The sequence below is a fragment of the Hydractinia symbiolongicarpus genome, chromosome 4 (assembly GCF_029227915.1).
Source record: "Hydractinia symbiolongicarpus strain clone_291-10 chromosome 4, HSymV2.1, whole genome shotgun sequence".
NCBI classification, from domain to species: Eukaryota; Metazoa; Cnidaria; class Hydrozoa; order Anthoathecata; family Hydractiniidae; genus Hydractinia; species Hydractinia symbiolongicarpus.
In genome coordinates, this window is record NC_079878.1 from 821,822 (window position 1) to 925,570 (window position 103,749).

The following is a 103,749-nucleotide window of genomic DNA, read 5'->3' on the forward strand; positions in this document are numbered from 1 at the left end:
TAAAAATTTTTTGAAAGGCATTAGGACGTTTCTTCATGCGCAGTTCAACTGCAAAGTTCATCGTAGAGGCTTCACTTTCACTTCTCACCGCAGAGATGTTAACATTACCTCCGTCACATTTGAACACGTGTACGTCAACTAATGGTTCGCGGAATCGAACCTTCTTGAAAAATGGTACTGGTTCAAAATCAAAAGAGATTGATTCAAGAGAATCGTGTAACTGTTCAAGTGAATCGTAGATATCTAAACAATAAATTAATAAATGTTTAAAATAAAATTGACTTTGAACTAAAATTTATACTTCTGTTCGCTTTTCAATAACCAGCGTTTTAGCGTCAAAGAAAACAAAGAGGCTAAAAATTGTGGTTATGCTAACGATTTTAACTCTTAAGGAACGGGTTCTGCAAATATCCGGGTAAAATCAGTCAAAAAAGCGCCACAGTTGAACCGCCATAACTTCTGAGGAATCATACTTTACGAAGAGGATTAATTGGGTGCCCAACATAAACTGTTTTGCCCTACTTTTTGAGAAGCTGATTATTTGTTGATTAAAAGAGTGATGTTAAAAAAGAGGTAAAGATAAAAAGTAAACATCAGATGCTTGTTTCTTTTCACGTACCTTGATTATCAGAATTCAATTTTGCTTTCTTTTCATCATACATGCTCATCACAGCATCAATAAACTTTTCGTCGTCAACTAAACTTTCCACACTTCCAAACTGACTGCTCCAAACGCTTACAGAATTGTCTTCATCATGTCTTCGTGCTGGAAACAGTTCATCAACCAAATCATTCGTACTGTTATCACACAAAGGTACATCAATCCTGCCGAAGCTGATCACAGAAGCAGTATCATCTTCAGCATCACCACGGTCATCGTCGTTGCTGTTAAAAGACATCTGTACGCTGTATACGATCGGCAACCGGTATTTATGTTCATAAGAACGCTTTTTAAACATCGCTTCAGCAATATTAACTTCCATTTCAGCTACTTCTTTTAAACACCACAGATTAAACTAGTTTAGTATTTTCTACTTAGATACGTCTTCTCTGTAGCAAGGTTTGATTGAAACCAAAGAATTGTCAATCCGTCGATGCAATTTAACGTCATCGAAAACTAAATTGACGTCAGATATCATGACTTATTCAAAATGACGTCATATGTTACTCCAGAATATGTAGACGAGGAGGGAATGGTAAAGTACATTTTCGCTTAGAGAAACTGGACAAACAATATAAAACTATAATACTGCAATTCGTTCCTATACAAATGTTGACATGACCAAAGTCATTGCTGCAAAACGTTTTATCAATCAAGTTTCACAAACCCAATTTTTATTTTTCTCGTAACGAATATACGCCTTGTTTTAAAGCACATTGGAGTAACAAATGTCTCTTTTGCGAAATATTTCTTGCTGTATAAAGCCAACATCAGCTGCTAATTTCAACACGTCATTCCATATTATCGACCGAGTTAAGTTTAAAGAACGAGATACAGTAGCGATGCCAGATTATTATATTTTGTTACAGTAGAGTCTCCATAACTCGTACGGCCAGGGGAAAAAACCGTTCGAGTTAAGGAAACGTTTGAGTAGTAGAGGTTTTCAAGTTTTTTCAAAATTTTCCCCTTATTTGCCTACCAGATGAACAAAAACAGTATATTAAGTACGTAGTCTTATTTATTGGGGGTTCTGGGTTGGTGAAATACAAAAACAGAGCGTTTTAGTTGCTTTTTGCTCAAATTTTTTGAAAAAAATCAGTTGTAATTGATTGTTTACAAGTATCATCATAATCTCGTTTGATGTTTTTATTCAAGTCCCTTAGGGAAGCCAACATTTCTTCCCCAAATTTCAAGAAAACGTTTAGGTCCTCAAGGACGGTGATTGCTGAACGCACTTTTTCGGCCGTTGGTCTTGAAAGATTATCCTCATCCTTGTCATCGTCATCTTCTTCATCCTCCTCATCTTCCTCATCTTGAGTTCCAGTGATATCAGCAATGATGTCAGCAGTTTTTAGACTTGTATGGGATGTGCTCACTTCGATATCGAGATCAATGAAATCCTCAACTGATATGGTAGAATCAATATGGTCAGGAAACCTTCGTTTTATGTACGAGAGATCAGCATCGAGGGTCGGGATTGGGTCCTCTTCTACCTCGCTACTGGCAAGGACTTTGGATGGATCGTCATCTTCGTTGATGGCATTTTCAGCATCCTTCTGGGAAATTCCTGATTTCCGAAAACAGTTGGTAAAGGTTTGGTTGTCAATATCGTCCCACGCTTTTCTAAGCATGAACATAGCAGCAAGAATTGAGAACTTCGGGATAGAGACTTTTTCATCCAATGCTTTTATCAACTTGCGGACTGCTAACGATCGATACTTCGCTTTCAGTGCACGAATGATTCCTTGGTCCATAGGTTGAGTATGCGACGTTGTATTCGGAGGAAGGAAGATTAATTCTACCCATTCCAGCTTTTCGACATGAGGATGAGCGGTGCAATTGTCAACAATCAGAGCAATTTTTCGTTTAGAGACGTTTACAGCTCTCCTAAGGCATTACCAGCAGCTAACCCAGTAAGTCTGACTTTACTATGCTTTCCTCCAGAGCACTTTTCACCTTCCATGTGCAGAGATTTATTTGGAAGGCATTGGAAGAAGAGCCCGAATTCGTCGGCATTGAAAATATTTACCAAAGGATAGCGGGACAAAATGGTTGGTAAGGTTGTCTCTGACCATGGTGCTGTCATCTTCCAGTGACAGATCATCGCCGGCGATGGTTTTGAAGGATACGCCATACCTGAAAATATAAGATAAGAAAAATGTGTATCTCCCTTGTTCTATCAAGTGTGATTAGAGCTTTAAGCTTTCCTTGATTCGAATATAAAAGATTCGACTTTTCTAAATTTGTTTACTTTGTTTTCGGAACAAAATTTTAAAAAAAGTATGGATGCCATGAAAGTCAAACAAGTCCAAGAATTAAAAGACATTATTTGCTGCAAGGAACTTCCCATCATTAGGCTCTTACTTACGAAATCAACGCTTTTGTAATGGGTTATCATGTTTATAAAAGTAACTGGACACCCTCTACCAGAGACGAATTTTATGGTTTTTTGGAACCGACAAATAAAATGGATAAATATGCAGTTGCAGTTAAGAAAAATGATGGAGAAGTCATAGGTCATCTACCCCTCGGGAAGTACGGCCGTTTTATAAAAGTCATTTTTTATTTTCTCAAGAATGACAGCTTCAATGTTTGCAAAATAACAATTACTGGAAAGTCATTAAATGCTGGTGATGGTTTGGGGATGAAAGTTCCATGCAAGTTATCCTTCATCTCAGAAAAAAAGTCTATTGATATTTTGCAAAGACAACTACCAAAGCTATTGTAATATTCATAAGATTTATATAAATTTAAATATGAAAGTATGTTTAACCAACCTGGTTTTCCATTTAGCTAACCACCCTTGTGAAGCTTGAAACGACTCAACACCCAGTTCTTTTGCGAACTCAAGAGCTTTCTCCTTCAGAATCACTCCACTTATTGGAATATTTTCGCTTCTCATCACAAGTAGCCACTTATGAACAGCCTTGTTTACATCTTTAAATTTTTCAGGTTTTGATCTCTTAGAGATTAACCCTTTGTTAAACTGTTTAAAGATTTTTTCCTTATTTTTTTCCACGTCGACAATGTGCTTGAAGGAATATTGAAATCTTTTGCAACATCCTTTGGAGCAGTTCCTTTTTCAAGCTCTTTGAGGGCACTGTATTTTATTTTACAGGACTTGTTATCGGCTCTACTTCTTTTTGACCCTGCCACACAGACGCCATTGTCAGATTGCTATGAAATTCTGTTTTTGAAAATTGGATGAGAAAGCGTTGTCGTTCGAAACACAAACAAAACATTTGAATCATCCATTCGAACAATATAAGGCCCACAACACACGTCAACATTAAAATATGAAAATGATAAAGAGTTAAATGATCAGGAAAACTTATCAATTTTTTTCAAAATGCCACAAAATTCGAGTTATGGAGTCAAAAACCTTCAAGGGACAAAATAATCTGTTCAACTTAAGGGAACATTCGAGTTTCTCGAGGTTCGAGTAACAGAGGTTCTTTTATTGCGAAGCAATTGAGCTTTGCGAGCGAAGCGAGCGAAGCGAAATTGTGGAGCACGTTTGCTACACGCGAGGTATACCAAGAGAATTATTGAGATTCTCAAAATTTCGATAGAAAAAAAATCATATAAAATCAGCGTAAAGAAATGGGACTGATATTTTTGCACATAAAGCTAGGGTATTTTTTTTTCTAATAAAACAAATAAGTTTGGACCGAGGGGTTAAAGTATAAGTTTAGTAAAAAATGCAATAAGTACGGCTCGTACCCCCCCACCCCCGGATTTTGACCCCCCCCCCATCTTTTGGTCCGGATTATACGTCCGCCGAACTTAAACACACAAAGAGGAATATGCCGTGAACAAGAAACGGTAGTCGGCATTTTAGACACGTATATTTTACAGACCCAAAATATGCCTTATTTCTTTGTATTATAGCTAATTATGGTATAAATAATTAATTAATTACTTTGCAATTTTGCTTCTAATACTATTATAGTTGTATTTTAATGAAATATAATAGTATTAAAACGGTTTTCTTCTTTTGAAAAAATTTATTGCTAGTCCTGTTTCTAATCGACTTTACTTGTGTATTTTAAGCTTTTTTGTTGCTGTGCTTTTTCTGGAGATTTTAGTTGGATTGGAAAGCTCCTGTGTAAGGTACCCTTTCCTAAAGAAAAATTGAAGTAATTTGTACAATTATAACGCACCGAGCTGTGTTTTATTTTATTGTTTCTAAGAAGATGTAAGAATACAATATTATCAATTTTAATTGGTTTTATCCAAATCAAGGTAAGGCTTAATCACAAAAGGTAGCTAGCTAGCTAGAGCTCAGTTTTGTATAAAAGAATTGAAAGTAATTTGTATATATGGAGAAGCTGTATTACTACCTAACTGATAGCCAGATATAGGAAAACCTGTAGCTAGGGCGCAGACAAAACAAATAGCTCTGGGCGATAGAGTGAGCTGACCAACCGTTTTTTATCATTTTTTATTTATTATATAAGTAACCTGTTACAGTAATTAAAAAAATATCCACTTTTGCTATCAAACCAACAGCAATGTAATTGTCAATAGGAATTAGTTTTCCGTACACCCTCCCTGAGAACAAGGTTTAAAACGACATTAAAACATTAAAACTGTCATTAAACAGAACTTCAAGGATGCCCAAGCCGCACCACGTCCTCTAAACGGCGTGGGCATCTTCGAAACTGCTTGTAATTTTAGAACAAGGGTGCTGATAAGCTGCATACGCCGTATAACGTGCAGGCGTTTTTGGGCAAGTTTAGCGTTTTGCAAAAAAATTGAAGTATTCACCCGAAAAAACCTGCATAGACCATAAAGTAAACTATGTGGTAGTAAAGTTCTTAAAAGAACTGTTTTTGATGGTTTTTGTTAAAATTTACTTGATAAATAACTTTTAATTTTTATTAACTTCTTTCTCTTAAAGCATCTTTTTCCAACTATCGTCCACAAGGTATGTTACAAGGAATTGAATTTTGAAAATGCTCCAGGCAAGTTCGGGAAGGTGCGGGCGGTTTTGGAAGACAATCACTAATTTAATTGGAAAAGTTGCCCGAACTTGCCCTTATATATGTGGCTGTTTGCAGCTTATTGACACCCTCTTATTTTAAAATATTCTCAGGAATAATAGACCAAGAGAAATTACATCACAGTTTTTTGTCCACCGCCCACGTGTGTTTGAGAACAACCCACATAACAAAGTTCATTATTTTTTAAATTATTTGTGTAAAAATTACTATTTCATTCACGATAAACCATTTGTCAGTCATTTTATTCGCCCAACAAAGAATCCTATCCAAGGTGCTTTTCTATTAGTGCTGAATTTAATAATTGACATGGTTCAGCATAGTTTTTAAAAGGGTCTGATTGCAAAATATGATTGCCAAAGTTCAGCACTTGTAATATTTGTGTATTTGTGTACTCAGCTTCTAAAACACACACAAGAGACAATATAATTTCCTCTGGGTGATTACATTAATGTTGGTTGAAAAAAAAACTGAATGATGAGAAGCATATGTTTTTAAATGGGTCTAGGACAATAAACTTATTTAATTTCCCTTGGCCTTGCATCAATCAAATTCTGAAAAAATAAACACTTCTAAAATGATTTTGTCAGATTTGGAAACTGTTGGTATGGTTGGAACTTTGCGTATAAAATTAGTAAAGTTGCCAAATTGTTTAGTTTTTTTCTTTTATACTTTTCCGAATTAGCCTTAATTATTTATAAGATGAAAAACAGTGCTTTCAATTCCATTGACTTGGCCATCCCTTAAAGGCACTGGAAGCTTCACTATATGAAAATGTTTTCTTTTTCTTTTAGATTGTGTACAATGGGAGTGAGTGATGTAATCTTCTAATGCGTGTGGTGAAAAGAAGGCGAATCCGTTATTGTTTTTCTGCCCAAATTTGAAGCTATTTAATAAATCTTGATAAAGTTAAAAAACTGTTTTGATTTGTTTGTTTTTGTTTTAATTGTTTCCCGTGAGTTTTCGAAATTCGTTCCAGCAGATTCTGTGGCTTCTACTGCCGGTATTTTTACGTGAAAAAAATACTGTTTTGTTGTGAGGTCATTTACGAAATCGTTACGTTAGGACCAACTTCTGCGGGTTGTACAACTCGATGTATCACATATCTTTCGGAATACTGCTAAAAGTGTAATTTTGTATTGCGCTCTTTACTTTTACCAATCTGTGGGAAAAGGCGGTACAAAATTTAAACACGCGTTATTCCTTTTTGTTAGTTTCGCGTAATCTAATTTTCTCGCACATTTTGAAAAGAATATCCCACGCACATCAAATACTCGCGCAGTCTACTCGCAAAAAAAACTGTTTTTGAGCAACGAATTGTTCCGCAGAGCGTTCATTTTCCTACCTCGTCCCCAGGGTTCTTCTATATGATATTCAATTTTGATGTATTTCGGAAGATGTTAGCGCCAAAGAAACAAGAAGCGCTAGGGACAAAGTATTGGATAGTTTAATTTTGCTTGCAACTTGCGAAATGCTTCGCAACCTTTTTTTTAATTTCTAGTAAGAGTTTATTAGGAAATTTTCACGGTGCCAACGAATTCGTTCGAGTTAAGGAGACGTTCGAGTAATAGAGGTTCGAGTTATAGAGACTCTACTGTATTATCTTTAGTACTTTAGTACTGGAAGCAAATATTCCAACCTAACTGTTTTGTTCATCTAAAAGTGTTGTTCTTCAAGAACATACACTTCATATTTATCCTTGTCCTCGCCTGATTTTTACTAATCTGAATACTTATACAGGATGTAGCCACTTCAGTATTGAAAACACTTTTATCAATGTGGGTCCTGTGGCTTTGAATTACGCATACACCGGTATCACAAGCGAACTACATGACCGTATGGTCACGCGATGTGATTGACGGTAAAAAGACTGGAACCCTGGTAACGAGGTTGGGGAACAAGCTTCAAAAAATAGATATCGGGCAGGCCAAATTTCTATAAAGAAAAATAACAGGTGGATTGACTCACTGACGCGCAAAATGAAATCAATACACGCAACAATTTTCACAGGAAAAGCCTGGTGAGATAAATTTAATTCAATTTATTTTACCAGTAAGAAAATTTGTAAAATTACAAGTTTCGTCCATAAGCCTCAACAGTAGAAACGGCGTGTCGAATTTGTGCTTACATCACTTCAAGATCTTCTATTAGCAGCAATTTTCATGACACCTTCAGGGCGCAGGTTTGACTGGGCTGCATTAAAAATTACAAACCCTCTTTCTATACGTGTCTGTAAAGTGCGGACGGGAAAGGTGTCCCATGACATTTTGCTTTTTTGATCATTTTATCCGTTAAAATTGTTTGCCGCGTTCTGTAATAATGGCCCAGCGGTCAAGAGACCCTGGAGACAAGGACTGGCAGTTTTTTGTCTCGTTCGCGCAATTCAGGGTTAAACGAGTCAAACATAACAACAACAACAAAAATGGATAAAGTTGTGTTGGTTTGGTGGTTTGGTTGTGGACAACAAAGATTTTTAATTTCTTATGACTTTTAAATATCCCTTTCTATATTTCATTTTATTGTATTTCTACTTATGATACCAGAAACAAGGCTAGAGGATGTGAAAAACCCCAAACAAATGTGGACTAAAGGGGGATCTCTACTGTAGCTAGCTAGAGGTGTTAGCTATAATAGATATTCTTCGGACCCAGGTTAACATGCTTGAAATTATACACTAAGTGCATATACCTCTATTAGTAGCCAAACATTTAATATTTTAAAAGAAATGACCACTCAAATCAACTGCACAGTGAAAATGTTACAATGCTGTTGAATATTAAGGTCAAATCCTTATAAAATTTAAAAACTTTAAATTACAACAAATTCTAATAACCATAGGTATTCAAAACTTCCTAGTATATAACCATTATTTAAATAAATTTTTTTTGTTATAATACTTTTATTGAGATTTGAGAAAAGGAAATAAAATGCAAATTATTGGCTACAATTCCTTTACATATATATGTTTTAGGTAAGTTTACTGCCAATAATATGCTAAATTTTCATACAATGTTACTAATTTTTTATTATTATTATTTCTTAAGAAAATGAAAAATTTTCACATTGTCCAAGGCCAAAACTTTGTTAACTTCCTTATTATAATACAAAAAATAAAAATCAACGTAACTGTGAAATAGGGTATACACACTTGTTATTCTGTGACATGCCTTCTATAACCAGTATCATTTAATCTAAATATTTTATCAAGTTTAGGTTTAACTCTACAGCAAAAAAAATCTTTATTCTATTTGCCTATAAATAGGGTGGCCACTACTTCTAAAATATTACAGAAAATAAAATACACTACTGGAAAACACTGCTGGAAAAGTTTAAAAACTCCTGGAAATTTTTTTCCATCAAGGTTTATTCCTTTAAAGTATCTCATACTGAACAACTTGTTTATTCCTTTCTCTCTTTTTTACAACTTAGACTACCATTCTTGACCAACTTGGATTAATAAATTGGCGATCCATCTTCAATGTATATATGTACAGTTGATCCTTGTAGGTTAGAACACTTATACATACAACACCTATAAATGTATAAAAGGATTCAGAAAACCCTGTAAACAAATGTCATAGATAAATAGATATCCAGGACTTGGATTCTGACATGAGTCTGCAACTCTAATTAGTGCTGAGAATCCTGTAAGTAATAGACATTTTTATGTGTATATATAAGAAGTAACTCACGTAGTTAAAAAATGCATATTTATATAAATTTGCTGATTCCTAAATTAAAGAGACTACAACAGTTATTTTTACAGCGTTAAAATTTAAGAATAAATAAATAATTCAAAGAAAAAGAGAAAGCAAGACATGTCCCTACATAATTAAAATTCTTTTAAATTGTTTTTTTTAATGTTAATCCTAAAGTAATCTATTGTTAAGTTTTCTTGGAATAGACATGATAATAATTATTATGATGTACAGCCCTTATATATAATTAGAAGTTTTTTACGTCGTCAATAAAACTGCTGACTTGAGATACATTTCAACTGATTTGCGTCGGCAATATTTTTTGGTAGTGAAATTTTTCAGGTGGAAAAAACTCACACCATTCACCTTGTATTGGGGCTAGACTTCTCATAAATTAGATGCATGGATCTCCTAAGATAATGACAAATAGAAATGGAGTACAAGTCTCATTGACATACCTTCTCTATGGTTAACTTCGCTAAGTTAATATTTCACTACCAACTGGCTTTTTATGTTTCGAGTTAAACTCATTAGGTTGGGGCATATAACGTCGCAGAAGTTGCCAGTGACATGCTTCGAAAATGCTTGTCAAGGGCACAGTTGAACATGAAGCAAAACTGTACAGGAGACTCAAATGTTAGAACTTCGCAGAACGTCTCTCCTCACAAAACTGAGGGTAGGGCTGACTTATTGCCTGCTGTGTCGTGTGGAAGAGAGAACTTTTGGATTTCTTTTAATACGATATACATTCTTTGTCGATTATTAATGCAAATCGATTGGCACCGCAGTATTTCTGTAGCTTGAATGATTTTAGTTTACTGATAATGGCTAAACTTACTGAAAATTTAGTGTAATTTTTCTTCAGTCGCAATGAGTTGGAGTAGCTCAAACAATACCACAATTGCTTTTTTTTTTAAAAAATTCACAACAAAATTACATTGGCAGTTGTTTTGCCGACGAACTATGCTATCTTTGTATTTTACGTCAGCAATTACGTCAACAGTGCCGAATGCTGACGCAAATTACAGAGGATTCTTTTCTCATGTTTTTATAATTTTATTATTCATTCTTATCTGAGCATTGTGTGTATAATAAAATTAGAGTCAATAATGGGAAAAACATAGTTTCATGTGTGTCATATTTTGAGTTGCCAAACTGTTGCCGTGCAGCCCTAAGTACATCGTATTTGTGATTAAAGTGATCTTTTGCCTTAAGTGAAAAATGCACAAAGCAATTAATCCACTTTGATTTATACTGTGTGTAGATGCTGATGTGAAAATCTACTATTGTTTTAGTTTCACAAATTTACTGACTTCCTGACTCGAATTTTGCCTTTAAAAGTGGGTTCGATCACGTGATACTAACCAAAAATATTTTTACAGGTGGCTTAAACATGTCGACTAGTCTGCTATGAGGTTAAACAATTTAATTTTACAAATTGAATTGGTTCCTTCTCATTTGTTAACTACTTCGCAGAAGCAGATCAACACTTTTGACAAATATGTGTGAAAATAATTGTTAAATAATGATCCCTTACTATAAATTTTTCTGTTCTATTTATAGATATAATTCCAGTTATTAGCTACCCCTATGATATAATTTATAGCATGTCAGGGTAAAACATGATTATGGTAGATCAACATTTAGGCAATAAAGAGAAAGTGCACCATTCTGGTCCTGTAAAAAAATAATTTGTTGTTTTCACTTTTTTGTTAGTCAGTTGGTTAGTAACATACAGTATTCATGCTTTTGTAAGAATGAATGTTAATTCTGTCCTTAATAAAGCTTTTTATAAAAGACATGTGTGGACTATATGTAAATGCAGTGATGCCCATCATAAGAAAAAAATAAAGATTGGGCTAAAGGCTTTTTTGTAAGAGTTTGAAAAAAAATAGTTTGCTTTAGATAAGAATGTAAAAACGAATGGAGCTAGAGTACTAATAAAAAAATGGATGAATTGTCACCAAAAAGGGTCTGTATATTTTAAACTTTCTATAATGATTTTTTAAAAAAATGATTAGTTTAATATTATAGCTTTCTTTGTTGACCTAGGAAATTAAGCAAGGCAGGAGAGCAGGAAATCCTTTTCAAGCAGGAAGCCAAAGATCTGGTGGAAGTGATTCAAATACTAGCGTCCAAGGAACTGTATGTATTTCAAAAACATTTTTATTTTGAGTGGAAAGGAAAAAAGGTTACTATTAGATTTTTTTAACCCATAGTGGGACTGTCAATAAATTTCATTAAAATACTGTTTTAGTCACCACGTCCAGCAAGAAGACAAGGAGGTTGGGCAGAAGATGCAAGTAAAAAGAAAGGGTATGTTTTGCATTTCAAAATGCACTCTTTTTTATTAGGAAACATGCAAGGCTTCACCGTGTTCCTAATTAAATGATGTCTAAAAATCTATCTGTTATAATGAAAACAGTTTTTCCATTTGGGATTTTTATAGAAGAACATATATAATTATGAGAAATTTGAGATTTAAAACAGTTAAACTGTGATAGGTATACAATTTCTATATGAATACTATTAATGTATAGGGCAGCAAACCTTATTTTTAAGGAATATTAGATGCCTTTTGGTGTTTTTCAATGTGTAATGTACATTTTTGTGTCTCTAATTTACACAAATATGCATGAAAATAAAATTTCTTGTCAAAGTTATTAGCTACATTGTGAAGATCTATCTATTTCAATACTTAAGAATTTCTTTCTTATTTTTATAACATTTTAAAATATATCAGACAAAAAAAACCCACCAATTTAAAAAGCAAAAGGCTCAAAGATTTTCCAAATCGTAATCTTTTCTGTTCAATTTATAATTAAAGTCCATATGATATCCATCCATATGAAGGTGAAAAATGTATGACAAAGTATATTACAGACACAACCTATGATGTATTAATCACAAGGGTTTTGGTTCTGTAACTATGACCTTTTCATCTTCTATATTTTAATAGCAGTGTATAACAGGAATGACAATAATTCCTGCTCCCTAAAAGACCAAAGTAAGTTTGCATTTTACAGGCCATTGTTTTTCGTAGAAATTCCTTGTAAAAGTAGGCTTTAAAACCCTAATAAGAAGTTTTTTACAAATCATGCTAAGCTTGAAAGGATTCAATCCCAAGCCAGTTTAATTATTTTTTGTTTAAGGATTTTAGTCAACTGGATGTAACATAAAGTACACATGCTTTACATTTTGTTGAAGAGCTACATTCATGGGCATCCATTATCTGTCTTTTCACTTTCTGATTGTACCTGTTTAAAGGTACAATCAGAAGTTGGACCATTTAAACGTTATTTAAATTTTGTACTTATTAAAAATAATATTTAATGTTTAGAGAGTTTGATGAAGATGATGACGATGGGTAAATAATATAAATTTAAATTTTAAAACTTTTAGTAAAGTAACTAGTTGTAATCATATAAATTTTAACCTAAAAAATATGGTTTTGTGAAGCACTCGCAATAATGCACAGTCGTACTGGGAAACGTTTTCAGACTAAATGACATTTTCAAGAATAGTCTGCATTTTTCATCCTTTTTGTTTGTCTGTCTGTTTGTATATTTATATGAAAATGACTTCATATGGGCATTAGCTCCAACCAGTCATCGTAAAATAATTCTGCATTAATACGCTATTTGCTTTATGCATCCGTTAAATAATTAAGTATATATGTAAGAAAATGCCTTCACATTTGGTGTTTGAAAAACTACTTTTACATTAGTAAATTTTGCAAAAAGAAAATTTGTGGTATGATTTTATTTTTAATTTTTGCAAAATTAAATTTTATTGCAGTACACAAAAGGCAGTTAAATTTACCATAAAAATATAGTTAAATCTTGTGCTTAAAACCTGACGTAAAATCTAAAGGAAGTTGATAAATTCTTACTGAAGTGTTTCATAAATTCAAAACTAAAAAAACTAGTTTTATATAATATAGTGTGCACATCAAAGTTGAAAATGCATAAACATGTAACTTCATAATTCTTAACTTAGATGTTGGCACCATTGGCAGCCTCCTCTACCTTCGAACACACACCCTCCCCCTCCCCCACCTTTGAACACACACCTTCCCTCTCCTCCACCTTCAAACACACCCATAAAAGCAGTACCAATCATAAAAGTATGTTCTAATTTCTTTGTTTCTACCAGCAATAGAGAACTTGCCATTTATCACCTCCCACACCCAAATTAATGTCGCCCCTTATAAGATCATAACTGTTTATTGACTGATCATCACTAAATAAAAACTACAAGGAATGTTTTGTTAGGTTAAGGCTATCAGAAATATCAGTAAAACACAATTTTCCTTAGCTGTCAATTATGAAAAAACTTTTTACTGCGCTGTTGATATTTACTTCAGTAATATTCATGTATGTGATCTTATTTTTTAGCAAAGGAGGAAGAAGTGATAACGATGATGAGTAAGTCATTTTATTTAAATTTCTAGGAATAATTTTCATGCCAAGATCATTGTTATTATGGTTATTGAAGGAGGCAAGATAGAAAAATTAAAGATTATTTGGTGACATCTCGACATGATGGAATATTATCTTGCTAAAGAGAAAAAATCTGATTGGTTGGCATTTTTTGAATTTCTTGCAGTAATTTTCACACTCGGTTTTTTTTTTTACTTTTAAAAGGGCAGTCTATAGTTTGTTTTACACAAATAAAAAAATGGATCAAATAAAAAAGATATTGTAGCAAATTTGAGTTTTTTTTTTGATGTAATCTACACACGAGGGAACTATATTCAATGTAGCAGTCAAAAAATTGTGACAGTCCTCAAATTAACTTCTTTATATTTTTTTCACAGCGAACGACTGAAGCATGACGCGACAGTGTTGTTAGATAATGATGTTGATGACATACCTGTCATTCCAGATCTAGAAGAAGTTCAGGATGATGATATGGCTTTACAAGTGGCTGCTCCGCCAAGGTTTGCATATTGACTAGTTGAGCAAACGAACTTTAAAATATCGCTTCTTTTTTTTAATACCCAACTTTTTTCTTATCGGTTATAATAAAAACAAACAGGACTGAAATCAAGACTTTTGCAACTTAAACAACAATTTTTAACCACTCGCGTAATAAAAATTACCCTCCCGTCCACCCTAATTGTTAATTTGTTCCAAACCGACTACACATATTTTGATTTATTAAAAGAGACAAACCTCATTTTCGGTAACAACCTATGGATATAAGCTGTGAATATGTTGGCAAACCATATGTCAACGGTTTACAATAAACACTAATACCAGCCGCATTGGCTCATCGATTACTGTTTGTTGTTCTTTTAATGCGAGTCAAATTTTCAACATTGCTAACATTATTTACGCAAGGTAACTAAGGAAAATACCTTGTGATTTATAGAAACAGAAAACCCAGAAACTCCACCTGCTATCTTTTGTAAGAACCCTCTCTTATCACGTAGAATTACGTAGAATGAAATCTTTTTGCGGTGAAAGTCTTTAAAAGCATCGTCATGTTATACAAAAAACAGTCTTATGACAAGGCAGTCAGAATAAATCAATTGCGTTGTGTTCAAAAAAGTTCAGAAAATTCGCTTCCAAAAAAATAAAAAATACAGCCCCCTCTCCCCTAATTCAGCTATTGCTGACTTCACTCTATTGAGAATGAATCAGAATGAAAATCCACCAACCTTAATGTACTAACACCCTCCCCAACTACTGGTTAAAAGAATTTAACCACCCAACCACTTCTTACCTCCTCCCTCCTCAATAGTCCCTCCTCAATAGTCCCCCTCCCTACAGTTGGATTAACTTTAGTAATAAGTAGTATATTTTTTTGTTTAGTGTTCAAGTCACAAGAGTGGCAACGTATAAAGAACTAGATCACGATTTTGAAAAACACGCAGGCTTGTTGACACTGGTGAGCTTCTTAACTGAACTTTCTTTGTCTATTTTGCGGGAATAATTACTTCTGAACCAATCAGGATAGTAAATTTACATGCATAATTAAACGTGTTTGAAGTAATGCGTCGTAATTTTCTTTTTTCATGAACAAGCGAGTATGTGTGTAAGTTTGCTATGTAAAGCTTGTGTGCAAATGAAGTTTTGTCTCACTACATCAATAAACTTTAAATATGTTTAAAGAAGAGAAAAATCAACCCTTTACCTGAAATATTTAACTTTCAATTTCGCAAAAGCCGAAAAAATATCAATACACCTTTCCCGAACTTCATAAATTATAATAATTATGACGTCGTCCAAAATTTCATATAGTTTCTATGCTCTTTAAAAAAGGATATTCAGATATCAAATTATCATGACAAAACTGTAGGTTTAGAGCAATATAATATTCTGGTTGGATTTTATTTTAATTTAAAAAAAAATAATTATTTTGAAACAAGGCTATTCTTAGAAAGCTCGGCTATATGAATGGTTTGACCGTAACTTTTAGCTGGCAGTTGAGGCACTTAAGGAACAGAGATATTTACGAAATTAGGTAATTTGTTCTACTTTTTTATAAGGAACTTAGGGATGGGAATTATTTTTAGTATCGACCTCTTTAATTAAGTTTAGCATAATTAGGAAATTCGGAAAAGGTCTATTGAAGTGTTTTAATTTCTCGATTTTACCATTTTCGGAATTTTAATTTTGCAAATTAAACTTTTGGATAAATGCGAAACGAGATAAGTAAAATCCTGGAAATCGGAAAGTCAGACATTTTGTTGGCCTTTTATGCAGTTTGATAAAAAGCAATTGTTTTTAGTATCTTCGCAAGTGCAAACCATGGTTTTGAGATTTAAAGTTTTTTTAAAGAACATCATTTTTTTAAAGAAACTAATGGAAGTCTAAGCCTTTCGTCCCAACTCCCGGTTCCTACGGCACTGTTAGGTGTGTTTAACGGTGTTGTTAAATCTCAGCGAGGGTGTACCAACCATAACAAAGCATTTAAACTACTATAAACAAACTAGTCCTGAATCTATTAGTGATTTTATAAAAAGTCCCCATCACTTGCGATACTCAGTACTCCAATAATTGTATTGATAAAGTTACTAAGACTTATTTCTTTGTCTCATTTTTTCACCACAGGACGGAGATATCGATTTAAAACTTTTGGGAAGTGTACTTTCCCCTGAAGCAGAAGTAATCGAGGTAAAGACTTTTATTGTTTATGTTGATATTGTTTATTTTAATCCAAGGTGGTTGGCTCACACTATGTCTAATGTCTGATTTGATTTTTGTTGTTGTTTTTGTTGTTTTTTGTTTTTGTTGTTGTTGTTGTTGTTCTTGAAAAATGATGTTGTGGTGTGATGCGCTAATCTTTAAATTCTAACCAGTCACGAGATATCGAAAGACCATCTTATCCAACAAGCTGAGGTTGATTTCGATTAAAACGCTATGGATGGGAAACATAATGTGGTTAAAGCCTGAGTCCATTTAAAATTTGGTCACTGTGTACACTTTTTCAACTTATTAGTCAACCCTGATACTCAAATTTCAAACCAGATGCAATCATCTGCCCCTGTTCTATCTCTTTGTGACAGTAGGTAATGTGTTTTAACACGTGATATACTACGGATATACACCTGATATACTAATGATATACACGTGGTATACTACTGATATACAGAGAAACTTAAGAATTTCTGTTTTATGAGAAACACGATTTTCTTAATTTGAGGCTGAGATTATATGTACTCTCTACTTCTAACTCACAAAATTTTGATAAAATTGCATAGTTAGGTTGACAGATGGACAGGGATTTATTTTGTTGAACTAAATATGGGTATAAAACGATGGTCTGGCTGAAAATTGTCAGAAAATCTCCTATAAAGTTATTGTTACTGTAAAGGAAAAAACTCACTTGATGAGTAGTCTCAGAAAAACCGTTATAATTTATCAATACTTTCATATTTTTTTTTATTTTTTTTTTGTTTTTGAATGTTTAATGAAAGACTTTTTTGATGGTGCTATTTTCGTGAGATGTTAATTTTCCAAAAAGAAAATAGTGAAATAAACACACACCATTTTTTTTTCACTGTACGTTTTAAAATGGCTTCTTTTTCCGTACTCGTGGTCGCAGACTTCTCGTTTTTGCACCATTATATTCAGCATAAATTAAATTCAAAAAGGTTCCCGGTTTTTTCTTTCTAATAACGTCGTTATGAAATTATTTGTAATTATATGTAATCATTCAATTATTTTCATGCAATATAAAATACGTCATTCGAAAGAGAATTTTTTTTCTATATGTCTTGAATTTTTGCAAAAAAACCTAAAAAAAATTGTTTCCTTTACAGTAACCTTAAGAAATATCCAGGCTGAACCCAAAGATCATGTTTCTTATAAAAAAACGTGTATCACTCAAAACTTTAAGCGAAATTATTACAAGCTCGTGAGCTTGTATTAAAACGCAAATGTGTCCTACAAGAATGGAAATATTTGCCTCTCTGAGCACCGACACGGGAGTAGTCGAGTGTTCGAATCTCATCTTGGTAACTATTTTTACTTTTTTTTATCTATCTGCGTACTGCATAACAAATATTATTGCCTATTCGAATAGCAAAATATGTCGTGTCTAACTTCGTAACAGAAATCACAGCTTTTTGTAAACTTTTTTCGCGAGGTTGTTTACGTATATCATACGTCTTGTTTTAAGCTTAACACTCAGGTTACTAGAATTTCAGAAGGAATTTCAGGACATAAAATAGAAAGAAATGTTATAGGACAAAATTGAGGATATGAAATCCTCTACACTATTCTAACCATCACCAGCCATTCAGTAATTGCCCATTGAGGTGGTAAGTTTATGTGTATTCAAAACCAAGCTGTGGAATTCTTCTTTTAGGACGATAAAGTGTGGGATTGGGACCGCATATTTACAGAAGTGGCTTCTGATCTTCGTACAGAATGGGAAAAAGCGAAAGTTATTTCTGATAATAAAGATTAACTGAAATTTGTATTTATTTATTTGTATTTTTAATATTTGTCAAAACATTTTTATTGTACATTTGTTTTTGTCTTGGAATATATAAGTTACTCCGATGATGTCGCGTTTTATCCTCATATCAAAAAACACTTTTTTCCATATTTAAAAAAATGACGACAAAATTGCTTTTGCTTCGATATTTTTGTCTAGGATTGTAGACTAATACGATATTTACTTTGATTCTTATAAAACAAAGGTGTTGCATGCGTTTTACTGTAAAAGTATTTTTACTGCAAGAGAAGATTGTCTTGTAGGACGTGACAAAATACCATTCAAAATACAACTTCGTATAACGAAGAAAAAATGAAACACGGAAAACTCATACTATAAAACTCATGTGACAGGAAAAGTCTAGAAACAACCCGTCATTGCAGAGTTTCAGAGATGAACGATTTTACAGACTGAAGATATTGCAATGTCAGCAAAAGTGATAAGTGTCATGCGCAGTATGCGCAATTTGCGCAATGCGGGAAAAACAACAACAAACACGTGGTGAAGCCTTGCGGAATTTTTTGCGTAGTGCAACATGTCAGGTAAGTTCATTTAATTTGAATAATCTTAAGTTTGATTTCTTTATTTTGCATTAACATTTTCTCTTTTTTATTTTAGCTAAACCATTTTTTCCAAAAAAAAAGAAAAAGAAAGGTCGATGATTCTTGTGATTCAAGTGGGAATGGAACAGTGTGTGATTTAATTGGAAATGAAAATAGCAAGTCGCCTTTTATAATTTTTTTTTTGTTTTATTCGCTTAGAGTTTTCTTACGTTGGGTGGAACCTCATCGCCGTCTGATAATTTTCTATTTTAATTTTTATTGTTTCTTCTATTCCTTACTTTATAGACTCTTCTTCTGACGACGACTTCATACATCCAACGCCACAAGAGAGAAGAAAACAGAAAGGTGGAAGAATTGTTGAAACTGTTAAAACAACTAACTATATCAGGTAAAACAAAAATTTATGTTATCTTTTTCGACAATTATTCGATCGAATACAGTTTGGTTGTAAATATTCTATCCAAAAAATTTGGCGCTACGAACATCACGGTAGGACATAAAAACCACGCGTTGCAGGAGGATGGTATGAGTTGTGGTGTTTTGACATGCTACTACGCCAAATGTCTTGTTAAAAGTAATCTTTGTTTCAAAAGCAAAATAATTTAAAAATTTTAAGAAATAGAGTGGGGATATTTAGTACGCTAGCATGATCATATATTCGGCGCATCAATTTCACATACGTTTTTATAGATTCATCAGTCAGATTTTCGTGAAATAATTTTATTCATTATTCTTTTCAGGAGCCGATTTGACTAAGAAATGTAATGCAACAGAGTATCGCCGATATATCTTCCAAAACATCTCCGGGAGTTGTTTGAAAGGCGTGATCAGTGATAAAAATAAGTGCAAAGTAAATGTACTATGTATACTATACTACATCAAATATTGTATTTATTTCATATTTCTCACTTGACTCATGTCTACCTTTTCCCGAAATTTCTGTCAATTTTTCGTTTCCGGGGTGCAACAAGAACGAGGATAGCGAGTGGATCCAAGAGCTCGCACTGGAAAACTCACGTGACAGAGAGCTCACACTAGAAAACTCCTGTGACAGAGAGCTCACACTAGAAAACTCCTGTGACAGAGAGCTCACACTAGAAAACTCCTGTGACAGAGAGCTCACACTAGAAAACTCCTGTGACAGAGAGCTCGCACTAGAAAACTCATGTGACAGAGAGCTCGCACTAGAAAACTCATGTGACAGAGGGTATATCGGAAAACTGGGACGCGGGACCCTGTTGAGTCGGGACTCGAGACGCGAGACTCGAGACGCGGGACTCGGGACCCGGGACACGGGATTCTGACATTGTGACGTGGGACGCAATGCGGCAAAATTTAGATGATACAAAATACTGACCCACGCTATAATAAAAAAGATCATAAAGTGAGCATTTTTTATAAATTTTGTTCTATAAAAAAGTATTCCTACTGTGAGTGTGGGTGCTGTGAAAAGGTGATTTAAAAACACCTAACATTTAAAAGTTTATATACACATAGTAGATCTTTAAAATGCTTAAGAAGTAAGATATTTTATTAAAAAAAAAGATGAAAGAAATGAATATGCTATTAGCACCGTTATCTCACGAGCCGACATTTTGCTGCACCAGCTATATGTCTCCCCAGGGTATTTTTCACATACACGTGTCTCTATTATTTAGGTGTTGAAACAATCAAATGACTTTTTTGAGCTATGAATCCAGGTGTGTTAAGTTTCCAAGTTAGTTGTAGCAGTTTACAGATATTGTTTTAGAGTTATTAATATCGAACATTTAAATTAAAGAAAAAATGAACATGTCACGGTAAGTGTTTTACATATCCTTTTTTTATTAGAACAATTTTACAACAACAATGAGGCTGAAATTTTATGAAAAAAATAAGAACAGAATAAGAACAATGGCAAGGCATTCTCGTCCCCAGAGCTCTTTGAGATAAACTCGAAAGTTTATCTCAAAGAGCTCTGGGGTCGAGAATGATGGGAAGGCTGAATTTTTTTCCTACCAAAAACACTATAGTTTATTTCAACCCGGGATGAAATCAAAAGAAAAACACGTGTAAGCACAATTATTTTTTCTTACCAGGATGAGGTCGTAAAATGAAATACACGCTGTTTTTTGTAAGAATAGTGTTTTTTCGTTTCAGCCTCAATATTTTTTTACCAATATCAACCTCATATATTCTTATATTCTTAGCATGACTACACATGAAAAGATATAATCAGCCTTGATATAATAAAATTGCTATAATTTTGTAGAGTATATTTTACTACAACGGACACATTACGTTGTTGCGGATAAAGAAGTTTAGTTTACTTGATATGAAAAAGTAGAGCCTGGACATAATCTTAGGATATTCTTAATTTTTGATCCGTTTTTGTTATAAAGAAAAGCGTGTACACGCAATTTTATAAGAATTTACTTATAAGAACATATTTTATAGTCTCAACTTTTTGTTCTAAATAAGAAATTTTTATGATGCACACATTTTGATTAGAAGTTCAATTTTTTAATGCATATATTTAAACTGAACTTCTTTATTTGTGTTCTTAAGATGATCTTAAAACAGTGTATTGTTCCTATTTTGTTCCTATTTTTCAACCATTCGCAGCCTCTTTTTCTTTTTAAAAAAATGACATTTTCTTTCATTTTCCACTTTTAGTTCTTTCGTCGTGAATGCGATCAAAGAGGACGACGTTAAGGTACACGCGATAAAAGGGGATGGACATTGCCTGTTGTATGCCATAGAATTTGCGATGCAGATAAAAGGCATGCTCGCCATTCCATCCATACAAGGAATAATTGATATGATCCGATTTGAACTATTGAAAAATTTCGATTTCTACGCTGAATTCATATCGATATAGAGATATCGACATACTACATCAGTTTGATGAATATGCGCACCAAAAACGATACGATAGTGATATTGTGGACATGGTTCTACATGCTGCAAGTAACTGCTTACGTTTAGCAATAGCAGAGGAATATGTTCTACTAAACTTAAATAAAATAGTGCCAAGGAAAACGCAGTCAAATGAGACCATCAACATTTTGAAATTTAGAGATCACTATGATTTTTTAGAATTTGGTAAATTCTTTGAATATTTTCTGCAACCTAGATTCTAGATCTTTTTCAAGCAGAAAATCAAAAATGAAACACGAACGTAAAATTTTAAAAACCTGGGAACGAGGTTGTATATTATGCTTTATTGCTTTTTATTTTATGGTTGTTGCAGTTACATTAAACCAAGCAATTGAAAGTGATGAGGCAGGTGAGTATTTGTACAAAGTTGCAACAGCAAAAAAGCAAAAATAAATATCCTAGCAGATTTTAACAAGGAAGCATATGAGAAAAGTGAGACCCGATACCCTATGTGATACTCGAGACCCGATATCCTGACCCCGATACCAGAGACCCAATACCCTGACACCGATACCCGAGACCCGATACCCTGATTTTTTTTTTTATTAATTTTTTTCGGCGATGTTTTATTTCAATAAAAATCTAATTTTTTCGCATTATTTTCTTGTTTTTCAACCTAACATATCAGAGATGATATGTTAAGTTTATTCGAAGCAAGACGTACGTACGGTCGATCGAATGAATAATTAATGAGGAAATCCAGATTAATTTTAGAACGCATTTTTATTATATTTTACATTCAATTACAACTACAATGGAATCTAGGTATGTTCTCTTTTAAATAGAAATTGTTTTTCGAGTAACTATGTAATCTCGCCCAATTTTTCTTCTAACATTTCATTTTGAAAAAAGTGAAGTTGATGGAAGCGAGAATTCAGAAAGTAAAAGGAGATGGTTTTTGTGCACTATATGCAGTGTTGGGTGCTATGAAGCAAAAAGAATTTAGCGCGATACCTTCGTTGGATGGTCTCATTGAAATCACAAGATATGAACTCTTAAGCAATTAAATTAACCATATACACAAAATGCGAGTGAGTCAATCAACTCAATGATAAAACGGAGCAAAGAAAGTGGAAAACTAACGTTGAAACAAACAGTGAAATTGATGCAAGATGAGGTAAAGAAGCAAGAAGAGAAAGTCAAACTTGCTTTAAGTGGGAAAGGTGGGCTATTTGATACTTTACTTCTAAACTATTTTAGTTTGAATCAGAAGATCTATATTGCAATCGTACTACTAAGATGAAAATATATGCTTACTCTGATTCAAAGAACTCTTAAGTTGTGTTTTTTTCTATATTCGACGAAAATTCGCCAAACATTTTCGTCCGGGACTTAAGTTTAATTATTTTTCCTGTGTCTCCATAGGGGATTGGAAACTGGGAAAGGGATACCAGCAGTTCTTTATAATTGAGAGCAAATTTTACAACATGATCCCGACCCAAAGGAAAGCTGAAATCGATAAGTTCAATACATTCTTGCCCGATGCTGAAAAACAAGATACATCACAAAAACCTGATATTATTCAGAAAAAAATGGATTCCAGAGTCGATAGTTGAAGAAATAATGAAAGATGCCAGATTGTTAGCTGGTAACAATGAAGATGTCATCGAAGGATTTGGCGATACATATTATGTTAAAAATGCTAAAAACGAAAAACAACCATTCACAGTTGGAATAAACAAGAAAAAAAACATTTTAACTTGTTGTGAAATTTGCTATCGGTTTAAAGGTTTCGGAATATGTGCGCATACTGTCTGCATAGCATTTAAGTTGAATGTGGTGGAACCTTTTTTAAAGCAATGCGAAAAAAAGACAGCTAATGTCAGAAGCCTAGTAGACTTTTCCAAAGAGAAAAACGCGGGCAAAAAGAAAACGAAGGCAACTCAGAGAAGAAAAGGGCCAGCTAACGTTAAAAGGTTCCAATCACAAATTTAATCAATCCACAAGCTTCTGCACAAACGAGAACACCATCAGCGCAACCTATTCCACCTTCAGCAACAGTTAATAACCAGCACCACCTGTACCAACAGATAATGGTTATGTCTTGTTCCTACTCAACTACACCCACAAAAATATATCAACTTGCTATGGTTGTGGAGGAAAATTTCAGTCTAATATTCCATCGGACAATATAGAAAGTTTAATCGTGGTTTCGAAAACTAAAAGGAGTTATTTCGACTCTGCAACGAAAAAACAAACATTCTCTAATGAATTTAAAAAAAGTCTATTATCACTTTAATTATTCATGTTTGATCAGACAAAATAATTTTTTTGATGCTAGTTTCATTGTAGTTCCTGGTGATATAAAACCATTCTTGAGCCAGCAACATATTCGCATATTACGTGCAACAAATATTTCCGTATAATGAAGAAATATATACATATCAAAATGTGTTTTTATTATCGTTCATATTCAAATAAAAATTTTTAAAAAATAATAAAAAAAAAATCAGGGTCTCGGGTATCGGTATCAGGGTATTGGGTCTCAATGTCAGGGTATCGGGTATCACATAGGGTATCGGGTCTCACTTTTCTCATATGCCGTGACAGAGAGCTCACACTAGAAAACTCATATCACTTCTTGATCTTATTTTACTCTTGGTGCCGTCCTGTTATAAAAAGGAGTAAACGGGCTCTAGGGAGGAGGCCGGGTCCGCATTTTCATAAACTACGCACAGCATACATTTTACAAAACAAAAAGAATTTCGCTTTTTCTCATTGTTGATAAAAGACAAACATATTAAAAAAATATTCGAGCCTCTGCATTCATTCTTTTCGCACATTATGACTGCTTTTCAAAAGAAATTCTTTTTGACCATCAGGAAAATGCCAGGAATTTGAACAAAGAAGGAAAAAAATGGCAATTCGAGCTCTATCAAATTTTTAAATTCTTCTTGAAAACTGTTTGCGATAGTTTTCATGGATATATTATTTACACTGGGTTTTCCCCTACTTCTCATTACCATGGTTTTAAATCTGGAAGTTCAGATAAATTGATGTCACAAAAGTCCCCCCCATCCTGCTCTATAAATCTTATTTGCAGTTTAGGAAGAAAACTATATATATAAAGTAGAACTTAAGAAATATTTTTTTCATAATATCATTACACTTGTTATTATCATACAGTTAACACATAAAAATTTACAGAAAGTATCAAGGGATGCTTGGTCACACTCTAAAGACAACCTCAGAGAGATAAGAGAATGGGACAGATTAAGTAATGAGTACTACGTTTTTATGTGGTCTCTTGTCAATTTGTATCCAGGGTAAGAAAGACTTTTTTCGTTTTTCTCTTCCTGGGTTCAAATGACAAAAGACCAGGTAAAACGTAGTATTCTTTGCTTAACCTGTCCCGTTCTCTTATTTATATTTCCACAACCATGTTTAGACTCTCTTCCTGATGTTTTTTTATTTCCCTATTCCTGATTGTTGATAAAAAGACAGATGAGCTATACAACGAGCAACAAAGTACAAGTAACGACAAGTGTCAGCGAGTGAAAACAACTCAGTTGTCACTCGTTGTTACTTGTTGTTAATTGTCACTCGTCACCTGTTGTACAGCTCATTGTCTGTTTATTACCAATCAAAATAAAAAGTGAGAAAAATACCTCAAGAAAAGTGCCTAAGCATGGTTGTCTAAATATAATTTGTCTTTGGGGGTGCTACACAAGCATGTGAGCCTTATTTCTTGTATAAAGAATAAGTTCACATGCAATGCAGCACCCCCATAGATTCTTTAACAAACATGTCAAAAGATTTACGATAACTAATGCTGTTAAAGTTTGGATTTAAGTCCTTCAAAATGTCACATAGTTCTTTCCAATCTTCTTCTATCTCCACTAAATTGGTTCCAATGTGTCCATTATGTACTTGTTTGTTTCTGTAGTTCTTGAATCTCAATAAACATGCTCCCATACTATAATCATCTTTGCTTGGTGGGCGTCTCCACCCATTTCTAGGCTCTGGAATAGTCGTACAATATTGAATTAAAAGCACAATTAAAGTTACGTCGAACTTTGACGAATCTATTTTGTCTGTGCTTGTTGGAAATATCATCTGCCATTGCTTATGATTTAAAACTTTCTTTCCCCGAAGGCTTGAAAAAGGTTTGGATGATTTGAATTGCTGAAGTTTGTAGTATAAATCACGAGGATTCCTTGGAATTCCGTGTTTAGCATCATGGAGTATCTCCAGCAAATATTTTCCTTCTTTTACAATAACATAGTTGAAATGAGCCCAGTGAACATATGATTCAACTGCTGAATTCATCTTTTAACTTTTCTCCATATATCGAAGCTCAGCTCTTCTTTATCTTTCTGCGTTCTGGTGAAGCGCTTGTGTTGTGTTCGTTTTAAAAATAAAAATTTCGATGATTGGTCACACATATTTTACATTCATCAACAGTCGTGACGGGGGGGGGATGAAAGTAAACAAGCATGTTTACTATTACCTTACCTTTATGCTTTACGGTTGTTCCCTAATAAACGCCAATAAAAAAAGTTATCGTCCTTGCTTCTTTTTTCTCTTTTCACTAATTCTTTTGTGATGGTCCACAAATTTTGTATGCTAATACTTCCCCTGTCGAGTTCTACAGTATTGCATTTGAACTTATTGGGAAATCCCCTACCAGGTCATATTTATTTCCATGTCAAAAATGGGCAGCTGCATTTTATGTTCCTTATTAGATCAAAATGGAAAAAGGATACAAGATGCTCTGGGAACACAGGGAACGAATTTTTATATTATTGTAAAAATCTAAAATATATTAAAACCCATAGATGATTGGTCACAATATAAAACCTCCTTCACAGAGAGCCAATTAAATTTTCGTATCGCTTTCACGGACGAGGAACGCAAGGGAAAAAAAGTTGATGTGAATCTGGCGCGGTGATAGCCATGAAAAAGGAGCCCGGGGTACGAAATGGAGCTGGCGTACATGTTACACGGGGTGAATACTGAAAGTAGAAATGAGATTTTGGATTGTTATAATGTTTATAATAAAAAATTTAAAAACAATATAATCATCGGTTCTTTCATGCGGGCGCCCACACTCTTTCGTATTGAAGGTCTCCCGAAACAAAAGCCAAATCAGTTGCATACCATGCACCTCAATCTAATGCACTGACAGAAAACTTCTTGATGGTGATCCCAGTCACATGGTATCATCGAATGGTGGTCTGTTTCAACAAATCATAGTAAACTTCAACGTACTGTTGATTAAGCCACTTAACAAGGTTACCCGCTATTGCTAGGTTTTTGTTTCACCTGACTTGAGCTGTACCTCCTGCACCCCCACTTGAGCTGTACCTCCTGGTAGCAGGAAGACTGCGTCCTTTGCTGGCGTCACAGCATTTGATCTCGCAAAGGAGATTGATACTAAAATACATTTATCACATATTTTAGAGTTGGTGTTGATATTGTAATGCCCCGCAAGTGTACTGCTAATGTTCAAGTATCTTACAGCATCATTGACATCCGTTTCACATCATTTAGCCTAACTTTTGTCGCCATTGCGCGAATTGTTGAAACCACACTTATACTTCTATTGGCCACCTTAAATACCTGCTTGATGTCCCAAAACTTCACACCATCAAAGAAAATACACAAAAGGTTCTAGGTTCTCTTCCTTTAAGGTTCTAAAATTGATGTGGGATTCTAGCTTTTCAATAACACTGCACATGTGCTATCGACTAGCTATTTAGTTGTTAGACGGGGGTCGGGACATCGTATTTTAACCTCTTTACGCATTATTCACTTGAATTAGCCTTTGCTCCAAAGAAGGAAGATACCATTTGCAACACTTACAACAGCAGTTTTGCAGGTACAAAATAAATCAACGTGGTGTCATTTTCATCATCATTTGTGGTAAGCGACAGAAAGGTTTATAGGCGACACAAGTTTACATTTTAAGGCGATGGTAATAACCTTAATTTTCTTACTATCGCTCAAGAAATTTTCCTCCTGTCCCCGTTGTCTAATTATTCTCGCAAAACTGGAAAGAAGTACTAGTTTTTTTAATCAAATATGCCTAGGGATAATACTTTATGACGGTAAAGTTACAGTTTGCTTCCACACACGAAAAAAAAAAAACAATACAGTGTATATTACTTATGTAGTGTGTAACTGTGTATACGAAATTAGTTTAAAGTTCAACCTCGTCCCCAGGGATCTTCTGCACCTATGTTATTATGTTTTGGATGGAGAATGTAACAATGCAACGTATCATATGAATGGCGAACATGGCAGGTCCGGGTACACAATCTCATCTCCAGGGCTTCCGGAGATATAATAACATAGCAATTCCTGGGGATAAGGTGGGGTAGACACTATCATTTTGCCCTCTCCTTACTCCTGTTCCTGAAACGATTTTGTTTCCTTCGGACCTGCCACTTGTAAAAAGAATTGGTGATCACCCCTTTTTCTTTAATACTCCCACATGGTTTTAGGATGACAGGCCTTGTTTTTATTAGTTTGATTAAGCGAGAAAAAAACACGCTTTTTTATATAAGCAACAATTAAGGCAACACAAGGCTAAAATCCATAGTGTTAAATGAAGTCAAGGCCCAGTCAACTCCCGACCCCCGCCGTGGAAATCCTCCTATCTTTATTATGACTGAGCAATCGAGAACAACCGATTGGTTTTCGAGGCAAGGAAAAGTATTTTTCAACGCTAACAAGCTTCGGTTCTATTTTAACTTTTACCAGGAAGGTTTTGAGATGTTGTTGGACAAGCTAGCATATTTATATTCTCAAACCATAGTTAGTATTTCATTTAAATCACCTTTTCAAAATAGTGAAGACTTCTTAGAGATACCTAGCGTTTTTGTCTTTGTGGAACTAAGAGGTATAACAGTCCATGGGGAGAACTGGTAATAGAGCCGATGCGCAGGATAATTATACAGTACGTACAGTATAGTTTACCACTAGCTAATTATAAAGTAGAGATCTTTTTTGCTTTAATTTCTACATTTTTCTTTGGTATCAACTGTAGGCCTTTCTCATGTTCTTGATTCCTGACTACACTGACTCCATCTTTTTAATGTTTTTTTATTCCATATCCTTAGGGCGTTTTTATTTCAAGAGCATTCATAAATTGAATCGGCTAATTACGTAGTATATATACAGCTAATTATACGATAACAGCCACCATATTTGTTATGATGATGTTGTTGGAGCCCATGCAGTGTTTTGTAAAGACGGTATTTATCAGTTTAAGCAATAAATATCATTCTTGTGCAGTGATGATGATGATGTGCATATTTTACATGGCTAGCCTCACAAATATCGAGGGATATACCCTGTCTATTATTTCCAGGAGGGGCCATGGCGTAGATGGAGAGTCCTAGAGTATTTAATGCTCATTTTGAGCTACGCAGACCCAATTAGAGCCCGCGCTCTACTAGACAACTCCCGGCAACATCCAACGGCCCACACAGTGTGCCATCTTCCCAATTTCCCTCACATGGCTTGGGTTAACCCGGGGCTATGGTAACATTGACTCGCCCATGTTGAATCGCCGTCAAGAGGAATCGAACCCCGGTCTCCCGCACAGAGTAAGAGAGCTATAACCACTAATCTACGGCGCCATAAAGTCGTTTCTTGTTCTTATTTTGTTTTTTATTGAAGCAGAACATGCTATGAAACAAGATAGATATGGCTATAAGATTGATATCAAAGAAAAGTGTGGAAATTTAAGCAAAAAGAATCTTCAAAAGTATAACTAGCCACTTACACGACTAATTAAACTGTATGTACTGTATAATTATCCTGTATCGTCTAACTATTTAAGACAGGCTAAATATCAGTTCTCCCTGACTGGATAATGGAGACCTGTTAAACTGTTTTTAACACCATAGCTATAGCAAGCTAAGTAACTGCAACCATCTGAATCCAAAAATTAGGGCGACAACAATTTTAATTTAATTTTAGTTGTTGTGATGTAATATGATGGCGCTACGACAGCAAAAAATTAATATCGCTGAAATGAAGTAGGACAGCAATTTTTAGGAGACTATAAATATTCCTTCTAAGCAAGTTTTCTAGCAACTCGTTTTAAGTCTTGAATTATTATTGAATTATAATATTTCTTTAGTTTTTTGTCTTAGAACATTTAATTTATTTTAACTTCTGAAGAAGCCAGGTGTTCCATTGTAATTTTAAATATTTAACAAGAAGTTAATAATAAAAGAAGTTTAACTCCCAAACTGGCCCAAATTATTTCTGAACTTACTAGAATTATTCTCTAAATGCAAAATAGTGCTTTCAGTCGTCCATAGACGAGTTTCATTGTGACACTCAGACATCTTTTGGCATCTACAGGCATCTTTTGATCTTGAAATAAAAATATAGTTTGCATGTAGTTTAGATTTAGAACATATATTTATAGGTAAAAAGATGCTATTAGCCACAGTACAAAAGTTTTTAACCGTAATTTGACTTTCTTCACTTCACTTCATTAAGGTCTCCATTTTTTTGCCTGCCAATTTTTCCTAATTTTTCTGCGCATGTGGAAGAATTCTGTGAACTTAAACATTGAAACTCGTTCAAACTTTCAAAGTATAAATATTACAGAGTTTAAATGAATCCTTTTTGAGAACACTACAACAACAAACTTTCTGCCATTATGTTTTTTGGATTTAAATAAATCATGGTTCAAGTTCAGCTAATTTTCATATTTAAAGCTTAGATCATACAATGGCACAATTTTGCCACTTTTTACAAAAACATTAGTATTTTACCTTGCTCTTCGTGTTGCATTGCCCTGTTTTGACTTATTTTAGAGATTAAATATGCTGGATTAAATATGAAAAAAAATTAAATCCTAAATACCCACGAATCACAGATTGCGTGGAACAATGGGACTTTAAGTGGTTCAATTTTGCCAGTGTATAGGTACAATTTCCAGCTAGATTTTTACTGTGAAAAAGAAGCAAGATATTCTGGGTAATCAATGTGACTCAGCTTAAAGGGAACCTAAGGTAAAAAATGTTTGACTTATATTATATATAGAGCTAAAAATGTTGGTTAACAAGTCTTTTTAAATTTTTTGATAAGCTCTTTTCGTTCTGAAGATATTCACATTTAAAGAATTGTGGATTTAATTATGCTGCATAAACTATGATGTCATATTTAAGTAATAGCAAATTTTGATATTTTCTGTCATCAGTAATATTAGACCTTTTAAGGGATCAATGCATAGATACTATAAAGGTGAATTGATTAACATAATTTTTTTTGCAAGTTTGCTCATCCCAGTCTATTTGGTTGTTAACAAGAGAACATAACTAAATTGCTGTAGAATTGCTATAATGAAACTTCCATGAATAAACCCTTTTTAAAATCATTTATACTTTATTAATGCATAGATACTATAAAGGTGAATTGATTGACATATTTTTTTTCGCAAGTTTGCTCATCCCAGTCTAAGGAGAAGGAGAGTATGATGATATGGTCTATAGAATAAAACTACCACCCCATACACTACCCAAAAGACATGTATTTGCAATTATATAACCCTGTTTTTGTCAGTTATGTGTAGGACTTTTGGGATGCAAGGCTTGATGTCCTCAGCCTTTCTAAATCAAATTTTTTCGAAACTTTATTGTACTGTTTGCGTCAGTGTTTACCCATTTCACTCGACAAAAAAAATTCTATTTAGGGAATTAAGCAAAATACTCAGGAACCACTTTATGTTCTGTATTAATTCTTGCATGTAAGAAATACTTTCTATCACTTTTCTATCTATACTTTCTATATATTTACAATAGTTTTAAGGCAATTGAAGGATTTTATAAAATAGCAAAATTTTTTACAATGTGAACTTGTTTTTTTACAAATCACCTCCATATTCACCTTCGCATTTGATGTGTGATAACGTGACTTACAGTGCCGATCGTGAGTAAAGCTACACATTTTCGAGAGTAAGAGTACAAAAATTAAACAGTGAGAGTGCAAGTAATTCACTCCTGAGTACAACGCAAGTACAACTAAAATGATATTACTCGCATTTTTGTTAATCATACTCTCAATGATTAATTATATTTTTACTCACGAGTTTACTCACGTAAGTACAGTTTTTAAAGTCAAAGTAATACGTGCGTGAACACATTTAATTTTTTTGCGAGAGATATTAAATTGTAAACTTTACAAAAATTAGTTAAAAAAATTAAACTTTTTGCGAGAGATAATAAATTGTATATAAACTTTAAAAAAATTAAGTTGAAAAAATAAAACTTTAATTTTAAATAGTGAAAAAGGCTGTTGTTTAGAAAGTAAAACAAATTTATTGTGGCATAAAAAAACTGAGAGAGAGTAAGAGATTACATGTTTTTTTTAAAAATTTTAAAATAAAAATTTTAAAATAAAAATTTTGTTAAAATGAAAGTATATATACAAATAACTTTTACCGTTCAGTTTGAATGTTCAGTTTTATTATATAAAGTATTTTTTTTACAAACCAGATGCCTTTCCGTTTCTTTCGATGACTTTCGGAATTACCTTGCTTAAGTGTGAAATATACTTTCGGCAATTTTCTGGCGTCACAGCCAACCATATTTCTGTTCTGCTGTTAATAAATCGTTAAGAAAAACACTTCTGTCACAGTGGGGTCAGAGATGAATAAGAATCAGAAATCCAGATTGATTGTAGCCTTGTAACACAATTGATATTGATATGTTCAAACTGAAATAAAAAAAATGAACAATGACTATATGGTTAAGGAAATAACATAACAAAATATCTATATGATAGTATAACAAGACTAAGTAAGTATCGTTGAATACTAATAATGATTTAAGTTGAGCCACATGAAAAACAAAAGAAAAAAAAAGGGCACATGCAAAAGGAAACAAAACTCACCAGATAGCCTGAGATAGAATGCTGTGAAGCAGGCAGCAATGTACGGTGAGGATTGTACGTGTAAGCAAAAAGTAAAAAATTTTTGAATTTGAATTTGATTTGAGATGTTGACTCCTTAAAGGTCTTTGTTCAGCTTGAAGTGAAGTTGTTGTTGAATGTCGACAAAGTTGAGCTGCATCGTCTTGCATACATTAAGAACTAAAATTTTCGGCGGAAAAAGTTTGGCACAATTTTTTATTTCAGCAGAAAAATTTTCGGACAAGATTTATAAAGTCAAAAAATGTATGGGTAAGTCTTTTAAACGAATTTTAACCAAATTTCAAAAGTAATTATTACGGAAAATAACACATAAAGAAGGCTAGAAGCATTTATAGTGTACATGTATTAAATCAAGATTGACAAAGGTTCTCTTCAGGATCCAATTTTATAGATAGAGCCTCAGCCAAATGTGAAAAAAACAAAAAAATAAGTTATAAAGCCTCAGCTTTTATTAATTTTCTGAATAACCCATATTAAATTTCTATGCACTGGTCCTTTTAAAAAAAAATTAAAATAATCAAGATTTTCGTACAAAAAAAAACCTGAAGGTTTTTCCGTCCAAAATTTTCGTTTCTAGGTAAGGCATGTTTAACTCACACAAATCTTGTTGATATAGATAGATGAGGTGTTTTTGTGACTGACCTCGCTTTTGTGCTGTTTTCCTGCAAGTCAGCACTCTCATAACCAACAAACTAGGGATCCTGTAATTTAGGGATTTTTGTTTACTGTGATTAAGGTGGTATGGTCTGCTATAATATATGCAATTGTTTCAGTAGTTAAAAAGTTTGCTTTAAATGATATGAAATAAACAGAAAAAGATCTCGGATTAAGAAGCTCATGTGCAGACAAGAGCGAAAACCTGAATACCCCTGGTTGAGGGAATTTGATGCCTGCATCAAGGGACCTTGTTTTTAGAAAACTGGGGGAAATCACTCACTGAAATAATCTAGCTCCAAAAAGAAAAATACTTGTCTAACCACTAGGTTGTTTGGAGCGGTAGTAAATAACCACAGTGTAACAATTGTGTAGTCCACGATTAATAAAAAAATATGCATCGTGGACTTTCGTGGTTCGTGTGCAGCGTGAGAAAAACACAAACCACAATGTTAACAAACCTTTTGAAAGTACTATAGATCAAGCAAGTGAGTAAGCTTCATTAAAAAATTGTGTTACTAGGCATGCAAATGCAATTCTGTAAAACTGCTAGTGTGCCTTATTATGTTATTATCTAAACAAATTAGTATAGCAACTCCACACGGTACATAACCAGGATGGCCACGCCACCTCAAAATTCAAATTCAATTTTTAACTATAAATATATAAACTATATTCACGAATCGTCTTAATTTTAATATATAAACTATATTCACGAATCGTCTTAATTTTAATTTTGCTATTTTTTGCTTGTTTTATTTTTAAAATGCTCCATGTATATAGCAATAATTATTTTGGAAAAAATATGAAAACATTCTCAAACCTTTTTTTATTGAAACACTATATCTTCTCAAATAAGATGGAAGATTTTCATCAAAAACCCTCAAATCTCAAATTTGACCATAACAAGAATGCCAACCATGTGGCTTTGACTATACATCATCCCATAACTCGGCTACTTAGCAAAAATGCCAGGGAATGGGGCAAGCATTTGCACAGGGTTGAGCAAAAAGAAAAACTAATCAGTTAAAACATCCAAGTCACTTTATTCAGGTTTCAATTCTGTGATATGTTTATTCCACTGTGAGACCCACTGGATATTTTTCTAAGTTTTTTTAAAAAATTAAATTTGTTGCTTGCCAACTTATCTCAGATGTAACTATTAGCTATTTCAAACATTGAAGTGTTATCTGTTCCTGTATTGGTTACATATAAGCCTCACAACCTACACAGTAACCTTTGGTTTTCTTTTCTTTGTGTTATTTCTGTGTATTATTTTTAGTTGTGTTTTTGATGTATATGTGATGTCCTTAATTTATTTATTTTTCAAATTGTGTTTGATGTAAATTTTTGTTACATGTCATTTAACTTCATTAGTCCATGTTGTTTATGAAGTTATATTTATAGTCTATTGTGTTATATTTCCATCATGGAAGTTAATGTGTTGTATGTATTTCCTCAGGATATATAGGTATTGTGTTGTATTAGTTTATTTGTTATAATTTTAATTGTTTTTTGTAATATGTTTTTGTGTATGTGTTAGTCCTTGGTGAAGTAATGTGATTTGTGGAAGTGGAATATGGACTGTGTTTGAGTAAGATTTCATTTATTTGTTATGCTTCATCTTTTCTTGTTTATTTTTATATTTAGCTTATAGTTTTATATTATTTGTTTTCGCGTCGTCAATTACCCCTATACAATTTCAGTTTTTTGTTTCTGCTGTTACATTTTCGAAAATCACACATGATAAAATAAGCAATCTTATATTTGCTGAAAATTTAGCAATTATATTGTTATTTAAGGTAACTGTGAAGAGTTTTAAACCACAGGTAATGTAATTATTTCTCATAAATAATTAATGTTAAAATTGTTTATTACTGTTGTCTATTTTTTGTGAAAGTTTTGATTGTTGTTTTATGGCTTTTTAATGAAATTGATTTTTTAAGTGAATTCTTCCATGGCTTTTAAAAATTAGTTTCTAAATAATTACTTTTTGTATAAGAACAGGTTGATGACATCATGTGTCACGTATTGTGTATTTTAATATACTTTTTGCATGTAAAGCAACAGGACCAGCAAAGCTAATAGCTTGCTAAAACCTTTTATATGTGGGTTCTTAAGCATAGTTTATACAAATTAATTATACATAAGGGAGAGCCTAAAAAACAAAAACAAAGCACGTTTAGCTTCCTTCTGACAGGGTTCCTCTGTTGTGGGACTGATGGGGGCAATGCTACCAACTAATGTGGCTTTGAATCTTATATAATAATACGAAAATTCAGTGTGTTTGTGAGGGCAATGGTGACATGCACTTTTTTCATTACAAATAAAATGAGGAACTATATCTTAATTGCTAAACAGCATTTTGACGTCACATCGCAATGTCGATAAATTAGATTGGTGTCAATAGCATTTTTAAAATAAATTCATTAGACTGCACTTTTAAGTTTAAGTCAAATAACTTGGAAGCGAGTTAAGATAACTGACATTTTCTTCTTGGGTAACTAGGAACCACCTGGGACAAATTTCCTAAAGCTGGGTGAACTCACCTGTTTCGGAAGAGACAGATTGATGATGTCATCAAAAATAACTATTTGTCAAATGCAAAAACTATTCCATTGTTTTTCTGCCCTATTGGATTTTTTACTTATCGACTAGTTACTAATAATTAAATTCCTAATATTTATTTTTTAGGCTTTAAGTTTCAAAATTAGTGACTGATGTTTCAACATGGGTGCAGTAAAAATTAAAAGACTTCTCATTATCGGCATTGTATTTGTAATTATCACTTTCTATTTATTTTCGACGCAGTTTAACGCAAAGAAAGTTGAGCTTGTTAAAGGAAGTTTTATGCAAGTGAATCTCAATATTATAACTAATACAATCTCGAATTGGTTAGGCGAACGTGTCTTAGGCATTTCATATGAAAAACGGTTCTGCAAGCATGTGACAAAATGGAACAGTAGTAGTAAATATCCGCCAGTAAAGATTGTCGCACAACAGTTGAATATTCATGATGGTGATAGCATTTTTATTAATGGCCTTCATTGCGGCGAGTGGGCTGTTGCGTTGAAAGGTACCTTTCCAAATATTAAACTGTATGGAGTCGACAAAGACCCTGATTCTATTGAATATGTACGTAAACTTGTTAATGGAACGTTTGAGATTTCTGAACCATTTGAACTGCATAAATCGAGTTTTACGGTTTCATTTGATCATGGTATTGTGGATGGAATTATTTCAGTTTATTCACCAGATCTGCAATGCAAAACAGTTAAACAAATGATTCCCATGTTAAAGGCGGGAGGCTCTATGTACATTGGTAAAAATTTTGAACAGTGTGAGGAAAAAGCAGTGGAAAGCCAGCTGCAAACATATTTGCATATTCAGGTTCTGTCAGATTGTTATTGGAGCAAGAAATGCTTGCATGGACGACCCGATCTTGTTGAGATTTTGTATTCTGAAGAAAGTCGCATGCTGGATGATGAAGTGAAGTCCGAAACTCCACTCGATCATAAAAAAGAAGAACTTTTAAACGAAATCTCTAGATGTGCAACGTCCATATTTATTTACAAACATATAGTTATATCACCAGATAAGAAATCTAATTTATTGCCAGCTTCAAAGTACGTTAGTCATAAACATGATCATAAATGTACACACTCTGAGACTGTGAATTCTACTAATTTAAATAAATTAATTGATAGAGAAGGTATTAAGAAAGCTGTTATGGACATGAAAATTAAAGGGCTGGACATGCATTAAACTTACGTGACTTAAATATAAGAAATTTTTGTATCCAGAAATTATCGCGAAGTTGCAAGCTGACCTTTTTTAGGCAAAATTAAATATACGCTAAAAAAATTAATTTCATTTCTCTTTTTTTGTTTGTTTGTTGGGTGGTTTGTTTATACTAAATTTCAGGTCACATTTAATTAATTTACAGGTAAATAGAGTGACTTAAATCAGAAAGTGGGTTCTAACCGCCAAACCGACTTTTTGGATTTTACCTTTCAATCTCTTATTATTTCTAAACTCTTTTATTTCCCTAGAATTTTCGCGCGATAACAACATGAACGTATTTCGCGCATAATATCCAAGTGACAAGAGGAAGGACTTTAGACAAGGTTATAAATACCTTTTTGGGAACTGTAGAATTATCCTATTTTTGTTAAATTCGTAAAAAAAGCTTTTAAAACACCTTTTCGTAATCAGTTCTGTTTCTTGAAAAATTTATCATTTTGCGACTATTAAATTTTACGTGCATTTAATTCCCCCGCACTAACAAACGTTTTTGCGAACGCTCGAAAAATAATATATGCAAAAGAAAAGTATAGTATAGTTGTCCTTTTCCACCAAAAGGTGGGAAGGGTCAAGCTCAGGGTTGAGAATATGGCAATGGGTTAGATCCGACAAGTATGCTCTGATTTCTTCTATTTATGTGAATATTTGTTATAAAGAAAAACAAATAAGCAAATTTCTAGTAATATTAATAATACGCCCACAAAACGAGTATTCTTGTGGTACTACCTAAAAAAATTGTTTTGAGTTTTTAATGTTTAATCCTTTTTAGTTTTGTTATAGAAAGAAGTATCTGTATACAAAATTTCAAAATTATTAGTTTTGTTTATTATACTTTATAAAGTTGAAAATAAAGTCCAACTTACTGTGGACCATTATTCACAGCAAGTAGTTATTTTGTTAACCCAGAGAATCAGGTTACATGCAGAAGTGTTAACCCGGAGAATCGGGTTACATGCAGAAGTGAAAACCCGGAGAATTGGGGTTATATGCGGAAGTGATAAGTCACACAAAATATATAGGGAGCATACGAAGATGAGGGATAAGAAAAATCCAAAATTTAGTACAAATTATCACAAACGCAAACTTTTTGGGAATAAACTTATTCGTATTTGACACAAATCTTATAGCTTCTCATTGCATATATCATTAGGGAAACACGTGGGTTATTCAACCTTATGGGGACGACAAACTATTTACGGGTAAATTTTTTGTGGATGTACTAATGTGCTTATTGTGCGGGATTTATTTTTGCGCAAGATTGCATTTTTCCGAACTTTATTAAATTCGCTGATGTAAGATAAGTATCTTTTAAGAATTACGTATAACTCGATAGCTTATGCTTAACAAGAAATCGAAGCACGAAGAAATGAATTTTTTTTTTTGCAGTAGAAATTATAACAGACTAGTCGTTAGCCCGTGGAAAACCCACGGGTTCGCCCGTCCTTTTCATATGGCATTGCGTGCTTCTCGCTACCGCGCAGCTAAGCTACCATTTCGCGTGACAGACGGACATACGTATACGAGTATTATAATGTAGATACAATTAATTTTTGCGGATAACCGATTTTTAAAGTTCTTGTAGAACTTATTTTGCAGATTTCAGATATAAGATTTAACAGCTAGGATTTCAGGAAAATTCTCTGCTAAAAACTAGAGATAGATTTAACCTTTTTTTTGGATCTCTTAGATTCACATTTTCACCCTTGGTCAAAGATTTTCATGCTAAATCTTTTAATTTTTCTTACGACCTGTTCAGGTTTAGCTTAAGCAAAACTGTGTTTAACACCATTTAAAATTCTGAGTCTTTCAAGAATAGTCTCGTTTTCAAAATAATTATTTTCTTTAAATCTAAATAAAATTCAATCAGAATATTATATTGCTCTGAAAACTTCATTTTTTGTCATGATAATTTAATATTCTATCCGAATATCCTTATTTGAAGAGCACAGAACCATTATAAAATTTTGGATGACGTCATAGTTATTATAATTTATGAAATTCGGGAAAGATGTAATAGCTCGAAAAATCAATATTTGATGGGAAAAGGTCTAAAAAGTTTGGACCGGAACAGATTGTGTCACAGAAATTTTTTGTTCACGACTTCACAGGCTTCCTCATTTTTTATGTAAACGATAGTTGTGGTAAAAGTGGGGATACTACGATTTCTTTACATGACCAGCAAGGAGCAAGACATTTCGTTTAGCCCCGCTGCAAACATCCAAAAACTCCTGGGAACGAGGTTGACTTCTTTATTTGTATGGATGAACTACGCTTAGTTTATTACTTCTATCCATTCTTGTTACTTTGGATTACTTATTCATTCCTTTCATTCACGTTATTTCGCACTATCTTTCTAAATATTTTTTTAACAAAAGATCCAGCAGTTTGAGTACTAAATACATATTTTCTATAAAAACTTAAAAAAAAATACAAAAAAATGTACTATTAAATTGTGCAAATTATAACTAAATTATATTATTTGTGAAAAAATCAATATATACATATATAATTACATCTAAAAGCAATCAAAATCTGGCAAAATAAAAGCCCTTTAAAATATTTTACATTCCGACTGCTTTTTTTACTAATAAATTTAAAAAACTTTACATTCGTGACGTGGAAATCCTCCTGCATTATTTGTACTAATTTTTGTGCGATGGCAAAAAAAAATCTAAAAAAGGCAAAAAATTAGCAAGCATCTAATTAGACAGTTATTTTGTTTGTCTGTTCAAAATGGTTGATTATATCCCTGTGATCATTTGGCCGTTTTTTAGAAACCAGGGTAATTATTAAATTAAAAAAACCGCGCTTAAATTGTACCTATAATCATGGTATTAACCCCGTCCAAGTAAATTCTATTACTTCATGAAAACAAGAGAACAGAATCCATAAAAAAGCGATGTAGAAAATATGTGGACGGAAGATTCCCTGTGGAATCCACCACGGGCTCACAACTTTTTTCAATAAAAATATAATTTCTATGAACAACGTTGATTAGCCGTGCACGGAGGTGCGGCTAGGTTTTGTACCTAAACAGAATTAAAAAATATTTAAACTGATACATAAATATAATCTAAAATACAAATTAATAAAAGTTAAATTATAACCGTATAAAATAATTGCAAACTATAAACTGCTGACCATTTAAAATATGATAATTTTTAAAAACTAAGTTAGGCTAACTCATTACGCCATACATAAAACCTTAGTACAGATTCGCGCTGGCAATTATTGGCCGTGTAGCGAAAAAAAAAGAAGTAAAAAGTCTGAACCGCGCTCAACAAGAAACTCTTCACACGCGTTTTTATCTTTGATTTTATTAATTTAACGAAAATGATTATATCTTCAAAGGTTGGTACAAAACCTATACAAAGTGTTAAAAATTCCAATTAAAAAATATTGTGCTATATTCCAGTGTAGATACATGTTAATTAAGGCGAAATAAAGTATGCCTCATCGTGCTGCCAGAGGATAATATAATATTCTCTAACTACCCTAATATTATTTACTAAAATTTCGTGATTTCTGGGCTTGTATTATGGATGTTTTTCACAATCTTACTAATAATATTAAATTAAAACTATCATGATTTCAATTATTATTATTTTTAATTATTATTACTATTTTAGACCCTTTTTTCAGTTATTTTTAACGCCAATAAAGGTGAGTGTATTAAACCTATAAACAGTCAAGCTTAGCAAGAATAAATTGAAAAAAGGTTTTTATTGCCACTTTATAAGGCCTTTCGTAGAAAAATTCTGATAATTTTAAGGATAAATGGAGGCCTTTTAAGAATGATTGCAAGCAGGAACATCTGCAGCTTGTTCAACGCCAGAACTACAAAAAGGAAAAACATCGTTTTTTAATATTTCTATCAATTTTATCGGGCATATTAATATATTAACATTCTCCAACATTGAGAACCATAAAGGAGCTTATTTAAAAGCTTAATTAAAGTGCGTTGAACAAAAACTGCACATGTTAAGACAATTTCCATATCATAAGGAGAGGCTCTTGAGCTTCCCCGGAAAATGATTTAAATAAATCTAGCCCACTCAATGGTCTCACTTTCTTACGCAAATCTACATGTCCAACTCCAACACTGACGACATAAGAAGGCATTAGCAAACAATCTCGTCTTGTTTCTTCTTCGCGTTTGGACACGGCTACTAACGAAGCATAGTAACTTTCATTGGTTTCACGTACTAAAGAAGAATCGCTCAACGATATTTCTTTTTCATAAGCACGCAAGCCGATCGTAGATGTTAATGAGGTCGAAAAGTTATCGCTATTAAGCAATGGCGTATACATCCCTTTATCCGTATAACTCCCGATTGGCGTTTTCGGAGTAGCCGGGTTACTTGTGCTACGAATATTTACACTGTTTTTAGGGCTTTTCGGTAGCGGTAGAACTTTATATTGTTCATAGAACGATTCTAAAGCTGGATTAGATGGTTCCGCATTCTTTGAATTCTCTCTTTGTAACAGCTGAATTTCTTTATTGACTACGGAATATGGTTGCGTCACAGGAGGAAGTTCAATTTGAAACGGTAACTCGTAACCAGAAGTGGTCTGAAATCTATTGTCTTCACAATCTTCACACATATCGATTGCTTTGCCGTGAGTGCAAATCACCATCTCTTTCTCGTCCTTTTTAGTAGGCTCTTCTTTAGACTCTCCTTCCCCTTGCTCCTGCAAATCACCTTTAACCTTCGCGCTTTCTTCGTCACATTCTTTTTGCGGTTCTTTTTCATTAATTACTTCAAGACTCTTACCATTTAGGCCATTTTCTTCTTTAGGTACTTCATCTACTGGCAGTGTTGATTGGACCAAGGGTACATTTAATTCCGTTTTATGAGGCGTGCTAGTTGATGTAGGAGGTAAAGAAAACCCTTCAAACTGCTCCATCATTTTAACAAACCCTCCCTCCTTTAAAACCGGCATGGCATTGACAGTAGATTTAACAACGGCTTTATCTTTGTCAATATAAATAGAAAAGTCCTGCTCTGGTTTAAATGATTCTAAGTCGTAGCCGTTCGTTTCGTTTTCGATAAATGAAAACTCTTGGTCGGCTGTTATGTCATCATCGCTATCATACGTGTCACGCCTGGTTGGCTTTGTTGGTTGGGTAGCCTCTTTTTCAGTCAGGACAATTTCAGGGAGAACTTCGTCTCTGGCGTCAGCTAATTTATTATAAACCAGCTTATCCTTTTCATTAGAAACTTCATCACATCTTTCATGCACGCCCCTAGGTTCTTCCATGACAGCACCAGGTTCAGGTTCAGTGTCAGCTTTTCTTTTAACCTCATTATGTTCTTCGTCCTCATCTTTAACATCATTATCTACCACCACCATCTCCTGCTGTAACACATCTTTATTCTTAACATAACTATTCACTCCACCATATTGGTTTTCTGCGTTAGGATCCACTACAAAATATACTGGTTCGCCGGATGGCTTTTGTTGAACAACCTCCATAGAGCTCTCAACCTCTGATATTGAATCGCTGAACATATCTACGTTTAACATCGACTTTACTTCGTTGTGTTCCGCTAAAAAAAATATTTGATCATCATAGTAAGCTTAAACACAAAACATACCTCAATAACAACCAATTTAATGCCTGTCTAATATATAATTGATAGAGCGTGGGGTTTTTAATCAAACTAACATATTGAAATGCTCAAATACGTCACATCAAGGCTGGCAAAAGTATATTGCACAAATTAAAGTAAAAACTCCACAGTGCTCATTTGAAATTTGGAAGGAAGACTAAATTAAATAGGCTCTGACTATAATAAACATACACGCATTTTTTATAAGCTATACAAAGCTGATGTTCAAAATTGCTTATGTTTCTGTATTTTGTGGGCTCGACTGTTGTTTACTTGTTTTTTTGTTGACTACCTATATCAATTCACGTGTTTGCTTGCTCAATTTGGTTAGTGCGTCAATAGAAATCAAACATCCCTTTTAACGATTTTGCACAGACAGTTTAGAAACAGTAAAATTCCAAATTCTAAGGCTATCTTCAGTATCCGTGTTGTTTGTCCTTTATCTTTCTTTACTAACTTCAGACTGTGTGCTTCTTAAAAGTTGCTTTTTTTCCTGTAGAATTCGAGCCTCGTGTTAAGTTATTAAATATTGCTTACATAAAAAAGCGCGTACCATCTGATGATAAACCAAGTTGGAAATTCTAATCATTTAAATGCCGAAAAAAACATACCTGAAGCTGTTTCAATTTGTGGAAACAGTTTCGTAGATATTCTAAATGAGTGTAGGTGCTTCACAGGTCCTTCATGGATATGAAACGAAACGCAGGCTTGCCCTGCTACTGTAGGAATGCCTCCAAGACGTGGCAAAGGATAGGTTACGATAAGTCCTTGATTGACTCCCACCCAGAGTAATCCCTTCTCCGCAAGTAATGCAGTGACGTAGATTTTTTCAATGTTGATGCTCTGGATTTTACCATCAATCTCTAAAAGTACACACAAGTTAGAATTTTAAATAAACAGCCATGGAGGCAGTTGTAATGATTATTTTTTGCAAGAAATTAAATTACAAATTTCTTGCGGTAACTAGGATGTAAAAACTAACCACTTTTCATCCTGGATATGGGTGTTGTTATGTTTATAGTTTGTAAATGTTCCAACGTTTCTGCGTGATAAAGCTGCAGTTTTGAAGACTTCCAGGAAGAAACCCATACTCCAATACCATACGCTACTAAATGTTTCACATCTATTTTGTTCCATTCACACGTGTCTATTTTCTTCTAAAGCATAACACAAAACATTTGTCAACATCCTTTAACTTCAGAACAGCAACTATTTTTCGCTATGTTATGATCAAATTAAGATATGGCTAGGTTACAAGTCAGCGTTTCAAAATACAGTGGATTCTCTCTATTTCGAACTCACAAAAAACTGGAGAAACTGGAGAATAATATATAATTGTTTGTAGCCACAAGTAGTAATTTTAATTGTTTCTATATTAAATTCGCACAATTTGAAATTTCACTTATCAATGTTAACGGCGACCTCAGGTTTGTGGATAAATCCAAACTCTTAAGCTGTGCTAATTTCTGCTGATGTCAGCAGCATAGCTCCTTTTTGTGATCTTTCGGGACTCCATAATTCCTACTTATATATAGAAGTAGCACTTAATTGACGAGTTGATGCTCTTTGCTAAATTCGAATGCTGTTTACCAAAGTAACCGATTGTAGATTGAGAAAGGATACAGAGAAAGGACAGAAAGGCCACAAAAAGAAAAGAGGACTAAAATATTTGTCCAAGATAGGGAAATGTTCACGATATAAGATCTGAGATAGAAAAACTCTACTTGTAACAAAACAAAGACATTACATACTAGGCATGCTGCAACAAGCACTTTTACACACAAGTAAAAGTCTGCATAGTTACCTCAACACCCAACGTTAATGCATCCAGTATAATTATTTCGGATCCACAAGCGCACCACAATTTTTTACCAGCTTCAGTTAAAGCAAGGATTGATTTTACACCCAAACACACTATAGTAGGATTTTTTAAGTTCCATGTACCATCTAGAAGAGAGAGTAAAGTACCATGAAGACTCTTCATCCCTTTTGACTGTAACTTACGTACATTGGTACAAGAGATATTAAGTATTGCATTGCTCTAACTCCCTTTTCTTACTTGCTTGCTACACAAGTTGGGTCGCAATCAATAAATGACTTTAAATGGGCTAACATTAGTACATTACCGGTTTATTGTACTTAATGTAAGGGAGTGCTCTACTTGTAAGCACACTATTCTCTAATATTTTATCTTAAGAGAAGTAAATTTCTCAAATAGAAATTTTCAATTTGCAAAAATTTCGCAAATTATTGATTTGATTTGCAAAAACAACTCCTCGCGAAATATACGTAAGACAGCCATTTGCGAAAATTAATTCTCGCAAAAAACTCATTGTTTTAAGAAATTAGCCGTTTTATTTCGCAAATCTTTTAAGCATCTCTTCTTTTTAAAATTAATATTCACATTCTCATCTCAAGGAGGACACAAATAAAAGATGCACCTGCAAAAGTTGCGCCCGCCGTTACAAAACCTACCTAATTTTCGTTGAAAACATGCTAACGTCCCGTTCGCCAAACCTGCAAACATTTTACCGTGAGAAAATCTAAAAAAAATATAATGAATCATAAAGAGCTTAGCTTTAAATTGTCCATGCTCTATGAAAGGACTAATAGACTATACAATGATGCGTGATAGCAACGGTTTTTAAACAACGCCATTTTTAAAAAGTGCTAGAATTAACGCCCCTTCTACTAAATCCTTGATAAATGAAAGTTTATATACAAAACAATAATTGCATGAGTTAAAAACAAACCTAACTTAACGGCCGTGAAATGATTTGTGTTATTCTATTTTAACTGTTTTACTTTAGGCTATGCATCTCAAATGGATATTGAAATGTATCTCATTCGAAGACCTAATCGTTATCTCTAGCATTAGGAGGAAATAGTTGATTTTTCGGATGCCTTCTGTGCTGTTATAATTATTTATAGAAATACTATTCTACAGCTGTCATAAAGAGAATCGCCAGCCAATGGCTATAAAATTGTCTGCATATATGACTAAAATTGCTCAATAAAGGAAAAGAAACTGGCGCAGTGAGCAAAACTTCATGTGAAGCACAATGGCTAGATATATTTTTTATTTTTGATTAAGCATTTTTAAAAAATGAAATCTATTTTTTGTATTATAACACTGGGCAAATTTTCGCATAAAACTGCAACGGAAATTATTTTTATTCGTGCTTTTAACTACTATGTATTTAAGAATTTTAACCCTGCGCTGTTTTGCCCGTGTAACCCTATAGGGGGGGAGGGGACACAAAGTGCCCCTGGGTCATAAATGCCAAACTACCTATGCTTAAGTGATAAAACTTGGTATAGTTGTAGAATGTCTTAAAAATTCTCGTTGCAGGTCAAAAGGTACATTGATGACGTTACGGAGTGTATAAATGACGTCATACATTCTTAAGATACGCCATTGTCTCCATTCTCCAATATACTTTAATTTCTCAATTGTTACTGATGTTACAAACTTACAACCTTGATTCTTGGTACATTTGTGGACTGTGTGCCAAAAAATGACATATTAAAAAAATAGGTTTTAATGACGTCATTGGTATATTGGCCGGAAGGTTTGCTATTTTAGGGATACAGATAAAAAATCCACTTTTCAAAAAATATTGACGCTCATGTCATTAAACTTTGCTACATATGTAGAATATTACCATTAAAGATGTTGGAGGTAAAAAAACAAAATATTTTATAGACATTTTTAGGGGTTTTAGGGCTCTATCACGTGCCAACAAAAGTTATGCTCTATCATTTTATAGACATTTTTATAGACATTTTTAGGGGTTTTAGTTATGCTTAGTCTAAGAAGCCACGGGCAGTTAGTCCAGGTATAATACGCTTAAATCCAACATCACAAAAAACATTTTTGATTCGCACTATATTAACTGGGCAAGGATCTACGATTAGTCATTGTCCAAAAGTTCGACTTACTTTAACGTTGTAATAGAATCCTTCAACATAGCAAAAGTGTATGGTTTCTCTTCTCCACTATGAGGGTCGAATAATAGAATACTACATAAAAAAAGATAAAATATTATTTATAGCGATCTATAACTTTACATTGCGCACGCTCGAAACACAAAATTTTATGGAGAAAAAAAATATTTAATAAAATTGCTATAAAATGTAGAAAATTAGCAATGTGATTGGTCAAATAACCAGTATACAGACTGTTTCAAAACAAAAGCGATCGAAAAAAGACGACCACCATGTGGAATTAGGCTTCAATGAAAACCATATTTAATTCTATACATTCTTCATAATTATGTTTTACCTGCCAGACATAGTACCAATCCAAACGAGTAAACTTGGTCTGTAATCCCCGTCGCCAGAAGAGATTTCAGGTTCACGAGACAACTCGGCGCAACATATTCTAGCCTTGCACGCTACGAAGCTCTCCACAGCATGTGGCTCGGACGTCATATTCATTTCCATCAAAGTTATTAAACCAACGTGTTCGTTGCCAGAGAATACCCAAAACATTGGATGCGGAATGGTGGTGTCTGAAACCTCAAGTACACATTGAACCTACAAAACAAAGGTAAAGGTTACCTCCCGCCAAAATGAAATTAATTGCATATGAAAAAGCTTAACCCTATTCGGTCCGGGGTTTTTCGAACATACTATGATCGGGGGAGGGGGGCGGAATCCGCCCCCTCGATATCTTTTTATAAGATTGTTCAAATTGAATCAAACTTGGCACGCTAATAGTACGTCATAAAAGGAACAAAATGGCAGCATTAAATTTTTGTTTGTGTCAGCACATTTTCTGTGACGTCATCAGAGGTTTGAAATTTGTTAAAAATGCCACTATCTGCTTAAAATTTAACTTTTGTTCCAGAGCGAATTTTTGCATTCTGTTTGAAGTTTCTGAAAGTTCAATAAAAGTTATTTAACATATTTTTCGGTTTTTACATAGATCGCATATAAAATTGCCCAAAATTGGCTGAAAATCCGTTTTTTCCGATTTTCGGGTAAAATCCGACAAAATCGGGAAATCGGATTATTCACGTGTCCAAATTATGCAAAATGATTCTTTTTAATAAAACAAAGTTGTGTTGCAAGTTTAAAGTTCTAAGGATGATCCTAACAGAAGTTATTAAATTTTCCCTATTAAAAGGATTTTATGGACATTTTTAGGGGTAGTTTTAAGTAATGGCCAATATCAAAGCCTCTGAAAGGTATGGAACCTAAACATTTGGCATGCAGGTGTCTAATAGATAAATATTGAAACTCAGTAAGTTTCATAGCCATATACCTTAGCAATAAGGAGTTATTATAAATAAACCGTCAGGGGGGGCGGAATCCGCCCTCCCCCCCCCCCCCCCCCCCCCCCCTGGATCGAATAGGGTTAAAAGATTGTCTAGGAGTTTCAATATTTTTTTTAAAATTCTTGGTTGTTTCTTTAAAATTTGGACTAAGAAGATTCATTAATAATGCATGATGTCATGAGTATGCTCTGCAAGGGGGTTAATTTAACATTTTTGACAAGACATATAGTGTTAAAAATGTTTTCTGGCCGTTCACTTTGTCGCGTTTTGAGCATTTTACATAAATTTCAATATTTATTTACCATAATAATGCTTAATGCTAACTCATGATGTAGTAATTTGCATAATTAGCGCAACTTTTAAGACAAATATTTCGAGAACGGAAAAAAAAATTTCAAAAAAATAAAAAGATTCCTAGAGAACTTTCAAAGAACTTTCATATGAGCTTAACTTGATTTTTCGCGGGAGGTAACCTTTAAAGGCACGTACTTTCATGAAAGACAACAAATTTTAAGTGAAAAAATATACTACCGGTCATATTTTGCAAAATTTAGATTTTCCTGACCTTTTTCTCATTAACTTACATAGAATTATCTTGTGTTTTTATGAGACAGACAACGAAAGAAGTATTTTTATACCCTGTACATACGTGAAAAACATTCAAAACTATAACTCATAACAGTCGAAAAAAACACGTCATCACAATGTTGCCACGCCCAGACCAGGTTTAAATTATTCTTCTTCAAGTTTTAACAAATTTCAGATGAACTACCTCGCACGTTGAGTAGCTGGGACTTTTTTATTCATTTGTCAAGATAAATTCTTCACAAAATAAGGTCTTTTTATAATGGAATATTAAAATTCTACAATTTAACCTAATTTGCTGGCCTGTAGGGAAAAAGAGGATCTTTTTCTTTAAAATATATAAAGGTGATTTAACCTTCTTCTCGAAAATTGGCAGCAGTAGTGCTGAATCAAAAACTGTACTCCACATCACAATGTTTCTTTCTTCAACTTTGTGACAAATCGTTCGGAAATTCCATGAAATTTGTTGCTTGCATTAATTTAATCAAGAAAAAAAAGCATTGTCTTTCCCATCCTTAAAGATTATAATCTTGCATCACATTTCTTAGCTGTTAATTTAAATACCGGATAACTAAAACTATTCTGTATTCAAATTTTTTTGCATTTCCTTTCGATTCTGCGTTAATACTACCCTTTACGGGTTAACTCTAGAGTTAGGGTTGAAAATGATCAAAAAATATTACATCTCGTGTTCTTGCCCCCCACAACGGCCTTAAGGGGAACCCGATGTATAAAACGATGTTAGACTTAGATTTAAATTTAGAGTTAAATAAAGGGTCTGTACAAGCTTACCCAGAAAATTTTATTGCAAACCAAGCTGCAGATTCCAAGTTGTCGTCAGCAAAACATTAAGAGGCCTGGGACAAGCAAACAAGTGGCATTTTGGCAAAGAAAATTATGTTAATCAATTTACCTTTATATTATCTATGCATTGATAAAGTTTGAATGCATATCCCTTAACATGTCTAAAATTACTGATGACAAAACAAGTCAAAATTTGCTATTTCTGAAATATGATATCATAATTTATGCAGCATAATTAAAGCTAAAATTCTCTAAATGTGAACATCTTGAGCATGAAAAAAGCTTCTTAAAAATTTAAAAAGACTTGTTAACCAACTTTTTAAGCTCTATAAGTCCAATATCATTTTATACCTGGGGTTCCCTTTAAACATGCTGTTCTTACATTATGTTTCTACCTTGACCTGCTTTAGGCTCGTAGGTACAAAAAATATTGCTAACAACAGATTTTATCTTAAAATATTATATTCGCAAGTTATCAAACACTTTTAATTATTCCAATTTTTTGTAAACTTAAAAATATCCGTTTGCATTAAAGGTCTGATTTAATCAGTGGCTACTATTGTGAAACACAAAGCACTTACACTATACTTCTGCTCAATCATAAACAGGGGTACCATATTTGCAACCAACGGTTGAGTTCTTCTCAAAACAGCTGTCTCTCCATCGTAAATACTTTCTTCCTGCAAGAACCATCCTGGATTATTGTTGTGTGCTAACCGCAACTTCACATTCTCCAACTCAGCAGACCATTCGAGTTTCTTGTAGGGGGAATGCACATTGAATAAACAGCGCATGCGCTCGTTTCTAAAACAGTAAAAAACGGGTACATTTCATTACACCAGCTAAATTCTGTTTGAAGACTTTTAGAAAGCTTTAAAAAAAAACCAGACAAGGCATTAGCGTATATTTAAGTTAAAGGCACATTCTTATACATGAAATGGGTATTTTTGAACTTTTTCCTTTCTAATTAGTTGATATCTGAATAAAATAACGCAACTGCTTTTTAAATTGTTTGCTACGGAGAAATAACGAACAAGAAACTCTTTCTACTAGTATTTTTTTATCGTCGTTGCTTCTTTAAACAATAAGAAAAAGAAAAAGTAAAATTTCAGTTCTTTTTTTCTTTTTTCTTTTTGTTAGAATAATCCTACAACGACTAAAAACATGGTAAAAAGAAACTATACTCAAAATAATAAAAATAAGATGAACATTGTAAACTACTTTTACAAGATCACGCTTTTGACTAGAAATGTTTAGGAAATGCCACTAATGGCCAAGTTGCAATTTCCACTTATTTTTATAAAATACTGCGTCATTTCATGAGCAGATCAATCTTTGCACATTAATGTTTACGTACTGTCTGTCGCGTACTGGAATGGATAATTCGATCCAATTCATATTAGCAATTTCTGTTTCGCGATCCAGCAGATTTTTCACATCTTTAAACCAGTTGTTTACTTTTTTCGTATCAAGAAACTAAAAACAATACGTGGAACTAAAGAAATCGGAGCAGACACAATGACAACAACAGCAACCACAAAGGATAACGACAACAACAACCACAACAAAGAGGAAGACGACGACGACGACAACAACCACAACAAAGAGGACGACGACGACAACAACAACAACAACAACAACATCAGCAAAAATCAACAACAACAACAAAAAAAACAACACCACAACAACAAGAACAACAGCGACAAAAACGACAAAAAAGACAAAAACAACAACAACGACAATGACAACGACAACAACGACGAGTGCCGACGTAAATTAAAAAGGGCTGGATGATGACAGTGATAATCATGATAACGATAACAACGATCACCGTGATGGTAAAGAAACAAACTTGGTCTCAATAAGAACCTTAAAAACCAAAAGTTAAAATAACAGATAAATATCTTACCCTATAAGATCTGCGCAGTGAAGCCACTTTTCCTGCAATCTCGCCAATCAAAGCTATATCATGTTGAAGATCTTCAATTAATTGGGAAGAGTTCTTTCCACCCGGTCGAGGACTGGAAACTAGTGAATAAACGTATCATTGAAATCCAAAATAATATTATATCCTTTTCCAGTAGAATTCCATGTCTTCCCTATATTTAAGAATGTGTTTTAAAGGTGCTACGAAACGATTCAATAAGTTTAATCCCCACACATTTTAAAGAATGGTGGGTAATAACGGACCACTCAAAGAGTCAAGGTGCAAGAAATTATATACACATTAGAACTACATAGACGTCTACATAGACAACCTGCTTATAAATAATTAATTTTTTATGATAAATCTGCTTCTTTTTATTTTTATTTAAAAAAAAAAAGAAAAATTTTTCTTCAATAATCTTTTTGGCGGTAAAATAAGCTACAGTCTCTAAAATGTATTAAATATCAGGAAATCGAAAGTTTGTTTTGACGAGGGAGCAGAAACAACACGAGAAGCTGTATTTGTTAAAAAAAGCTATGTTACTAGCTTTAAGAAGGCAATTAATACCTCTAAAAAGATTTTGAAATTGTTGATACTGCGATTGGCATTATATGCGATAAACTTGTATGTTTCTATGCAAAATTTCGAAGGATGTAGCTAGCTAGCTAGTTCGAAAGGTTTAAAGTTTATTTTATTACAAAGTTTGAGTTAAAAGCAAGGTATATTATATATAGCGAATAAATCATGGATATCAAGTATATGTGGGGAACTTTTCTGCCATTTTCAGTTATATTTGGATACCCAAATTATATTCAAGATGATTTAAGATTTTGTTTTTGTCCTCAGTGATCATAAATGTTTCACCGCTATTAGCTCGACTTTCGTGTAAGTCACTAAAGTTTAAAACCATATCGCAGCCCCTTTAAAAAAATGAAAATACAAAATAGTATAAATTTATTCATGATGAGTAGTAGTCAAGGCGATTCTTAAGAAAACAGGGGTATTTTTTTAAATATTAAATATTGAGGAACTGTCTATTTTAGTTGAAATTTGGGTAAAACTACTATTTACAATAAATCAACGTTATCTGTAAAAACACGTCGATATCCAGCGTCTCAAGTTTCTAAATTTTTGGGGTAAATAAATGAGAGCTGTTAAGCAGGTATTCCAGGACAACAGTAAATCCAAGTTTAAAACCAGTCCCTTAGATTGCATTATCAAGTAGCTACACACCTATACGTTAATTTTTGTACAGTCTATAATACATTCACAAAAATTATGAAGTGTTACTGCATTTTTTTCAACTTCAGTATGCTTCAGAAGCACAAAATAATCTGTATAAATGCCATTGGTATCCTCACGAACATGAAATTTTAATCATTAGTTAATTACTCAGGCATTACTCTGCAGACACACCCATTTTTTTTATCTAAGAGACACATACTTGATTGAGAGTATTTGATAGTTGTTGTTTTCTTGTCGATATTTATAGAAATACCAGAACCAACATCAATCAATTCCACATCGTTCACAGGTAAACACCATTTCACTTTATACTTCTTCTTTGTCATCAGTTTTAATTGCTTTTGTCTAAAAAATAGAGAGAAAACACTATAAATAAAAACTTTTAAATTACAGATGAATTAATAAATGGTTTATTGAGTAAAGGCCAAGGATGGTGCTAAAAAAACAAATGTTAACTTTAAAACAATCTTGAGAAGACCTTGAGCAATTTTCCAGTCAATAAACACCAATGGTTTGAATGTTACACAAATAAGGAAATGTTAAAAGAGAAAAATAATAACTTACTTGTTGAGAATACTTGCACATACAATTAAATCGCTCAACAAAAAGATCCTGCGAAGTTTGGTTTTAACAACTTTATTGTCTTCAATAAGCTAAAAACATAACCTTGTAAGGTACAAATGCACAAGAAATACAATATACTAGATTTTTGAATTAAAATTAATACACTCTTTTCAAGCGTAACTGTGCATTAAAACTTAAACTACAAACAGATTATGGATATCATTTCTCTCTAGCCAAATGATCTTAATCTTATTGGCAGCACCAACAACTTTTTGTGGATAACCCATAGAGGCGCAAAATTAAAACAAGCAAAGCTGAATGTACAACAAAAGACAACAAAATAAAGCTTCTTACACAAAGGAGCATATCATCATGTCTTATGTAGTATCGCTTTTTTGAAGCAAGAGGCTATAAGAAGAAGGTAATCATATAACACTGAACATCCTACGCATAGTAAAAATTTATATATTTAAAAACACATTAGTGAAGGATCAGATTGTTAATAAACTGAAGTCTCCGAAAGAATTTGGAACATTTTTGGCTACCCACACAATATAACAGATTATCTCTTAAAATATTTCAAGAAAATTGCCCAGTTGTAAACATTTTTTCTATACAAGGCCTGACAAGTAAATATGTAAGTGAAAGAGAAATAAACACTAATTAACAAATGACTTACTTTATCAAGACCTGTAAAATAGCCATCCAGTTGCCTCACTTTGTGTTTACACATGGAATCTTTCCGCTTTTTTGCAAGAGTCTCGCTTAAACATTCTAAATGAGTCAGTGCCATCTGAAGCGGTGGTCGATCAGGGTGAAGAAGGGGAGTGACTTTCACAAGTGCTTGGGTCAGTATTACAAGTTGAGGAATGCGCTCAAGTGGTTGCCTCATTAAGTCATACAAAGATTGTTTGGTATTGTGTCGGTATAAACGATTCTAAAATTAGGCCGAATTGAAAATAAATAAAGGGCTATGTTACCATACAGCTTACAGAAATCTATCAATGTTATTATCTTCATACTCCATTATAAAATGTTATACAATGAATTCAAAAAAATTAAATATTAAGATAGGAGAGTTAATACCTTATTTCAGTCACACCATATACATTATTAACTTTCATCAATTCTCCATTTATTACTGCGTGATTTAATAATTTCAAATTTAACAGTTTTTTATAATTACACAAGTTTTTAAATCCAGTGTTTTTTCAGTATAACAACACTTCTTGAAAGGCTTCATGAAATAATGAAGCTTTCATTCAATAACTTAACTTACTGGTTATTGCGGCTATGCTAATTGAAATTGAGTGAAGTTTCTTTTGTTTATAATTATGACGACCTTTTTTACTATGGATACTTACGTTAATGGGGATGGAATTAAATTTTATGGATTTAAACTTTTTAGTTCTGCATATTGTATTATAACATGATGATAATTCATTAGTTGACACCTGCAAAAAACAGGGGTTATGCTGTGGGTTATTATGTTCCTAATTTACTAAAAGTAATTATTTTTCTTTATCTTAAAGTACACTCATTACTTTTCTCATTGTATTTTTTTCTATAAGCATAGTGATTCTGACAGAAAGAAATGTACTAAGAATTCAAGCAGGAATTAGGTCTCTCTACATTCTACATTCTGGATGCGTGGTACTTTAATCCTTTTAAGCCAAACACAACAGATGTTTTAAATATAAAAGTAACTAATGTTAAAAACAGTAATCACCAGGTAACCTAACATAAAAAACAGACTTATGCCAATTTTACAAGTGCTTTATTTTTAATGTTTGTTACCTATTTAACAGCATATAATGTTATTTAGTTGAAATTTAATACAGATTACAAAGCTGTTTTTATTTTTATTTATAACTAGAAATATCATTGAGTGCCCAGTATTCTAAAAAATCAGATTATAGTAAAAAATAATACTTTACCTTGAGGAACTTCAAAAAAGCTGGCACAAGTTTGCATGTTTCCTTTATGCTCTCCATTGCAACAGAGAAATTTGACACAAATGAGTTATAAGCCTTTAATACAGTTGACTTAGAAAACTAAAAGGAAAGTAACGTTTACACTAAATAAAATCGTAAAAGTTTGTATTAGTACATTACAATAATAGCATCCTGAGGAAAATGTAAAAAACAAGAAAAACTTCAACTACCTGAATAAAAAAAACAACATAGAATAAAAACTATATGTAAATCGAAAAAGAATGTGCAACTTTTACAACCCTTGTTAGTTGCACCGGCCATAACAGTTTTTCAATTAAATGCCATCAACAGAATCTTAGTTGTAACACATTGTTAGTTATACCTTGCCGAAAACAAATTGACTTAAAAACGTGAAAAAGTTAGCACTCGAGATGCTAAATTCGTAATTTGTGATAGTTATTATCAAAAGTACCAACCGATGCAAAAATGACATCTCCTATAACCTCCCTTGTGTCCCATTCATTTGCACGATCACTCAACGCCATGTTAAATAACTGATGACATTGCAGAATTTCATGGATGTGTTTGAAAATGACTTTGACACGGTCTTGACTGATAAGCTTTCGATCAAGTAACGGTTCTTCGTATTCCTAAAATGCAAAATATAAACGTATGAATACAGTTTTGCTATTACTCACGTATTTGCATGTTTCACTTTACTTGCAAAGAAAATAAAGCTATTGTTACACCATGGACTATAAAAAAAATCATTTAAAATAGAATTAACAGTGATTCACCCACCTTAATTAATCTATTTAATGACTTCATATAAATTTTCTCATTCTCAATTATGCATTTCACAATTTGATATCGCTTAACCTAAAAATAAATTGCTTGGTTTATATATACACCATAAAGTCTAAAAATATCAGACTATAACTGCAAGAGTTCTGTCAGCATGCACTGAAATATATTCGCACTTATTAAAAGTGCACTTTAGCACACACCAAACTGTCTCATTTACTATTTCCATTATTTTATGGCTTCTTTATTATAAGTTACTTGGGTGATTATGTTGAATGTTCAGTCCAGTGAATTTAGTTACATTATAATGGCACATATCTCGATATAGGATGCTGAGATTTTAATGACTTTTATGCAGGTTGAAAAAAAAAACGATTTTATTATTTTTATACTTAAAATTTAAATTTATAGGTTTTCAGGGGTAAATTTAGCCCCAAATTACAGATTACTTACTTATTGCGAAGCAATTGAGCTTAGCGAGCGAAGCGAGCGAAGCGAAATTGTGGAGCACGTTTGCTACACGCGAGGTATACCAAGAGAATTATTGAGATTCTCAAAATTTCGATAGAAAAAAAATCATATAAAATCAGCGTAAAGAAATAGGACTGATATTTTTGCACATAAAGCTAGGGTATTTTTTTTTCTAATAAAACAAATAAGTTTGGACCGAGGGGTTAAAGTATAAGTTTAGTAAAAAATGCAATAAGTACGGCTCGTACCCCCCCACCCCCGGATTTTGACCCCCCCCCCGTCTTTTGGTCCGGATTATACGTCCGCCGAACTTGAACACACAAAGAGGAATATGCCGTGAACAAGAAACGGTAGTCGGCATTTTAGACACGTATATTTTACAGACCCAAAATATGCCTTATTTCTTTGTATTATAGCTAATTATGGTATAAATAATTGATTAATTACTTTGCAATTTTGCTTCTAATACTATTATAGTTGTATTTTAATGAAACATAATAGTATTAAAACGGTTTTCTTCTTTTGAAAAAATTTATTGCTAGTCCTGTTTCTAATCGACTTTACTTGTGTATTTTAAGCTTTTTTGTTGCTGTGCTTTTTCTGGAGATTTTAGTTGGATTGGAAAGCTCCTGTGTAAGGTACCCTTTCCTAAAGAAAAATTAAAGTAATTTGTACAATTATAACGCGCCGAGCTGTGTTTTATTTTATTGTTTCTAAGAAGATGTAAGAATACAATATTATCAATTTTAATTGGTTTTATCCAAATCAAGGTAAGGCTTAATCACACGAAAGGTAGCTAGCTAGAGCTCAGTTTTGTATAAAAGAATTAAAAGTAATTTGTAGAAATCATATGAAGAAGCTGTATTACTACCTAACTGATAGCCAGATATAGGAAAACCTGTAGCTAGGGCGCAGACAAAACAAATAGCTCCGGGCGCTAGAGTGAGCTGACCAACCGTTTTTTATCATTTTTTATTTATTATATAAGTAACCTGTTACAGTAATTAAAAAAATATCCACTTTTGCTATCAAACCAACAGCAATGTAATTGTCAATAGGAATTAGTTTTCCGTACACCCTCCCTGAGAACAAGGTTTAAAACGACATTAAAACTGTCATTAAACAGAACTCAAGGATGCCCAAGCCGCACCACGTCCTCTAAACGGCGTGGGCATCTTCGAAACTGCTTGTAATTTTAGAACAAGGGTACTGATAAGCTGCATACGCCGTATAACGTGCAGGCGTTTTTGGGCAAGTTTAGCGTTTTGCAAAAAAATTGAAGTATTCACCTTAAAAAACCGGCATAGACCATAAAGTAAACTATGTGGTAGTAAAGTTCTTAAAAGAACTGTTTTTGATGGTTTTTGATAAAATTTACTTGATAAATAACTTTTAATTTTTATTAACTTCTTTCTCTTAAAGCATCTTTTTCCAACTATCGTCCACAAGGTATGTTACAAGGAATTGAATTTTGAAAATGCTCCAGGCAAGTTCGGGAAAGTGTGGGCGGTTTTGGAAGACAATCACTAATTTAATTGTGGCTGTTTGCAGCTTATTGACACCCTCTTATTTTAGAATATTCTCAGGAATAATAGACGAAGAGAAATTACATCACAGTTTTTTGTCCACCGCCCACGTGTGTTTGAGAACAACCCACATAACAAAGTTCATTATTTTTTAAATTATTTGTGTAAAAATTACTATTTCATTCACGATAAACCATTTGTCAGTCATTTTATTCGCCCAACAAAGAATCCTATCCAAGGTGCTTTTCTATTAGTGCTGAATTTAATAATTGACATGGTTCAGCATAGTTTTTAAAAGGGTCTGATTGCAAAATATGATTGCCAAAGTTCAGCACTTGTAATATTTGTGTATTTGTGTACTCAGCTTCTAAAACACACACAAGAGACATTATAATTTCCTCTGGGTGATTACATTAATGTTGGTTGAAAAAAAACTGAATGATGAGAAGCATATGTTTTTAAATGGGTCTAGGACAATAAACTTATTTAATTTCCCTTGGCCTTGCATCAATCAAATTCTGAAAAAATAAACACTTCTAAAATGATTTTGTCAGATTTGGAAACTGTTGGTATGGTTGGAACTTTGCGTATAAAATTAGTAAAGTTGCCAAATTGTTTAGTTTTTTTCTTTTATACTTTTCCGAATTAGCCTTAATTATTTATAAGAAGAAAAACAGTGCTTTCAATTCCATTGACTTGGCCATCCCTTAAAGGCACTGGAAGCTTCACTATATGAAAATGTTTTCTTTTTCTTTTAGATTGTGTACAATGGGAGTGAGTGATGTAATCTTCTAATGCGTTTGGTGAAAAGAAGGCGAATCCGTTATTGTTTTTCTGCCCAAATTTGAAGCTATTTAATAAATCTTGATAAAGTTAAAAAACTGTTTTGATTTGTTTGTTTTTGTTTTAATTGTTTCCCGTGAGTTTTCGAAATTCGTTCCAGCAGATTCTGTGGCTTCTACTGCCGGTATTTTTACGTGAAAAAAATACTGTTTTGTTGTGAGGTCATTTACGAAATCGTTAACGTTAGGACCAACTTCTGCGGGTTGTACAACTCGATGTATCACATATCTTTCGGAATACTGCTAAAAGTGTAATTTTGTATTGCGCTCTTTACTTTTACCATTCTGTGGGAAAAGGCGGTACAAAATTTCAACACGCGTTATTCGTTTTTGTTAGTTTCGCGTAATCTAATTTTCTCGCACATTTTGAAAAGAATATGCCACGCACATCAAATACTCGCGCAATTCGCAAAAAAAACTGTTTTTGAGCAACGAATTGTTCCGCAGAGCGTTCATTTTCCTACCTCGTCCCCAGGGTTCATCTATATGATATTCAATTTTGATGTATTTCGGAAGATGTTAGCGACAAAGAAACAAGAAGCGCTAGGGACAAAGTATTGGATAGTTTAATTTTGCTTGCAACTTGCGAAATGCTTCGCAACCTTTTTTTAATTTCTAGTTTACTAAACCTATTATTTTTGTGTAAAAGCATAGTGAATGCCACTTTGTGTTTTTGAGCTATAGATATTAGTTGGGGCTGACAATGAAAAAGCAGCTCACAAGTTAGATGGATTTGAACAAATATAATTTGTGTAAAATTTGTAGATAGTATAAATTTGATATGTAATGTAAAAACTATATAAAATATTTGTCAATAAGTTAAAAATGAAACGAACTGCCTCCTCTGGCTGAAAAATTTTTTATAATGCATTCAAATTAGATGAAAAGTTTAGAAACAACACACACAGCATACAACTTTTATATTATATTGTGTTTTTTTGTAAGTTGAGGTAGATTACCTATTTGTATTTAAAACAAACAAAAAACTTTGCTTAATGAAGGAACGTACTTGATACTCATCTGCATTTTGATTTAAGGGAGGTAGTTGAACAAGTTGTTGCTCATTTTCCATCTCTACTGGAATATAAGTATCCTTTTCAAGATCTGAAAAATATAAAAAAAAAATTTTAAATGGCACTTAAAGCTAACAAACTTTTTCTAAAATTTGCAGGAGTTTGATTGCGAATTATTTAATAGAAATCTTATATGTCCGAATCAGCATATTGTAATTTTCATACATTGAAAAAATCTTACTGAAGTCAGTAATTGCGAGTGCCACTGGAGTTGAAAAATTATGAATTCTTGTAATAACTACTTTTAAACACAAAAAAGACTCTCAGACTAGTCAGAATTCAAGTGGTTTATGCAGTAACGCAACTTGAATACCATTTACTTTAAAACATCATTAAAAACATACCTGATGATTCACTCAAACTTTCAAATATAACACTGTTCCTGGGAGGTAGTGGTGGCTTCTTTCTTTCCAATTTTTCCACAAACCCTTCAATATCTTCATAATCTGACTCAACCTGAAAGGTGAAGTTTGAACAGATGAGATATAAAACTGTTTTGAAAATACTCTGAAAAGAAGACTTACTAACAAAGCACTGTGTGTTATGACTAACTACTGTTCCATCTTAAGGCTGAATGGAAAACAATACTCTTTCTCCAAGATTATTAAAACTACGTGTGTCTGTACTATGGTTTTCACAATAGTCGAACTACATTTTGCCCCATTTCGTTGATTTTGTTGCTCTTGATTTCTTTGTTTTCTGCTGTAAAAACAGTCGACTTCGGCAGCCACCGAAGTGTGGACTTTTGGACTCACTTAAAACAAAAGAATTTGTGATGTCAAGAAGAATCTCACTTAAGTTGTCGAAATTTACAGTTACAGAAAGATTAATATTAGGGGATGGGTGCGTAGGAATAATTTATTCTTCCTATTGTTATTGCCTGGCGGTAGCTGGTCTGTTTAATAGGTTCGGCAAACTTTGACAAGTTGCAATTCCAAAGTTTGCTTCCAATTCATGTCTACTGAAAAAAGGCTAAGTAATTGTTTTGTATTGACTTGCAGCAAGTAAACGGAAGTTTTAAATACATGATTGTGGAATGAAGTTGAGCAATGTTGCTAAGAAGAAAGATTACTGGCAAACATTTATTCTGTGTGTCACCCGTGATTGCAGAAGAAAAGCAGTTCGGTAAAAAGCAGGCTTTAACTTATGACAAAAATCATAGTATCAACTTAATGACTATGCTTTCAGCTACATCTGTTTACTTTTAATTCTTTTGATTTTGGAGTAAGATATACAATTGCTTTCTATTGCTATGCTAGCAAGTATGAAGATAAAACTGTTTCACTTTTAACAAATTTGAAAAAGCTTGAGTCAAATTCAAAAAAGCTTTATGTTGTCTTGGGTTTCTTTTTAATTTGTGTAATAAGACATTTTATAACAACACAATAAATCCAATAGCTAGCCAGCTGGTTATTTTTTGTAGCTGGTAAAGGTGTAATATATAACAATTTTTTGACTTCATAACAACTTTGTATGCTTACTTTTGTAGATTCAAAGCTTTTGGCAATAGACACTGGTTTGGGGAGAAAGACTCTGACAAGACTTGATGATGTTTTGGTTTAAAATCTCTAGCCTCATATCGAAATAATTCATGGAAATGGTGCTAATCATATACAATTCGAATAAGAAAAAGGCATGGTTTTATTTAATGGGTGAATTGACAAAAGTTTTTTACAGTTTTACTAAAGAAGTTGTCATGCAGATAGGCATGGAAAATGTTTGTGGCTCTACCAACATAGCGAAAATGACTTAGCATATATACTTATTACAAACCTATCCAGATGGACACAAAAATGTGTAATAATGTAGTTAACGATATCTGTTCTTGAATGATTTTGTTTTGTTAAAAATTTCAAGTATTTATAGTAATTATTACATAACAGCTACAAGGTATTTTCACATTTGATTCAGCATTTTAAAAGTTTGAGCCAGAAACGGTTACCGAAAAATAAAAACAGTGTCTTTTTGGTATTAGGCTAATAGGGCTAAATATTTTTGACTGAATGTTGTGGTAAATCAGTGTTCATTCATTCATTTTTGTAGGTTGTTGTGTTGTATAAATTTGTTTTTTAATTGACTATTGCTGCCTAAAAATCCAAATTTTAAGTTGCTGCCTTTACCTGTACAAAATCTTGATATAATCTAGCCATCTTTTTATTTTATTGTATTTATCTGTTGTTGTTTAGTCTTTTTCTTAAGTCTTTTTTTAAAAAGCTCTTTCCATTCTCAAGATATTTACATTTAAAGAGTTTTACGTTTGCTGCACAAATTATGATGTCATATTCAAGGAATAGCAAATTTTGTCATTTCTTCTTTGATAAAAATGTAAAAAACTTTTGTCATTTCACCCATTAAATAAAACCATGCCTTTTTCTTATTAAATTGTATATAATTAGCACCATTTCAAGGAATTATTTCGTTATGAGGCTAGAGATTTTAAACCAAAACATCATCAAGTCTTGTCAAAGTCTTTATCCCAAAACTAGTGTTCTCTTCATTGGCCTTGTGACATAAATAAATTGTATGGAAAGTGTATATTGCCGAAAGCTTTGAATTTACAAAAGTAAACATACAAAGTTGTTATGAAGTCAACAAATTGTTATACATTACACCTTTTCTTGAGACATTGACTTCAAGTATTCTGATCAAGTTGTAAGTATAAAATAATTTAAAAAAACTGTTACTAAATAAATTTGTTAAGGTTTAGTAAGGTGACTTATGACTTTTTACTTACCACTTTTTCTAGTGCTTTTTTGTCATTTTATTGACTTCTCTGTATTAAAAACAACCAAGTTGTATAATTTAATTATTAACTTACTGTTCCAACTTTCTCTCTGGGTTGTCCTAGAACTTCGTAAATTTCACTTTCTTCAACATCCCCGCTCTCATCAAAATCAGATCCCCAGGAATCGCCTGAATCAGACATATCATCGTCGAGAGACATAGGTAATACTACCGTACTTGCTGGACGAGTTGGAGAATCTATAAGTTGCAAAACAGAAATGTTTAATAAGTATAGGTATGTATTAAAATCAACACCAAAGATAAAACAAAACAAAAAATAAAACGAAACAAAATATGAAAATCAAAAAAAATGTGTCTGAAGCATTCATCCAATTTTTCTGTTTTGTCAAATTTACATATCTATATGTATAACTCTTGCTCTTTGTGCAGGAGACTGGGGTTTGATTCCCTTTGGTGGCGATTAAATATGGGCGAGTGAATGTTACAATATCCTAGTGTTAACTCAAGCCATGTTTGGAAAATTGGGAAGATGGCGCACTATGTGGGCTGTTGGATGTTGCAGGGAGTTGTCTGGCAGAGCGCAGACCCTAATTGGGTCTGCCTTGCTTTAAATAAGCATTAAACACTCTAGGACTCTCTATCGAAGCCTCTTAGAAATAATATACAGAGTATATCCCTCGATATTTGTGAGGCTAACCATGTAAAATCTCACTCTATATATGGTCCCAGTTTAATTATCATTTTACAATTATTTTATTATCTAATTAATATCATTTTACACACAGGTCAATTGTTTGTTAGTTGTAGTGGTTTGTGTTGTGTTTATAAAATCTATTATTAAATAAATAATTTTTTCTGTTTTATAAATAATTTAAAATATGATATTTATTACACTGTAACTTTATTTTATAATTATAATAGATACATTATTAGAATCAATAAAGAAAATAAAACAAAACAAAATACAATAGAAATATACCTTACTAAATGTATAAAAATATACATTGGGAATGCAGCATATTTATTAAAGTACCTAATACGCATGTTACCATTTGTTCTATTTTGTCACAAACTTAATGTATATGTTTTTAATTTAATAACTTATAATTTGTTATTCAATCAATATCCTTCCTATACACAGGTCTAATGTGCCAACCATAAATTTGTAATTTAAACAATATTTTGTTAGATACTTGTCACTGCTATATGATTTATAGAATCAATTTATAAAAAAAAAATTTCTGTTTTTATAATTAATTTAAAATATCAGACTTGTTTTCCTGCAAATTACTTGATAATAACATGATCTCTCACAGTGAAATTTGTCTTCCCATATGTACTAAATTCTTATACAGTTTTCGTTTTCTATGTAAAATAGATATTTTTTTAGAGAAGTTTTACCTACAGTACAGTCCAAATGTAAAGACTGAAATACATGATCAGTTTAAATAAAACGACTGAGCCTAACAGATGTGTCATATGTCCATATTGTGCATTTTCAAAACTGATGTTATTTTTACCTGTTAACTTTAACCTATCAGCTTTCTTAAAAAGATGGATGTGTTCATCTTTTTTGCTTAAACAGATGATCTTTCCCTATTAAACTTTGGTAGATCTATTGTTTTAGAAGCTTTTGTTTACGAAACACGGATCAAGATGCATATGAGGGGAATGTATTTGGAAACTAAAAGAAACTAGTTGTTATCCTCTTAAAATTCCATGGTGGATCAGCCATCGTACATATTTCTTGCATCACTATATTGTGCATTTATGCTGCCTTTTTACATGAAGTGCATAAAGAAATTCACTTAGACTTTTACTTTGTGGGTGCGATTGTAATGACGTTTTCTATCACAAAACCTCTGGTTTTTCAATTGGATCACATTATAAAATTAAGATACGTGTTTGCTACAAGACAAACTTTTTTTATGTAGGATTTTTGAAAAATATTGAAACAGTTTCTTAGAGGGTTAATACGGCACCCTAGTTAACTCTCAAAACAGGATCGTAAAAAGCTAATAAAGGACTGTATTTTCGATTGAAAACTGCTAAAACCGTACCATAGAAGATTAATAACAAGAGATTAATGCCTTAGTTCGCCTAAAAACTGTCGAAACAGGACTATAAATGATTAATTACTGTAATGTTTTAGTGCGAAGATTCTGTTAAATCACTTAAAACATAGCTCTGCCAAAGACCATTATTGAATTAATTATGATAAGCAATGGGTAAAATGGTTTTCGGCATACAGGAAAGTGTGTTGTATAGCCCATACAGGAAAGTTTACCATCGTACTGCACTGTGAGCTTCCAAATAATTCATAGTTTTAAAACTACTTACAGGATATTATTGAAGATATTATTTCAGTTTGTCTGTTCAGTATTCATATTACTGTGGAAAGTTTATCATTTCTTGAACATGATAGTTTAGTAGGTGACATTTCAGGAGATCCTTCTCCCATCATCTGGCAAAGTAAAATGATGTTGCGCATGTAAAATGGATACAGTCATAAAGTCATCACGCAAGTAGAAAATAAAATGAAGAGAAGATGCAACGGAGACAACAAGGAAACATCAGAGGAATTTATCGCATCAGCATTCCTACCCTTCGTACCAGGTACCAGCAATATCCTTCGTCAAGTTTTAAGGCAACACAAGATCAAATGCATTCTTACCTCTAGAGACAACCTAAGAAGCACTTTGTCTAAACCAAAAGACAAAATAAACCTGGAAGAACAAATCAATGTTGTTTACGAAATCCCATGCAAAGATTGTGATGCAGTGTATATAGGCGAAACAGAAGAAAGTTTAAGCAACAAGTACAAGAACATATGCGCGCAGTGAGAAACGGAGATGTGAAGAAAAACAAAATTGCGGACCACAGCTGGAGCAGAAGTCATTAGTTTAATTGGGATGAGAAGAAAATCATTGACAGAGAATCCAGAACAACAGCCAGGAAGATTAAAGAAACCATCAACAGTGTAGAACGTAACAAACACATAAACAGCATCTCGTATCAACTTCCTGAGATTTGGTTACCAGCCCTACAGAAGAAGTAGTTACCTACATCTAGGTCCGAAAATGTTAATTACCACAATTAACTATAATTATCAGCTCGTTTCTGATTGGTTAATTTCTATAAATTTCGATCCTCTGCAATTATATAAATACATGCGCAACATCATTTTACTTTGCCAAAGATGGGAGAAGGATCTCCCGAAACGTCGCCTACTAAACTATAATGTTCAAGAAATGATAAACTTTCCACAGTAATACTTACAGGATATATATTATTTTATAAAAAGTGACATTTCTTACCTGTACGAGGGTTATAATAGCGAATACCAGTTTCAACTCTTGTAACATTGTCACCGGTTTCTAAGATCACGTGTTGTGTATCCATATCTTGTATTCTTTGTTGCAATAACCACTCACTTTCTAAATCTAAACTTCCACCTTGTTCATGCACTGTATCATCTAAAAGGCAACAGTACAATTTGCTTTAGCATGATTACAGCATTCATAAATAAATTGCAAGTCTGAAAAAAAGACTGTAATAGGAGAATAGTGTTTAAAAAGTGAACAAACAAAATTGATGATAGACAGGCTTCATTAGATTTGTTTTGAAAGCTCAGGAGCAAAGAATGGCGATAAAAGCCATCGTTAGATTGTGTGTTAAAACTTGAAAGATTAAAGAATGTGGTAGAAAAGTTTCTTTATACCCTTGTATAAAGAAACTTTTGAAAGTTTATGAATAAAAAACTGCAATAGGAAGAATTCATTAGACTGCAACAACAAAGAGTGCACAATAATACAATTGTATAATAAATATTAATGTAGAAGAAATATTTGATTTATGAATGAATGGCAGAAAAAACAACATATATAATAAATACATTATTAGCACTTTTACAATAATTTAATTTACCCAAAAATGGTTCTTAAATTTTTTAAATTATGCAATTAAAATATAGATATATACAACTATTTTCGAATGATTTTTACTGATATTTTTTATTAGTAAATGTTTTGTTACTTCCATGGGAGGCACATTAAAAATAAGCTCCTAATTTTTAGCTGCTTTTTTATGACAAAGGAGCTCTTTTTAGCATGTACTTCATGCATGTATTCTTGCTTTATATTTTTTATCTTCTTTTATTTTTGCATGAGCAAATTATTGCCAATTTTTTTGGCAATGTGTGTTTTGTTTAATTTAGAGAGCTATAATTTTATAAAAAACTAAAAATATGCCTTGTTGATAATAAACTGCAATTATTTAAGGGCAAAGAAAAAAAGTAAGCCAATTTAATTTTTCAGGGAATATATATATAGTCCACAACTTAAAGTCCACAACAATGTACAATAGGAGTTGTCTCCACCATCATTTTAAAAATAGTTTTAAATCCATTCGTTTATTGAAAATTGTTTCATATATAGAATCGTTTCCCAATCTTGCACAAAATTTTGTGAGAAAGTGAGAAAGGAATGTTTAAAAATAGTTTCACGTATATAATAAATTCATTACGTTTCTAATTGTTTTTTAATTGCTTTTGGAAAACAATTCCTTTCAGAATTTGTTTCAAATTTTGTTTCTAGATTTATTTTAAAATAGTTTCAAAATTGTTTGTTAATCGTATCCTATTTGTGTCCCATTTGCTTCCACTTTGTATCATTTTGAATTTAAAAAACAAAATAAATTACAATCGTTTTCAAATCGCTTTAAGTTGCTTTAGGTATGTTTTATCAAACAATCTTAAAAGATTTGAAAAGATGATAATGCATTTTAAAACGATCATCATCGTTTCAGTTCGTATAAAATGTGAAACGATGATAATAAATGTAATAAGTTAATAAAATGTTAGTAGAACTTACAAATTACTGCTAATTGTGATGAACTTTTTGGTCTGTTAGTTCTAGGTGGTCTAATAGGTGATGTTTTAGTATGTTCATTGAGTACTGGAGCACTTTTTCTCCTTAATTTATTATGCGCCAATCTATATCCACTATAAACGCCAGGAACACCCTCTTTGAATGCAATTAAACTATCACGCATACCCATGCCACAATTTCCAAGCTCACCAAAGTCACGGCTTTTTCTCACATGTGATATTGAAGTGGTATGTTTAATATTTGCATCTGCTTCATGCACAACTTCATAAAGACTATTTTCAACATTATTATTCTGTGTATCTGATTTGTCAGTCTTGTTAACAGGGTTAGTACTTTGAGAGGTATGAGTTACATCATAAACATCTTCCTCAGTGACTATTTTATCGTCGTAAAAGATGCTCATCTTTTTCTTAATTATATACTAGCACATAAAGCGCAGTTAGGTTTTACTAAACATTTAATAAATATAAACTAGCACACAACACCATCTAACATAAAAATTGAACAATAAATATAGCTATAAATAAAAAAACAAGTAACAGGTGTAACAGGCAACACATAGTTGGAACCCCTTGACTTTCTTCAATTTTGTACAAATTGGTCCCCAGTAAAAAGGGTTGAGGTTGAGCAAAATAGGGGGCCGTGGTAAAAAGGTTGGGGCTGCTCTTTATTGCTTTTTAGATTATCTACTATAAGTAAGACAGATTTAATTCTCCCAGTTGACAAACATCATGACACTTTTGAAACAATCACAGGTTTTTAGTTCTTGTTTAATCAAAGCTTCTTCTGTAAGAGTTTAACCGTAAAACGTCCGTGTTTTTTCTCAACCGAAAGCTTTACCAAGTGACATTTCCACCAGGAGAATTTAGCGTTAAACAGGTGAAACAGCAATTGCTCATTTTTCGTATTGTTTCAGTTTTCTATTTATCACTATCAATTTGTTGTAACTAATTAACATCCCTTTTTGGGTAGGCTACATATATATATTTTTTAAGAACAACAACAACATAAATAGTTTCTGATTTTTTCGAATATGAGTTCAAATTATTAGGGTTTTCTTTTTTTGTGTTACGTATCTGTAGGATAAAGATAATAGCTTGACCTCATAATAATACGAGAACTACTCTCAGAATAAGAGGGGTTTTGGGTCCTTTTAATAAGGGTGGGGGTATTTTCAAAATAGAGTAAGGGGTGGGGGTGCGGTTTCTGCCCCCTTTTGCCACCTTCTGCCAACTATTATGCAACAGGCAACAGCTCCAACAATAAAGGAAAGTCCAAACAAAATTGAGTCTCGCTTTTAAATTTAAATAAAACCCAATACAACAACAGGATTTCCTAAAAATATTAGAAAAGTTAGTTAGCGAGCTAGGAAATTTTAAAATAAATAAAAATTTCTGACTGACATGCAATTTGCAAATCCGAACCAATATGAAACTTGTTTACTTTTCCTGCGGGGTAATCAAAAGTATATGGCTTCGCTGTCCCGGTCTCTTTATCAAAAATTAAGACTTATACGCTCTAGCTAAGTGAGACCACCAGCGCTTTTGCCACGCAGTGTTCTCATATGTCAAAACAAAACAAATCAAGAACCACTTCTGGATTTCATTCACTCACACTTCCTGCTCTTTGTCATGTAGCTTTAGCTACGCAGCAGTGATTGATTTTTGCATGATACTTGCAATTTTTTTTGTATATATCGCTGGTATGTCAGGAAGTTTGTTAAGTAGATTTTTACTGAGGTTTGGTTGAAAGGAAATTTAGCAGCCAGCTTGCCATTTTTTATGTTGAAACCAGCGTTTACTAGCCGTCAGCAGCAATCAGCAGGCGGATGCAATAATTTTTTAAAAGTATACACCATGACCTTATTATTCTTATCATCTACCCTAATATTGCCTGTAAGGACTAAAACAGGTAACTATCAGTATTCACAGAATGATCAGAGAACCAACAGCAAACAAGCGGTCTATAGATTGATTCCAGTATGACGTTATTTGTTTACTTTTCAGCGGTAAGCTCTTTGACTCTGACATTGGCATGATAGACAAAAAATGCTAGGATTTGGTGAAGGAAAGTCTTTTCCCATGGATTTCTTCTCTTGGAAACATTGTTGGGGTTATAAACTATTATCAAGTCATAATTAATGAACTGATAATTACTTTGCTTCACCTAACAGCCCATCTTTTTCCTGCCACGCAAACGCCAAAGCCAAAAGAAGAGCTTGCTGCTGAAAATGTACACAACTATTTAAGACCAAGAGTCAACAGCGAACCAACAGAACAACCAGAAAACTGGCAGCGAATGAACTCTTACATGTAAAGTTACATTCGAGAGGTACTGTACGCGATAGTTATCACCTTTGATGAGCTTTCAGTAGAGCAAAACTTTCATTGTTATTGTTAACCTATTGTTAAATACATTAGCTATTAGCTATTTTTGCATGTTGAAAACAATAGAGTTCATGTCTTGTTTGCGAAATTTAATTAGCTCATGTGAAGTCCGTTTGTCTTATTGTTATATTTAATTGCTGTAGTTGTCAAATAAAATTTAACCAAGATTTAAGTATCTTTTGTTTTTAATCACAAACAGCAATGTTAAACCATTTGTTTATAAATTTTTAAAACGCGATAGAAATGCTTTTTTTAGAATGCATTTTGTAATCAAAAGGCTAACAGTCCATTTGAAAATTGGTAAACAATGACATTTAAAGATTGGCTACATCTTTCTAATCTGTCACGTTCAGCAAGAAAAGTATGACAGCAAAACAAAAGATACTGTAAATGCTGAATGTGGATAAAGTTTATACATAATATAAATAATATAGATAATATAAACAACAGACCGTTGTATTATCTTATGTAAAGATCTTAAAGTTACCCTATAATTAAGAGGCCTGGGATGAGCAAACAAGTGCCATTTTTACATAAATGAATTAATTTATATCAAAATGGACATGTTTGAATTGATTCACAATACCTTTACATTGGTAGAGTTCAAATCCATTTTCCTTGACAGTTCTAGGCTGCATTACTCACATGTGACATTATAGTTTATGCCTATTATAAAGTCTAAAAATCTTGAAAAACTTGTTAAAAAAGAGCTTTAAAAAATCAAGCATTAGTTTAACATCAGTTTAACATTATTTCCACATTCCTTTAAATTCTGTTCAATTATTAATGAGACTTAAAAATTTGTCAGATTATAATATTTAATAAATGCGAAAAAACCTAAGAATTCCAGTTAAGTTGATATTAACTGCAATGATAAGTTCTTATTTTTTTAGAGAATATGTAAATAAACTTCTTTGCTAAAATGAGCCTGTACAGGAGAGGAAATACAGGCGTGCTTCTAATTTCCATTGGTGGCTTGTTGTTGCTTTGTTACTGTTATTACAGTATGAGCGATTTGACAGAAACGGTTGACCGAAAGGAAAGAGAGCTGAGGAAACAAATAAGAAATGGCAAAACTTTACGAGAACAACTTAAAGGTATATAGTTTACATAATTTAACTATAATAACCTTATTATAGGATATGTTTTTTAATGCAAGTTTGGTATGGTAATGGTATAACTGTCTTAAAGCATGTGGTATGTTTTTAAGTACAAGTTAGTCATAATTTCTTTGATTGTTTTTTTCAGTTGTGTACCAGCACACATCGAAACTAGAAGATGCGTTAAAAAATGAACGGGAGAATCATAAAGAGACAAAGCAAGGTAACTATATATTTACATAATTTGAAAAAGAGATTAAGATCATTTAATTCTTCTATAATTTGAGTTTTTACATTGTCTGTGAATTTCTAGAGTAAATTTAAACATGTTGAATCTTTTTATTATAAAAGTTTACGTTCATACTAAGCTGTACATTCAGAAATATACCAAGTGAATCTCATATATTAAGGAAATTTCCCTTTTTTAGAATTAATGGTTAAGGTGGAAATGTTTACACACAATTTAACAAAAACAAAGGTATGTATGTAAACAGTTGTAGACCACTGCATGTTTCGTATATAATGTCATAAGGGCAGCTTTTGTTGTAGGTTCGACCTATTGTAATGCACCTTTTTATGGTTTTAGCATGAGGCAATGAACAGATTCAATGCACTGGATACAGATTATAAGATGGCGAAAGTAAGTGTTGGTTTATTACTAAGTCTTCGCAATGAGACTATTGTTTTATCAGTTTTACATCAATTAGTTTCTTAAAAAATTAGTTTCACTATTCACAAAATTAATTTTCACAATAATTCAGATCCTTTTTTTAAAGATGATTTACACTATTTTCTACTGAAGCCAATAGGTGCAAAAATACTTTCCTGAAATAAGTGAAAATCTCCTTCAAAATCATGAAAATCATTTTCGAAATGGTGAAAATCCTATTCAAAATGGTGAAAATTTTTTTCAAAATGGTGTAAATCTCTTCCAAAAAATAAAAAAATCTTTTTTTGAAATGGTAAAAATGTTTCCAGAAAAAAGAGAAAATATTTTTCAAAATACATGACCCTAACCGTATTTCCAGGGTATTTTATATCTTGTATCAGCCACAAGAACACAGCGAAAGGCTATGACCACAAAGCGTAAAAAGGCTTATAGTAACAAGGTACAAGACCTCATCTCTTTTAATTTTCAGAAAATACAACTGAATTGGTATTTGGTAGGTGAATTAATAAAAAATTAGCTATTTTAGCAAAATTACAGAGTTAGAGACTTGCCCTTATATACCCAGTGCACACAGCCCCGCCCAGCAAACTATTGTTGGAACAAGTTTTTACTTTTGCGCCACAGATTCAGGACGCTAATCAATCAAAATATAGTGTTTCAAAATAAACGATGGCTTCGCTACCTATTGGAAAACAGACTTTAACGAAAAACGATTTCTCACTCCTTTAAACTTCCTAGCAGTTATTACTGGAGAAAGTGTCAATAGCGATTCAACATGAGCAAATATGAAATCATTTAACTCTAAAAAGAAGTAACAAAAAGAGAAGTTCATTTTTATTTCCCGCATGGGATAAAAATTACGGTATACAAATACTTGGCAGAGTTGAAGTTCTTATGTGGCGACATTCCCAGAAAATCAATCAAGTAGTTGAAGTATGACCACAAAATTTTCCAGTCAACTGCAATCCACACTCAGAGCAAAACATGATGAATATATAATAAAGCTAAAGGACAATGTCCATGGACTATTCCCTGGACTGTCTATTTCATTCTCTTTACTTTACTTTTCCCGCTAAAAAGGGGAACTTTAGGGTACCACCATTATACTCGGCACCAAACCTGTATTCGTCCCAGTTCTATTTAGAGAAACATTTTCATCATCTCTCTGGAAACATTTTCACTATTTCTCGGCAAACATTTTCACCATTTTGAATAACATTTTTACTATTTTGAATAACATTTTTACTATTTTAGCAAACATTTTCACTATTTCGAATAACATTTTCACCATTTCGAATAACATTTTTACTATTTCGAAAAACAGTTTCGCACAATTTAGAAAAAGATTCTTCACGCATATTAGCTTTCGTAATTTTCCCCTTTGATTTATATAGAACTATATTATGCAATAAAAAAAACGTTAACTTCATCACTGGTTATTTTACACATATATTTTTTATAAGAAACAGGGAAAAGGGCCTAGTAGTCAAGTTTATGTGATTTCTTAGGAATGAAGTGATAATTTATTTAATATTAAATATTGAGCTTGCAAGTGTCATCATTTAAGAAGAAACCTCATCCATTGTTGAAAACAAATGCAACGAAGGAATCAGACATACTATTTATTTTCTACTGATGTCTATTGTTTTTAATTTAAATTAACGAATTGATATTATTTGTTCCCGCTGAAATGAAGTAAACGAAAAACTTTTGACAATAAGGCTCATATCTTTATTCTTGTTACATTATTCAGTATCTTAGAAAGTTTTACTCAAGTTATTTTACTTTCTAAAGTTTCTGCAGTAGAGGTTTCGCATTATGGAGCAGGCACCATATCTCTTAAGATTTATTTTGGCATTATTGATCTGTCAGCAATTTTTGCACCTTCTGATTGGACAAAATTATTTTCTTCTCTCTATTTCGAATACAATTTGAAATACTTCTACTCACTCTCGAACAAAAAGAAAAAAAAAATTAGAGACGAAAATTAGAAAGTACATCAGTCCTTCAAGCAAGTTACAGTTCCAAGTTATTGGGACGAGCCTGGAACGAACAAACAATATGGCAAATTAAATAATTATGGCAAAAAAATTATATTAATCAATTCACCTTTATTAATCTATGCGTTAATAAAGTTTGTACATCCCTAACAGGTCCAAAATTACTGATAACAGAAGATATCAAAACTTGCTATTCCTTAACTATCACATCATAATTTATGCATCATAGTTAAATCTGAAATTCTTTAAATGTTAATATCTTAAAACGAAAAGAGCTTTTTAAAAAATTTAAAAAGACCAACTTTTTAGTCTCTATAATATAAGTCCAACATCATTTTATATATTTGGTTCCCTTTAAAGGAACCCCCAATGTACAAAATGATGTTGGACTTATATTATAGAGCTTAAAAAGTTGGATAACAAGTCTTTTTTTAATTTGATCTGCCTGTTGGGTTCCATCAAATTTTGTAAGTGAACATATATAGGGTTATTACAAGCTTACCCAGAAAATTAAATTGCAAACCAAGTTGCAGATTTTGAGTTTTGAGTCATCAGCAAAAATTAAAAGGCCTATAAGACGAACAAACAAGTGTCATTTTGACAAAAAAATTATGTTAATCAATTCACCTTTATAATATCTACATTGATAAAATTTGAATGCATATTCTGTAACAGGTCTAAAATTACTGATGACACAAAATGTCAAAATTGTGCTATTACTTAAATATGACATCATAATTAATGCACATAATTAAATCTGAGATTCTTTAAAGGTGAATATCTTGAGAACGGAAAGAGCTTTTTAAGAAATTTAAAAAGTCTTTTTAACTAATTTTTTAAGTTCTTGAAGTTTTTAAGTAATTGATTTTTTATAAAATATGTGTATATCTGCTACATACAAGTCCTTGAAAGGATGTTAATCGAGAATAAAACCTCATCGAAAAAATGGACGTGGTAACGTCGCAAAAAATTAAATATTTTTTTTATGAAAATTAATTCCATCAAAATAACATATAGCCAGGTAAACACTTGAAGCATGTGTACCGAGTTTAACCAGACCAGGATGCAAAAATGTGGACCGTTGTTTTGTTTATATTGTATAGAGCATTTCTGTTTTGATCAGACATAAGAAGCAAAGATGGAAGGTGATTTTAGTGACACGTTGAGTCATTAGGACGCATCAAATGCACTACGTCATATTAAATTAACTTTTTACCCAATAAAAGATTGATATTTTGTAGAGAAAACATTGGGAAATGAAAAAAGAATATTTATTGTGAGACGAATTCTGTAATTTGTGTAAATAAACTTTTTTAAATGTGCACTTGGTGTTGTCGATTCGCTGAGATTTTTGACGTGTGATATTTTCGGTTCATTCAGGCCAACCATGAAGAAATGAAGCAGAACTACCTTGCTTTGCAGCAAACTTATTCAAGACTGAGCAGCGAACATACTCGCCTGTCTGCTGAATATAAAGAAGATTATAGAAAGTTAAAGGATTCCAAAGATAGCGAATCGATCAGTCTGCAAAGTAAATAGTTCCTTATACTTTTTTTTATAGGCAACTAAGGTTTAGACAGGACTAAAGTCTTTATTTTTTTAAAAAATTCAGCACTAAATAACAGTATTTATATATTTATTTATTTTATTTATTTAAAAATATTTACAGGGTGGCTACCGTCAATTTAAAACATAAATTGTTATTAATTGGGGCCCTGTAATCAAAATATTTTTTTGGAACCAAAAGTTCACAGAAGTCATTAATTTGGTTTAATAAAATGTCCTTTTTTGTTGCTGCAAATTACTGAAAGTTTACATAAACACATCTTTTGTTTGGTTATTGTTTGAAATTTGCATTTAGGTCGAGTGCAAGAGTTATATAATCAAAGAGTCCAGTACCAAGAATTAGCGAAACGTTTTGAAGAAAACTACAAAAGCACTGTGGTAAGTTTGGGTCTATTACTTTAAGCGTACCTTCATGATTACAATTTTTGCGGGTAAATAATTTTCCAGATTATAGAAATACATTTTGCAGGTAATTAATGATATTAATGAACGCAGATGATTCTTTTTTGGATTTTTGAAAAAAAAAGCACCTCAATAAAACATGAACAGGAGTACACTTTTAATGATCCTTTGTTATGATCAGAGGCAAAAGCATTCCATTTTCTTGCCATGTATTTATTTGCTCGAGTATTTTACGAATGAGAGGTTCTTAAGAACTGTAAGAAATTTCCTCGATGTTGAATCTCATTAATTTGTTATAATGGAAGAAACGAAATTATGATGGATTAGTTAAAAAAAAGAGTAAAATAAGATTTAGATTTAATTTTCTTTTTCTTTAATATGCACATCTACTTTCACTAACTAACTTACGAGAGGCACTTATTCTTTGTTGGACTTGTCGTTTTAGGATCGCTTGGAACAAGTTACCGAGCTTGCGCGGCAATATCAAGACCGAGTGAAGTTATACGCTAAAGAAGTACGAAATGTCAAAGTAAGTTGTTTTATTTTATTGTTGTTGTTGTTGTTGTCGCGGTTGTTATTGTTATTGTTGTTGTTGTTATTGTTGATGGTGGTGGTGGTTGTGGTGTTTTATTGTTGTTGTTGTTTTGTGTGTTTTCACTTTATATTTTATATTTTTCTTTTTAGAATGAACTTACTGTTTGTAGATTTGGCTCAAGTAATAACTACACACGTATGTTTGATACTTTATCACTTCATTTTATTAAGTTTCATTTTAATACATTTTTAAAAAAACAAATTTATGATTTATAGTGTACCTGAGAAGCTACAATGGTTGACCCTATGGCCACTAAAAAATTTGGCAAAATTGACTGTTAAAATTGTCTATGTTCGATGCAATTTATGTCTTAATAAAGCGTAGGCCTTGCTACGGCTGTGCATTTCGGAGAAAAATGTTAAAAGAAATCGAGTCTGGCCTATGCTTAAAAATACCAAGTTTTAAATATTTCATGCGTATAAAGAAAAAAGGGTGTTGTGCAAACAAGCTTTCGTCTTTATCCTATTTCTGTAGCAAATCTTACATTTCAGGTACCGGAGATAAGAAAAACACTCCAGATCAGTTGGATCGGGATGATGCTAAGCTTGATGAGTTGGAAAATATTTCGAAAAATCTGACATCCTCAAAAAATGACCGTGCATTAGAGGATACACGTGATGTAAATTCATTACCTAAAGATAATGGTTTAAAACCATCAAATAGCGAGACTATGTCAACTGTAGCATCGGTTCCTGCAGATGACTCGATTGTTAAACGAGTTTTTGCCGGAGTAACCGAAAAAAAACCTCAAGGACTTGATAATTCAGTCAGCGAGAGAAACCGAGACGAAGTATTAGAGAGCAATGCCAATCAGTTTATAAATAAACAAAGACAATTATTTAAAGACGGTTTACCTGGAGCAAGAAAATATGACCATCAAGGTAGTGATGACGAGAAAACCGTTAAAGAAGAAACTTCGAAATTGACTGAAGATGACGTCATCAGAAAAAAGTACGGGAATAATAGGTACGTAGTTAACGAAATAATACGAGGAAAAGACGAAGAACCGACTATCAAAGAAAACAGCCGGTACCGTCAACTTGCCAGCGATGATAAAGATAAGTTAAGCCCGTTAGCACAGGCGCAACAAGAAGAAACACAAGAAAAACAATCTTTATATCAGTCAACTATACAACCCATCGCGCAGAAAGATGATCATTTTGAAGAAGAAAACCAAAAAATCAGAGAGGACAGAAACATTCGACCAATAAAGAAAATTGGTGGGTTGATCGATGGAGGACAGAAAATAAAATTTAATTCCGATACAGACTATACATTAAAAGACCTTAAAGAACCTAAAAATGTACAGGCTTTAGAAGCGAAAGCTAGAGTTAATCAATTAAAACCACCCTCCAAAGATATAGCCAATGAAGAAAACAAGGTAAAACCTATAGCGCAGATGATGATAGCCCCGAAACAACAAATGCCCATTCCGAATAAACGTATGCCTGGTCTTTTCAAGAAGTTTCTTCGCCCGAGAATAATGGTTAGTTTAATTGTATGATTTTATGTCTCTATGTCTGTCTCTATGTGTCTGTCTGTCTCTCTGTGTGCTGCCTGTCTCTCTGTTTGTCTCTGTCTGCTTGTCTCTCTGTCTGTTTTTCTCTGTCTGTCATTCCCTTCAGCTATTTGTCTATTTGACAAAGAAACAGATAAGAATGAAAGGTAAATTTACATAAGATTTGGAACAAAACATGCATTTTAAATATGATATAAAACTTGGAATTACTTAATACTTGACATTCAGCTTCCCCTAGATTATTTTCGACAGAATTATTTCGCAAATCAGTTAATCAAAAGTTTTATAATTTATTTTTGAAAATCAGGCAAAATAACACTTTTTTCATGGCAATTAATTTGGCGAATATGTCAATTTTTCACAAAATTTGCAAAAAATTCTGCGATTAAAATAATTTTCTAATAGCACGCCTAATTCCGAATTTAACCGCCACATTGGTTGTTTCTATGACATAGTCGCGAAATTTAAACATGTAAAAGTTGACTTGTAAATGTTTACAACGGACATAGAATTTCAGGTGTTGGTTTTGTTGAAACATGCTAATTGTTGTTGACGCCAGCCTGACTATTTTTTCATAGTAAATTTCGTGCGTACTAAAAAATATGCGGTGATCACACGCAAATGGAGTATAAGTGGAAACCTGATATGTAATAATTTTCTAGTATTTTTATCGTACTCTTTAAGTAAATCTCTTCGCCCTTATTTTTACGGCTGATCTCTATTTCTCTCTTGATATTGTTTGTTTGTTGTTTTTTTGTTTTATATTTCTCTATTTAGAAAAGCAAGGACGATTTCGTTAATAAAAAAACCGGCGTATATGAGCAGAAAGATATCTCAAATGAAAATGATGAAAATAAGCTTTCGCAATTGAACAAACCAATGATTCAGAATAAATTTGAAGCGAACAACAACAAAGATGAAAGAATGGATGTGAAAGGTGTCACGCTTGAAGATGACGAGAATGGGGATCAGAATCTTGATCATCAAGCTGGACAACAGAATGTACAAGGTGGCGATGATGATAGTGATGAGCGAGATGTTGAACAGGAAGAAACATGAAGTGAAAAAGTAGCTGTCGCTGTCCAATTAAACTCCACCTCGAATTTACCGAATCCAAACCCAAATCACGCATTGCATACTTTTGTTCAAGAGTACCAAGATTGAATTTTACGGAACAATAACAGTTTGTTAGCTAAAAAGAGTGTCATAACGTTTTTATTATGCACCCGTAGTGGTGCATAAAAACGTTAGTTATGCTAGCGTCATGAGTTTCTCTTTTTCTTTTTGTATTGCGCACTTAAGTTTGTGCATGCTTTGTAATTTACCTTATTGGTGAAAACAGTTGGCAAAAATCAGAGTCAAAATATTGATTTGAAAAAAAAAACGAAAAAAAAGAAAAATCGGCAAAAAATGATAGCTGGGGAAAAAATCGGCAAAGGTTGGCAAAAATATTAATCACTCACCAAAAATTTAATTCTGTTTTACTTAAGATAAATATTCACCTATATGTAAAAATTTAATAACTGCCGACTTTTTTGTTTTCCTTAAACGCATATTACCGTATATCCTTGATTAGGTGTACCCATATTGATTAAGCGCCCCCCCCCCCCCCTCCCCTTCGATATTTTGAAAAGGTTGTCTAATCAAATACGTTTTAGTATCATAGGCGTTGTTTGTACCTGTTAGCACGTAGAGAAATACTTTTTCGATATCCGCCCTGGGCAGTTGATTGAGCACTCACGTGACTTCAGTTTTTACGGACGCTCTGTTTTTTTCTTATGAATTTTTCACTTTCCAGGAATTGTTTTGTTTTAATTTTATAACGCATTGCAACACTGGAATTTTCATAGATCTATTTGTAAAATTAAGTTTAGTAAATATTTTAGAAGTTATTTATATTTGCCTATGAAAAGATGACGTCAACTATTTATAAATGTTTTTTTATTCAATCGCGTTGATGATAATTGTGGAAACCAGGGATAAATTGTTTTAAACAATTAAAATGTTCTTCTAATTTCAGAAATTAGGAAAAGCTACTTATTATTACGTCAGCAAAAGTTGACGCAGAAAATTCCGTGATGTTGAAAAATTTCCAAAAATTTCAACTTCTAATTATGTAGTGACTTCAAAGACATCTCAACTTTTTGATTTCGCTACCTTACGGAGATTAATATTCGAGAGGCTGGAAGCATTTCAGGAGCATGAAATTCTTGACGCTATAAAGAAGTACAGTATAAAATCGTAGTTTTGACACAAACGTGTTGGAAAAAGTGTTGATGACATTAATTAGAAAACAAAACCTTAAAAGAAGAAAAAGTGACATTCGACGGGATAATGAAGGAGAAAAGAGAATCATAAAAAAGCACACTTGCACACACGTGATCAAGGGATCCAAATTAAAGTTTTAATGCAGATTCCTTCTCAAGTTTCTTTTTCCCTTCCTTTCAACAAAGGCCTAGTAATATCATTGCAGATTTTGACATTGTATTTTTATACCCCACTAAAAGCTATATCAACCTTGACGGTATATCTGTCTTGCTGTGACGTCAATAGGCGTTTTGCAGAATCTGAGAGATAATTACCCAAATAAACGATATCACGTGACTATATAAATTGAGAAATAAAAAGCACATATAATCACAAAAATCTACACTTTGAAGTCGCCATAAAGTTACACAAGTTCCAAACACTTCAGACATCGAAGAGGAATGATTTCGGCTTTTTTTAAAATAGTGCACTATACAGTGCAGACCACTATAGTAAATCAAAAGAGTAAACATTGTCTAAGATTAGATTACCCAAAAACCCTTGGAATCATCACATGATCATTTCGTTACAAGAACCTACACACAAAAAATATGACTACTAACTTATTTTATCTTAGTTTTTGTTAATAAATCAAACTTATTATTGTACACCAAAAACAATATAATTTGATACAACATCCATCCACACTTGAAATACATGCCTAGACAGAAGTTAAGAAATTTAGGACCAACCTGGACACCAGGGCTCTTTGTGCGGTACAAATTTACTGATATCAATAAGAGAGCCCTGGGGTCGACGTTGGTGTAGAAGATCCATTCATAACGTAAAAAATGATAAACATATACAGGGTTAAAAATAATATATATTAAAATATTTAAGATAAGTTTCAGTATATACAATTTCTGTCTGTATCATAAAAACGCACGAGAAGTTGTATCATAATTATTTAACTACTCTTGATAGCTTTTTGAACTTCCATCATGACTCGTGACTGACCAGCTTCCATTGATACTCCTTTACTAGCCATTTCTGTAGCTTTCTCAGAAAACTTTTTTGCCTATAAAATAATAAAAAAAAAATTATATACCTTAAGTGGATAAATTTTGGCGAGTATTTAATTTGGCGAATGACCAAAATGGAATATTTGGTGGAGATTTAATTTGGTGAATTATCAATTTTATAAAATTTGGCGAGGATTTAATTTGGTGAATTTTTTTTTTTTTGGGGGGGGGGGGTATTTTGGCGAATGACACAAAGAAATGAATTTTTAAGTCTTAAAATGTTTTATAATAAGAATAAACGTAAAACACACGATTTACATGTAACAATCCTCTTTATACTTGTATTTGTTGTAAAAACTTGTTGTAAAAATAAAAAAAAGTTCGTTTTTCGGGGTAAAAAAAAACATTTTTCTTTTTTTGATTAAAAAAAAAAACGTTTTTTTTAAAAAATTTGGCGGGCATTTAATTTTGCAAACGGTAAATTATGTTAAATTTAGCGAGTATTTAATTTGGCAAGTATTTAATTTGGCAAAATTCGCCAAAATTTGTCAAATTCGCCAAAATTAATGCACGCCAAAATTTATCCACTTAATGTATCACAATAAGAACATTTCAAACAGATGACTGGTCTAATTATCTAGTGCTATAAAATAGTCTTGCTTCTAGTTTTTATTTTCCGGTCAACTAAAAGCCTTCTTGCCGCAGCCCCAAAAGTTTAAGCATTTTCGAAAATTTAAATGGTTGTAGGCTTTGAAAGTAAGTTTCGTGCCAACTTACAAAGCTGCAAAAACACTGACGGAAATGCTAACGCGCATAGTCAGACGATTGCAAGTGCGGCTAAAAACGTTTGGACGTAGGATTCTACTAGCGTATTTTTGTAAACAACAGTCGCTTTCCTGTGGAAAATCCACAGGAGTTCCCACATCGCAACAAAGCCCGTACAATGCATTGCAAGTGGAATTTTGTGTGTAGTTTAAGTTACTTTTACATGACTTTGAATTCGTGGACAGATAGAATATACGAATATTAATAGAGCGAAAGGTCAACTTATAAAAAGTAAATATCGCACATGCAAACTAAGGATTTGTAGTCAACCTGTTTTTAAAATAAATTCACCTAGTGTATTAAAAAATCAAAATATTTTTATATAAATATAAAAATAAAAAAATAGAAAATATCAACGGATAAATTTGCAACTAGAAGACTTATTTTTGCAAAGTTCTACATAAGACCATAAATTAATGCATGAACTGAATAAATGTTGTACAACTATCAATTATTTCTTTTTATATCGCAGTCATAAAATATTAGTTATATACATACAGTTGCTCTCTCTATCTCGACTACCCTCTATCTCGAACATCTCTCTATCTCGAACCAAAGTCTCGGTCCCTTGGACATTTGTGTAGGCTCTAAGCTATTTTCCTCTCTTTATCTCGAACCTCTCTATCTCGAATACCTCTCTATCTCGAACCAAAATCTCGGTCCCGTCTGACTGTTTCTCTCTCTATCTCGAACTTTTCCGGATTTAAGAACCTATTTACACTAAAAATCGAATTAAAATGTTCCATTTTCGAACGAAAATGTTTGACGTTCGAATTCTAAAGTCACTCACAAAACATTGTTTACAGTGTTTTGAACCAGAAACCTTCTTGAGGTGAAGATGTCAGCTTTAAAAAGAAAACTCAATAACGTTTCTTTAATTCAAAATGTCAAATAATTCGGGAAATCGAGAAAGGAATGTCAAACAAGGAGGCAGCAGAAAAATACGGGATCCCCAAAAATACAATTTCAACTTGGATGAAAAAAAAACATAAGATCCTACAAAGCTTGGAAGAACAAAAAACCGCGTCTGGTTCGAAAAAGGTTCGAGGCTGTGATTATGAGCAGATAGACAAGGCTGTTTTCAAATGGTTTACTGTTCAAAGAAGCCAAAACATTCCGATCGAGAGTGGCATCACTTAAACAAAAAGACATAACCGATTTCTTTAAATGAAGCTGTAAATTTATTTTATGTATTTATTTTAAAAGAAGTCTTGTGCATTGAATATTAACATTTTAACATCTCTCATTGACCTCTATCAACTCCCGATACACTGAAGGTTAAAAATACGTTTTTTACGAAAAAATCAAATTTTTGTCAATTTTTCCCTATCTCGAACTTTCTCTATCTCGAACAAATTTTCTGGTCCCTTGCGAGTCAACTGTAGTACATATCGCAGTCTCATACCGCAAAAATTTCGTAAAAAAGATAAAACCTCCACATTTCATGCCATAATTTTTGATTTTTTGACATTATTTATGGTTTACAACGAAACCTTAATTTCGCGGGGATTTTTTATATAACAGATTGTTTAGTAAACATTTCTAATGTTTGAAGATTTTTGTTTGCGCGTTACAGCACAAAACGCGATGTTTGTTGTACATGAACAGCTGCACATGTTTCACATTACAAGAATTTTTTCTTTTCGCAGCGCGGAGATCTTTAAAAAAAAGAAATGAATCCTATTGTTAAATTTTCTTTAGGGTTATTTTGCAGACATGTAATTTTCGGTAATTTACCTCTAAATTAAATAATAGTAAAAAAAATCAGCTTTTAATTCTAGCGCGCCTAATTTATGACGCCATCAATGGATTTTTTAAACCATCTGCCAATAAGATTTTACGGCATCCATAAGTTATGACAAAAATTCAGGCAAACGAAAATATGGGTAGACAAATTAATTGGGCGGTCGGATAATATAGATCAATCTAAATTTTTGGATAGATTTTATTAGGACACCGCAAAAGGAACGCCTTAACCAACTTAACGTATTTGCAAAGATTAACTTTTACAATTTTGCGTATTAATTATGAAGTATGATGAAGTATTCTTAGACATGCCATCAATCGCGAATAGGTCCTAAAATGTCCACAAACTTTGGACTAGATTTTAATTCTTGGTGTTAGTTCAACCGACTAATATAGTCAGCAACCTGATTATATTAGTCGGTTGAATGTTTTGTCGAACCTAAATGACGAAATTCTGAAGAAGTGACAAAGATTAACGCCGACAAAAAAGTAGGGTTGAAAAATGTTTTTTGGTGTTTCGACGATAATATACAAAAACAACTTAAAATAAGTAAAATGTGATTATATTTTGCTCAGAAGGATACTTACTAAAGTTTTGTCTTGCAACACAAGGTATAACATGGCTAGTGTAAAGTAAACTTTCAGCAATACACTTGGTGTTGAGGAAGATTGCTTTTCACGCACTTCAAGAATTGCATTTAAAATCTGAACAGCTTCAGCCCCCTCGGCTTCATCTAAAAAGTTAAAGACTCATATTATCCTTGTCGAAATTAATCATTTTTTATATCCAAGAACTATTATTGCTACTACTATTGCTATTAATATCATGCTTAAGCCCTGTTTACACGATAGAGGTTTTAATAAATGTCTAGCCAGTTACCGTACTTCAGACTTACCAAGAAAATCAAAATCCTCGTCTTGCTGTGTTCCTTGTGCTGGTCCAATCCCCGTTGGTGGAGGTGGAACGCGAATTCTTTGTTTGACCAACATCAACAGGTGATCGTACCACATAGTAGTCAGCTTAAAGAGGATAATGTACATTACAACAATGCAGAAAGTAACCAAAAAGAATAGCTCATTCTTAAATTATAACCATTGCATCGGTCACACTGAACAATAACGAATTTCATCTTTCTGGTATTACTTTCTTTAAATATAGCGTGGGAGCCAAGATCACACTCATGCTTTTTAATATTTCACGAAACAAAAATCCTGGGATAATAGAAAATGAATATGAAAGGATAGCCTTATTTTTTTTTCCACGTGTCACAAAACCGTTACATTTCAGGTCACAAAAGATTCATTTTAATTGTATACGAAAAATCGAGTTGGGTAAAAATATTGCGGTACGCGGTCGTGTACGATTAAAATCGAGCACAACAATGAGAAAAAAGTGAAGTTAGGCACCGTTAACGTTCACATGAAATTTTTCGTATTAAAGAAGTCACTAATATTAGACTAGTCGTTAGCGCGTGGAAAATTCCACGTTCTGAAGTTGTATCGCTATTTCGCGCATTCTTAGCACAATGTAGTGATTCCGCTATTATTTTAAACACACTTCCAACAGCTGTTATTATTATAGAGACTAGACGTTAACCCGTGCAAAAATCCACGGGGTCACCCGTCCTTTATATATCGCATTTCGTGTTTCCGTAACAAAAAGCCAAACAGACGCACAAACAGACAGACTACGGCTATCATTGTAGAGGTAAATGAACTTAGAACTTTAAAAAAATTGATATACATAGAATAAAATTCGCCGTGCACGAAATTTCAGGCGCCTTGTTGTATGTCCTGTAAACGATCCGTCTCAGATGCCTGATCACGCACGTTATATTTATGTCGCAACCGAAGTTTCCGACGCTTTCTCGAAGAATACTAGTAGTTCAAACCAACTATCGGCAGCGTCCTAACCAATACCTTCAGGGACACGTAAATCTAAATCGGAACTACCCTGTTTTCATATATACCTGTGAATACAATGAGAATGCAACATCAAGCTTATCTTTGCGGTAAAACACATTTGCCATGTGAAAATATCCTCCTGACGTACGAATATCATCAGGCCCAAATGCTAACGACGCATGATAGATCTAAAGAACAAATTTTGCTACAGTTTTACAAGTCAAAAGAAGCATAGTTCTAAAATAATTAAGTACCGTTTATAGGAAAAAGAATAAAGGAAATAACAAGTTGCACAAAAACTGCGACAACGAGATTAAAAGTTGACCCGTAACTTTAGTCGCGCCTAAAATTTACATTTGTACCCAAAGGAACTCGTTATAAAATATTATACACCGTTCTCATCTAAGTTGCCAGTTACCAGCTATAGCCCTCTGCTTAAAAAAATTAAAGCCTACATCTTCAGCTAAATATCTCAAGGCCTCATCATCATTGCCTTGTGTCGCATACATCATTCCAAGATTTCGATACAATCTCGATTTAATATCATTTTCACATTCAGGTGTTTTCAAGACAGTCCATTGAGCTTGGGATAAGTAATCTTCAGCTTGTTTCAGGCGGCCAAGCCCTAAAAAAAGAAATCGAAACCACAGAAAGATAATACGTCATTTACAGTTAAACTTAACTGTATAAAATTATGTTAACTCCTGCTTAAGTGTATAATTTTAAATGCTTTTATGAAAGAGCACAGGAATACCAATTTGTAGTAAATTTCCATTTGCATCTATTTAGTATATATATACTACTCTTATCTACCATACTGACAAAAAATTACCTTTTAGGTTAAATTTGTTATAAAATGTAAGAGTAGTGTGTGTGAAGCTAAAGTGAGTCAAATAGGATGCACAATTTATGCTACAAATCAACAATGCAGCTTAAATTGGTTTATGATTAAGAAATCCACCTAATGTGCAACTGACTTAACATATTTTTCTTTTATTTGTTGTGTTCCTAAATTTCATCTGCCACTAAAGCATAATAGTTTTCAATTTTGTGGTTTGAACTGCAGGAATGACTATACTTCATACAAACATGTGGATTTGAATCATTGAGGAGATCACCACATTTCAAAAAGTATTCTTACCAATGCATGCTTCTCCAAGGATAAGATAGGAAGGAACCAAATGAATACTGTCCAATCCATACACTGCTATTGAGAATTTCAAGGATTGCATAGCAGCTGGTATAGCATACTCATACTTCCCTTCAAACAATAACTTTTGACCAGCAGTTTGAGTTAATTCAATCATTTGTTTCTAGACAATGTACATCTTCTTAGAAATGTTAAAGTAACATTGGTAAACATGAATTCTTTAAATTATATGAGGGATAAGACCCAGCAAGACATAAATTGAACCAAGTTTTGTTATATTTTGTTATATCTTCATAAAAGTGTGGAGATTTTTAGGCTGTGTAAATATGCAAAAAAATATATGTAAATGCTAATTTAGTGTACTTTAGCCCTGAAGGTCTTTAAAACAAACCTGTTGAAAAATTTTAGGCATTTTTTCCAAAACTTTATTGATGATTCAAATTTATCTTACTTAGAGTTGCCACTCAGGTAAAATTTTAATAAAACCTTGGGAATTCATCACAGCAAAAAACAAGGGATAAAAAGGAACAGTATCTCAAAAAATATTTTTACAAGATGTTTACATGCATTTAATCATGTTTATATAAATTCTTTACCTGTCTTAAGTTTTGCTGTTGCTTTTGATATTGTCTTTCTTTTTCAGAACCACTGATAAAGGGAACAGGCATTCGTAAGGGTATTAGAAGTTGACAAATTTTTTCATGAATACCAATCCAATCTATTGCTTGATGTTCTGCATCACTAAAATTTCCATAATAAACTCAATCAATTAAAAAAATGATCCTGATACAGTTTGCAAGCATACTTTATCTTTCTAACTCAAGCCCTGAATAATTAAAATGGGTCTTTTAGATGGAAATCAATACATCACTATTGTGAGACATAAATCATGGGACTAGGATATTTTAGCCAATTCCTTTTTTGCTAAAGACTGTACACAAAATAATGTGTTAAAGAGGTGGGTATGGGAAAAACTATAAAGTTATTTATCAAGTGGAATTGACATTTTAGCACAGGAGCCAATTTAGGTAATCACGTACGTAAAACATGATGGTCATGGATTGACTTGCTAGCTAAGTTAGAAGTAAGTACGTAATTCATTTCACACAAGAGGTTATAGCTAGCTTCAAAAAACAATTGATTAGAGTCTTCTTATTAGCTAGATCACTTCATAGTAGGCGTGTGGGAGGAGGAAAGGGAAGGAAAATTACGGAGATGGCACAATCAGTCAGGGATAACCGCAAATTAGGCTATTCGCCAAATTAGGATAGTATCTTAGTTAGGAGATTTTCTATAGACTAGTTAGGAGATCATCTCCTATTTCCTTCAAAGAAGATTTTTTATAGTTTGCTTTAAGGGACTAAAAATTATACACCAAAAGTCTTTGGCTAATTAGACAAGAAATAGTCTATTTAGGCTATGTGAAAATATGCACGCAGGAAATTTAGCCTTTTTCCAGAACCAACCGTGGCCGTAAAACAAAGAAGCCGTAATACAGCGCATGCGTTAATAATCAAAACAAACTAAGCGCTATATCTTTTGACAGTGATAATAATAAAGAAAAATATATTTTTATTGAAGAAGAACTACTTTGTTCATCACTAACATACTGCCAAGCAGTGAGCGGGATTCAATCCGCAGTCCGTAGAACTGGGAGTCAAAAGTATGTTCTATATAGAATGTTTTTAGCTAATAAAATCATTGCGGCTATGCAACAGAACAGCGATAAGCAGCAAAAACCATGTTGATAGTTTAATAAGGAGAGATAAATCGCCTAAATAGGTTATCATACACTAATTAGACTATCATAGCCTAATTTGTGGTTATCCCTGACTGGACAATGCACGGCCTGTTAAATGTTGGAGTTGTCTGGTAGAGCGTGGACCCTTAAATGGGGCTGCATAGTTCAAAATAAGTATTATGGCCTCTCATGGAAATAATAAACAGGGTATATACCTCGACATTTGTGAGACTAGCCATGTATGTGAAATATGACATCCATCCTATTTATGATATTATTAAAAGTTCCTTCTTGTAACTAGCTAGCTAGCTAACTTGTCAGCTTGATTATATTATATCAATTATATACCTATCTATGTATGAGTTTGGGTAAGTTTCATAAAACATATTTGATTTTTGATTCGATATTTGATTTAGCTAGCTACAAGAAGAAGGAGCTTTTAATATTATGGCGAGAACGAACTTTACTTACCAGTAATAGGTTACTCGACATTTGGTGCAAAATATAAAAGCTGGCTTCGAACATAGTTCACAGCACAGCTTAACTCCTTTAGGATTTGCAAGAGGATTCAGTGTCATTATTTTAAAAATAACTATATTACACTTTTTTGCACAAGTGAGCAACAGCTCTTGCCGCCATCACTGTTTTGACGACGAATTTGCTGCTCTTTCCTTGAGCGAGGGTAAGAAAAATAAGACCCTGCTAATTTTCGACCCCTAAGCTCTTTGAAGGTTTTAATTCTCGTCCCCCCGGAGGTATGTTTCTGATGTCAAAGCAAAAACATACCCCTGTGGGGACGGACAGCAAAAACCCTCTGGGGACGAGGCTACTCTCTTTTATTCATTATTCAAGATCAAAGTCACCGACATGCAAATTCTTTTTTGAAGAACATTAGAATGATGCAACAAGTTTTACTTTCAAAATCTGATGTTAGATTCGACTAAACGAGCAAAAAGCGCAACGCTATGTAGAGAAGGAAATACTTTTTGGGATGAGGTTAGCGCCGACCCCAAAAAAAGAAGAGCACCAACAGAGGTAACAATTTCGTTTCTATTATGTAAAAATAATACATAAAAAAACTTTTGGGCTGTGATTTGTTAAAAACCAACCTCGTTTTTAGGGGTTTTTTTTAATTTTTGAAGGATCTCGAATTCAGGCACAGCTTCGCCCCCATGGTCTTGTGGCCCCTGGGCCGTTATTACGGAGTGGACAACAATCGTCGCTATCAACTTCATCAACAACGCAAATTTGCCCTGGGAACGAGGTTGGGGTCGGCAATCACATTTTTTATAAAGAAAAGATCCATGGGAATAAAAACTTGAATAAAAGCTTGTTTTTTTAAATTCGCCGAATGAAGATGATGCAACGAAAATGCATTGCATGTCCCAACCCACCTTTAAAATGCAACTTGTTAATAGGACAAAATCGATGTGCACTTTCATCCAATATTCCACACCTAAAACGTCAGAACATTTTGACGTCAAATTATCAAAGTCTTTTCTATTGAAAATAAAAGTAAAGAGTTGCGTTAGTCATGGTCGATAAAAGGATGGCGTCGCCGTATCAAAAAATCATGCCACAGACAAATGAAGTTGTATGGGTACATCAACGGTACACACCGACAGAACTAAGAGGTACTGCGCCCGTTCCCAGATTCAAGTTTATCATTCCTTCCAAATTGCCGCCAGTTCCAGAGGCATGGAAAAAACCAGTAAGCCCACCAACACATCTCTTTGAAAGACGGAAGGAAGAACAAACATTATACAAGTTTTCACCGTCGACACGATGCGAAGAATGGTCAACACTACGACAAATTTTGCCTTCAAAAGGACGGCCTGTGAAAACATTACCACCAAGATGGGGAACGGCACAAAGTGAACCGATCAAATTTGTCAGCAAAAAAGAAGTTCGCTTTCCTATTATAAACAGCCCAATGACAAAATATGTCGACGACATGCATGTAACAAATCGCTTGTTTAAATTGCATTGAAAAAACTTGTTATTTGTAGCTTATCTATTTAGTCGTTGTTTTTTTTCAAAGTTGTTCCAATCTCTTTGTATGATACACGTATGACGGCCATGATATTTGATCAAAACCAACAAATATGGCTTTTAGATAAACTTTAGCCGTGTGATTTTTAGGGGTAGCTTCGAGTAATAGCCAATATCAAAGCCCCTGACAGGCATAGAACCTAAACATCTGGCATGTAAGTGTCTAATAAATAAAGGAGTTATTAAAAAAACCGTCGGAGGGTGGGGGGGGGTGGCGAATCCGCCCGAACCGAATAGGGTTAAAGAAGTTCTCTGTCACTGTTAGGTTGAGTAATAAACAGACATAACCATAAAGCCCAACCTCGATCTCAGGGCTTTTCGTCTCTTTTTTTATAACGGGACGGCTTTAAAAAAAGAGACAAAGACCGCCCTGAGCTTGCATAAAGCAAAGACATGTACCGCTATCAAAAAGTTGTATAAACAAACGAGTCATTTTTGTTCTGCATCATTGCTTATTTTTTAGTAGAAAAAATATCTTAATGTATACTTCTTAAGCTCTATGCAAATATCATTTAATTATTTTTAATTATTGACTTTCTGGCCTGTCGGAGACACGGGTTCCTCAAAGGCGAAGGAGAGCTTACTTTTTTTTCCAGTTAGATTAACAAATGTAAACTCAAACGAGAATACACAAAAATATGTTTACGTTCAAGATAAAATCGTATGTTTACGGAGCTTCATTATATCAGTTTCCCGATCGCATTTTTTTATTTGCCCATATTTTACTTCAAATTGTATCACAAACATGATGACATATTTTAAAGTTGTTAGAAATAAACGCTCTGTCGAATAACGGTTTTCCATAGAAATCAATTTTCTAATTCTCAGTTTCTAATTACGGATAGTCCAAGAAGTGTACACTATTAATAAATAAAATTGAGCCATTGAGCAATGAGCAAATTGAGTCAGCAAATCCACCGCCATATCCTCACAGAAAATTTTCTAAGTAGCGGAAAGGTTTTTGCTGCGCACAAAATGAACTTTACTACCGAAAATTCCTTCTAATTTACAGATAGGGAAAAGGTGTTCGGTAGTGAAAGGGTCTGTAACTGTATTTAGTTATTGACGAAATTCTCTTAGACATGCAAGTTTTCTTTTTGGCGTCAGCATATGTGACAAATTCGAACAGCGCCATGCAAACAGATTATAAATATTTTAACACAAAGAAAAAATTATGTTGACATTTGCTGTCCCCATTTTAATTCTTGCCCCTCAAAAATTACACCGATGGCAGACTTTTTATTGTAAGAAGTTTAACAACATTTTTTTCGTGTGCTCTTTAGGCAGGTTGTTTTAGAACTATGAGATACTAATATTACAATCTTGTGTATTTTACTTAACCATTAGAGATATTTTTATTTTCTTCTTTTTCTTCCCGAGCGTAGTCTACTTAAAGGTATCTTCTCATATGGCATGGTTTTTCTACTTTTCTTTGCTCTTCTCCGTTCGTCCTCAACATATTCTTGATAACATTCATCTCGTACAAACATATTTTCATACAACAAAACACGTTTCTTTGATAACGCGTGTTGTAACGCGTGTAAAACGAGTAAAGATGATTTATTCGCGCTTTCGAATATTGCTTTCGTGTATTCAATGATATCGGCAAAAGAAGAACCATCGCCGGACTCGTTGATTGTCTCAGTTATCATTTTAACATGTTTATTTATTTTCTTCTGTTGTGATTTAGGAACAGCGTAACTCGAGTCTGTTTTTCGCTTGCCTTGTTTACTCGTGGAACTACCCGCAGAGGAGCGTCGAGCTGCCTTTATTAATACATTTGCTTTCTTCTGAGCAAGCTTAATCCTTGCGTCTAGAGTTTTATCATAAGCTTTTACTACGGCATAGCGTCGCTTAGATGGTGATAGTTTTTTAACATCAGATCGCTCAAACTGCCTGGAGCTTTTACGGGGTGGTTGTATCGACTGCTCAGTGTCGTTAAATGTTGTGTTTCTTTTATTTTCCTTAATCGGTTTTGATTGACTCTGTATTCTAGACGAACGGCGATGAACAGTGTCAGCTTGGTTATCTTTTGAATTTGTAGAATCTTGATGTGGTTTACCTTTAAAACATTTCTTGGTGTTGCTGCTGTTTTCAGATGAGCGAGCGGTCTCTGTTGATGATGATAATCTTTGAGAGCGTCGCGTATGACTCAGTTCTTCTGGGTTAATATCGTTTTGGTGTGCAACAACAGCTGTAGCCTGTGAACTCTTCAAACTATCGATGTTGCTTGACGAGATTCTTCTTTTAGTTGTAGCCTGTGAACTCTTCAAACTATCGACGTTGCTTGACGAGATTCTTCTTTTAGTTGTAGCCTGTGAGCTCTTCAAACTATCGATGTTGCTTGACGAAATTCTTCTTTTACTTGTAGCCTGTGAACTCTTCAAACTATCGACGTTGCTTGACGAGATTCTTCTTTTACTCTCACTTTGCGGAGAAGGGGTGATATGTCTGCTACGTAGCTGCATACAGGATTAATGGAATGAAGTGTAGTATCGTTCTTACAGTTTTACTTTGAATGTGTACGTTCATTTAGGTGTATGTGCGTGTGTGTAAGTGAACGCTATTTGCAAATGATGATAAATAATTCGCAATGTAGTTCTTACATTTGACGTCAAATTAATGTTGGTCTATTTCTTGCACACAAGTCTTTCGCACTTTCTTTTTCGCTATAGATAAACTATATTTTTTATTTACAACTTTTGGTTTATAAATATTTAATAGATCAGCACAGTCGTGTAAAAAAGGCACGAACTATTACAATATGGTAGAAAAGCAGCGCCTATTCAATTCACAAAATACAAAAATTTATTTACATAAATATTTAGATTTATGGACGGGGCTTTTATGTTAGCCACTCGTTTAGCAAATGTGCAAAAATACTCAATTATAAATAATTCAGCACTCACAAAGATGTAAACAAAATTGATTTATAGTGAATAGTGGTTTTGTGGAACAGATGACTAAAATCAACACTCATCGTCAACCTTTATTCAGCAGCCATGCCGCAGAGCAGTTCGCCTCTTTTTTAACAACTTCCAACAGGAACCCATTTCCCTTTGGATTAAGCTACTTTGCTATACTGCACTCTGTACAAATCCCACCCTGGTTTCCAGGAATTTTTACTTCTTTGATATCAAAACGATGACAAAAAAATCTCCCCATCTTCTTTCATACCAGAAAGGCTAAAAATCCCAAGGTTCATTTAAAACCAAAAGCTGATGAAAAATAACGAGATTGTAAAAAGTTGGAGCTCGTAGAAGCTGATTTTTTTCTTGTTTATGATACATTTTTAAATAGAGATTTCTGCTGACTCAGCAATTTTAGTGTTAAGTTAAAATCATTTTATTATGTATTAAGGCCTATATTTTTAGGAAATAGTAAACACTGAGTAAATAATTCAGCTATTCGGACAGCTAAAAAAAGGGTTACTGCCGCCTTAATTAAAATTGTGCGCACAACATTGTCCAGGAAATTTAACATTTACCGAAGAGATTTTAGTACTTCTTTTTAAAGACACAGATAAACCATCCTTATAGCGGATTTTCTCAGAAACGAATTTTGTCTACATATATTTTTTTTTATTTTTCTTCGATCTCCAGCATGATTTTTATACCAGATAGCTGTCATGACGCAACGATTCAAAAAGTGATACGTTATGTATCGGATAGGTTTTCATAACGCAACGTTTCATAACGTGAACAGCTATACGGTATAATTTCTATTCTGAAATACTTTCTTTTTTATTTTGAAAGCGCGTATGTGTAGAAAACAGCATGGCAGTTTTATTTCAATTATTACAGATCTTCAACGCATTGCATACTTTTTGGAATTGCTCGATCGTAATTCATCATAGACTAATAAACAGTATTTTGAATAACATAAAGAATAAATCAACTCCTTAGACTTGCCTTTTTGAACAATCAAGAGTTAATTTGGCAAAAAGAAAGAAACATGGAATAAAGGGGAGAGTGTGAATTCGTCCAGGGATATTTCTCTTGGGCCTTTTTAGGAGCCATCTTCTTATTATTTCTTCACTTAAACAAGTTTTCTCTTTACAAGGCTTCATATGATATTTATCATATGTAGAAGGGCAATTTACTATAACTTTGAGCGAAATATGCGGGATGACCTATCGGGATGCGGGATACGAGAAGCGGAATGCCGGATGCGGGAGGCAAAAAATTCACCGAAATAAAATACTGACCATGCTCGTACGAACGTATCGCCATCCCGGGGTCAGAAAAGATACCAAAATGCCCTGGGGACGAGTTTGGACCATGCCGTTACATCGCGTAGGCATTAAAATAAACTACGCCAGAATTTTCTAAAAAGAATACTACAGTTAGAAATGCATGACTTAATTTTTTTCGCTTGGTGAACTTAATGTGATACGAACGATTTATTTGACATTGAACTTTTAATCCTTTGGCGAGGTTGAGATGTCAAGCAACAAATGTAAATGCCTCCCATCTGAAAAAGTAGTGCGTTCGAGCTATAAACTCTGAAAAGAGATTGAAATAGTTGATATTGGAGAAACCAGTCTATGTGTGAGTGTTTACTTCGTTAGGTAAGAAAAACGAAAAAAAATTCGTGCCTACGAATTGTTTTTTTTTCTACCAGGAGTAGAAACGAAGTTTTCACAGCATATAGCATATAAGAGTAAACACAACTCTGTCTCGTTTTCTCGCATCTAAACTCAACTATCCGCGCTACGAATCACGGTCTAACGACTGAAATGATCAGGGAAATTATTCGACTGAAAACATTCGCAAATTTTGCGCCAATAGCTTGCCAGTGTAGTGTGTTTGAGACGTTGTATGATTGCAAGCTGTTATTCTTATCATTGTGAATATTATTTTGTAGTGTGAAACTCGATTCTGGATTTTGAACGCATTTCGATTATTCTACTGGACACGATTTTGGAACGGGATTTTGGAATTTAGCTTGCTGGACAAGATTTTACGCATTTTGAATTTTGAATTTAATTTTATAATTCTACCCCCTCTGCACATTTAAAAATTTTCAAAGCAAAGTCGTTTTCCCTTATCCTTTGTGTTTTTTATAATTCACATTCTTTTGAACTTGTTAAAATTCTGTTATTTTTCGTTATACTTTGTTAAGTCTGTTAAAAATAAACGAAAATCCCGTGTCCCGGTCAGCATGCCGCACCCACGTTTCCGACATGCCAAATATGCCCACAAAAATACAGGAAATACACTTCCCCGTTGATGTTATTTAGATAGATTTTCTGAATTGAAATTGTGCGGCTAGGGATGATTCAGTCAAAAAAGTGTAATGTAAACACCCATGAACGACACATGTCGACATGCAATGATTCTGTTCACATTATACCGGATAGATTTTTATAACGACATGAAAAATCTATCCTGTATAATGTGAACATGGTCTCACAACCAAGCTCTAAACACACTTTGTGGTTAATTCCACTTCAACACCTCAGAGCAGGTTTATGAAGCAATAGAATGCAATTTTAGAGGAAGTAGCGGACATCTCCTATAGCAGACACTTTTTTGATGTCTCCATGGTGTCCACTGTAGAGACTTTTCATTGTACTATATTACACGTTTTATATCTTACTATATATATATATATACAGAGACAGGTAACTTCGTCCCCAAGGCTCTTTTCTCCTTCTTTCTCTTTGTCTTTCTAAAGTCAGAGATTGTCAGAAAGAGATAAAAAAGAACCCTGAGGAGGAGGTTGAGATACAGCAACATAGAAGTGTTTTATGTGTGCTAGTCGGTAAGATGGCAATTACAAAATTGGAGAAAAGAAAGCAATACTTTATTATGTTTTCTTTTCGACTACTAAGTCATCGTATGTAATCATCTCAGTCTGCAATAATTTCTTTCTTTTTATAACAAAAGCCACTGATGATAAGTTTATTGGATTTAGATTTTGTTGTTTTTTCTTCAGGAGTAATTCTGGTTAATGTACAAATCTTCTTGATATTTTGAGTAAAATGCGAAACACGATGTTAAAAGAATTCCAACGAACGAACACCAGCACATTGTCCATGGATATCTAAAGTACAAAAATATAACGATATAGGAATAAAAGCGTTCTTGTTCAAGGGTTTTTTGTATGGTCCAGAGGCGCCATCAAGTACGTGACAGCCTTACTGTCAAAAAAGCAAGAACCCCTGGGGTCAAAGTTGGATTAAAAATATAGGTTTCAATATTTAAAGGATTTTTTAAAATGACTTTTCTGACTGGCGCAATAGTGGTTATTGGAAGGTGACATTTATAGGAGACAAATAAAAGACGCAATTCTCTATCCACGTCTCATAAAGACCTTACGTAACAAATCCCAGCCGATCCACAGACTACGGCTAAGTTAACGGACTACGGCTAAGTTAACTGTCAAAATAGCATACCCTATTATCTCTTCAAAGCCATCTGCTTGTCCTGTTTCTTCGGTCCATCCCATTATTTCCATCCGGAATCCTTCCTCCAAAAAGTCAAATTCAGCCATGTAGTTAAAAATCAGCAAAGAACACAAGGTCAGTAATCCTGAAATTGAAAACTACTTTAAGAAAATGACACACTGCTCTTACTATCTCGAATGTTTATACCAAATAAATGCGACGCAAAGGAATTCTACAATTTTCGTGTTTTTTTGAGCAACCTCGTTCCAGGGTTTTTTGCCTTCTTGATATGAAACCCTGAGGACGAGGGTGCCCTGGGGACAAGATTGGTTTTTAGGGGTAAAATTTATTTACCTGCGAGAAGACATGAACATGATGTAAAAACCCAGGGTTTGCTTTGGTCATTTCTTTTTCTGTATAATTCCATGCATAAATATACCAGAGTAAAGAAATTAACGGCAGCCGATGTTATCAGGAGATACTTCCAGCAATGAAACCAAGCTAGTGAAAATTAAACAGATGAAAGATAGTATATTAACCTTTGACATTATGCATGATATTTTTTATGCGTCGAGGAAAATTCGTCCAAGCTCGTTCCCAGCACTTTCCGGTAGAACTATCGGAAAGTCCAGTGCCGTTAAGAAACAGATAGACCTAGAGACAAGGTTGCGTTTTCGTAGAGGGTGTCCTTGCTATAGTGCAAAATTTATTTTGAGAGTTACAGCCGAATTACTGTTTGTTTGTTTTTTAAAGTTCTGCTTTGTATAGAGACTTAATCATAAAAAGTTTGTTAAAAAATTAACAAAAAATTCTCCGCCCTGATATCAAAGACGCTAGCCATAAAAAGAGAAAAAAGAACGACTGGAAACGAAATTGTGTAAAATCTTGCAGCTTGCTCTATATATCGTTTCCAAACCTCTTATTATTAATAACTTAATAAAAATCAGAATGCTTGGGAATTAATTCTTACGCTCAACTTCATTTTCTTTGTAAAAATCATCATAGCATCTAAAATCATCAACTTGGTTATCCTCCTCAAATCGGCAAATTGTCCACAACCCGATCTCCATGGAGTATTCACCAAATTTCTCAATCTTCCACGGACGATAAACTATTGCGATTGTGAGTGTGACCATACATAAAAACAACGACATCGTCGTGGCCACTCTTGCAATAACAAGGAAAACGAGATTCGAAGGATGCTGCGATTGAAATAAAAGTCATATCAGAAAAAACACAACAGTTACTATTCTCATTTTAAATAAATCTTCTTATTTTAGTTATTTTTCATTGCAATTTTTATTTAAAGAAAATTCTTTAGTTCGTAGAAAAACTCACAAAATTCGCAAGCGGCGTCCAGCATTGGCATACCGTGCTTAGCATGGTTACCATTCTCGACCCCAGAGCTCTTTGTGATAAACTCGAAAGTAGGTTGTAATCTTAAAGAGCTCTGGGGATGCGAATGTATGACTGCATTACTGTATAGAAGCCGTTGACACGTGAAAAAATCCACAAAAAATGGTTTCGTCACTAATTGCAGCTATAATCTTTAAGCCGCGCGTCGATATTTCGCCTGTTAGCATGGAGCTATTCTGTGGAAGGAGGGGTATCTAAAATACGCTGCGTTGCAAATATTTTGCGCAGAGAAAAACTATTACTCTAAATTAGGCGCGTGGAAAAAACCTACGGTTTCGGTCGTTGTACATATTCTGGTCCTCAAATTTTCGCCTGTCGTACATATGTATCCTGGGTAACGCTATTTCGTGTAACCTTAGAATAGGGTGGCGATTGGGCTATGCTAAACAAAATACGGGTATTTATATAGAAGACGCGCACAAAATGTGTCTGAGTTCGAACGACTCCCATTTTTTTGTGAAATGTAACGTATGTTAAAGAAAAAAAATCATTACAAAAATATACATATCTATCTGTAAAAATTGCATATCAATTATTAACCTGGGCTGGTTTAACAAGACATCTCCGAATACTTTGTTTTCCAGTCATTGCTATTCCATTCACTCTGAAAGCAAATAAAAACAATAGCAACCCTAAAAAGACCTGATGTGTCTGGAATTTGACACCAAATTGTTGTTTAGAAAACATACAACAAGCGAGACAAAATAATCAAGGCAATTTTAAACACCTTTTTTTAAGCACCTCTTGATTTAAATGTCTATCAAGTCTGGTTAAGCTGGACATGCTTTTTACGAACATCAATCATAAAGTTGGAAAATGAGTTGGTTACTTTTTACCAACTAACAGAATTTTTGTCCGTTAAATTAACAAATGAAACTGATAAAAGATTGCACTTATTAGTTTGAAGATTTTGCTACCTTTTTCTAATTTTATGCATCATATAGATGAAGAAAATTTTTGCCCATTTAATTGTACTAGAATTAAATAAAGGGTCTTGATAAACCAGCTAATTAACAATATTGCGTAGTACACTGACAAATGAGGGCTAGAAATAAATTTGTACCTGCTATTATAATGTTGTCCTTTGAAATGTGTCTAGTTATAATCCCTGCAGTCTGTCTTTGCCTGTAACAAATTTAGACTGATGTCTATTCCAAATACATTTAGCCCCTATTTATAAATAATAATATATAAGCTTTTAGAGATGTAATTAATTAAAGTCATGTGTGTAGACGCTTTGCGCCTCATTTAGAAGAAACCACAAAAAAACAAAGCTCGTTGAATGGTTGCTAATAAAGTTTATTATTATTTATCATGACACATTTTACCAACTTAGATTCCAGTTCATGTTGTATCTTTTTGTATATCTCACAGCAAGACGAGCATATTAGAGACACAAAATCCTGGGGACAAGGGGTTAACATTGCATAAAATTTCTTTAGATTGTTAGTGTACAAATTATCTCGTAACCTTGTGCCCTTTCAAACAAAGTATTAAATTTGAATACCAGGTCAAAGATTTCCATTATTTTTGATCTGGTATTCAAAGCTATGTCATACAACGCAGTGACTTTTCAGACGTTCCTTAAAACTTGCATTACATAACTACGAACCGTCGAGGTTAAAAATAATGGGTATTTTAACTAAATTAAAAATAAGAAATGCACAATTAATTAATAATCGCATGGTTTTATTTGTACAATTAATAAAAAATGATATTAGTAATGCCTAAAAAAAACTAAATAATCCTCGATCTACGGCCATGGATGGGTTTAGGTTTTTTAACAAGAAAGTCTGTCGGCTAAGAAGCTGCGACAAAACTACGCTACAACCATCTTTCAAGAAAAGGCAAAATATTGAATCACAGCGTTAACAATAAAGGTCAAAGATAAGCTGAATCGCAACCTCATTCCCAGCGCTTGTTGTCTCTTTTCTATCCCCGATGTCAGAAAAAATACAAGATACCCTGGGGACGAGGTTGGCTGAATCGTGGTTTTGATAGTCATGATAGTCAAGGCTTTTTCAGGTAGTGATGGAGAGCATAACTTCGCATCAAAAACAACATTTTTAATTAGACATGTGCTTAAAACAAAAACGTAAACAAACTCTCTAATTATTCTCGACTGTTTATGGAGAAATGCAATTGGTTTAGGCATTCTTAATGTTTTCAGAAAAAAAAACTCCCATTGTTCATTCAATTCATACACTAGGTATGAAAAAAATTTAAGATGGCGATTTTAAAAAAAAAAGTCATCTGGACCTAAGTCTGGACTTGTGCTTGCATCTCCATCTGTTTCTGCGTCTGCGTCTGCTTTATAGGTGTGATGAAGGCATTAGTTTTGAACGATGTTGAGTGAGAAACTATGTTTATAAAAAAAATAAAAACCAAAAAAGCATTGAGATTAACAACAAAAATAACACTGAAAATTAGTAATGAAATCGTGACGCAAAAAATGTGATATGACGTTGAGTACTAAAAACATGGCGTCACTAAATTCCATCCTCTGTAATTTACAGAAAAAACAATCCCAAATTATTTTGACTGTGTTTCATGCTTGAAATATTTAAAGCTGGGCTACTTGCAAATCGGCTTTGCTCAAACGTAGCAAAGTGAGAGTATGAGTACACTCGCGCCTTCTTTTTGCTTCAGCCATTTTTGTAAATATTTTAAGAAATTTAAACCTGTAACGTTTATATAACGGCGAAATATATGTATATATCTATCTAATCTGAAACAGAATAGAAAGAAACAAAAACACCATAGCAGAGATTGAGGTGAGATCACCAGAACATATGACCCTGATGTGACAATTAGCGTCCCTTAGTTTTTTATACAGAAATTTAACGTGAGGTATCTTGAGAAATGATTAGAACAATCTGTAAAAATATAACCCATTTAGTGTTTGGTTTTTTTATTATCCTTGTCGCTGCTGATGATGAAGATGGCAATTTGGACCAGCTTTGATCTCTACTATATCATTGGTTCGGTTTCTTCTGAGTATCAAGATCGCAAACACGTTAGGCGTATCAAGGTAACAGCTTTTATTTATTAAATGCAGGGTACTGTATGCGCTAAAGTCAGGGTAGTGTATTGTGTGCGCTGTCGTTTACTGGTAAACTTATAAAGTTGCATTCAGTAGCATGTGTCCTGTAATTCTAAGAGGTACGTAATAAACTCCTAATTCGACTTTAGTGACCTAAACGGACTTTGAACCGGGCAGTATAAAATTATGGGCACCGTCATTTAACTTATTTTTGTTCGTCAATGAATAGAGGGTCGGTTGTACGTCCAATATAGATAATTTAGCGATTCGTAACCTAAATAGTTTTTAGGTTTATCTCAAAGAGGTTTGAAGTGTAGAATGCCACTTCAATGAAGCCTATAAATATTTTTAAAGATCTCACCCAGCATATACCCCTTACTATCACATGATAAAAGATTTCCCGTAAATAACATTTTTAATGCCAATATTTTGACAGGAGGTAGGACTGATAGGAGACGAGTTGTTACATAAACAAGCAGAACAAACCAGCTAATAGAAAAGAACTTAAGAGGGTGATTGTCTCAACATTTTGACATGTTAAATTTATTTGTGTAATGAGAGAAACTGCTAAAAATAGCAGTTTATGGGTGTTGATGAAACCAATGTGTCAGATCCAACTAAATCGACTCTAGAAATAACAGAACTAGCCAAAATTAGATTAAATTATAACTTTGGTAATAAACATCGAGAAAACTACAAATATCAAATGGCGGGAAAATATAAAGATTATTCCTTTCGTTCCCGCGATATGAAGAATCAAAAGATTTTAAAGTTAGTTATTATGAGAGTGGTCACACTTCTTATGATTTTATTCTCTTGTGTTAGCTTAGCATGTGCTATTATTTTGCGACCATGGAAATCAGAGTCAATTAAAAGATCGCCGTGGACGTTGGAGATAGGACCATGGAATATTTGCAGGCATATGTTTTTTAGAGAAACCTGCTTTTCGTCACAGTATGAGAAAAGTGCTAAAACGGAAAGTAAGTCGATTTATTCCTTAATTATTGTATTGAATCGATCTACGATCCGCAAAAAAAGAAACAGAGGATGAATTAAAAAAAGATTACTAACCACGGAAAAAAAGTTATATCCGAATATATTATTATTTTATTGATTTTTTGATCTGGCATCTTACTACCCAAAATGTCATGTACGTGAAATGAATATGATGTGTAAAAAGGAGCGTTTTTGCGAATTATTTACGGTTTCAGAAAGAAAACAAAATTGTTTTTCAAACTGAAATTTTTTTTCAGTACTGAAAACATTTTTTTCACTTGAAGTTTGGTTTCAAATATGGCGATATGGAATGGTTGTTGCTATGGCGATGCTTCTTATGACCTTCATATACATTTGTGTTGAGCTGATGCGGCTGTCAAACAAAACGAAAAAACCATGGCTGATTGCAAGTCTAGCTTGTTTTGTCTCAGGTACATTTTTTCTTAAAATTATCATAATAACTACCAACTTCGATCCCTGGACCTGCAGCCTTTCTTGATATAAGGGTTTCACTTTGATATACAAAAAAACGCTACAGACGCTGATGACAAGATTGGATAGCTACATAAAAAAGTTAATTCGGGTAATAAGTGGCACCATACTAGTTCTTAATGATCAATTATGTTTTCTTGTTTTTGTTTATTTTAGCTCTTATAAATCTAGCATGCTTGAGTTTATTTTACGGTTACCGAAAATTCGAATTTATTGATCCTTTTCGAATGCAGGTAATGAGCTGGACAAGCGTGGTCAGATTAGAAGACCACTGGATTGAAACGTACAGGTAAAATATCAATTTCTGGAGTAAGCAAAAGCGTTACTCAAAGAAATATTGTACGTGTAACACTACCCTTCACATGGGTACATTTATACTGGCATATTAGTTAATGTGATCTACTGCCATTTCTTTTTTAAATCCTGATTGATGAGTTTAAAACCTTTGCCTTAGACCCTGGGCTAGGATAAGAATTCGTTCCTGCTTTAGCCACACTTTAGCAATTTTTACATCCTCGTTCATTACGGAGTTTCATACCACGGAGGTCTGGGCACTGGAGAAACGCTTGTAGGGACAAATTTTTAGCTTGTTTATGTTGCACTCGATTGCCCCTATTGGTTTCCCGATCAGTTGCTCATAAAAGGCATAAATTGCTAATTTTAGTATATATTTTTTCTCATGTTTATACTTTTCTACAACATTTAACTTATCTAAAACATGCAATTGTTCTGCTTGTCATCCCTTTGCTATAACAACACAAAATTCAAATGGAGAACTCTGAAGTGTACGTTGGAAATCGTTTAACCACAAATTTCAAATTGCAAAACAAGAGACTTTTCTCTAAACAAGAAACTTAAGATGTTATAACATTGACACGATGGCAATTTTTACATATTTAGATAAAGTGTCAGTTAAAAAAAGGGACCTTGATTTAACGCCCTGTTATGACGGCATAAATTTTTAAAAAACGCCCCTCAAGTTCTCAGTGAGGTACTTATTTGAGAATTATACTAAGTGGTCGAAATGT

The 103,749-nt window shown here is 33.2% G+C and overlaps 7 protein-coding genes and 2 long non-coding RNA genes across 12 annotated transcripts; 6 read left to right on the forward strand and 3 right to left on the reverse strand.

Annotated features, from left to right (window-relative positions):
- Positions 1 to 1,737: 1,737 nt before the first annotated feature.
- Positions 1,738 to 2,415, reverse strand: LOC130640706 (tigger transposable element-derived protein 4-like). The gene has a single exon (XM_057447221.1). The coding sequence runs from the start codon at positions 2,413 to 2,415 to the stop codon at positions 1,738 to 1,740; it is 678 nt and encodes a 225-aa protein (XP_057303204.1).
- A 2,051-nt stretch (positions 2,416 to 4,466) lies between these two features.
- Positions 4,467 to 6,590, forward strand: LOC130640756 (uncharacterized). Its single transcript, XR_008982387.1, has 2 exons — positions 4,467 to 4,906; positions 6,459 to 6,590. It is a non-coding gene; the product is annotated as an uncharacterized LOC130640756 (long non-coding RNA).
- A 1,465-nt stretch (positions 6,591 to 8,055) lies between these two features.
- On the forward strand, positions 8,056 to 18,379 carry LOC130640757 (intraflagellar transport protein 43 homolog). 2 transcript variants are annotated; one of them, XM_057447295.1, is made up of 10 exons: positions 8,056 to 8,137; positions 11,268 to 11,334; positions 11,415 to 11,507; positions 11,620 to 11,678; positions 12,703 to 12,729; positions 13,760 to 13,789; positions 14,182 to 14,304; positions 15,182 to 15,257; positions 16,424 to 16,486; positions 18,183 to 18,379. In XM_057447295.1, exons 2-10 carry the CDS (start codon positions 11,311 to 11,313, stop codon positions 18,282 to 18,284), a joined length of 597 nt encoding a protein of 198 aa, XP_057303278.1. In that variant the 5' UTR covers positions 8,056 to 8,137; positions 11,268 to 11,310; the 3' UTR covers positions 18,285 to 18,379. The 2 variants fall into 2 exon arrangements, with proteins under 2 accessions (XP_057303278.1, XP_057303279.1); XM_057447296.1 differs by lacking the exon at positions 12,703 to 12,729.
- A 10,061-nt stretch (positions 18,380 to 28,440) lies between these two features.
- On the forward strand, positions 28,441 to 37,214 carry LOC130640758 (uncharacterized). 2 transcript variants are annotated; one of them, XM_057447298.1, is made up of 2 exons: positions 28,441 to 28,555; positions 36,041 to 37,214. In XM_057447298.1, exon 2 carries the CDS (start codon positions 36,077 to 36,079, stop codon positions 37,109 to 37,111), a length of 1,035 nt encoding a protein of 344 aa, XP_057303281.1. In that variant the 5' UTR covers positions 28,441 to 28,555; positions 36,041 to 36,076; the 3' UTR covers positions 37,112 to 37,214. The 2 variants fall into 2 exon arrangements, with proteins under 2 accessions (XP_057303281.1, XP_057303280.1); XM_057447297.1 differs by lacking the exon at positions 28,441 to 28,555 and adding an exon at positions 30,562 to 30,774.
- A 2,320-nt stretch (positions 37,215 to 39,534) lies between these two features.
- LOC130640759 (rho guanine nucleotide exchange factor 10-like) lies at positions 39,535 to 67,905 on the reverse strand. 2 transcript variants are annotated; one of them, XM_057447299.1, is made up of 23 exons: positions 67,439 to 67,905; positions 65,885 to 66,043; positions 62,641 to 62,804; positions 60,167 to 60,278; positions 59,759 to 59,853; positions 55,908 to 55,985; positions 55,583 to 55,756; positions 55,110 to 55,226; positions 54,537 to 54,626; positions 53,852 to 54,109; positions 53,527 to 53,580; positions 53,173 to 53,261; positions 52,808 to 52,953; positions 51,346 to 51,464; positions 50,794 to 50,912; positions 50,018 to 50,240; positions 47,051 to 47,304; positions 46,708 to 46,788; positions 45,241 to 45,308; positions 44,570 to 44,712; positions 43,748 to 43,922; positions 43,377 to 43,628; positions 39,535 to 42,702 (listed from the first exon to the last, which is right to left on the reverse strand). In XM_057447299.1, the coding sequence occupies exons 1-23, from the start codon at positions 67,857 to 67,859 to the stop codon at positions 41,132 to 41,134; spliced, it is 4,962 nt and encodes a 1,653-aa protein (XP_057303282.1). In that variant the 5' UTR covers positions 67,860 to 67,905; the 3' UTR covers positions 39,535 to 41,131. The 2 variants fall into 2 exon arrangements, with proteins under 2 accessions (XP_057303282.1, XP_057303283.1); XM_057447300.1 differs by lacking the exon at positions 54,537 to 54,626 and having other exon boundaries at positions 67,439 to 67,904.
- On the forward strand, positions 56,829 to 58,896 carry LOC130640761 (uncharacterized). The gene is made up of 2 exons (XR_008982388.1): positions 56,829 to 57,151; positions 58,666 to 58,896. It is a non-coding gene; the product is annotated as an uncharacterized LOC130640761 (long non-coding RNA).
- A 2,812-nt stretch (positions 67,906 to 70,717) lies between the features above and the next one.
- On the forward strand, positions 70,718 to 79,621 carry LOC130640762 (Golgi integral membrane protein 4-like). Its single transcript, XM_057447301.1, has 10 exons — positions 70,718 to 70,940; positions 71,092 to 71,166; positions 71,372 to 71,421; positions 71,530 to 71,583; positions 74,994 to 75,144; positions 75,475 to 75,557; positions 76,027 to 76,110; positions 76,266 to 76,311; positions 76,668 to 77,662; positions 78,473 to 79,621. The coding sequence occupies exons 1-10, from the start codon at positions 70,766 to 70,768 to the stop codon at positions 78,752 to 78,754; spliced, it is 1,995 nt and encodes a 664-aa protein (XP_057303284.1). The 5' UTR covers positions 70,718 to 70,765; the 3' UTR covers positions 78,755 to 79,621.
- A 661-nt stretch (positions 79,622 to 80,282) lies between these two features.
- On the reverse strand, positions 80,283 to 89,074 carry LOC130640763 (zinc finger MYND domain-containing protein 12-like). Its single transcript, XM_057447302.1, has 8 exons — positions 88,803 to 89,074; positions 87,187 to 87,331; positions 86,582 to 86,753; positions 85,896 to 86,065; positions 85,506 to 85,628; positions 84,432 to 84,555; positions 84,124 to 84,269; positions 80,283 to 81,020 (listed from the first exon to the last, which is right to left on the reverse strand). The coding sequence occupies exons 1-8, from the start codon at positions 88,907 to 88,909 to the stop codon at positions 80,910 to 80,912; spliced, it is 1,098 nt and encodes a 365-aa protein (XP_057303285.1). The 5' UTR covers positions 88,910 to 89,074; the 3' UTR covers positions 80,283 to 80,909.
- Positions 89,075 to 89,441: 367 nt separating this feature from the next.
- On the forward strand, positions 89,442 to 90,348 carry LOC130642423 (uncharacterized). The gene has a single exon (XM_057449513.1). The coding sequence runs from the start codon at positions 89,866 to 89,868 to the stop codon at positions 90,319 to 90,321; it is 456 nt and encodes a 151-aa protein (XP_057305496.1). The 5' UTR covers positions 89,442 to 89,865; the 3' UTR covers positions 90,322 to 90,348.
- Positions 90,349 to 103,749: the final 13,401 nt, after the last annotated feature.

What these genes read in the sequence shown, in the direction of transcription:
- LOC130642423 (XM_057449513.1), top strand. Translation starts at nt 89,866, where the DNA reads ATGGTCGATAAAAGGATGGCGTCGCCGTATCAAAAAATCATGCCACAG.
- LOC130640763 (XM_057447302.1), bottom strand. Translation starts at nt 88,909, where the DNA reads ATGACACTGAATCCTCTTGCAAATCCTAAAGGAGTTAAGCTGTGCTGT. An exon ending in TGTCGAGTAACCTATTACTG is followed by an intron (nt 87,332 to 88,802) that starts GTAAGTAAAGTT and finishes TGGAAATTTTAG; the next exon opens with TGATGCAGAACATCAAGCAA. An exon ending in CCTTGGAGAAGCATGCATTG is followed by an intron (nt 86,066 to 86,581) that starts GTAAGAATACTT and finishes TTCTTTTTTTAG; the next exon opens with GGCTTGGCCGCCTGAAACAA.
- LOC130640762 (XM_057447301.1), top strand. Translation starts at nt 70,766, where the DNA reads ATGAGCCTGTACAGGAGAGGAAATACAGGCGTGCTTCTAATTTCCATT. An exon ending in TTTACGAGAACAACTTAAAG is followed by an intron (nt 70,941 to 71,091) that starts GTATATAGTTTA and finishes TGTTTTTTTCAG; the next exon opens with TTGTGTACCAGCACACATCG. An exon ending in CGAATCGATCAGTCTGCAAA is followed by an intron (nt 75,145 to 75,474) that starts GTAAATAGTTCC and finishes ATTTGCATTTAG; the next exon opens with GTCGAGTGCAAGAGTTATAT.
- LOC130640759 (XM_057447299.1), bottom strand. Translation starts at nt 67,859, where the DNA reads ATGAGCATCTTTTACGACGATAAAATAGTCACTGAGGAAGATGTTTAT. An exon ending in AAGTTTGAGTGAATCATCAG is followed by an intron (nt 59,854 to 60,166) that starts GTATGTTTTTAA and finishes TATATTTTTCAG; the next exon opens with ATCTTGAAAAGGATACTTAT. An exon ending in ACAAATTGAAACAGCTTCAG is followed by an intron (nt 42,703 to 43,376) that starts GTATGTTTTTTT and finishes TATTTTTTTTAG; the next exon opens with CGGAACACAACGAAGTAAAG.
- LOC130640757 (XM_057447295.1), top strand. Translation starts at nt 11,311, where the DNA reads ATGGATGAATTGTCACCAAAAAGG. An exon ending in ACGCAGGCTTGTTGACACTG is followed by an intron (nt 15,258 to 16,423) that starts GTGAGCTTCTTA and finishes TTTTCACCACAG; the next exon opens with GACGGAGATATCGATTTAAA. An exon ending in CTGAAGCAGAAGTAATCGAG is followed by an intron (nt 16,487 to 18,182) that starts GTAAAGACTTTT and finishes TTCTTCTTTTAG; the next exon opens with GACGATAAAGTGTGGGATTG.
- LOC130640706 (XM_057447221.1), bottom strand. Translation starts at nt 2,415, where the DNA reads ATGGACCAAGGAATCATTCGTGCACTGAAAGCGAAGTATCGATCGTTA.
- LOC130640758 (XM_057447298.1), top strand. Translation starts at nt 36,077, where the DNA reads ATGGGTGCAGTAAAAATTAAAAGACTTCTCATTATCGGCATTGTATTT.